Source organism: Chinchilla lanigera, unplaced genomic scaffold, assembly GCF_000276665.1.
Source record: "Chinchilla lanigera isolate Chin_1 unplaced genomic scaffold, ChiLan1.0 scaffold00006, whole genome shotgun sequence".
Taxonomy (NCBI): Eukaryota; Metazoa; Chordata; class Mammalia; order Rodentia; family Chinchillidae; genus Chinchilla; species Chinchilla lanigera.
The window spans coordinates 35628131-35771241 of NW_004955407.1; the positions used below are offsets into that span (position 1 = coordinate 35628131).

General features: G+C 50.0%; 1 protein-coding gene across 2 annotated transcripts; it reads right to left on the reverse strand.

The window, feature by feature from the left end:
- Positions 1-13429: 13429 nt before the first annotated feature.
- On the reverse strand, positions 13430-99975 carry Cldn14 (claudin 14). Of its 2 annotated transcripts, XM_005375735.1 has the most exons (4): positions 99658-99975; positions 63942-64052; positions 50418-50555; positions 13430-14606 (listed from the first exon to the last, which is right to left on the reverse strand). In XM_005375735.1, the coding sequence occupies exon 4, from the start codon at positions 14516-14518 to the stop codon at positions 13805-13807; it is 714 nt and encodes a 237-aa protein (XP_005375792.1). In that variant the 5' UTR covers positions 14519-14606; positions 50418-50555; positions 63942-64052; positions 99658-99975; the 3' UTR covers positions 13430-13804. The 2 variants fall into 2 exon arrangements, with proteins under 2 accessions (XP_005375792.1, XP_005375793.1); XM_005375736.1 differs by lacking the exon at positions 63942-64052.
- Between the last annotated feature and the right edge of the window lie 43136 nt (positions 99976-143111).

The window sequence follows — 143111 nt, forward strand, 5'->3', positions numbered from 1 at the left end:
TCAGGTTGGCCTTGAGCTCACTTTGTAGCCCAGGCTGGTCTCGAACTCGCAACGATCCTCCTGCCTCAGCCTCCCGAGTGCTGGGATTACAGGCATGCGCCACCACGCCTGGCTCTCTAATACATTTTTAGAATCTGAACGCGCACCGTATTTTTGGGTCACACCTTTGGTTGAAGCCATGGGACGATGCTGGCCCCAGTGAGCGAGCAGATGGAGCGGGACCTGGTGGGGGGTGGCACTGGGGTCCCTGAGCCTCTGTGTTTCTGACTTCTGCTGTGCTCTCCTCCTCCTAGGCTGAGCTGGCCAGGCTGTGTGTCCAGGCTCAGGCCTCGCTGCCCCTCTGGCTGCCACCCGAGCCCCACCGTCTGGCTCCTGCACAGAGCAGGGGCACAGGGAGGGTGAGGGGCTGCTGGCGGCAGGCGCAGGAGCTGCTGTGTCCCATGCAGTCACGCCAAGTGTGGCAGAAACTAGCAAACCGGGTGGAAAACGCTTTGCACCAGGGAGTTGGGAGGAACTTTTATTTATGCCAGTGGGCTGATGGAGGATTGCTCCCCAAAAACGTCAGCACTGACTTAAAACAGCAACTTATACACATTCTGTAAGCAGGAAGTGTAGTTGATAAAGGGTTAGTCCATCATTGGTTTTATATATATATATATATATATTTTTTTTTTTTTTTTTATTTATTTTTTTGAGACAGGGTCTTGCTATGCAGTTCAGGGTGGTCTTGAGCTCACTTTGTAGCCTAGGCTGATCTCAAACTCAAAACAATCCTCCTGCCTCAGCCTCCTGAGTGCTGGGATTACAGGTGTGTGCCACCACGCCTGGCTTCTTATAACTGGTTATATATATTAAGTCATATATTGTCAGGCAGATGTGTCCGGGGCCGGTTTTGTTGGAGGGGGGTCACTTATCATGAGGCAGGTCGGGATCCCAGGCAAGCAAGCGAGATTTAATGTCACCTTGACAGAGCTAGTCTGCCCCGGGTGGACATCCCTTGCAGTAAGCCGGCAAGACAGGATATTGGCACAGGCAGTTGGTCAGGTAGGACTAAGTCGGTTTATCTCTGAGCTGCAGCAGTGCAGTCAGGCCGGGTGAGTCTGACGGCGCGTTATGGAGCCATAGTGTTAAAACTTCCACCACACAGCACCGGCACGCCCCGGGTCCCGTTTCTCTCCGTTTCCTCCCACGCCCTGGCTGTTCTCACGTGCGAGTTCTGATGGTTGGATTTCTAATTAACTTTTTTTTCAATTTCAAAAAAGGAAAAAAAGGGGGCTGGGGATTTAGCTCAGTGGCACAGCACCTGCCTGGCAAGCGCGAGGTCGTGAGTTCGATTCCCGGTACCGGAAAAAAACCAAAACAAAACAAAAAACAAAAAAGGAAAAAAAGGAAAGAGAAGTTAGCGCTCTTATTGGACTGCACTGGACTTACAGGCTGACAGCGGGGAAGAGAGCGGCCGCACTGGGTCGGGTCTCCTGGGACAGCTCTGGGGAATCCCTGCTTCCTCAGTCTGCTCTCTCAGCAGAGCTCCAAGCCTTTGCAGGGGTCCTGCCCACTTCTGCAGCTTATTCCTGGGGCTTTTTAAACAAAGAGAGAAGGCTTCATTCACAGAAAAGTGAGCAGGGACTGCAGCGTTCCCACACAGCCCGCGCTGCGCTCCTGCCTGCCTCAGTTTCCCCCCGACCCTTTCCACGCCTTACAGTGGGTGAGCCCGCACCGCTGGGTTATTGTCGGTTAAAGCCTGCCGTTTGCATCAGGCTGCACCCCTTGTGCCGTGCGCTGGGTGGGCTCTGACGTGTGTGACGACCCGTGTCCCCATTCCAGGGCCGTACTTCATCCCCCCTCCCCTTTTCCTCCAGAGCCCGGCAGCCACTGACCCTTTCCCTGTCTCCTTGGCTTCACTGTTTCCAGGATGGTACATAGTTGGTAGCAGATAACATGTAGCCTTTTCAGACTGGCTAATTTTAATTTAGCAACATGTGTTTAAAGTGTGTTTCTGCCTTTTGTGGCTGGGTAGCTCACTGCCTTCTTTTGTCTTTTGAGACAAGGTCTTGCTATGTACTATATTCTCCACTGGGCTCAAACTCACTATGTAGCCCATGTTGGCCTCAAACTCACAGAGACCTTCCTGCCTCAGCCTCCTGAGTGCTTGGATTATAGGAGTGCCACCATGCCTGGCTCAGCTCCTAGCTTTTTAATCACTGATTAATATTCCTTTGTATGGATGTACCATTTCTTCATATATATACTCATATATATATTGCTGTTGTTTGAGATAGGGTCTCACTTTGTAGTTCAGGCTGACCCTGAACACTCTATATAGTTCTAGCTGGCCTTGAACTCTCAGAGATCCTCTTGCCTCAGCCTGCTGAGTGCTGGGATCACAGGTGTCACGTTAAATGGTACTAGGGATTGAATCTCGGGTCTTTGTACTAAGATTCATTCCTGAGTCCCATCTACCACCCTTTTTAAAATTTTAAAACAGGGTCCTACTAAACTGCTAAATTTTCCTGGCTAGGTTCAAGTTTGCCATCCTCCTGTCTCAGCCTCTCAGAGTTCTGGGGTTACAGGCATCCGCTACCGTGCCCCCAATGCTTTTCTTTTTGTTCATGCTTCTGGGGCTGGAACCCAGGATCTTATACACGCTAGGCAAGTGCTGTACTGCTGAGCTGCCTCCAGCCCGGAGCGTGCATGTGTGCGTGCGTCTCTTTCCCTTCTTCTCTCCTTCCCTCCTTCCTCCCTCCCCCTCCTCCCTTTGGCTTTTCCGGACGCCTGGCCTGAACACACCTTTCCACAGTGATTTCCAGTCCTGAGCCCTGTCGCCAGCGTCTCTCAGCTCCTCCGTCCTCCCGCAGCCTGGCAGTGCCGAGGCGGGCAGCTGGGGGTGTTGGTCCCCCCGCACAGCACAGCTATGGGAACTGAGGCCGGGAGGGGCCGCCCTCTGCTCCCTGAACCTCCCCCTGCCCGGTCTGCAGAGTCTCCGACCTCCTGGCCTCTTCCTTCCCCCACTTCAGGTGACAGCGCCTCTGCACGGCTGCCTCCGTGTCGCCGCGGTGTCCCTGCTTCCGTCTCCCGTACTGCCTGTCCCTCGGGCGGCTCTGGGGAGAGCGGCTTCCCGTGTGGCCAGCAGCGCGGCCGCGCCCTGCTCCTGTCAGTGGGGACCCTGATGTCTCCCCGGGTCACCGCTCTGCCTCTTGTCCCGCAGGGACCCTCACGTTGGCCCTGGGTCTACCTGGACCATCCAGGAATAACTGTGCTGTGAGGCTGCTAGAACCGGGCGTGGCGGCGCGGGCCTGTCGTCCCAGCACTGGGGAGGCTGAGGCAGGAGGACCGCTGTAAATTTGAGGCCAGCGTGGGCTACAGAGTGAGTTCAAGGCCAGCCTGAACAACACAGCAAGACTTTGTCTCAAAAAGCCAAAAACAAAGCCAACTGACTAGAGCCTGAGAACCATGTGTAGCCTCAATGCCGCAGCCACGGACCCTCGGGTTAGGGGCCGGCACCACCCCACGGGCAGGGTGGGTCTTTCTTTTGCCCTCCACAGTCCCCCTTTGCCTTCTCCGAGGCCTGTGCCCCAGCGCCCGCCAGCGGCGCGTCCCTCACGCGGAACCGGTGCGGTTTCTGCCTGCCTGCCTGCCTGCACCCTGCGCGGTGTCGCTCCTTTGGGCGTTGCTTCTGACAAGAAAACTGCTCATCCTCGGTGCGCGCACAGGGCGCGGTGACCACACGCCCCGCGGGAGTCGGCGCTGGGCGGGAACTCGCCTGCCTTCCTCCTGCGTCTCATCCCGTCCCTGCCTCCGCCCTCCCCCCATCTCTTGGCCCACTTTCCCAAACAGCTCCCTCCTTTTTCTTAGTGTCTCTTACTTTGCTCTTTAATTTGTTTGTACTGTGGGTTCCCCCTATAAGGAAAACCGCGCGATGTTTAAACTTGCGTCCGATTTATTCCACTTAACACTGTGGTCTCAGGGCGCATGCGTTTTCCTACACGTGACTCAGATGTTTCCGTCTTTGTAGCAGGACAGCACTCCCCTGTGTGTAAATACCACATTTTCTTTGTCCGTTTACCAGCATCTAAATACTCAAACAGAAGCAGGTGACCTGCTGCAAGAGTACGTAAAACTCTTGAAATCATGGGTATGGGCAAGGACTTTATGACTAGAACTGCAGTGGCATAAAAAATAACATCAATAGCCAACAAATGGGATTATATCAAAATTAAAAAGCTTATGCACAGTAAAGAAAGCTTTATAACCACCTATCTACTCTCTCTCTGTCTCTCTGTCTCTCTGTCTCTGCCTCTGTCTCTCTCTTTCTCTGTCTCTCTCTATCTATCTATCTGGACTTTAACCAGTCATCATTTTAAAAAAAATTTTCAGACAGGGTCTCACTATGTTGTTCAGGCTGTCCCTGAACTAACTATGTAGCCCAGGTTGGCTTTGATAGCGAGGCACTCCTCCTGCCTCAGCCTCCCCGGTGCTGGGATTACAGGCATGCGCCACATCTCCTGGCAACCGGTGTCTTACTGAACTTTCCCCAGAAAGAATCTCATCAGGAAAAAAATAAGATTTTTAGCTACTTAGTTCCCTTCCTGACCTCTTGTTCATCCCGCAGCCCACCCTGCCAGGATGGTGTTCCATAGCAGATGAGGTGGGTGCGTTGTTTTAGTCCCAAAGAGTGTGTTCATGCCCACACGTGTATATGGAGTATGTATTCATTTTAAAGAAATTGGAACTGAATTGTATTTTACTAAAAAGCATCTTTCCAGGTTTTAAGACATTTTCATTTTAGCCAGGCATGGTGGTGCACACCTGTAATCCCAGCACATGGGAGGCTGAGACAGGAGGATCATTGTGAGCTCCAGACCAGCCTGGGCTACAAAGTGAGCTCAAGCCCAGCCTGAACTTCATAGCAAGACCCTGTCTCAAAAAAAAAAACAAAAAACAAAACAAAAAAAAACCTCAATTTTATTTATTATTTTGAATACTTAACACATTCCTGGGGTTCAGAATCCAAAAGGTTCACAAGGTACAGTAAGGAGAGGCAGTCAGAAATCTTCCCACCCTGCCATTCCTCCACTGTCCCCAGAGGTCTCGCAGGCTGCCATCTTGTGCATCTTTCCAGAGATGTTTTATGCAAATTCAAGAAAGGACTTTTTACTGGGCATGGTGGCACACACCTGTAATCCCAGCCCTCAGTAGGCTGAGGCAGGAGGATCACTGTGTGTTTGAGGCCAGCTTGAGCTGCAGAGCAAGACCCTGTTTAAAATAAAAAAAGAGGAGGGACTTTTTCTGCTTTGTTGTCTTCTTCCAGTTAGAACAGGGAGTGCAAGTTTATCAGACATCTTAAGACTCTTGTGAAGGTTATATTTTTTTGGAACTGTTAAAAGTTCTGTGATGCATTTTTTTTTCTTTTTTCTTTCTGAGAAAGGATCTCACTATGCAGCTCACGCTATACTTGAGCTCACTTTGTAGCCCAGGCTGGCCTTGGACTCAATGATCCTCCCGCCTCAGCCTCCTGAGTGCTGGGATTACAGGGATGTGTGCACCTCACCTGGCCCCTGTGATGCATTTTGAATGAACTCATCTTAGGTATGGGGCATATTTACCTGTATGACATGATCTAACTTTTTATTAAGCACTGTGTCAGCTGACTGCGGCTGGTCCCAAAACTGAGACTGCTCCCATGCGCAGTCCTGTTCCGGTATTGGTCCGTGGCCCGGGGTTGGCGACCCCTGAATATAAGGTGTGACAAGCACAAGGGAGTTAATACGCAGCGTTAAGACAGGTGTGGACGAGTTCCAACAACAGAGGGGACGTCGAAGCGAACCAGAGTAGGGGCTGGGGCGATAGCTCCGCGGCACAGAGCCTGCCTGGCAAGTGTGAGGTTGTGCGTTTCAGTCCCGAAGAAAACCAAACAAACAAGCAAAGTGGACCGGAGTTAATGATCTCAGGAAGCAGCTTCCCCACTAGGGCTGAAGAAATAAAAGGAAATGAAAGGGGAGCCAGGGGACCCCAGGCGGTTGGCTGGAGGCTGCTGCTGGGCCTGGGTGGTGACATCAGCGCAGACAGCCGCGACGCTTATCTCCCGCTAGCGCCCCCTACTGGATCAGGGGCCGCGGGGCCCGGTCTCACAACCAGGCGCGCTAGGAAGGCAAATTCTGGTAACAGCAGCCTAGGTAAACACCTGGAAGAGACAGAAGCTTCCCTGCCTGCCCGATGCCCGGGGTCGTTTAAACAGCTGGAGTTTCCTAAGTAGACGTGACTAGTTCCCTTTCTTCATCCTAACTGTACGTATTAGTGTTCCCCCATTCCTGCTTTACAATTTTTAAAGAGTTTTTAAAAATCGGTCCTTGTGGCAGGAGTAATTATTACCTTCCCAATGGGGCGCTGGTCCATGCGCAGAACACACCTCAGTTCTCTCTGCACACTCCTCCCCGCCTTCTCTCCCTCGCTCCCTCCATCTCTTGATCCCCTCCCTTTTACAAAAAAGATCTAACTCCCTGTTTCTGATGATCTGCCTTTTATTTTGCTCTTTTTTTTTTTTTTTCAGTACCGGGAATCGAACTCAGGACCTTGCACTCTCGCCAGGCAGCCGCTGTGCCGCTGAGCTACATCTCCAGCTCTTAGTTTGCTCTTGAATTTATTTAGATTTTCTGTTTGTCATTTTAAAAAACAATAAAGCTAGTTTGTGGTTTTTATTCTTTGCTATTGAAAAAGAAATAAATCTTGAATTTATTATCAATTTTTCCAGCTTTCCTCCTCTTTTCTTTCAGTTTTGTATTAATTTTTCTAAGTTTTTCCCCCGGAGGGCTTGATTAGTTTTTGCATTCCATACAGCGCTTAAGGATATGATTATTACTTTGCCCTCCCCTGTGGGATTTTGATATATAATATCCTCATTATTGTAATTTCCGAGATTGGCTGCAGTTATAGTTTGATTTCCTCTTTTAAACAAGGAAAAATAAGTTTTTTTTTTACATTTCCGATTGGTTGAATATTAATTTTTTGCTTCAACTTTATTAATTTTAGTTTTATTGCCGGTTGAGAATGTGGTTTATATTTCTTAGAATTTATTGATGTTTCCCTTGTGATCTAATGTAGCGTACAGTTGTGCAAGTTTTCCATTTCTTTTAAAAAGACAGTGCACTCTATTTTTCCCCTTCAGAATGCAGTTACATGTAAATATACATGCATAAGGTCAGTCTTGTTCATCCTGTTACTCAGACCATCTATGTCTGTTTATTTTCTTACTTGATGATAAAGATTGAAAGACTCAAGTTAAAACATCTGCTAGTGTATTTCTGTCATTTTTCTTAGTTTCTGAGAAATACTGTTTCATTGTAATCATAAAGATTATTGTGATAAATGACCCTTTTGTATAACTTTGTGAGTTTTCCTTGAATTCTGCTTTCTCTGATAGGAATATTATATGCTTCTACATTTAAAAATGTAGGTATTAGCTGGGCATGGCGGTGCATGCCTGTAATCTCAGCACTTGGGAGGCTGAGGCAGGAGGATCGCTGTGAGTTCGAGGTCAGCCTGGGCTACAAAGTGAGCTCAAGGCCAGCTGGAACTGCATAGCAAGACCTCGTCTCAAAAAAAAAAAAAAAAAATTAGGTATCATCATTTTACCTATAATTTTGATTATAACTTGACCTTCAGGTTTTCTGAGTCATATTTGTTTACCATATAAGCATACACTTAAAGTTTGTTTTTGCAGTCCTGTCTGGGAATTTTTACTTTTTATTAATTTTATGATTGTGTTGTGATTATCTGGAGAGGAAGGGGTGTGTGTGTGTGTGTGTGTGTGTGTGTACCTATTTCTGTTGTTTTGAGACAGGGTCTCCTATGTAGTTCCGGCTGGCCTTGAACTCACTGTGTAATCTAGGCTGGCCTTGAACTTGTGGCAATCCTCCTGCCTCAGCCTCCTGAGCACTGGAATTATAGGTGTGTGCCACCACACCTGATGATTTCTTTTCTTCTTCTCCTTGTTCTTCTCCTTCTTCTCTTCCTCTTCTTCTTCCTCCTCCTCCTCCTCCTTCTCTTCCTCCTTCCTCTTTTTCTGCATTTTTGGGTTTTGAGACAGGGTCTCACTATGTAATTCAGGCTGCCCTTGAACTCACCCTCAAAAATTGGCAAGGATGATGGGATAAGTGTGCTCAAAGTGAGAGGGAGGACCTTGACGATGCTTAAAGGCAAAGTGTCTTTTATTGTAATAAATTTTCCAAATGTAATCATTCACTGTAGTTTTTTGTTGTTGTTGTTTTTTCTTCCAGTACCAGGAATCGAACTCACGACCTTGCGCTTGCCAGGCAGGCGCTGTGCTGCTGAGCTAAATCCCCAGCCCCCCCTGTAGTTTTTGACTGCTGTGCTGATCTGCGCTGTGTATTAGAGGAGTCATATATCTAAGGGGATTGAACGGCAGCTTTCTTTAAAGCACAAAGGCGTGCATTCAGTCACAGATTATTTGTTGAGCGACTAGGATGTACAAAGCCCCAGGAATGGAAAAGGGACCAGGAGAGCAAAGTTCACAAGGGGCGGGTAGAAAAATACAAGCATGGACCGAATTGTGAAACAAATAATCAACTATGTCCTAATGATTAGTGTCCACCTCAATAAATGGCCACGGGATGAGCACCCTGTCGGGTACTTTCCGGGTGAGAAGGAAGATCTCAGCACTGGAAGCCCCGCCTCATGCTCCCTCCCATGACCACAGCAATTGTACCAGTTTTCACCCCTTGTGTAGGTTCTAGCGGTTTCATCTCTTTGCCCACAACAATACCTCATCCTGGTTTACTGTGTTTTTGGTTTTGTTTTGTTTTGTTTTGTTTTTTGAGACAGGGTCTCACTATGTAGCCCAGGCTGGCCTCAAACTCATGGGGATCCTCCTGCCTCAGCCTCCCAAGTGCTGGGATTACGGACATGTGCCACCGTGCTCAGCTTCATCCCGGTTTGATTTTTTTTTTTTTTGTCTTTTTGAGACAGGGTCTTACTATGAAGTTCAGGCTGGCCATAAGCTTACTTTGTAGCCCAGTCTGGTCTTGAACTGTGCAACGATCCTCCTGCCTCAGCCTCCCGAGTGCTGGGATTACAGGTGTGTGCCACCACACCCAGATGATCCTGGTTTGAATCAGAACCAGGTTTGATTTTTGGCAAAATAAAAGTGTGTGATGTCCTTAAGCCTGGGTTTTACGGAGTAGTTCATCATCCTTACAAAGGTGGTGCTGAACTTCGTAGCGGAAGTACCTGTGGGGTTCAGGTGGGAGAGGGCTTGAGGAGGCTGCTCGGAGGGAGCCCGGGTGCTAGCGCTGCGTGGTGCATGGCAGGAGGGGCCTGGGCATGGGTCTGGGTGAGGGTCAAGAGCTCCGAGTGTAAAACTGGGTCTCCCCACTCTCACTCGCTCTTCAGCCTCCTGGCCCCCAGCAGCCTCCAACTCACGTTTAGCAAGGTGCGAAGAGACATCTGCCTCCAAAGCCACCTGCTGAGGCCACCAGCCCAACACGCCTGTGTTTTATCCTGGCCGCTGAATCCTCCCCTCTTGCTTCTGGCGGTGGTGGATGGGAAGACCATGCAAATGTTTTATTTTGCTTGGGATGATTTAAAAAAAAAAATCCCAGACCTCCCTAGAGCGGAAGGCAGCTGATTCTCCGGCCAGGCACTGGCGGCTGCCCTGGCAGGAAGGGGAGCCCAGGCTGGTCAATCATTACCAGCGGGATGGAGAAGGGCGTGAGCTTCTACACAGAGAGCCCGAAAGGAGAAAGGAATTAACCAGTGCGTGCTGAGCTTGCCTGGGGTGAAGAGGAAGAGGCAGGTGACCAGCCTCGCAGGGGCCGGGCCCTCCCTGATTTATGGGGTGACCTCTACAGGCCTCTCCCAGGCTGGAAATGGGCTGTTCACAATGCCTCCCCCCACCACACACCTGCAAGGTAGGTAGGATTTTAAGGTGCATTCCTTTGAACGAAGTTTCTATGTTTTCCTTTGGATAGTTGCCTAGTAATTGGCTTTGTGCTTTTTGATTCAGACATGGTTTAAAATACCCAGGACCTCAGATTGCATTCTCTCGTTCTCTGTCTCTGTGTCTGTCTCTCGCATATGCACCTGTGTCTCTTCTTAGGCACGAGAGGGGTGAGAATGTTATAGGAGGTGGGCAGCTTTAAAAAATCCTCGAGCTGGCCTTGGTGGTTGATGCCTGTAATTGCAGCACTTGGAAGGCTGAAGCAGGAGGATCACTGAGAGTTTGAGGCCAGCCTGGGTTCCATAGGGCATTCAGGGCCAGCCCAAACTGTAAAGTGGGATCCTGTCTCAAAAAAAGTCCTCAAGGTCTTAGTTAAATCTATCGAGCTCACTTGTCGCCTCCCCTCACCCCTGGCATCTCTGCTTTCTCTTTTCCTCTCCCCGCAGTGACCCCACAGAGCACCGCCAGCTCAGAGTTCCTTTATCTCAGGTCAGCGCTTCCTGCAGAAGGCGCATGCACCTGACTTGCTTTGGCCCTGGCCTGATTCGTCCCTGGGCTGGTCCCAGGGACTCTGCCTGCTTCTTCCAGTTTGTGGGACATGCTGGTGACAGACAGCAGCGGCAGGGCCACAGTGGCTGGCATGCAAGTAGGCTCCTCTGGAGGATTTCAGAGTTCTTTGATACCAAAAAGCCAAACTCAGGCAAGCCATTCCCATAGGCAGCAGCTGCTGTGAGTACAGGGAGTGGCTTCCCAGAGACGCCTGAGAAAAGGTTATTTTTTTCCTGCAAGGTTCCACAAAGTGAACGAGTCCAGTGCCTGTCCACAGGGGTCCATGGAGGGTTTTTTTGGGAGCTCCTGGACAGTGAAGACTTCAGGGCCCGGTGGTCAGTGGTAACCAAGGCGACCCTAAGGACTGAAGGCTGGTATCCTACCCTTTCTAAGTCGAGGGTCTCCATAAGTGCTGGGGCCCAAACACTCCTGAAACAGGAAGAGGGAACCAAATCACAGCTGACTTGAGACCTGTCTGGACCACAGCCAAATTTGACTTGATTTAGAGAAACAAAGAAACATCATTTCTTAATCCCGCAAGGGGCAGACTGTAATGTACACCTCTTGTGGCGGCTTCCTGGAAAACATCTGAGCCTGACTGATGCTTCCTCTTCCATTCTGAAATTTGGGGTCATGCCTCCAAAAGGAGACCTTACTGTTGTCCAAACAACCGTGGTCAAGACCTCCCAGTGAAGAACTAGGCAGAAGCAGACATTTACTTGATGGCTAAGGGGTGCTCAGGGGACCCAAGGGACTTGTCTTGGGAGTGAATGAGAGCAAGGAAGCAGGAGGAAAACCGGGAACTGCAGCCTTGTGTGCTGCTGCTTGAGAGAGGCCATTAATCCTCTGTTTGGACCAACTTCCTGTTTAGCTGGCCTCCTATAAAACAGAACCATGATGTCACTTCCTGTGCAGCACTTCCTGTTTCCCAGGGGGATTTCAACTGAGACCACTAGGTCTGACATCATTCACCCAGGCCAGAGCAAGTGCTGCATAGAGCGATGGTTCAGAAAGAGCCATGAGGCATGAGACAGTCCACTTCGTCATCTGGATTCAATCTGGACATAAAGATGATTAGACTATTGGTCATCTCCTTGTTGCAGTTAATGTATGTGTCCTCTGATGACCGGTCTGGCTTCAAATCCTGGGTCTTCTACTCGACTGCTCTGTGATTCCGGGTAACTCAATTTAATCTCTGTGCTTGCTGGCATGCATGAGTTCCTGGGTTCAGTCCCCAGTACTGAAAAAAAAAAGCTATTTTTTCATCAAATTCTCATTTATCTAAGTGATCAAGCCAGTAAATGAAAAGTATTTCTGGCACATAGTAAATGCTCAATAAATTGTGATCGTTATTGTGAGTCTTCCTCCTGAGCAGAAGACATAGACGTATTTTATTTTTACTATAGAAAGAGTTCAAGGAAAGTTATTTTCCTTTTCTATTCTATTAATTAGAATCTCTTCACTAAACACATCCTGGATCATGACTGTCAGGTAAGGATTGACAGAAGGTCACTCTGTAGAAGATTTTCTCTTTTATTGATCCAGATTTATTCATTTTTAAAATAATGAATGAGCACAAGTAGATTAAAATGGCTGGTTTCATCAAAAGCAAATGATGACTTTTCTGACTGCAGGGCCAGCCTCAGTGGGGTAGAAGGGCCAGGGATATAGTTCAGTGGCACAAGTACCTGCCTGGCAAGTGCAGGGTCCTGAGTTTGACTTCTAGTACCAAAAAAAAAAAAAAAAAATCAATGGGATGGCAGACCCCAGGCTTCTTGGCTTCTGTGTGATCAGATTAAGACCACAGTGTGTGTCACCTGCTCTTTTGACAGGTGCTGCCTGCCACCTGGGGCCTAGAAGTCACACAACATGGATGCCTGTGCCTTCAGCTTCTGCCTCTCTGTGTTGCTAGAGATCCCTGAGAGATTTCCGGGACAGTGCAGTGTATTTGGCGTGAACGTCGAGGCCTGCAGGAACCGGAAGTGGGAGGCTCAGCCTGCACACACTCCTGGTTTTTTATCCCCCATGAAGGACTGATGGTCTGGGGGGCCCCCAGCCCCGAGTCAGGGAAGCCTCAGGCCTTGCCACTTCTAGGCTCCGGCTGCAGCGTGCTGGCCTTTCCTTCCGTTCTGAGGCCTCTGGGGCCTTCTTTGGGACCTCCCTGTGCTGGTGCCTGGCCGTCCTTCTGCACACAGCCGTGGCCACACTGAGGCTCAGGGCTTCTGGCGTGGGGCACTCCACTGCACATGCAGAGGCCGAGCAGGCTGCCGTGCGAGATGCCCCAGGAGCAGGTCCAACCCCCGGGGCTGTGTGCTGTGACCATTTACAGTGTTCCGCCACGTGAGTGACATCACAGCCGGAAGGGACACTGGCGACCTCAAAGCTGTCTGACCCTCCCGGGCCTCCCAGCAGTTGCTCCCAGCAACAAGAGAACAGTCTCGCTGCTCTCACGACACCAGGAACTGGCCACCCTGGGAAGGAAGCCCCTGAAGTTCCCCCAGGGCCTTGGGGACGAGCAGGACTCTTGACTGGGCTTCTTGCCAAACGTCTAGCAAGCCGAGCCAGCAGGTGAGCGGTGCTTGGCTTTTCCTTCTTGCTTTTGCTTTCTTAACAGTGGGGACTCTCTCATAGTAGAAGACAGCAGTGTCCTTATTTTGTGATTTATGTTCCCTGTCTTTTTTACCATGGAAAGCCCTTGCCTTCTGCCCTGCCTCTGAGTTAAAGCAGGGGTACAGTGACCGTCTGTGGGGATAGCTCAAGCATCTGTGGGATGAGTATTAGCCGGGCTGGTTTTCCCATCATGCACCAGGGTGGCCACTGCCCAGCTGTGGCTCAGCAGCCCTTTCCTTAGGCTGAAACCCCCCGCCCTCCAGGCTGGGACTGTGGTTCTCAGCACAGAACAGTCTGGAAATAGAAACTACTGCTGTCTTTTGCATAAACAACCACATCCAAAGTGTTTATTCCTGGGTCACAAACAAACCCCACTGACCAACACGCCCAGTCTCACCTTTTATGACATTCTTATTGAATCACCCACATAAATACATATAATAAATACAAAAACAGCGAAGATTTTTTAAAAAGTCTTTGGTATACAGAGGTTCAACGTCTTCCTAACTCCCCATCCTTCCCTATGTTGGAAGCGTGTGTGTGTGTGTCCTGTCCGGTGTATGTTCACGTTATTTCCTTGGGTACAAAAACAACCCAGAATTAAACTTGATGCTGGAACTCCTGGCAGTCAGCAGTCACTCAGGGGACCCAGCGGGCCCGACAGCTGCCCTGGGGAGGGACAGAGGGGAGGACTCACACGTAATCGTTCAGCCTGTACCCACTGTGGGAAGCCGAGGTCACCGAGGGGGCCCGGTTGTCCTTGTAGGCGTTGGGCGGCTGGTAAGCGGGCACAGTGCTGGTGGCGGCTGCCCTGGCCTGGGCCTGGTAGGGTCTGTAGGGGGCTTCGTCCTGGCAGGACAGGCACAGGAGCGTGCCCCCAATGAGCGACAGGGACGAGGAGATGAAGCCGAGGTACAGGGCCTGGCCGATCTCGAACTTCATGCCGCTGGGCAGCAGGGGGTTGTAGAAGTTCTGCACCACGTCGTTGGTGACCCAGGAGACGGCCACCATGCAGAGGAGCCCAGCCAGCAGGAAGAGCACGCCCCCGAGCACGGCGAAGGTGGCCTTGGCCGGCGAGCCCTTGACGCAGCGGGTACACTTCATGCCCACGACGGCAGAGGCGCAGGCCAGGCCGGACAGCAGGCAGGAGATGACCATGAGCGCGCGGGCTGCCTGCAGGTCACGGGGCAGCGCCAGCAGCGAGCGGTAGATCTGGCACTGGTAGATGCCCGTGCTGTGCCACACGCATTCCATCCAGAGGCCCTTCAGGTAAGACACGGCCGTGAGGATGTTGGTGCCCACGTGTGCCGTCCTACGCCAATGTGGCAGCAGCGTCGTGATCAGGGTGCCCACCATGCCCAGGAAGCTGAGCAGGAAGCCCAGGAGCTGGACGGCGGTGCTGGCCATGGCCTCCGGCACCTGCCTAGCCCAGCCACTGCTGGGCAGCGCCCCGCTCCCTTGGGATCACACCGCTCCTTGGGCACCAGCAGGAGTCCTAATAAAGCCGAGGGAGGTGCGGGGGAGGGAGAGAAGGGGAGACAGGTTAAATATTATCTCAGTGCTTTTATTTCAGTCTCCGAAACTGAAGTTTCCGTAGGCAGTTGGTAGAAGTGTTAACATATTCTGCAAAATTGTTTCTGAGAGTTCACTGGGGAGAGGAATAAACTGCTTTCACTGGGTGGGGGGAACCAGGTCAGGGGCCCCTGTTTCTGCTTCCATAGGCCTACATTCGGGAGGTTCCACCTTAGCTCTACCCTCAAGCATTTCTGCTGCGTCCCCATTTGGTCAGTAACTGCGGTTAAATCCACAGGTGTTACTTATCCTGACGGATTGACGAGTGTGGCGGGTAGGCTGGCGATGACTTAGAAGATGGCCTTGGGCTGCCTGTCGGATGAAGGAGGTGAGAAGCGTTTTACAGAGTAGGTTCCTTTCCCGTGTGGAGAGTGGGCAGAGGTTTAGCCCCTTGCCCAGGTCAGACACTGCCTGCAGAACTCTGGATGGATGTGACATGGAGCTTGTTGACCAGAGTGCCGAAGGCCAAGGTGATCAAGGTCACCAGCTCCTTGGCTGCAGCCCGCACCTGTCCCTGTCGCTTGGTTGGGGTTGAACTTGCAACGCTCCTGCCTCAGCCTCTCAGAGTGCTTGGATTATGGCGTGCACCACCAAGCTCAGCTCAGAAGTTTTGGAAAAGAAATCGTAAGCCGAGCAGAATCTAGTCCATGGGAACAAGGATCTAACCCCTGCTGTGTAGAGCCTGGCGTGTCCCGGATGTTCAGGAAATATTAGAAGGAGGAAAGGGTAGAAGGAAGGGAAGGAGAGGGGTGGAGGTAAGGTTTTCTGTTGTCATCTCAGGTGATGATTGTTCCAGGCTCCAGGTTCTTTTTACACACGTGACACGCTGGATTTGCCTGTGTGCTTTGTTGTGACGTTGGCTTTTTTTAGGCCCTGCGTGATGTTTTTCTTCCCTTAACTTAGCAAGTACCCACTCTGCCCAGGGCCCAGGGCGCAGGGCCAGCCATCCTGTGGTCACTGTCACGGTGGAGGAGTGGCCCACTGAGGCCAGCGTGGCTGGGTGGGTCTGTGCAGTCAGACTGCTCTGGGTGGGTCCACCCTGTACCCCGAGTGCAGTGAGAGCACTGACTACATCACCTACTTATTCTGGACTACCTGAGGCTGCAGGGACTGTCACCACCCCGCTTTGCACCAAGGAAGCTGGGGGTGTGCAGGGGCCGATCGTTTTATACCTGACCTGGCTAGGGCAGTCCTTGGCTTGCTTCCTCCTTTCAACACCACCTTCCCCAATTAAACAAGCCCACAGTTAGCACAGGGTTACTGTGGTTCACGTGTGGACTTCCTGCAAGCCTCAGGCACTCACAGGTGGGGCTTTTGGCCGGTGATTGGATGATGGGGATCAGAGCTGACTTGCTGTGAGGAGGTGGGGCCTGGTTGAAAGAGGGGGTCACTGGAGATGTGGCCTCAAAGGGTTCATCTCCCTCCCTGCTGTCTGTGCTTCCCAGACGCCATGAGGTGAGCAGCTCAGGCCTTTCTACGACCCTGTCCTGCTTTGGAGCCAGAGACCATGAACTGAACCTCCACAAACTGTGAGCCAAAGTAAATCTCCCCTCCTTTAAATTGTGTCATGTATTGTGTCAGTGACGAGAAAGCAACAAAGACATGAGGAAACCCAGGGATGGAGTCCGGTGTGTTGAGTCATCTCTCCAAATGTCCCAGAAGAGTGGCCTTGCTGCTCTGGCAGGGTGAACACCTAGGCTGCTTTGCCAGGGACTGCCGGGTCATGCGGGACGGGACCCTCCCCGGGACACTGAGGCCATCCTACTGTCCCAGGGGCTGCAGGCTTCTGCAGAAGACCCCTGAGATGCCTCCCTGAGATACCCAGAAGCTGCCTGCAGACTGGTGGTCTTCTGGGGCATTGAAGGTTATCATTAAGGGCCCCAAATGCTAAAGAACACGGCAGAAAGGCAAAGCGTGCTCGAGCCTGTTAGGGTAGGCGAGCGGATGGCGCTCACTAGAAATCGCAGTATTTATGGGAAGCAATGAAGGTCAGTTTTAGAAACCATTAGGGTGCTATTTTTAGACTTGCATCCTAAGGGTTTTCTAATTTAAGCAGTGTTAATGAGCCCCTACCTGCACAGCTCTGCTCCCTGCCCCTCCTGTGAGCAGCAGCGGCTACCAGCGTCAGGTAATAACAGCCTCCCATTGCTTGGGGCTACTCCATAGAAAGTGACTCCTGGATGAGCCCGGCCTCCCAGGAGCACGGGCGGGCTGAGCTGGCCTGTCCAGGCTGCCTGTGGTTTCTCCTGCGGGCCACCCTCTTGTGCATGTGGAAACTTTTGCTAGAGGGGTACGGGCCCAAAACGAGCAGGGTTCCAAGCACAGGATGAGCTGGCAGAAGTGGCAGCTGAGCCGCACAAGGTGATGAGTTCCAGGAAGGACTGAGTGCCGGGGCCCGCGTTTGGATTAACAGTGCTTCCGAAGCGCACTCCTGGGTGGGCGGTGGCGGCTTCAGGGCTGGTGCAAGCTTTCTTGGCACAGCAAGTGCTTTGCAGGCTGGGTGGTGTGGAGGACAGAAGCCTTGAGGATGTTGGAGGGAAGCTGAGTGACTAAGATTTCTCCTGGCTGGTAACATGCAAACGTGCTCTGTGATTTTCCCAGGAAAAGTGTCCTGTGAGGCATTTTCTGTACTCATCTGACTTGAGCCAGGTGTGGTGGTGCACACCTGTAATGCCAACAGTCAGAAGGCTGAGGCAGGGGGATTGCTGTGAGTTCAAGGCCAGCTTGGGCTACAGAGTGAGTTCAAGGCCTGCCTGAATTACGCAGCAAGACCTTGTCTCAACAAAACCAAGACAACTTTATCTGACTAGGATACCTCACACCCCCTTTTCCAAAGAACAACTTCAAGTGAAATCAGTCTGGCGAAGTCATTTGGACTTTAGTTCCTTAAAAATGTCCTGGTGGCAATGGCGGGAAAGGATTGATTTTGCAAAAGATAATGTGATTTTTGAGAGGGTAAATGAACACAGGGGGGCTCTGCCCTAAAACCCTGGGCTGGGAAGAACTGTGAAAACCTGTGCCGGGCAGCTGAGAAAAGCCCCCCATCCACATCTCCCTCACACTGGGTCTGGTTTTACGAGCGCTGGCTCTGAAGGGTGAGGGTTTTTTTTTCCATATAGACTTTTATGCTGTCTCCTTCCTCTGTAGTCTGGGAGCTACATTTTCTTTGAAAGGCAGGCATTGGGGAAATGTAGGAGCCCTCAGCAGGCAGGCTCTGTTCTCATTTTGCTCGGGGGCCAGGCTGCCTGGGGCCTGGCTGTGTGGACTGCACAGTTCTGTCTCCGTATTAAGCATCATTTCTACAGGAGTGGCCATCGGAGACGGTGGGCCAGGACATGGGACAGAGAGGCTGCGTGCCAGTCCCTGTCCCCACTTTCTGATCACCCAGTGTCCCAGTTCCTACGACCCATGGCTCCCTGGTCCTCTCCCACCTGCGCCAGTGAAGACGTGCCAGCCCCCACCGGGAGCAGCGCAGGTCGCATGCAGGGCGGTGGGACAGGAAGCAGGCCTGTGAGAAGCGCCTCTCCCTGGCCCCAGCGGGCACTGCTGTCTGGGTGAAGAGCTGGGTGATTTGGGCAATGGCTCCTCTTCACTCTGAGCTGCCCCGTGGCTGAGGTGCCCTCAGAAAGGACTGGGAGGAAGCCGGCTTGTCTGCCTACATCTGACCCCCAAATGCTACTGACGTGGTGGCGGGTCCGTGGGTGGTGATGACTTTAAACTAGATTTGCTTCTTGTAACTTTGCTAGAGGAAAGGGAAGAGCTGCATAGAAACAACTGCTGTTCACCCTTGCAAAAGGCAGAGTTGCCTGACTTTGACATTCAGCAATTTAGGAAAATGGTTCAGACAGCCATAGCCCCCCACCCTTGCTGCCTCTTTGTTAGTGGTTAGATATTTCACAGAGGCTTCATAAACTGGAGCAGGATCTCAACTTACCTCCAGGAGATAAATTAGCAAAACTACCCCACATACAAAATAAAGTATCTTTAATGCTGTGTCAGATGTAAACAACTTTGCGTAGCGTTTCCTAAGGACACGCTGAGCACTGGATTTCCTAATAATATACAAAGCAGATGGACCTTTCCTAGCAGATTACGTGTACTTTGAAGATTCTCTTTCAGCATATCTTCTTACACAAATATAGGTGAATAAGGAGAAAGTGGTCAAGTCATACATCCGAAAAACCATTTCGTGTTCGCTTAAGATGGACTGTTATGTGGGTTTTTTGGCTCTAAAAATGAAGTTTCCTTCATTACTATTCCAAACTTTTGGTAATTTTCCTTGGGTTCCTTTTCAGACTGGCAGGCATCTGTATTTTAAATTTATGAGTCCTTTCTATGCCATCCACAGTGTTTTTCACGCCGCTTTTCCATGAGAGGCAGAGTCAGGATAATTACACAACTAGAACTTACTAGATCACGATAGTTAATGCGGATATTGTTTTTCAGGAAAACCACCATGAAATATCTTCCCTGAAATGCTAGAGAAATGACAAGTTATAGATTGATTCCACCCTCCCCTTCTTTGAGATGAATAAAGAAAGGTCTAGTTTTCATAGCATGGGTTGGTTTTGGGAAAGGGGTGTGTTAACACAAGTGAAAACTCTACGTAGTTAAAGACCTGTAAAGGGCCGTTCTCAACCCAGTGATAGGGAAGAGTCTTGATTTACTGAAAACTACAAATTTAAGTCACTGTTACCACAAAAATTCTAAACTCTTTCCTTGGAGGCATTATCTCTGATTTCAAGTCACCAAATTTTCATTAGATTTCTTTAAAAATGCAAGAGATCAACATTTTAAAGTGAAATGATTGAATTGCATTTACTAAAGCACATCAGGGCACTTTCATAGCTGTTTCCTCTGAAAGACAGTCATGTAGATTTGCTCTGCTGTTTTTCAGTTTTTGGCATTCAGGTGACTTAAAACCCACTGTGCAAGCACGAAAAGCTAGAGATTTGGGGAAAAAAAGCCAGGTAGACAGAAGGCTATGTTCTAAAAGTCCTGCATAATTCATAGAGGACTGACTGTTAAGGTGTTCTGCAGGAAAGTTCTATGTAAAGGATGCTACGGGTGGCATGTGTCCCTGCTAAAGAGAAATCCCAACCCCCACCACCTCAGGATGCAACTTGTTTTGGAAATGCAGTCATTGCTGATACGGTTAGTTATGATAAGGTCATGCTGGAGTAGGTTGGACCCCAAAACCAATAAAACAAATGTGTTTATAAGAAGATGGTGCGTGAAGTCAGAGAAATAGAGAGAACGCCAGGTGGCGACAGAGGCAGAGATCAGAGGGACGCATCCATAAGCCAAGGAATGCTAAAGATGCCAGCAACTGTCAGGAGCTTGGGAGAGTCCTGGAACAGATTCTCTTTCACAGCCCTCAGGAGCTGAACCAGCTGACACCTTGATTTTAGATTTCTGGTTACCAGAGTCATAAGAGAATACATCTGCATTGTTAAGCCAGGTTGTGGTCCTTTGTTAAGGTGGCCTTAACAAATTCCTGCTGGAGGCTACCTGCAAAGCATCATGGGAAGGTGTAGAAAAGCCACTCAAGTCTGAATATAGCAAGTCAGTCGCCTTCCAGAACAGGCATAGAGCATGATCTGGCAGCTTCACATTTGTCATTGAAAAAAGCTAAACAAAACAAAACAAAACAAAGCAGTGATTATCAGGTTCCAAAGCGTGGGGGATAAAACCAAGGAGAAGAATCTGGAAAACCTCTGCTGATGTGAAGTTCAAGAGTAAGCATCACTTACATCAAGTAGCCCACACAGTGATCAAATGACTCGGCTTCTCCAATTACGGTGGAAGGTGTCTGAATTCATTTAACCTACAAAGAGTTTGGGGGGCTTAGTTGTCCAGTTTGTGTGCAGTTGGCTGGGCTTTGCTTCAATCGGTGGCTGACCTTCTCAGCTAGATGTCTGGTTTTCTTAAATCAGCATGTGTTGGTTTCATAGACTATAAAAACCCAAACTTGGGATGCAGGCCAGGTTTGGATAAGGTGACTCAGAAATCTGCCCAAACTTTACTTTGGAAATCCAGCAGAACTCAGCAGGGCCTCCCTTTGGTTAGGACTGACATCAAAATAGAAAAAAAAAATAGCAATAGGACATTGTCACAGCTGGGCTGGAATCCTCCATGAATAAGACAGTCATTCGGTGAAATTTGTAAGCTTCTGAAAACTATTTATTTGAGCACTGAACTGGAATATATTGCCGTGGTTTAAATGTTGCGTCAAATGAAAACATAAGGCTAAGGTTTACTAACGCTAAATAAAATATTATTTAAAATGATGGTTGCAGCTCATTCTCTGTAAGCTCCTTCTGAGCCCAGGTGGCTCAAGCTCTATTAGTTATTAATGATAAAAGTAAAAGAAATCTTAGCTAAATTTACAGAGTGCTTATCATATGTCAAACAAGTGTTAAGTGCCTCTGTTGGCATTTATTTCATCCTTAAATCTACAATAAGCATATTGTCCTGATTTAAGATAGAAAAATTGAGACTCAGAGAGGTTAAGTAATTGCCCAAGGTCACACCTGATTGACTGAGGGACCAGACAGGAGGCTGCTGTGACCATCCAGGTACAAGGCTCTGGAAGACTGGGCCAGGGTCGCAGGAACAAAGTTGGATGCTGAGAAAAGTCTGGTCCCCAGATACATTGGGAAGAGTTAGCTGTGGGTGAGGGACAGGTGGCCATATTTATTGTCACAGGCCGCTGGAAGAATGGAATTGCCATTTCCTGAGAGGGTGAGTAGAGTGGGAGATAGAAAGCCAGACATAGGTTTGAGGCTGTGATGTTCAATTTTATGTATGAGTTTACCTGGGCTATGAGGTGCCCAGATATTTGATCAAACATTGTTCTTTGTGTCTTTGTGTTGGCGGTTGAAATAAAGTTAACATTTCAGTCAGCAGACTTGGAACGAAGCAGATTGCCCTCAGTGACGTGGCGCTCAGCCAGTGAGTTGAAGGCCTGCATGGAACAAAAAGATGGGTACCTTAACGTGGGTAGCCATAACAAAGTACCCCGGATGTGGTGGCTTAAGTGACCTAAATTCATTTTCTCACAGTTCTGGAGTCTGGAAAGTCCAAGGTAAAGGCCCCTGGTGAGGGCTGTCACTGTGTGCTCAGTGACCTCTTCTTTGGAGGGAGGGAGACAGAGAGAGAGAGGAAAGAGAGAGTGTCTTTCTTCTTATAAGGCCGCTAATCGCATCACGGGGACCTTCCTCAGGACCTAGTCCAACCCTCTCAAAGGTCCGTCTCCAAACACTATTGTGGTGGGGGACGGAGAGGGCTTTAATATACGCATTTTGAGGGGTGACATAAAAGATTTCTTGCATGTTGCCAGCACACGAGCTTCTCCAACAGCCCGTCTTCAGGCCTTCCCTGCAGCCTCGGCTATTTCTGGCTGTACAGCAGCCTGGAGCTGCAGGATGCTGTCCTAGGTCTCCAGGCTGTGGTTCCACCCTGAAGAATCTGTACTTGCCTGCCTGCATAATTGCGTGATACAATGCCTTAAGATAAGACTCTTCCGGTCTCTACCTACACATCATATTGATTCTGGAAAGCCCTGAGTAACAGGGGAAAAGGGCAGAAAAGAGGCATCTTGCTTTTATTGGGTTGAGTTTGATTATCTTTTCTTTTGGTACTGGGAATCGAACTCAGGACCTTGCGCTTGCCAGGCAGGTGCTTGAGCCGCTGAACTACATCCCTGGCCCTTTGTGTTGAGTTTCAGATGCCTGTGTCCGCGGAGGTGGGGGAAACCATGCTTGGATACTGATGTTTGGATTTCGGGGAGAGGACTGACCTGGAGCAGTCCAGCTGGGACTCATTGGCGAGGGGCGGGGGATCGAAGGCTGTGAGACGGGGTGAAGCCACAAGGGGGCGAGTGGAGCCTGGAAGGAGCAGGGGCCTGAGCCCCCAGGTCGGTGAGGAGGACGGCTGAGATGGAGGAGTTGCCCCAAGGCAGATCGGGGACTGAGGACGGAGCTCCATGTTGGAGACAGTGATCCACCGTGTCAAGCCAGGTAATCAGATCGAACAAGTAATCTGAGTGCTGAGGGGTGCCCAAGGGATTCAGCCGCTTGGAAATTGGAGATCGCGATAAGTACAGTTTCGGCAGAGGGGCAGGAGAGAATAAGCCCCGAGAAGTCCCTCAGAGACTTGGGCCAAGGAATGGGGCGGCCCATTGGAGTCCAGGGCCCACTGGGTTCCAGGTATCTGTCAACTTGGGTAGGAAAAAAGGGGGCATCTTTTATTTCCTCAGCCTCTCACTGACAAATAGCATTTCCTCCTATCTTGGATGGAGGCAGCCAGTGGCGAGACTTTACCGATAGAAATCGTCCACATCCTGCATCGCCTCACAGGTGTTGCCGGGACGTGGAACGGTCATTTACCGTTGTCCCCGTTTCCAGGTTACGATGCCTAGGAAAGGGCAGCCCAGTCACAGGCTACGGGGCCTTCACAGAGCGGCACAAACGTTACTGTGGGCAAAATTGCCTGGCGATGTTTGACAAGTGCATTTCACTATCACTGGCTTCCTTTAGCAGCCTGTGCATTATTGTGTTTAACATTTAAAAGCCCTGTGCTGAGAAAAGATACAGCAGCCTCCCCGGATGGCCAAAGAGGTCCAAGCAAGGCCATCAGCAATCCCCAAACCTCGACAACAGCAGAGCAAGACAGTCAGGAGCTTCGGTCCGGGGTGTGTGACCGGGACAGGAGCTGTGTTTTGTTGTTATCTCGGAGGTGACAGAAATCAGAGTGTATCTGTGACTTTGGAAACGGTCCAGGGAGGGGGCAGCCCGGAGGCTGCCATTCTAGGCGCGTCCAGGGGGCAGGGAGAAGTGGCCATGGGCACCGCGGGTGTCCTTGGATGGCTCTGGTTGTGTCAGGGACATAGGGAGTGAGGGGATGTCTTGGGAAGGAGGCTGGTGCTGGGGTCTGCGTGGGAAGTGAGGGTGTCAGGGCACCCAGGGGACCTGGCAGTGAGGGATGAGGTAAGCGGGCAGATGCTGGTTACTCCCACAGGGCCTGTGTGAGGCGGGTGGCCATCAGGGGGCCCCTGGGCCATCAGCCACCAGACAGCAGACAGCCTCACTGTGTCCCTGAGCGGGCAGACGGTCAGATGGTGGCACCTCACTTGGCAGGGACTCTTCGAGGGGAAATGACAAAGGCCAAGGGGACAAAGGGAGCCGCGTGTACACTCAGAAGAGCAAGGGTGACGAGGGCCGTGGGGGTGGGGCTGGGAAGAGGGGCTCGAGGCTGGGCAGGGCCGGGAACAGTGAGCAGGACGGAAGGTCGGGGTACTTGGTACTCGGTGGATTCCGGAAGGAGTGGCTGGAAGACAGGACCAGTTCTTCTTAGAGCCACGAGGGGAGGGCAGCGGGCACTGCAAGGGTAGGGTGTTGGGGAGGGAGGGGTGAGGAGACGGCAGTGGAGAGGAGGTGGGGACCCCCATGAACTGCTCAGGTACTCTGCCACCCCACTGTTGGACCCCTGTGCCAGGGAAGAGAAACGGCTTGAAAGAAGGACAGTCTAGCAGTGGGCATGCGGGTCTGTTAGAGAAAATACTGACAGTAACGTGGCGCAAGCCTTTGCCTGGCCCCATAGGTCTCTGATTTGCAGAACCGCTATGTGAAAAACGTGTTGCCATAGCAGGGTATAGTGGCGCACACCCGCAATTTCAGCACTCTGGGAGGCTGAGGCAGAAAGATTGCAAGTTTGGGCCCAGCCTGAGCAACGCAATGACTTAGCAGGACCTTATCTCAAAACAGAAACAGGCTGGGGATGTAGCACCGAGTGAAGGCCCTAGGTTCAACCCCAAGCACTGCAAAACAAAATGAAACAAAACCCAAAGCACACTGTTGCCAGAATTTAGCTTTCAGTGTCTTTTTTCATGAAATATGTTGAGGGGTGTCCACTCAGAGGGTGGGAGCTGACACCCTGGAGTGGGGGCTGACAGAGGGCCTGGGTCACACACAGTGGGGAACGTGTGTGACCCCAGAACACTAGACGGGCCTGAGGGGTGGGGGCTGTGCTCCTTCGCTCTCCGTGCTCTTTGCTCCTTCGCCTTTGCAGAGCAGGGCTCACGTGGGAAGGGGGTCTCCCTGTGCCTGGCACCTACAGACAGTGGGGGTCCCCATCTGTCACTGGGCTCCTGCCTGCTGAGCACCCCAGACTCCTGTTCACCCCACCCCTCCTCTTCCTGCGCCCAACCCCCCCCTTTGTTCATCTTGGCCAAAAAGTCATCCCAAGGGCATCTGTATTTCTGTGGATGACCCTAAAAACCTCTTCCTGGCTCTGGCCCCCCAAGATGACATTCAGGTGGGTAAGAATGGGACTGCTCGCCCTGAAGGATAGAATTTGAGTCCTTTGTAGGGAAATAGATGCACCTTGAAGCCGTGATGCAGAGTGAGATAAATCAGACGTAGCAGCTTAAATACTGCGTGTTTCTCTTATATGAGAAACTAAAAGTATAGATAACATAAAGAGCGAAATAAAAGACGATGACAGGAGGCTGGCGGGAGACTGCGGGGATAGAAGGGATCCGAGGGTAGGCGGTATGGGAGGGAGGGGAAGGAAGTAGAAAGGACACACCGATTCCCTAAGGTGAATGTAATTACTGTGTATCCCAAGGATCCACTAAGGAAAACGGTGTGAGGAGCTCCCTCCCGGGGAGCCGGCGGCGCTCCGGCACCAGTGCAGATGCTCCCGAAGGTCAGAGCCCCTGGCTCAGGCGTGAGCCTGCAGACAGCGAGGGCCCGGCCGGTCAGGCGGCTCCTGGGGTTTCTAGCTCCGGCCTCAGCCGCACCCGTGCGCAGGCTGTCTGTCGTCTTCGGCTACCGGGCGCCCTGGGTCCCCTCTCTGCGCTGCCTCGGGAATGAGCACACGATGCAAACGGAAGCGCGGGGCCGCGCTCGGGATTATGAACTTTAGGCGCAGGCCTCGGCCCCGCAGCTGGGCGCAGAGCGCAGAGCGTCGCAGCGCGGGCTCCCGGGGACCGAGGGGACGCGCCCTGGAGCCGGCCTGCTCGTGGCGGCCACCCTCGGGGACCGGACCCTGGGGTTTTCCTCTCTTAGTGCATCGGCTGTGGAGTCAGGGTGTTGGCAGGGGCAGGGGGCGCTCCGGCCGTGTTCCGGGGAGTAGAAAACGCGGTTTCGCGAGTGTGTTTTTGCTTCCTTTAGCGCGGCCCAGAGGCCTCTATGAAGAGCCCCCGAGAACAAAGCGCTTGCTGCGCGCTGGTGCCCAGGAGTGGCCGCCAGTGGAAAGAGCTGGGCCTCCCAGTCGCGGCTTTTGTTTCTCCTTGCGGACGGGAGCTTCGGGGTGCAAGAGAGAGGGGCTGCCTCTGCACCCCAAAGGGTGCTCCCTGCAAGCCGCCACCCTGCAGGGGCCCCAGCCTTGGGCAGCGAGGTGGAGGAAGTAGGGGGTCCCGTCTTCTCCCTTCCTTTTACGGAGGCATCCGACAGGGGGAGACGGAGGAGGCCTGCCCGGCTCCCGCGAGAATGAGTGGTCCGCAGTGGAAAGTTCCCGGTGCGGTGTTGCCGTTGGCTGCCCAGGAGGAGCCGGGGACCTGGTAGCGGCCCATCCTGCACACTCGATGCAGACTTGAGGCCGGCCGGCCGGGCACGCAGATCGGCAGGAAGAGGAAAGTCTGAGTTGAAGAGCGCCAAGAATCCACCCTGGGCTGGCCGGGCTGACGGCTGCATCTTCAGAAGCCATCGGTACAAGTTGGGAAGACTTGGTACATCGGTACAAGTTGGGACAGACTTCTTTTTTTGAGACAAAGTCTCGCTGTGTAGCTCAGGCTGGCCTTGAATTCATAGCTAAAACAGGTTGGCCTCAAACTCATAGCCATCCTCCTGCCTCAGCCTCCTGAGTACACCAAACCCAGCTAAGATCTTTATTTGATGGAAGCCAGAAAATGTTTTTGTTTCTTGTTGTGGAACAGGAGATTGCACCAAAGTGCTAAACCTTTAAGCTATACCCACAGCTCTAAGAAGATGGCTTTTTAAAAAAAGTGGGCATATTCAATTTTATGGATGTTTATATTAGAAAAAAAAATGAATAGGGAAAACAGAGGAAATATTTATCAGTAACATCAGCAAACAAAGAATCTGTGTTTCTTCCTTTGAGTAGATTTCTCCATGGGTGCCCTAAGAAACAACCATCCTGCTAGACATAGTGGTGGGTGCCTATGATCCCAACACTCTGGGAGGCTGAGGCAGGAGAATCATAAATGTGAGCCCAGCCTGGGCAACTGTAACTGTTGATTGATTGTGTCAATTTGAGAAGTTTAGTTAAAAGAAGTTTAACTAAATTGGCTTAGGAATTCTGCACCTTGGGGTGCAGAAGACCCACCCTAAGGGAGCTCATCACTCAGATGGTATAAACGGGAAATGAGGAAGGACAGACCCGCTTCTGCTCTTCGGAGGAGCTCCAGTCCTTTCCTTCAGCGTGGATGTCGTCTTGGCTTCCAGGGCAGACTCTTCTGCTTCGGGTGCAGATCCTCCAGCCCTGCAGTGTACACTTCAGCATTCCGGCACAGACCCCTCGGCCTCCTGATACGGACTTGCAAGGACACTGCAGTGAGCTCCAGGCCTGGGGCTGGGCTCTTCCATCTCCAGCATGCAGATATCCTCTGAGCACTTCCTCATCCAACTCTGTGGCTGACCTTCATAAGCCCATTTTGCAATTTCCTATGCATTTGTGTATCTTGTATGACACCTGTTTCTCTAGTATACCGTGACCGCTGTCTCAAAATTTAAAAAAAAAATAGAAAGAAAAGAGAAGGGCTGGGAATGCACTTGAGTGTAAAGGCCCTCTGTGTGTGTGTGTGTGTGTGTGATCCATTTAAGAGATGGGTGGATCAGAACAGGATGGAGGCTGGCTCTGAGCCCAGCCTGCAGCCCTGCCCGTGTGACTCACAGAATGTGGTGCGGTACCTCAGAACAGCAGCTCCCTAGAGCAGCAGAGAAGATGCTAAGATAAGGTTTGCGCAGACCTGAAAGAGACACCAGCACCCGCAGGGTTATCGTCCTTACAGATGAATCAGGGCTCTGGAGCAGGGACGGACACCATCAGGGGCAGAATGTAGGGGGGCCGTGGTGCTGTGACTGCAAGGCTGGGCCAGCCCTCTGGTTTCCGGACTTCAGAACTAAACCCAGTGATTAAGAGGATTTTGGCCTCGAAAAATGTGGCAATCGAATCCGTGTTATTGGAATGCGCAGCCCAGAGTCAGTGTCCCGTGTGGCTCCAGTGTTTGGGGACCCTCTGAGGGCCTAATCCTGCTCCCTTTCTACTCCACCCTCTCGCAGGGACTGGCAGCCACCTGGGCTGTGGCTTCGGCTGAGGCAGCTGGAGGGTTAACCTGCATATCAGATTGCATGCAATTTCCCCTCTTCGGCACCACTTTTCACCCTCAGTAAGAGAGATCTGCAAGCTTCCTGCCCTCCCCTTGCCAATGTGTGTGGGGGTCGGGCAGAGAACAGGAGGGAGGAGGATGAGGGTCCCAAGTCTGGAAACTCTGAACACTGCCTGGCCTTGGGCAGGAAGGAAGAAGGAGTCAGAACAGACAAGGGTGGGCAGGAGCCATGAGCTCCCCACTCAGACACGGGGCCACCTGACACTCACAGACAGGGGCCCAACCTGAGGCCCAGCAAGCAACAAAAGAGCTCTGGCCACACACTCAGGAACCAGATTCTTGACCTTCCTGGCTCTTGGGGAGCTGGCACCCTCACTGCCAGGGCAAGGGGTCCCTGGGGCCCAGCTGCACACTGCCTGCCTGCAAGGGCCCTAGTGAGCGCTTCCTCCAAGAAGCCTTGCTCCTACCCCCAGCTGCTGGCCTAGCTTCCAGCTTCACCCACTCACACCCCTAACCGGCAGGGCCTCTTGGCTGCACCCTTAGCCACCCCCATCCACAACTTCATCCCAGACTCACACACAAGTCACCTGGAGCTGCATCTGCCTTGTTGCTCCAGAACCTGAGTGGCAACCCACTCAGGGACAACGCTGTCACAGCAGGGATGCTGCGGCCCAGCCCTCCAGTGCCTGGCAGCTTCCAGGCCAGGTTAATGAAGAGAAGGCTGTCTAGACAGCCTGGAGCATGACTTGTGTGGGCAGATGTGCCCTTTGGTTAGAAGACTGACTACCCCTACAGCCAGGCCAGACATTCCAGACCAACCAGAAGGGTCCTCGCTGCATTTTGGAATGACAATGCTTGAGACACCTGCACCTAGCCACCTCTCTGTACCTCTTGTGGCTGGCAGGGAAAGTTTTCTAGCCCCAGCTGGGCCTTGAGAGCCACCCACAGTCCAGTTCAGCCCCTGCCTGAGCTCCTGGCTCTGGGAACATGTGCTCACCTGCACCTTTGCTGATGGTTTCCCTGAGAGCTACCTATAACTGTCTCCGACTAACACTCTTTGGTGGATCCCCTCCTGAGCTCCACCACCTGGCTTCAGGGATGGTGCTCTCTCCAAGCTGATTGCCTGGCAGTTGTACCCATGTTGCTTTGGATTTTTCCATAGTGGGCAACTTGGTGTCACCCTGCTGTGGGCCCTGGGTATGAGCAGGTAAACTCTGATCAAAGGGCAACTTGGTCTAAAAAAAAAAAAAATTTTTTTTTTTTTTTTTTTTTGGCTACAACTGTGATAGTGTGGTGGGTGGAAGCTGGTGCTGTGGGCGGTAGGGCTGAGGAACACAGTGTGGGGAGATGGACAACCTGCCACAAGTGACGAGAGAGACCTGCTCAAACCCACAGGGGAGAAGGTGACTTTTTCGGGAGATCTTGCCCTTGAGCCAAGAACCAGGGGAGGGAGGGAGTTGGGCTGGATGTTAGGTGTGGAGCAGAGCATTGTACCTTTCTTTATTTTTCTTTAGTTGTTTTGAGACAGGGTCTCACTATGTAGCCCAAGCTGGCCTCAAGCTCACAGTGATCCTCCTGCATCAGCCTCCTGCATGCTGGAATTATAGGGAAGCACCACCACGCCCAGTTGGGGCAGGGGTTCTTGATGGAGCATTGATCCATGACCCAATCTGCATAGCTATTTTTTTTGTGGGGGGGTCTTATCCGGCAGTCATAGATGAAAACATCAATAGTTTAAGGTCATTCTTGGCCACAGATCCTCTCCTAGAGTTTTCCCACCATATATATATATATATTTTTTTTTGTCCATGCCAGGACACCTATCATAAAACCTGTACCTGCTAATATCCTCCACCACCTCTAGAGAACTTACTCGATTGAGGTGCAATTGTTGAAGGAGTGAACTGACTTGGAGGTAGGAGGCTTGCTTTGGCTAAACAATGTCTTAGGAATAACTGGCATATGCTAAAGGCACTAGCATATGTAGTAAGAGGCAACCACATTATCTACAGTTTTACACTGGATGTTTTTGGAGATTTTTAAAAAATAAGTTTGCCTTCGGAATGATTTGACCACAGGTGATTCATTTATTTTACAATTGATTTCTTCGCACTCCTTGTGTGTTCTTGGTAAATCCTGCAGAGAGAAAATAGCAACTCCAAACTGTTTAAAAATATTATGACGGTTCCGTGGAGTGTCCCGGGGCACAGTGAGTGACACCGGCATAGTGTTGTGTTTTGTAGACGTGCCACGGAACCTTCCTTAGTTGTGATTCTCTTTGGAGCATTCGTTACCAGTCTGGGCTGAAGTAGGAAAGGTCCTGAGGCTGGTGGTGGACCAGACAGCCCTTCCTGGGTTCCAAGGCAAAGTCACAGGGACACTGTATGACTCGGTCTAATTAAAAAGTGTCGGTCTGTTTCTTGTTTCTCCAATAGTTATTGAACGGCAGCCCCTCTAAAGGCCAGACTTTGAAGATCGTGAGTCACAGGCACACACAGGGCCCGCCTGTGCCAGGGAGCGTGAGGGGGCAGGGAGTTCCTCTTGGGGTGTCCAGCCCTTCTTCCTCAGGACCCCTGTCCCCGCTTGGCTCACCTGCCCCCAAAGCCTGCTCTCTCGTCTTTCCTTAAGCTCTGAGGTGTCAGTGATCCATAATGGTGCCACGCTTTATACCTCCAAGGAAGTATTTTTAAATCTAAATGATAAGTAATCGGTAGTGAAATTTTAAGCACTTTTAAGCACAGAGGGTAAAGTAGGATTTAGGGGAAGAGGCTCTTGAGCATTTTCCTAACACTCCTAAAATCATTCCACTGAGTTCGGGCAACATCTGCCTTCTAAGATGCAAGATAGTAGGTACCTCAGATTAGACTGGGTGGATGGTTGGGTGGGTGATAGGTAATGAATGGGTGGGTGGATAGATGACCTTTATTCTAATCTCAACTGGTCTTCAAGGTCTGGATTTTTAAATTTATTTATATATGTATTTATTTTTGGTGGTATTGACTTCCGACCCTCTGATTCTCTGTCCCTCCCTCCCCATCTCTCTTTCTCTCTCTTTCTAGTTCCGCAGTGCTGGAGGCCAAACCCAGGGTCTTGTGCATGTTAGCCAAGTGCTGTACCTCTGAGCTGCAACCCCTGATTCATTTTTTGGTTCCTCGTAGGGCCAGGCTGGGTCTGCTACACATTAGGGAGTTGGTTGAAGTTCGTTGTATGAATAAACTAACGAGAGGATGGTGACATATTCGGAGAGACCTGTAGCTTGGGGTTGCTGTCCTGAGTTCCCTTCGATGTGGGCAACACACACACACACACACACACACACACGGGCAACCTCTGCCTGCTGTTAGCAGGCTTTTAGCTAACTTGCTGGCGCGAAGGTCAGGGTAACATTGGCTTTTGGGGGCTGGGGACGTAGCTCAGTGGTAGAGTGATCGTCCAGCATGTGCGAAGCCCTGACTTTGTTCAATTCAACAGCAGCACATCCTGTGTGAGTCGGAAGACTTCCATGGGAAACTTTGCTTGAAGTTTCCCGCTACCTAGCAGCGGGCTGACTCGAGTGGATCCCTTGTGTTAGGAGCAATGGTACTGAACGCTCACACAGCACCCACTGTGTGCTGGCCACTGACGTCAGTGTATCACACTGTGTAAGCCTAAGGACAACCTCTGCTTGGGTGCTACGAGCGCAGTTTGATGGAAGGGGAAGCAGAGGCTATGAGAAGCTGAACAGCAGGAAGGGCCAGAGGCGAGGTTTGCTCCCGGGCACAGCGGCTACCATCTTGCCGCTATCCCAGCTCTGAAGACTGTGAGTTCTCCCCAGGTCCTTGCTCCGCCCTCCAGCAGTGTCAGCCGCCTGCCTTGGCTGTGCTCCACCAGGGGCTGCTGTCTCTGCCTCAGGCCTGCACCTGTCCCACTGGTGACGCTGGAGCCACAGGGCTTCCTGACCCACCCGAGTGGAGGAGAGCGGGGCGTCTAGACCCTCCCTGCTCAGACACAGACTTAGAGTTGTCTCAGAGGAAAGAGATTTTCATTAGGAAACTCCCAAGGCGCCATCCCAAGGACAAGTGAGGGAGGAAGAAGGTGGGATTGGATTCTGTTTATGTAAAAACATCCCCGAGATTCTGGACTTGAAAGTCCCGTATTTTGGGGTTCTTTATATTTTGGCATTCTGATATAAAATATGAGCTGAGAATTCAGAGATGAAGTAAATAGCCCAGGAACTTGGCCAGTGAGTTTGCTTCCCAGGGCTGAAGACACCAGAAGCACATTTTCTCACAGTTCGGGAGGCTGGAAGTCCACACCGAGGTGTCAGCAGGGCCACGCTTCCTCTGAGACTCTGGGCAAAGTCCTTCGTCCCCTCTTCCAGCCTCGGGGGGTGGCTGTGAGTCCTGGGCCTTTTTGGCTGCGGCTCCATTGCTGCCGTCTCTGCCTCTGTGGTTGTATGATGTTCCCTCCATGTCTCTCTCTTCATGTGACTTTGTCTTCTTCGAAGAACACCAGTCATATTGGCCCACCCCGACGGCCTCCTTGTAACCTGATTGCATTGGGAAAGGTCTTATTTCCAAGTAAGGCCCCATTCACAGGTCGCAGGGATCAGGGCGATGCCGTTATTTTGGGGGGAACAGAGCTCCACTCACAGCAGCTGGCCAGTCACATCTGTGTCTCAGCAGGTACATAAGACATGGAGTGAGACTGTAGTTTCATTAGCAACAGAAAGCTCCCATCTATTTACCAGCGGCCCCCAAATTCCGGTTAACCAATAGAGTGAAAAGTGCTGCACCCACAACTGCAGGAGTCAGGTTCATTGCCAAATACAAGGTAAAGGCAAGGTGCCCTCCCAGGCCTGTGCTTTGTGCTCATCTCACAGCTCTGAGGTTGGTTTTAGAAGCTGCCCCTTGGATTGGCTCCTAGCACCCTGTCATCCTGAGAAGGGACAGTAAAGGTAAACCAAGCCGCTGTCCCGAAACTACACAGTTCACTGTGGAGAGCCCTCATTTCCCATCCTGGATGAAGTAGGATATCTTCCCATTTCTTAAAATCATCATTCATAAATAATAGGCTTCATAGTCTATGTAGAGTTAGATAGAATTCTGCTTAGGAAGGAGGTTTCAGATGGAGACTAGTTAATTACTGGCAAAAGTGTTAAGTAGGGAAGGTGCGGGGGATAAATACGTTCTTGTTTATGCTTTGTCCTCAAAGGCAGGGCGCATCTTAATTCAGGCTGAGCCTTCTTTGGCTCTGTTGAGGTAAAAGCTGGCCAGCTGCAGGAAAGGGGACATTTCTGAAATGTAATGTCATTTTCATCTCCCTGGTGCTCAGGGTTTAGCTGACAATGAGTGGCATGGTCCTGTGTTTGCTAATTGCCCTTTTATACTCCAGACCCTGGAAGACTGAAACTTCTGGAGGAGGTACAGTAGCTTCCCAGCCAGGGATCCCCTGATGAAAAGCAATTTACACCAGACATGGAGGTGCATGCCTGTAATCCCAGCACTCGGGAGGCTGAGGCAGGAGGATCGTTGCGTGTTTGAGACCAACCTGAGCTACAAGTGAGCTCAAGGCCAGCCTGAACTGCATAGAGAGACCCTGTCCCAAAAAGACCAAAAAAAAAAAAAAAAGAAAAGAAAGAAAGATAAGGAAAGCAACTTATGTCTTAAAATATCAAGTGGAAACTTACAGAGTTTGCACTTATTTTCCTAACAGCATTATTCACAATCATGAAATAATTCACCATAATGATTTATAGTAATAAAAAGTGGAAACGAGCCAAGTGTCCACGGATGGATGAATGGATCAATGATGGTATTCATCATTGGTATACACATGCCATGGAATATTATTCAGTCTTAAAGAGGAAGGGAATTCTGACACATGCCACAAATGGATGAAATCTGAGGACACTGTGGTAAGTGAAATAAGCCAGTAAATAAGAGAGATACTTTATGATTCCACTTATATGAAATATTTAGAGTAAATCCATCAGGATAGGATGTGGAGCGGTGGGTTACCAGGGGCAGGAGGGATGGTTTGGGAAGTTATTATTTAGTGGTATTATTGCTTAGTGGGGTAGAGTTTTAGTTTGGGAGATAAAAAAGTTCTGCAGATGAATAGTAGTGATGGTTGTGCCACAATGTGAGTTACTCGGCGCATGGAATTGCCCACTTGAAGTGCTAAATGTTATGTTGTGTGTATTTGTGATGGCCAGCTTTCTATTACTGTAACAAAATACCTGAGATAATCAACTTACAAAGAGGAAAGGTTTAAACTGCTCACAATTTTAGAGGTTTCCATCACAGTCACTTGGCCTGGTTGCTTTGCGCCTATGGTGAGGCAGGGCTTGGTGGTGGGCAGCATGTGGGGAGCAAAACTGTTCACCTTGCAGTGGGGACAGGAAAGGAAGAGGCGAGAAGAGACCAGAGCCCCACAGTCCCCTCCCTAGGGCCTCAAGCCTCCCCTGAATGCCCGCTTCCTAAACTCTACACGGCCACCCAGCAGTGCCACCCTAGGACCAAGACCTCAACACATGGGCCTTTGAGGGGCCGGGGGACACTGCAGAGCCAAGTGATAGCAGCATATCCCGACGCTGTACGGAAGGAGCATGCTGGGTTGGCATCAGCCACTCTGAGTTGGACCACCCCAGCCGATGTGGTCCTCTGGCTGCTCAGTATTTATAAACAAGCAGTTTTATTGGAATAAATGCTTTCAGATCTTAACTGGACAGCACGCTCCTCCTACCTCTAATTTACCTCGCGCTGAGGACCAAACGGCAAATCCGGAGCCTGGCCCCTCTGCGGGGATGGGTGACCACTGGGACTGAAGATTATGAAGCGTGGAACTTTGGCCACGAAACCCCCTCTTCCCAGGGACTCTGGAGCTGGGGGATGGTGCCCTAGGCCTGTGGGGCTCTCCCAGACCAGGTGGGCGGGGAAGGCCGTGTCGAGTCATTCTCCTGCCACTCTGGACAGACAGCAAGCCGGGCCTGGACACCACCTGATTGCTACCTTCACTGGCACAGCTCTGCCGGCACCAGTGTCGAACCTCAACACCCCAGACCTTGTAATTTCCTCATCTCGCTCACACAGATAGTTGTCTGAAGATGCCACTAGCTCTGTGTAGGGGAAAGGAAGCTGCTGTCACCACTGGGCATCTCCTCTGGCTCTCACAGCTGGTCATCGGGGTCTGGGCCTACAGCCACAGGCTCTAGGTGCAGCTCTGCATCCGGGCACCGAGCACTGGATCAGGAGTCATTGTAGGAGCAAGTGTGGGTCTCAAGCATGGTTTTCTGAAAGGTCTTGTGCTCCACACTCGGCTCCAACTCGTTCCCATTACAGCTGAGGGCACTGGATGACTTCAGAGGCCTGGCTCGAAACACCTTCAACGTATCTCGGTGGGTACAGACCAGACGGTGTCGGGACAGGAATACTGGAGACACAGATGTGCTCAGATGCCGCCCAAAGCCCATGCAAAGGGAGAGGAACACTTCGAATACTCCATTTAACATGCATGGAACCCGGTTTGCTCTGCCTTCCCTCCTTCCCATCTCTGCCCACATGAACACACGTGTGCACACACATGTGCCTGACCATGAATGCATGGGGGCACACACATGCATGGGTGAGTAGGCACACGTACACCACACACCTGGATGCGCACATGCATGTTTTCTTGCAGTGACTTGTGTCAGCAGCGAAGCCGGATCTTTCTAAATCCCCAGTAAATGAGACGAAATGAGAATAGGGTCAGGCCAGGGAAGGGTCTTCCCAGGCATCACGTTCAGTCGGAAGGCTGCATGTCCTTCGCCCTCTTCCACACAAAACACCAGCCAGTGGCTTCCCACTCGTCCTTACCCAGCAACTAAGCGGGGCCCCGTCACTGCAGGGGACAGCTCTGGCCCCTGAACGAAGGCCCCGGACACCCCGATGAAGTTCCCTCCCAAAGCTCCTTGCTGAGATTCATGTCCTGGACCAGGCACCCATCCTGCCTTCAGCTCCCGCGTGCTAATGGGGACCCCTTCCCGGCGGGTGGCCCCAGAACCCAGGACGCAGCGCACTAAGCTCTGAGGCAGCCGGGCGAGGAGGCCAGGGCTGTGCGTGAGTCAAGGACAGCAGGGCGGGGAGCGCAGTGCCGAGTTCGGCGCAGTCACTGCAATTGCCAAGCGCTCTGGGGCCTTTCACGCTGGCCTCACGGAAATTTATGTTTGCTGAGAAGACTGTACTGCAACTGGATCGCGCTGTGTTCACGAAGCCCGGTAATAAAAACCATCTGCCTGAAACCCTTTCTGGAACCGAAGGGGGATAGCCAAATAAGCAAATGGCCGTAAAAGATCAGGAGAAGGAGAAGGGCTGTTTCAGCGAGGGGGCGGCGTGGGAGGCCTGGCTGAAGGTCGGGCACACGGCGGATGCAAAAACACTGCGGCTTTGAGACGCGGTCCATTTGGGGAAGCGAGGCGGGGACGGACAGCGCCGCCTCTTCCCTGGCGTCCACACTGGGCTTGGGGACGCACGGCCTCCTGGAGCCTTACTGAGGAATGACTATGAGAGGAGCGTGCTGAAGCGTGTCCCCCAAAACTCACGTCCACCCAGAACTTGGAAAGCTGATCGCGTTTGGCAGCGGGGTTTTGTGGGTGTGACCGGGGTATGATGAGCTCCTCCTGGATTAGGATGGGCCCAACCCCAGGGCCCGGTGTCCTTGTAAGAAGAGGACAGGACGTGCCTGGAGGCCAGTCCTGTAAGATGGTGACAGAGTGGGGTGACACAGCTAGAAGCCAGAAGGTGCCAAGGAGTGCTGAAGCCACCAGAGGCAGGAAGAGGCAGGGAGGAGCTGACCGTAGCCCCTCAGAGGGAGCTCAGCAGGTGGACGCCTGGACTGGGGACTTCTGGTCTCCAGGACAGCAGGAGATTGAAGTTCCTGGGTGAGGAAGCCCACAGGGTCCTCACTTCTGGCTGGGAACTCAGAGAGCCAAGATCTCTGGCTGATCCTTGGCCTTCAGTTCAGGAGCTGAGTCCCAGGCACAAGACAGAATCAATCTCGATAAACACCACGGAGCCCAGTCTGTATCTGCTGGCTTGTTCTCCAAAGGGGAGACTGAGACCCCGCAGTGAGGCAGGCAGGGGGCCCTGTCTGGGCCGAGGGTCTCAGGGTGTTTCTGGCTGCCCGGGGAAGAGGAATGGCAAGAAGGCCTCTGTTTCCAGTTTCTGATCTCCAGTGTAGCTTTTTCTGTTCTCAGGAAGACAGTGTTCCTGTAAGCCAGGCATGGGCAAGAGACAATTTTCAAAATTCCTGTAGCTCCTTTTACCGTATAAAAGATCCAGACCTGGGGATTTGACCTGTGAAGTCCTTATAATCCAGAAAATTCAGGACATAGTATTCAGGTCTCTGCCCCAAGAAACAGGGGCGCTCACAATCTCCATCCCAGCATGAGAAGGGGGCTGGGGAAGGGGAGCCCCGTGGCCATGCACGCCGGCCCACGTCTCCCCTAAATCTCCACTGGAGGGAGAGCTTTTCTTCTGCCCCTGTCTGGAACACTTGGGGGAGATGGCTCCAAGTGCGGGTGCAGGGGAGCGTTCTGTGAGCGCGCCATGGTTGACGGATGAGCGTAAGTTAGGGCCCCTGGGACAGCCTGCATCCCCAACGTGGCACAGTGAGGCCCAAGGGCTCCACGGTGTCCCCAGAGTGGGTACAGCATGCAGCCAAGAGCCTGGCGGGAAGGCAGTGGCTGCAAGGGCCCCACCCTGACCAGGGATGGAGTGGGGATCCCAGCAGACACTGCAGGGTCACACATGTGACAGCCCCACCTCAGTCCCTGGTCTTCAGCAAAGACGCCAGCTGGATGCCCAAAGGGCAGACCCAACCCACGGCACCTGGGGGGACACTTGCCTGCTCACCCACGGGTGGTCTGTGCACCTGCCGCCATCTTGGTTATGGTGGTGAGCAGGAGGAAGCGACAGGATGAGGGTTGACGCGGGACAAGTATTTACCCAGTGGGGCCAGTTTCAATGGAGGGAGGCTCATTCAACCAGAGGAGCTGAAAGAATATTAATGACAAATTAAAGTCCCCGCTGCTGCCTGTGGGAGTCTCATGAGAAGAGGAACAGACCCAGCAAGCTGGAACAGAGTGGGTGAATCTGAACTCTTTTCACCTTGGCAGGGAAGGGTGATTGTTATGAGCAGAGTCAAGCTGCACCAAGTTCTTATGTTGAAGTCCTAACCCCCAGCCCCTCAGAATGTGGCTGTCTTTGGAGACAAAGACCTCTAAGGAGGTGACTAAGGTGACGTGGGGCCAGGTGGGTAGGTCCTAATCCAGTCTGCTGGTGTCTATAAGAAGGAGTGATCAGAGGCTGGTGTGGTGGTGCAGGTCTATAATCCCAGTACCCTGGGAGGCTGAGGCAGGAGGACTGCAAGTTCGAGTGCAGTCTGGGTAACTTAGCAACTTGGCCAGACCCTGTCTCAAAGAAAACTAGAAAGGGCTGGGGTCGGGGCTGGGGATTTAGCTCAGGGGCTGGGGATTTAGCTCAGCGGCAGAGTGCCTGCCTGGCAAGCGCAAGGTCGTGAGTTCGGTTCCTGGTACCAGAGAAAAACCAAAAACCAAAAAAAAAAAAAAAAAAAAAAAAGAAAGGGCTGGGGTCATAGCTTGGGACAAAGGCTCTGGGTTCAATCCCTAGTACAAAAACCGAACCAAAGTGAACTACCCAGAGGGATGGCCGAGTGAGGGCACAGGGGGTGGGGGGAACCCGTCTTGCAGACCTGGGGGAGCGGCTCGGGGGCCCCGCAGCTGTCACCTCCACCTTGCACTCGCTTCCCGTCCCCAGAACCCTGGGAGCTGCCCCTCCTTTGTGGAAGCCGAGCAGCGTGTGGAACTCAGCTCCTGCAGCCTCGACAGATAACAGGGTGACTCCGTCACCGCCCGCAGGACACAGCACCTTGGAAGGGAAAGCAGACGCAGAGCTGAGTGATGAAGGAGAGAGGGGTGGCAGCGAGTGGGGGGACACCGAGGAGTGCTGGCCATCGCTGGGCGCTCGGTGGTGAGGACGTACCCTCTCCCACAGCCCTCAGAGACGGCACGGCCCACGGACACCTTGCTCTGGGACTTCCGGCCCCTCAGACTTCAAGAGCGTAAACTTCGGTTTCCTGAAGTCTGATTTGGGCCCTTGGTTCTGGCAGCTCTGGAAGCGGGCAGATTGATCGTGTAAACTCGGCGCAGCTGCGAATGTGCTCGGAGGAGGCTCAGCAGCCTTCCCCAGGGCAGAGGCTGCCAGAGGGGGCCGGAGGGGTGCAGAGGTGCGGGGCTCTCACGGCTTTTCCGTGGGGCACTGCTGCTCCCCATTCCCAGCCTAAAGCTGCTCACTTGGATCCTCAGATGAGGCAGGACACCCTCCAGCCAAGCCCGAGAAGGCCCAGGAGGGAGGCGGAGGAGAATCAGCAGCAGTGAACCCTCACACTCTTAGCTTTCCAACAGGAAGCAGCCTGCCGTCTGTTTTGCTTTCCTTCCCTTTCTTTCCAGGGGAACTTCCTATCTCCAGTAACCATCTTCCAGCAAACACGAGCGCCCTGCACCGCCGGGAAGACACCGAGCTTCAGTGCGTTTGCACAAGTTGTATCAAAGCCTGCCCCGAGCCCAGGGAGCCAGAACGAAGCCGAGAAACCACCCCAGTGTCATTGCTGCTTAACCGGGACACTGTCCCTGTCCAGGTCACGTCCGTCACCCTGTCTGCCCTTCCTGGCTCTCCACAGCCTTGAGACACGTGCACGATGTCCTGGGATGTCCTGGGCCAGGTGGATGTGTCCTTTCTCTGCAGTGGACAGGTGTCAGTGAGAGGGTGCAGGCTGGGGCAGGGTGCTGCACTCAAACACAGACCCTCTGTGACCCTGTGCTTCGAGGCCGAGGTGACGAGCCTGGAAAAGGCCTCGTTCATCCCGTCAGGAGAGCGCCGCGCAGGAAGTGGCCGCAGCCCCATGCGGCCTGAAGGAGCTCACCGCGGGGCCTTCAGCCCCGTAAAGAGCAGCACATGGCCTGGTCCTGGTGGACGCAGCTTGCCTGGGCTGCGTACAGGGGCAGCCAGTCAGGGAGCTCAGGGCCTGCAGGGCTCTGCTGCCTGAGCCGAGCTGTGTTGCTGCTGGGGCAGCTCTGCTGGGACACAGGACGGCCTCACGTTTCACCAAGACGGCCGCCCAGAGACCGCCGCCCTCGGGAGAGGACAGCGCAGCGCACACGGGTCTGCCATCCGGTGAACCCCGAGACTCGTGGGCCTTGGCGTTCTCCCCTGAATGGAGCCTTTCTGCCTGCAGCCTGATCCAATTTAGAGTTTATAGGGGAAGCCCAGGGCAGGAATCTAGCGGGGAAAATGGGGCCATTGTATTTTCCCCTCCAAACAACCCATGCCAGAGTAGAAAAACAAGGCCCACGCTTAACAATCGCTCGGTACACACTTCATCGCCAGCAAAGCCCCTTCATTTCCGGAGGGGGCGCAGAGACCTTTCCTGCCACGCGGCTCCTGCTGGGAAGTTTGCAGAAGAGGAGCACAGGGCGGGGGCGAGGGCGGCTGGTCTGCCAGCCTCCGCCTCTGAGGAGGTGGCCTCTGCCACCTGCTGGGCCATGTGCAGGCAGAGACGGCAGCTGCCCAGCTCCTGGGTGCCCACCATCCCTGGGGACTCCTCCCCCTCTGCAGGCCCGGCCTCCACTTCTCCCCCATCAACGCCCCGTGTTAGCTGCTTGTGGCTGGGGAACAATCACCCACTGTATAGGATTAGGATCCCCTACTTCAGAATGACCTTTTTTGGTGATGGTACTGTGGATTGAACCCAGGGCCTTTGTACTGAGCCTTCAGTTTTTTTTTTTTTTTTTGTTTTGTTTTTTTTTAAGTTTTATGGCAGGATCTCACTAAGTCTCTAAGTTGTCCAGGCTAGACTTGAACTTGGGATCCTCCTGCCTCAGCCTTCCAGAGTGCTGGGTTATAGGAGGGATGAATTCATCTCAGTTGTACTAATTGCATCTGGAATGATCCTATTTTCAAAGTTACACCCTGAGGTTCTGGAAAGGACAAGAGTTGAGGGGGGCACTACTCTACCCAGTAATCACCCCCAGGCCCCATGAACACCAAAATCACCCCTGGAGTGACAATCTTGCAGCCCAAACACTGGGGCAATGCCTGGCCTGTAAGCTCTCCCCTCTGTTCCAGGAGAAGCTGCTCTCTCGCTATCTTGTGCCTGCTGCGAGGCCCATGGGCTGGCTTCCTGCTTTGTTTGGGCTTTTTGGTTTTTGAGACAACATCTCACTAGGGAGCCCAGGCTGACCTTGAACTTGCAGTGATCCTCTTGCCTCAGCCTCCTGGATGCCAGGATAACAGGTGTGTGCCACCATGCCTGGCTTTGGCTGTTTTCAATCTGAACTACTGTACCTGACTTCAGCGCTTCCTGACTCCCACATGTACCATCCTGCTAGCCTGAGTGGGTCCACCTGCTAGTCCCCAGCCTCTGCCTTCTTCACCCCTCCAGTTGCCTGGTCCTGGCGATCTCTGCTTCTCCTCTCTTCACAGGGCTCCCGATTTCCAGCCTGTTCCGTGGAACGGATTCCCTGAGGTCCTTCCCAAGCCCTCCAGGGGCTCCATCATCTTTGTGAGCAGAGCCTGAGATTGGTGACATTGGGGTGGGGTCCCCCGAATGACCCACTGCCTCTCGGGCTTTCCTGGGTCCCACCAACAAGCTCCCGGGTCAGTCTCTAGCCTTTTTGGAGCCCAAGACCCTGACAGCCCTGATCCAGGAGCTGCGAACAGTCGGTAGGTTTTACTTAACGTCTGCACAAATGCAGCCTTTTTGCTTTCTGGGCTGGATTCCTGCAGAGAATTACTCAGGAGCCAGTGACTCAGTTTGGGATTAATAAAAAAACAAGGAGGATCCGGGCAGAGGCATTTAGCTGCGCTCAGGGTGGAAAGAGCGCCGAGGAGACCTGCCTGCCTCTGCAGGGATGCTCCTCCAAATGCGCTAGGAGCCCCAGCCCCACCCACCGACCTCAGCAGTCTGAATTCCGGAGGGCGGAGCTGGAAATCTGCAGCCACGCGCGATTCTCTCGCACGCATGCGCGGTAAAGGTGAGAACCACCGCTCAGGCCGTGTAGATGGTAAATGCTCATCCCACATGGCTACCGGAACGGAAGACAAAACCCGAGACTGTACAGCTCGCAGAGCGAGGGCAAAGCCAGCTCAGACATAGTGACGGCTTGCTGGGGTCCCCGTCTTCCGCTGTGGGGGGACCTTCTCACAGCACCAGGCTGGCGGGAGCCCCGAGGGCACACGCAGAGCCGACCTGACTTCCCATTCTGTCCCCCGGGGTGGGGAATTAGAGCATGCTGTTCATTTATAATGTTTGCTTTGCTTTGGGAAACACCTCGGGGCGCCTCAGGCTGGCTTTCACAGCGGTGTTTGCCTTGGCCGAGCTGCGGAGTTCCTCCTTTCTAGTCTGTTTATTGCAAGTTAGCACACGACCCCGGGTCCAGGAGCCACACGGCAGAACGAGGGGCTGCGCCCGCGGAACGGGACACGCGGAGGCCGAGGCAGGCTTCCCGTCCGTGCCCGGCCTGGGCCTGGAGCTGCCCCGAGGTCAAGCCTGGCTCCCGGCTGCCTCGAAGATGCCGGGCCTGTGACACGTGTCCAACAGGAAAGGACAGACATTCTGTTCCCTTCGCTCCTGCTTTGCACCCATATTTTCTTTTATTTTTGAAGAGCCAGCTGACTTCCCACTGCAACTGCTGAGCCTGCTTGAGGGCCACGCCCAAGTTTCAGATGGCGGCCGCTGATAACGGCCATCCCGCTGCCAGCCGCTCCATTTACATCGTTTCATTTAATCCACCCGGGACGCCGCGAGGCGGTATTATTAGATCCCATTTAGCGATGAGAAGACGAACTCAGGAGCTGGTGTGGCCCGGCATGACCTCGCTCTTAAGTAGAGGGGGCAGGGACTGTAGCTCTGCGACTCCTCCTGGTGCTGTGGTCCCTCTCTGCGTGGCTGGTGACCTGCCACCGTCTCAGCCGTGCTGTCACCCCCGGCTTCTTCCTTTGCCTTGAAGGATGGCGTCTCAGCGGCCCGAGTGAGATGTGGTCAAAGTTTAGGCCCAGTGTACACTAGCGATCTCTTCCCAGAATGACACGCGGCCGGAGTCGCCTGTCTGTAGCACCAAGGGACCGTGCTACTCATGGGAGTTTCTGGGTTCTTTCGTAACAAAACTGAAAGCGTGGTGGGGAGAGGCCCGTGTGGCTGGTAGAACCGGGCTAGAAATCCGAGCAAGGCCCGTGGGGTAGGGGCCCTGTCACCCGACCCAGGGAGGGTCTCGCTCAGAGGGTGTGGGTGTTTGTGGACTCTGACAGTGTCGAGGTACCCTGAGACCAGGGGGACCCTTGGGCTTGAGACTATAAAACCTAACTGGGAAGAGTGAGTGCTAGGGAGTGGTCCTGGGGCTCCCCCAGTTCTCCCTGCAGGTCCCCTCCCCTTTTCTCTCCATAGCTTCTGCTGTGTTGACCCGGATGCAGCGCTCCTGCCCACCCCAGGGAGCCCCTCTGAGGTTGGTGGTGACTGCAGAGGTTTTGGCCGGTAGCCTGGGGCTACACTAAGGGACCCCTCGTTCTATCTGAAGGGACACTCCTGGCCCTTAACAAGGGGTGTTTTTGATGGACAGATGAAATGGAAGTGAATCTGCATCAGAATCTGTTACTCAGCCCTGAGAGAACATCGTATCACAACAAAGTCTATCAATGTAAGAAGCTCATTTATTGATCTAACCCGAGGAACCCAAAGCAGGCTTGGTGAGACTTTTGTTTAAACTCGGACCCCAGGCCCAGATGAGACAGGCTGGGAAGGGTTAATGGTGCTTTCCTGCCTTAAGTATGCTGGAAAGCAGCGCAGAGCCAAAGGCACTCAGAAGAAATCACCCATTACTAGTAGCAACAATTACTCTCCCATTGGTCCCCCGTTAAGTGTTACTTATTTACATTTGTTAACTCCAACATCCGGGACTTTCACTTTATTATCTCAGTTCTGCATACTGGGGAATAACAGATTTGATGAGTCCAGGAACTTGTCCACGATTATGAAGTTAGCTAGACACAGGGCTCAGAAACAAACGAGGCTCTTTCCCTCCAAGTCAGGTCTTGGCTCCCCTGAAATACTATTCTTAGCCTCGTGGTGGTCTCATGTGGTATCAGTTATACTACGGCACTGGCCAAAGGTCAGGAACAATTAGCCATCCCTGTAGTCTGCGTAGGAGTCAGTCCTGGAATTAGCAAGTTCACTCTCGGCCAAGAACAGAGTATTCCAAGGAAATGATACCTTAGACTTCCCCGGCCCCTGCAGTGCACGAACATTACTTGAGAGGGCTATGGTACGTTAAAGATATATTAGTGTGACATCTTGTAAATGTTAGAGCTACCGTCTTACGCTTCGTCAGCATTCCTGATCTTATTGTGGTGTTCACTTCCAATAACAGTATGCTAGTGAGTGTGTAAAGGGCAAACACAAGCTGGTCATCATGTGACAGCAATGTGCCTAAGCGCTAATTTTTCCTGGCATGTCATGGTTTCAGGCTAGTACAATAATGCATCAAACATTTAATAGAAACATTTAGGATTTCTATTAAAACATTTATATAATCTTGAAAACATCTCATCTACATGAAGGAAAGTGTTCTCAACCCAGGCTCAGATTAGATTACTTGAGACACTTTTAACAATTCTTAATGCATGGACCGAACAGTTCAGGTCTCTGAGAAGTGTGTCCTGGGAAGGGATAGTTCAGAAAATTCTACAGCTTCTCCTATTGCTTGTTTTTATTATGTTTTTGTGGTGCTGGGGATCTAGCCCAGGTCTCAGGCATGCTAGGCAAGCGCTGTACACTGGGCCACATCTCCAGGCCTAAAGGCAATTCTAACATGTGCTAATAACTGGTGGGTGGTTGAGGTAACAGGGGGCTTTTCAATTCAGAGTTAGGTTTTATTAATAGCAATGCATTAATCTGCCAAGAGAAGAAGATCTACACTATGAATTAAAATCAAGAGTTTTAGATACAGTGCAGCCAAAACATAGGCAATCAACACAATACATGCAATAAGCAAGTTCCAGGTAGAAAATGGATGTAAATAAATATTACTGAAAGAATGAATGAGTGACATCCTCCGAAGTATCCAAAGGAAAGTTACACCTTGATGAAACTAAGATGTCAGCAGTTATTAGGTGAAAGATCACTGGTAAAGATTTTAATTAAACTGCGACATGACATCTATCATGAGACATATCAGTTCAAAACACGTTAAAAACAGGAAAAATAAGAACGTTGTAATAAATGGAATACAATATTTTTAAACTACTGAGTTTTCTCTATTCCGCTCCAACTGTTATACCACCAATGTCCACTAGATGCCGCTGCAACCTGCTACTTCAGGCTCTGGAAAGAAAACTTTTCCCAAAATATGTAAAATTAAAAGAGTCTGCCCCTTTTAAGGGCAGCAGACTTCACAATCTCCTACTTGCAGGCGCTTTGGCTCATTATTTTTCTGTGTGAACACGCATTGGATGTATCTCACAAGGGATAATAAAGTTATCTAAAAAGTGAACAGAAAGTTGCGAGAGCTCTATAGAAAACGCTTGCTTGCCTTTCATCGGCACCCTCAGAAGTCGCATTTGCCTTGCGTCTCACAGCCACCGCAGCGGGCTGTAGAGAAGAGAGGCGAAAGTTTGACTTAAGTGAAATAAAAAGTAATACTGGAAAGGAGGACTCCGATGCTTTCTTATGTGGAGATGGCAGATCGCGAGGCCTGCTTTGAGCAGGAGGAGCCGGAGGAAGAGGAAGCCAGACTAAGGGGACGGGGTCTGTGATCACCCCAGCCCAGACCCTGGGCACGGGTTCAGGGCCTCCATGCTGCAAGCCCAGATTTTCCCTGCTGGGTGAGAATCACTGTCCCGGGAAAATGATCCAGACTTCACAGCTAAGTGGAAGCCCAGGAAACTTCTAGAGATGTGTGCAGAGAGGGCTCAGCTCGGGGCTCTGTCCTGAGGTGTGGACAGACACTGAGAGTTCGCGTTCAGAACGCGCCCAGCACACCAGTGTCTGCTGTGTTGGTTACACGTCATGGGAAGACGTGGGCGGGGCGGGATGTGTTCAGCGGAGAGCCCGAGGAGGAAGAGGCGAGGAGAGGAGGAGAAGGGGAAGGAGGAGGGGAAGGAGGAGGGGAGGAGGGCAGGGAGGAGGAGGAAGAGGACGAAAAAGAGGAGGAGGAATGGAAGAGGAGGAGGAGGAGAAATAAGTCCAGCCTATATTTTCATGCACTTCTAGTTCATTCTTCTAGTCATTCAAATTTTCTAGTACTTTGCAGAAGCTATGGACCCATAACAGATTAGAATTTTTAGAGAAGTGATCCTCCGTCTCAGAGAACTTGCAAAGCCCCGCTAGGAGCCCGCCTGAGTGGTCAGAGGAGGGGGCCCCAGCACGCTGAGCCCTGTGCACGGGCTGATTAACTTTCTAGAAGTCACTCTAGGTAGGAAAGGGCCAAAGGAAGAAGGACTGAGGAGGAGGAAGGAAACCCCAAGAGCTGCCGGCTTCCGGAGCCCCAGCCTCAGGCTTTCAGGGATCTTGGGCATCGGGGACCCTGAGCCAGGCCCCGCCCAGTGCCCAGTGCGCCTGCGCAGCGTTGGGCCGCGTAGCTCCTGTTAAGAGGTGCTCCAGGATCAGAGCGAAATAAAACGCAAAACCACTCAGAATCGCCATGTGTGCCATGCGTAGCTTCAGAGGGGAGGCAGGCAGTAGCTCCATAGCAGCCCTTCCTGGCTTGAGTGAGCAGCTCAGCCAGCTTTGATGGAAAGAAGGCTGGGTTTCTACTCATGGGTGTCCATAAGCTGGGTATTTACTTAGCTTTTCTGAATAATGGCCACTGTGGTACTACTATCCTGTCAGTGTTTTTTTGGAAAGCAATCAGGTGATAGCTATCCAAACGTAAGCTGTGACAACCCACCCCCCACCCCAACAAAAAAAGCCGGGCATGGTAGCACATGCTTGTAATCCCAGTACTTGGCAGGCTGAGGCAGGAGAATTTCTGTGAGTTCAAGGCCAGCCTGGGCTACCTAATCAAGTTCAAGGCCAGCCTGCGCTACGCAGTGAGACCCTGTCTCAAAAAAAAAAAAGTGTAAGCCGTGAATACACCCGTTCTCAGCAAAATGCCTCCTGTAGTTCTACCCGAGAGGTAAGCAGAAGCACACACGACACAAGGTCCAACAGGCACCAACTTTTTGTAAGGGGAAAAAATCCAGAGAAAACCTAAAAGTTGTTCAATAAGAGCTTTTTGAAATAACTTATGATATACCGTGCAACAAAGCAGAATACCCCATTAAGAGAGAAGATGTAGCTGGGGTCTGTGGTGTGCAAGCTTGAACCCTAGGTACTTAGAAGGTGTACAGTGGAGGAAATTAAGTTCAAAGCAAGCCTGAGCAGTTTAGCTAGATGTAGTCACAAACAAACAAACAAACCCCTTCAAACTAGATGCTTCCTTAGGAAGTAATAGGAGAATGGCCCCAAGACATCTGTGAAGGCAAAACAAGCAAGTTGGAGTAGGGTATGGCACAGTCCTATTTGTATTAAAGAAAAAAAAGGAACATAAGGATTTTGATGGAACAGAGAATCCTTCTCAGCTGTTCAGAGTGTTTAGCCGGGGGAGTGGGGCTCAGGATCCAAGCTGGAGAGCGGTTTGTTTGTATCATCGCACCCTTCTATGTGATTTGGCTTTTTAAAAATAAACTATGCATTAGTCTCATGTGGCACAGCCTGCCTCTTGCACAGCTGCCAGAGCTGCAAGACATGGCATCGCCTTGCAGGTAGACATAGCCCGAGATGAGGAGCTTCACACAACCCTAGAGCTTCACACGCAAGTGATGAAACACAACTTCCAGTTTGCTTTCACTTCTAGATGGTGAATATTTATAGTGGCAAACAATAGCAGCCTCAGGCACCCCGTGGGACCCAGTGCAATGTGTGTAGGGGCTCAAGGCCTCAGGGGATCCTGGACATACAGAGGGAACCGAAAAAGCCTCGAGACAAAGGCTCATGTGTTCAATTACTATGTGGGAATGGAGCAGGAGGAAAGATGTTTCCTGTTTAAATCCACCCTGCCCAGTGTGATTCAGTGTAATACCACTGGTGTCAGAAATATTTTTCTTAAAAGTTGCATATATCCAGGCATTGTGGCACATGCCTGTAATCTCAGCATTCAGGAGGCTGAGGCAGGAAGGTCAATGCAATTTCGGGGCCAGCCTGAGCTACATAGTGAGTTCAAGGCCAGCATGGACTACATAGTGAGACCCTGTGTCAAAAACAAAACAAAACAACCAAAACAAAATAACAAAAGTTGTATATAATTACTGTAAAATACACAACTTTTCCTCTTTTAAGTTGTTTAGTCTCAGGGATTTGGCCATAGCAACGGAAAGCCAACTAACACAGAACCTCCAGCACGGTGTGCTGTGGTGCTCTCCACCGATGGCTGTTTTCAGAGCTGTTCTGAGCATGGAAAACATATCGTTTACTCCACCTTGGTCTTCCTTTCTGTCACCTAGTCAGTGGTCTTGGGAACAGTTCTGATAGACAGCTGTGGCTCAAAGCTGTTTGAATGATACTTTTGAGCTTCCCCTAAAGAGACACAGGGAGAAAATCATGCTGCCTGCCAGAAAGCCCGTTTCTGTGCAGCTCAAGTTGCCTTCATGGAAACGGTGGTTGGAAGCAGAAGGTGAAGTTCAGCAAGCCATGGGGACAGGGGGATGCCTTTTGCATTCACATTTCTTTTTTGTACCAGGAATCAAACTCAGGACCTCACACTTGCAAGGCAGGGGCTGCGCCACTGAGCTATATCCCTGGCCCCATCCTTTGCATTCATAAGTAGCTTCACGATCAGCATTGTGAGGCTGGGAGAGATGACCAAGGGGACTTGAAGGGGGTATCAAGGTAGGAAGCCAGGATTAGCTTTAAGATACCCACAGAGCAACCAGCCCTTCCTAACCTTCTGTTACGTCTCGTGTGACAGATACGCTGGGGAGTCTTCAGGGAGCTAGGGATGGCGGGCAGGGAGCATGCAGGCAGAGCCACCCCTGCTGGGGCACCAGAGGCCTCCCAAGGCTCTGGGAAGAAGCAACATCTTTCAGCCAGCTGAGCGGCGGCAACATCATTGAACTCAGCAGCAAGAGGAAGAGATAGCAGTATTCTCCATAATTCCTTCTAGGGGAGGTAGCTATGGGAGATGAAAGGGGCCCATAGAGAAGGGTGAGACCCTTGTGGACCCTGTCTTGTGGGAAAGGTGGGTGCTACTAACTGTGGAACTTTTATTTTGCTGCGGGGGCTGCAAATGCAGGGTCCTAAATGAGTTCTCTGGGTGTAAGATTAAGGCTGAAGCTGCCTTCTCTGGGCTCTTGCCTTCGCTGGGTCATTATTCATTTAAGGGTACTGGGCCTTTTCTGTGAGTCAATAGCCAACAGCTAGTTTAAACCCACCCATTTAAATAGTGTCAAATGATTGCCCTGCCTCTACCTGCATTTAGGCATGGCTTTTGGGCCTGTGGTGCTATGTTCAGGCTTTTCACGGCTGAACAGCGGAAGACCCTAACGCCACAGGTAGAGACCGAGGTGCACACCGGTGTCAGCCATCTTGGGAGGAGCTCAGACAGGAAGTCACAGGCAGGCACAATGCGCCCCCAGCTTGGAAAGTGAGTGAGGTCCTTTGTCTTCTGCCGAATTAAGAGGATAGGTGTTTGAATGTGGTGCTGGCCACGGTGAAGCCGGAATGGGGATGGGGTGGAATTTTTAGTGCCAAAGAACCGGAGCTATAGTTCAGCATTTACTGAGGGACTCCTTCAAAAAAGATAAATACGATGGAGAGGCACTGTTGAGGAATACTGCACTTAACACACAGAATCGTTTTTAGACTGAAACCTTAGAAGCCTAAACTGTCCTTATTGACCACAACCTGTCAATCTGTAAAGAATCTGAAGGTTTGGGGCCCTACTGTGCGTAGGCCTTACCACCTCGCATCTCTTGGGAGCTGCCCGAGCTTTGGTAAAGAAATAGTGTAAGCACCTAGATTCCACCTACATCTGGGACTTAGCTGCGTTCTTGGTCTCCTCACCCTCCAGTGTGGCAGGCACAGCTCGGGGCCAAGCAAGCACCGAGTTTCCTGGGATGCTCTCCCACAGCAAACTGGAAAAACCGGCAAAGCAGACGCTTCTGCCCTCAGAGGCCGTGTCAATTCTTTCCCACTTTCAGTCTGTACAGTTTTGAATCGAAACTGGAATAATAATTACAAGGATACATGCTTACAGATTTTAACTAATTAATCCCTTGGAGTCCTCTTATGGGGGAAAAGCGTTCTACCCACCTCATACATCAGGAAAACAAGAGGCCATCTGGTTCGGCTGGGCTGGGTGGTCGCTGGTGTCAGCAGAAGAGTGGAGACTACAGCTTCAACAGTCCTTGATTTCTTGGCCTGTGTCCAGATCGCCGGGCCTTGTAGCCCCTGGAAAGGTGACATGTGAGAAAATGAAGGGACCCAGACCATAAACCACTAGGAGCAGTTGCCTCCAGTTAGGAGGGCAGACCCTGTGGCCCTGCCTGGGCCTCTGTCTCTTTGAGGGGCAGGCTCGGAGGGGAGGAAACGCATTATACCAGGAGGGTTTTGTTCACTTTTCATTGCCAGTTAAAAGAAAACATGCTGTAGAGAAAATTCCCGTGGACAGAAAACTCCAAGTTGCTGTGAAAGTTTCTTCTTTTTCTCCTTTGAATCCCAAGGACTGCAGACATATAATTCAACATTGGAAAATACTGTATCTGTCTGTGACACCCACCCCATACGGCTGCTGGGGACTCCAGTTACAGGTCGGAGAGTAACTGAACCAAATCCTTCCAGTTGGGCCGGCCCTGACCTGCTTAAGAACTTTCTTAGCCCTTTTTAATAAGAGGTAACTAGGTTTTCTCCTGGTTCTGTCTTCTCCATTGCCAGCAGGATTTTCTCCAACAAATTAGGAGGAGGAGTGGGGTGGGAGAGAGAAGGGAAATCAGGTTCTTCAGTAATCACAGCTGGGGCTGGGGATATAGCTCAGCGGCACAGCGCCTGCCTGGCAAGCACAAGGTCATGAGTTTGATTCCTGGTACCAAAAAAAAAAAAAAAAAAAAAAAAAGAAGTCACAGCTGTTTCATGGTTAGGCAAAGGGTAAGGACACAGAAGGAGGCAGTGCAGGGGGCCCTCAACTCCAATAGACGAACGCACAACTAAAGCCACTCAAGTCAGCACAGACTCCAACCTGGGCTGCCGGGGGGAGTTGCTTGTGTTTTTGTAGGTGAGCAGACACGGTCTAGCACTCTCTGTCCGGGGTGTGTCAAGGCTGATCTCCAGCCCTGTTGGGGAATGGCGCTGTCCTCTTATTGAGTTCTCCTGGGCCGGTAAAGGGCATTTCATTTCTCCCGGCCCCAGATCGCGTCGTGTCATCATCCAACTCTTTCACTGTGGACTTTCTGGTTCTCTCATTCAGCTATAGAATTGCTAGTAGTAGGGACCAGAGTTTTCATTAGTGAAACTAATCAAAACAATTGATCACAAATCTTCCCCTTGTGTGTTATCGGCTGAGAGACACAAGCTCGTTTCAACCTCATCCCTATTGCTCGATTTCCTCACAGGATTCCATGTTTCCTCCTCCAGGTTCTGAGAGTCCTCCCTGATGCTGGGAGCACATCTGGGAGCCATGTGTGTCTTTCCTTTGCTCCTGCACAATGGTAATTTTTTTTTTCTGGCAGCGGGGACTACAGGAAGCTCAGCAGATTGAGAAGTACAAGGAGCCGCCCCAAGACCCGAGATGAAGGACACTTTCGTTATCAGCAGATGGGAACGCCAGCACCTACTTTAGACAGTGGTTGTCCTGAGAAGCTCATCCTAATCCTGACTTTGGTGAATCTGTCTTGAGATAACAACCTCATGTTGAAGTCATTTCTCCCCACCAGAAGGTCTAGAATAGGTTCAGTTGTCATCTATTTTATGTAATTCTGACTGCTTCGAGAAGCCTGGAGGGGTTATTGAGAGAGTGTGTCTAGGCATAGGGATGAGTGCTCCAGCTCGACAGTCTGCAACACCATTGGTAGCCCTTGAAAGGTTCTCCAGGAAGTGTTGGCTGTTAATGCCCGGCTCCGATGCTCCTGTGTGAGCCGAATGGAGATCATGCGCAACTTCGCAGGTAGCCAAGTGCCCTTAGCTGATGCCTTGCTCAGGGAGACGCAAACGTGGCCCATTCTGAGCCCAGAAAACATTTCCAAAGAAACAGTGGAAACTGACCACTTTCCTGTGCCAGTAGATTGCTTGTCTCTCCTTTAACGAACAGAAGAGTGACAAGCTGATAGCCTGTGATGTTGTGTCCTTCTACAGGCTGAGAGGGCTGCACCAAGACGGTCAGAAATCCCCTGCCACACAAGAGTTGTTTTAGGATTTCTGACTCTCCGGGTGGTTGGGAGGAGAGAGGGATCCCTGCGGAGGCTGAGACGTCCTTCTGAGATAGGGGTGGCAAGAAGCAGCATACAGGAGACCCCTGGCCCGGCTTGTGGGGTATTTGACACAAGTTCTTAGAGACAGGAGCTGCCCCCGGGGAGGCCAAAGGAGCCCTCACAGCTTAGAGACAAGCAAGCTACTGGCAGAAAGCACCAGGGGGCTCATGGGAAGTGTGTGTGTGTCTGTGTGTCTATGTGTGAGACACCAGGAAAGGAGAGGGGGAGAAGGAGAAGGGGAGGCGGGAGGACTCCTCCTTTGGCTTGGTCCTCTGGAGGGGGCAGCTGGTTTACACCAGGACCTGAGCTCCAGCCCTTGTGCTGAGGTATCTGCTTCCTTCACTGGACTTGCCTCTAGCTTGAAACCAATCACCTTGCTTGCTTCTTGGAATGAAGTCAAAGAAGGCTTGATCCTACAACGAAAACCATGAGAGAGGGTCCACCTCCAGCTCGGGCTTTGAGACTATGATCTGCAGAACTCTGAAGTGATCTAGAGCGATGTGTAAATGCTGCAGGGACTGCAAATGCTCAACTCTGATCTCATAAAAAAATTTCCACTTCATGCCCTTTCAAACAGCTGTTATAAAAAAACTAAATCCAAACACCCCCCCAGAAAACAGTGTTATTGGTGAGGGTGTGGGGAAACTGGAGCCCTTTGTTACTGTTGGTTAGAGGTAAAATGGTGGCAGCACTATGGAAAACAGGATGGAGATTTCTCAGAAAATACTCACAGAATGACTATGTGATCGAACAGTTCTGTGCAAAGCAAAAACTCAGACACATTTGCACACCAGTGCTCATAGCAGCCCTAGTCATAATCCCCGGAAGCTAGGAACGACCCAGGTGTCCCTTGTTGGGTAAATGGATAAATACGGTGTGGTGGACCCATCCACCCTTTGAACATTGTGAAGTTCTGCTGCACAGTACTGTGTAGGGAAACCGTGACATTATTATATATATAATTATATAATATATATTAATATATTATTATATAAGTATATATTGTATAATATAAATAATATAATATATATTTATATATAAATATATAAATAATGTAATATATAAATTTTCCATAACTTCAAAACCTAATTTTTTCTATTAAAAATTTAATTAAGAAAGCACAAATACTGAAATACTAAAAAATGCACACACTAATTGCTACTATGTCAGAGGAACTGTTAAACAAGACTTCTGTTTTACTTCTTATTTGTATCCCCCAGGACTCCAGTGGTGTTTCTTGTCTGACTTTTATGAGTAAGAACATAAACTATGGTTAGATTTGATAACATTTCTGCTTAAGAACAGAAACTGCCTTCTCTTTCCTTTTTTTTTTTCCAGTACTGGAAATCAAACTCATGACCTCACACTTGCCAGGCAGGCGCTTTGCTGCTGAGCTAAATCCCCAGTCCCTCTTTCCTTTTTTAAGCATCTGAACCAGCTGCATCAGTGGTCACCTTGATCCTGTCATCTGGAACTTCTCCTTCATTTTATTTTTTTACTTTTAGACATGGTCTCACTAAATTGCTAAATCACCCGGGCTGGATTTAAACTTGTGATCCTCCTGCCTCAGCTTCCCAGAGTCCTGGGATTACAGGCATGCTCTTTGATTTTCATATTTATCAAAATGGAACTATCACAAATTTGAACTTACAAAAATTTGCCAATAAAACACTACATTTGTTTCAAAAGCATTGGAGTTCCTGCCAGATTTAAATTCCAAAAGGTTTCTGCTGATAAAAAAGTTTGAAAACCACTATATTTGTTCAATTCCCTTTGGTTCCATTCAGTGAACACTTATTGAAACATATATTCAATTCTTAATTGGATACACAGTGAGTTCGTGAGGGATAAGGCATTGGAGAGCTCAGTTCTGATCACTCATGACCCGAGAATGGTTTTCTGTTTTAAATTGTAAGAAAAGAGGCCTATTTCCTAACATAAAAATTATATTGAATTCAAGTGTTAGTGTCTGTCAATAAAGTTTTATTGAAACACAGCCACATTCATTCAGGCACTGTCTGGCGGTTTTTGCGGTACCTGTGTAGAGCTGAGTGGTTCTGACAGGGACTGGACAGTCTCAAAGCTTGAAGCATTTACCCCTTGGCCCTTTACCCACAAAGCTCTCCAACCCTTGCATTAGGCGATGGCCACACCCATGCGATGTCTGAGCACCAAGGTCCCAAAGCCCGCCATTCACCTCAGTGTTGCCAGGCGCAGCACCTGGTCTCACCGCAGAGGCAGACAGCCCAGACCCAGGGCTTTGAGGCCGGGAGAACTCACCCGCAAGGTGGGGTGGGGTAAAGGATGTCTGAGAGCAGTTTCTGTCGTCACAGTGACAAGGACCGCAGCAGGTGTTCAGCATTCTGGATGTTTCTGTGGGCATAGTGGGCAGGGACTGAGGTCACCATGAGTTACTGGACGGTGCTGAGGACAGCCTTTCCCAGGGAAGGACCGTTCTGTCCCTAAGGGAATCGGTGCCCCCACTGGGAACCAGCAATGGGGAGAATTACTATGGTTCACCTTGGGTGCTGACTTGGTTGGGCCATTGATGTGGTGGAAGGTGCCCCCTCCAGACTCCCGTGTGGGGAACTTAACCCCCAAATTCACCGTGTTTGGAGGGGGCCCTTTGGGAGGAAATGAGGATTAAATGAAGCAGTGAGGGTTGGGGCCCTGTGATGGTATTAGTGCCTTTTACTAGGAAGATGGGGCCAAGATTGCTCTGGTCATGCCCCACCCCGCCCCGCCCTGCCCCGTGGTGCCCTCTGCCACATTACCATGCAGCAGAAGGTGCTTGCTGCGTGCCAGGCAGATGTTGGCAATGCGCTCTTGGGCTTGCCAGCTGTAGAACCACGAAAAGTACATTTATTTTCTTTATAGATTATTTACCCAATCTCTGTGTTCTGTTAGCAACATAAACAGACCAAGAGAACCGCGGCGCCCAGATATTTAGTCCAGCAGCATTTGGGATGTTTCCGTGAGAACAGTTTTCCAATGGGACCAACACTGAAGTCTGGACCTCGAGGAGATCACCTGCCCCATCAGCTGAAGGCACGAATGGAGCAGAGCCCGACCTCCCTGCACAAGGAGGGGCGCGTAAGCAGGCTGCCTGCGACCACATCGCCTTCTCCCCAAGTTCCCAGCCTGCTGCCCGCCGAAGCCCAGTGTGGCCCTCCTAAGCCCTGACAGTCGCACAAGCCACACTCTTAAACTTTTCTCAACCTCCTGTTGGTTCTGTAACTCTGAAGGAATTAAGATGTCATCTCATGTGATGATTACAAAACCCTTCACTGTCCTGCACTTAGGCTTTCTCTCTCCCTCCCTCCCTCCCTTCCTTCCCTCCTTCCTTCCCTCCCTCCCTCCCTTCCCTCCCTCCTTTCTTTCTTTCTTTCTTTCTTTCTTTCTTTCTTTCTTTCTTTCTTTCTTTCTTTCTTTCTTTCTTGGTTTTTTCAAGATAGAGTTTCACTATGTGCTTGTATTTTTTTTTCTTCCAGTATCAGGAATCAAACTCAAGACCTTGAGCTTGCCAGGCAGGCACTGTGCTGCTGAGCTAAATCCCCAGCCCCTAGAGTCTCACTGTGTAGCCCAGGTTGGCCTCAAACTCATAGTAATCCTCCTGCCTCAGCCTCCAGAGTGTTAGGATTACAGGCATGTGCCACCATGTCTGGCAGCTTTTAGGGCTTCCATTCAACAAATGCAGAGTCGCACTGAGCTCCAGTGACCTATGTGGCAGATGCAGAAGTGCTGCAAAGAGAAGATAAGTCTTTGTCCCAATTTATCCAAAACTTAGATGAGGAAACCATCAAGTACATAAGTAATGTGACAACCTGGCCACTTCTGAGCACCCTTTGCCCACACAACATTTGCACTGGCAAAACCTTACTTTCCTTTCCTTTCTTCTTCTGAATGATTTGCTCCCTCAGTCAGTAACAGCCATCACGTCGCTGGATTCCCACCTAAACCCGGGAGGAGGGGAGTCCGGGTCCATCTGATCGTGCCGGGTCACCACCTACGTACCACAAGGACCTCACTCATGTTAGCTGCTGAACAGGAAAATGCCATGTTGGCTACACACCCCATTGTCAGCTAATTTTTAAGACCTTTTTTTGTTTTACTATCTATTTACATATTTGGTTTTTGAGACACGATCTGGCCTTGAACTCCTGGCTATCCTCCTGCCTCAGCTTTCTGAGTGCTAGGGTCATAGGTGTGCACCACCACACCTGGCTTGTGTTACTTTTTTTTTTTTTTTTGGTTTTTCTCTGGTACCGGGAACTGAACTCACGACCTTGCACTTGCCAGGTAGGCGCTTTTGCCGCTGAGCTAAATCCCCAGCCCCTTGTGTTACTTTTTAATCACATTAGGTGACTGTATTATTATAGCTTCATTGTAAAGCTGTAAACTATATAATAGTATGAGTAGTAAAATGTGGAAATCTCCAGTTATATCTGTCTCATTTCTTTTTTAAAATTTTCTTTCTTTCTTTCTTTGTCTCTTTCTTTCTTTCTTTCTTTCTTTCTTTCTGTTTACTGGTACGTTTTAGGTATACATAATGATCACATTCATATACAGCGTCTCATTTCTTTATCCCAGTCTTTTTTTTAAATTAAGACAAGAATATCCTGTTCTTTTGCTGTTGTTGTTGTTGTTTGTTTGTTTTTTCTGGTACCGGGAATTGAACTCATGACCTTGTGCTTGCCAGGCAGGTGCTGTGCCGCTGAGCTAAATCCCCAGCCCCTAGAATATCTTGTTCATTCAAGTATTCTTTTTGTTCTCAGGGAAAGAAACTTGACATTAGTTGGGATAGCTTCTCTATTACTGCCAGCTGCTTATTTAGTACCTATCTGAATTCACCATGTGATAGCCCAACACAATAGCTACGGATGCTAAAGATGTGAACTGGCATGGTGGCACATGCCTGAGATTCCAGCACTCTGGGAGGCTGAGGCAGGAAGATGGCAAATTTGAGCGCAGCCTGGGCAACGTAGCATGCTCATGAGACCCTGTCTCAAAAATAAAAACTAAAAACAGGTGGGGATATAATTCAGAGCAAAGGCTCTAGATTCAACTCCCAGTGCCGGTGGGATCGGCAGGAGGTTAGGGTAGGGAGATGGTGTTTTGGTTTTCTAGGGCCACTGGAACAAATTATCACAAACTGGGGGGTTAAGAATACCAGAAACTTATTTTCTCACAGTTCTGGAGGCTGAAAGTCCAAAATCAAGATGTTGGCCGGCAGGGCTGCGTCCCCTGAGGGGGTTACGCTTTCTCCTTGGGAGGAGCTACATAGTCAGGCCTTCCTCCCCAGACCTCTGCCTCCTTCTGGCTCCCAGCCATCCTTGGCATCCTTCCGCCGCCTGCTGCTTGGTTCTAGTCTCTGGCCGGTCAGTGGATCAGGGCCCGCCACCCTCCAGCTCGATCTCATCTTAGCTTGATAAATGCAGAATGTCTTTCCAAGTTGAGGTCACATTCGCTCCCATAGGAGCAAAGGCTTAGATGTACCTCTGCAGACACAAAATTCAACCCACAGCAGAAGCTGTGATGCTCCAATAACAGGTGGGCTTTTCCAGAGGTCAGTCCAGCATCCCCCTGCATCAGTTCACCCCACACAGACCCCACAGAGTCGCTTCTCTGAGGGACCCAGGCTGGGACAGGAAAGAAGGTGGCCACTTCCGCCACCCCCGAGGTTTGGCCGGGCAGGCAAGGGTGCTCTGGAAACCCTGCTCTTCCTCCAGTGCCCTCAAAGAGCAGGTGTCTCGCTTTTCAAAAGCACCGCTCCAGATCTCCCGCGAGGTTGGAAACGAGTGCCAGAGCAGCTGCCTGCTTCAGTTTGTGAGCTGTGTGGAGCTGGCGGTGGAGATGGTAGCGGCTTGGGTGAAAACCTGTCATTTCACGAAGGAAGACAAAAATCCACCGTGCTTTTGATAAGTATGGAGGGTTGAAGATTTAAAAACTTGGCCGTGAGCAAAAAATACCTGTTTTGAAAAGATCGATCTCTTACACTGCCAGATTGTCCAGAGGGCTCCTGGCAGTGTCCAGGGACGGTGACAAAGTGGTCTGATGGTCACTCCAGCAGAAGCAGGGGTATCCCATGGCTGCTGCTGCATTTGCAGCAGCGTCGGAGGAGGGGATGAAGTAGGGAGTGAGTGGGAGGTTTGTGAAGGTGGTCTCTCGCTTTCCCTGGCCTCGCTGATCCCGGGAGGGAGGGTTAGGTGACCTGCTGAAGGTCCACTGAGCTCAGAAATAGTTCCAGACATACCAGCTTGTAACTGGAGCCACACGGACGTCTACTTCCGAATGTTCCCATGTCAGAAACACCGATTCTCACCACATTCCAAGAAATTCCTGCCATTGAGTCCTGCAGACAGCTTGGAGTTTTTTGGCTACGGAAATCCTATTCCACGCGTCAGAGGTACATCTGTGTGAGCAGAGGAGGGAGGCCCAGGGTTGGTGGTCACTGCGGGGGATGGGGCCGGGGCCAGTCACATGAGGACTGAGGTGCCCGTGTCCTTCCAGCGTCTGCCCCTTCCTTCCCCAGGAAAACGCAGCCTTGCTGGGACTTCCCAGCTGAAAATGTCGGGAAGAAGAGTTCTATACAGAAGGCTGAGGCTCAGACGATGCCCTTGGGCTGTGAGTGACAGCATATCGGCTAAAACTCCCTATCAAGGACGATTAATGCCTTGACCTTAAACATAAAAGCCTCTCTAACTTATTTTTACTTTGCGTTTCTCACATGAGAGAGACCAGGCGATATTTAAGCTCGTGTGTCTGATTTACTTCACGTTATGGTGTCAACACACACCCATTTTCCCACCGCTGACTCCAGTGGGTCCTTTTTACGGCTGAGTAGTACTCCACTGTGTGTAAATACCACATGCCTGCATCTCCAAGCCAAAGCATCTTTAGATTCCTTTGTGGGGATTAAACTAGCTCTGGGGCTGAGACAATGGCGACACCCTGCACCTCTGTTACTATCATGTCCATCTTCTCTTTGTACCCAGTACCACCAAGGCAGCCGCACTCATGTGCAGCCAGTCTGGCCTTTCTTCCCCCAAACGCAGACCCCACTTTATGTAAAAATGCATTAGTGCCCCTGGGAGGTGCAAAGCTTGTCCTGAAATGAAACTACCACAAGTGACAGGGCAGCAGCTCCAGCCGGGGGCAGCCGCTCTTCCGGTGCTCATCTAGTAACTCTGGGAGACAGAGCTCCCCAGCGAGGCTGGCGGGGTGCAAACGTTCCTGCCCCAAACACGGCACAGGCCGGCAGAGCAGAGCGGCCTCGACTCCCTGTCCCTCAGCCTCCCGTCCGTCTGCCTGTGTTGTCTGCGTTCGGAGGGCCCTGTGATGTACGGGCGCCTTCTGCACAGCAGGATGCAGATGTGCGGGGGAGGGTAACCTGAGACCAGCGGAGAAGACACAGCCACTCCTCCCGGGGTGCGGCGCATAAATTCAGAGCCACAGCTTCAGCTCTGAAGGAAACACTGACATTCCTCTTTTTCCCGGTCTTTGGCCTTCTGGGCTCAAGGCAAGCTTGAGAGGAGCGCAGGTTTTACCCCAAGATGACGTCCTCCTGTTCCATGTTTCTCACGGCAGGGCAGTCAGTTTGTCTGTCCTGGAGATGAGGTCCCCAGGGCCCTGGTGTCATCCAGCCAAGAGCCACGAGGGCACTATGGCCGTGGTCTTTCCTGCAGGCAGAGGAATGTGTCGAGGAGAAGGGAGAGACAGAGGCACAGGCAGAAGCAGGTAGATTTCACGTCACTGCCGAGGCCCTCAGCGTGGATCATCCCTGCCCTGTCCAGCCTCGTGCTGTCCAGCATCACACAATGTCCTTGATGTTACCCCTCCCGGCCCTCCCAGCTTCAGGGAGCAAGCAGGGGAGCCTGGGTGCCCACAGAAACCCCACAGGCTCAAAAACTACGGTCCCACCCGCTGAGGTATATTTTTTTCAGGTGGCCTTTGGACACGGTGAGGAGATGGCGTCTCATAATGTGTAATGCACTGGTTTTCGCGTCTGCTCCGGTCATATCAGGTTTTAGAAAGCAGCAATCCATCTCTTCCTGAAACTACAATCCGAGCACAAAGTGTGTGTGTGTGTGTGTGTGTGTGTGAGAGAGAGAGAGAGAGAGAGAGAGAGAGAGAGAGGGCATTCTTAAGATAAACTGTTAAGGCAATCTGCATTCACCCAAACTTTTGCAAACAAAAGACTGCGCTCCAGACTTGATTATTAAAACGATCTAGGACGTTAACTCGTTCAGGCAGAAGTGGACTAGGCTCCCACCCCAGTGACACTTGGCGAGGGCTGCCCCCTCCCATGACCGCCTGTCCCAGCCTGCTGGTCCCTGGAGTGTGACCTCCAGGACCCTGAGGCTTCATCACCCGCCTCCTCCTGCAGCCGAGCGCCAGGTCCACACAGAATGGGGACACAGGCGGCCTCAGCGCTGGGCCCTGACTTCTCTAAGCACAGGGACTCTTTTAGGCCCAGCCTCCTGGCAGTACAGGCTGCAGGCCACGTCCGTCTGCTTCAAATGTGAACCTGCATTAGGGAAACGGGGAGTCAGCGAAGGTGGAAATGAGGCCCCACTTTTCAAGCAAGGCAGACACGGAGCTCCACCCCGCAGGACCCCGCTGCGAGCCCAGAAGTTAGGGGGATGGGCAGTGTGTCGGCCGCATAATCCACAGGCTCCTATGTCGGGGACCCGTGGGACCTGGGCCCACTAGGGCAAACGCTGCCATCTGGTATTCAAAGGTGACACCCAGAGACAGCCACTGGTCACCTTCCAGCAGGGCTGGCGGGCAGGCGCTTGAGGAGACAGGAAACAGGAATGGTGTGGCGAGGTCCTTCCCAACACCCTCCACGCCAGGGCATGACACGCGGAGGGGCGGGGTTGGGGAGGGAGGAGACGTGGCGGTCCCGCAGCACTCCTTTCGCAGGTCACTCTGGCTGTGTGCTACGGACTCAGCGCCCCCGTGACAAGGCGCGTGCTTGCCCTGGACCTGCCCTTGGAGTTCGGAGCCCTTCGAGAGTCTTCTCCATCACCTGCTGCCCCTGGAGGCCGCTCTGTGGCCCTGTGGACAGCTACACGCAGGTGCTCTCTGAAATGCGCCATCCAGGGGTCTCTCACGGAGAATAAACACGGAGGCCTATCTGAGCAGACTTGGCCAGACCGCTCAACCTCCAGTCAACAACTCCCCACCCAGGGCTCAGTCACGTGGCCTCCAGGAAGTGGAAGGCGCAGGGACGGGTGCTAAGGCTGTGGGGTCCAGGCAGCTGAAACAAAGTACACAGAAATGGGGGCTCCAGCAGCTGGCTTGTGCTGGAGGACTCTGGGGCAGGAGAGGCAGCAGACTCTGTGGAAGGAGTGAGCGCCAGCCATGTGGAGTGTCTGAGAGAGAAGGTTCTGGAGTTAGGAAGGGGAAGGCTGTGGGTCAGAGGATGGCGCGGAGCTCCCAGCTAAAGCAGGGGACGCCGGTGGTGACCAAGGAGCCAGGTGTAAGCCTGGAGATAAGGGTGCCACACGGGGAGACTTTCGGAAACTTGGCTGAGGCTTTGGTGACTTCCGGAGCTGGCAAACAGCACTCTGGGGCGGGTGGGGTGGGTCTGGCAGGCACATGTGGGGCACACATGTGGGTGCCAGGAGCGGATGCCCTGTGCGCGTGGGGGGCTGTGCCGGAGGGAACAGCTCCCGCGTGGTCTGACGCGGCCAGCCGCCCAGCATCCTCCAGTGGAAGGTGGTTCTGGGAATGTACCGAGCCCCAGGGTCACGTCCCCTACGGGGAACTCTTGCTGCTGCTGGACTGTGGTGTCTTTATCCATAGCTGGGGCTGCTTTCCTGCCTACCACATTTTCCATAGGGGTCCCCTAATCCTGGCTCCGGGGCCTCAGGGAAGTGACACCATGGGAAAAAAGCATATGGCTATGTGAGCCCATCCCTCTTCTCCTTTCTGGCCTTTTCTCATCTTGGTTCTGTCCCTTCTCTCAGGTACCTGAAGTCTCGCATTCTTTCATCCTTCCCAGAACTCCAGATGGCAAAGTCAGGATCCCGGATGAGGGCCATTTTGCCTACCGATGGTCAGACAGTAACTGTTTTCAGCTGTGCTGGCCCTGAGATCTCTGTTGCAAGCTGCTCGACTCTTCTGCCATAGCCGGAAAACAGCCACGGACAACACCCGAGTGAAGGGGAACAACTGCGTTCTAATAAAACTTCACAAAGCAAGTCGTGGGCCAGGTTTAGCCTTTGACAAAGGCAGCTGGGACCCCAAAAGGCAGAACCACTGGATCAGCACTACACCGCTACCAGAACCGGACCAGGACTCGGGGGCCAACTTCTCACTCGTGAATTCTCTTCTTACAGCTCCCATAGCTCCGTGCTCCAGGCAAAGCTGTTCCCGGCACAGACTGTGAAACTTATTGACTCCAAAGATCTGCAAGTCCAGTAGGACCGCCGGGATGTTTGTGTTTTCACTGAGGTAGAGAAAATTAAAAACGGATAAAGGGCCTCACTGCTATTATTTTAAAAGGTGTGTTCATTTAAATAAACTTTAAATCCAGCCAGGCAACTAACCAGTACTTCGCACTGGTGTGGCTGGCCTGGGCAGTAACACCTGAAGCAAATTCTTCTCCTGTTTCGTCCTAATTAAGCTTTCCTCTGGGCCTTCCCTTCATCTGCTACCGATGTCCACATCTCATTTGCACGGGTCTGCTTCTCTGTATGGCGGGTCCAGGACGCTGACCTCCCAAAGCTGGGAAAAGGATATGCAAGACCTCAAAAGCACTGGGGTTGCCAAAGTTTTGATCATGCTCAGTCTCCAAAGCCTCTTACAGTGTCACTTTCAACTACAGGTACCATAGCCCCCTGACGTAAGCACAAGAAATGCATTAAAAGAAAAAATGTGGGATCCCTGATACGGCGGCAACACACCTGTTCCAACACTAGGAAGCCTGTCTGTCCGTGGACGTGATAATTTCATGTATTCCGACCACCCTGTCAGCATGTCAGATTTAAAATATTACACATGGAGTAATGAAAAATTGCTAACATCTCACCACCACCTTTTGATTAATGGGTGGCTCCTCAGAGATGGATTGGTTTGTTTGATTTTCTTACTGGGAGTGACGGATGGCTATTTTAAAAAATACTTAGCTATAGAGTTGCTCTCCGTGAGATAATTTTCATATGCCTTGTGTAGCCGCGTCCAGAATAATTGGACTTTATTGCCTTCCTCCCATGCATGAACTGAAGTTCCCTGGAGAAGCACAGCGGCTTCAGACATTGTTGCTTTAGTACTTCTGCGCACATCAGCTGCCGAATTCACAGACAGCCTCCGACCAGATGGCCAGCCTGCCACGCGGTGACATTTCCACTTCCCGTCGATTACTCACCGATGGAAAATGATGTGACGTGAATTTCCCATTCCAAGTAATATGTGGCTCTATCCTTGTGATATCTGCGCTGAAGATAAATGACTCATCGTGCAATGATTTCTTCACTGTCTAGGGGGAAAACAGGAGAACCAGCAGGTCACCAGTGTCCAGAAGGAAAGGGGGAGCGTTGCTGGTAAGGCATTTGCTAGGACATTTACATTTAATTTCCTAATTTGTTTTTATTTTTTCCTTAGTGCTTACTCTTCTGTTGCTCAGAAACAAACGCAAAAAGGAAGACTGATTCTGGCTGCTGAAAGCCTATAAGCTCTGGTTTTAGGAAGAGCCTTAAGGTTCTGGGCATGGCTTTCTCCTTCCTCCTCTCTACCACAGGCAGTCTGCCTCAGAGTGAGCTGCCCTCTTGCTTGGCCCTCCATCCACCAAGCCAAGGGGAACAGAACGCAAGCCAGGCTGCGGCTGACAGCACACAGCAATGAAACTCAACTGAAGGTCACCGGCCCATGGGTTTACCCATGAGTAGCTCAAGCCTCTTACGAACTCATTTGTATTCAGCCAGATGGCTGTTTAGGTTATAAAGAAACTCTTCCTCCATACCTGAATTAAAAATAATTTGAGCAGAAAGTAGAAAGCAAGGACATAAATCATGTTTCAGAGAATGTATCTTTTTACACAAAGGGATTTCTTAAGTCTAAAACCCCTTTCTCCAACTCTGCTTCTATCTGATGATGATTTCCAGCTCACAGCGAGTACTTGGCTGGCTTGCTTGCTTTCCCCTGCAAGTGAAAAAGCCAAATCCTTATCCTATAAATGAGTCCTCTAGTCACTATCTTTCTCAGTACCTCAGGACAGGTTCAGAAAAGTGAACTCCTGTGGGACATTTTCTGTCATATTTTCCCTTAATCCTTTTTTGTTAGTTTTAAAAATTAGCATAGTTTGACACATAAAATTAGAGAGATGAACATTTTCTCATAATCTTCTTATTCCTTGTTTATATTTGTTAGCAATAAAATCACCATTGCCTGATACAGGAACTAAAAGAAAATATCTTAGGTAGGCACGGTGGTACACGTCTATTATCCTAGTACTCTGGAAGGCTGAGGCAGGAGGATTGAAAGTTTGAATCTTGTCTGGGCAATTTAGTAATATTCTGTCTCAAAATAAAAAATGAACTAAAAAAAAAAAAGGCTAGGAGGCCCCTCAGTGTGAAGCCCCTGGATTTTATCACAAATACTGAAAAGAAAGAAAAAGAAAGAGAAAAAGGAAGAAAGAACAAAAAAGAAATAAAAAGAAACCCTCTTATGCAGACCAGTACACTACTGTGAAGTTTTCCGGTTATGTTAGTGTCAGAGTGAGAATTCTGGCTTACAATAGCTGTTCCCTTCTCATGGACCCAGATACCAGAGCAGGCCACTTTGTGGGGGGCTAAGGGGGCGATTAAGAAGGCCAGCATTTCCACGATTCATTTATGCTTCACCTCGTGTTTCAGTTAAAGATTAAGTCTTCGCATCAGGTTTTTAGCTGAAAAGCAGGTTTGGGAGGGATGTGAAATATTTTCTTTATATTTTGAAACACAAGCCCTGGTAGATAGAGTTTGGTTTATTTTTAACAGGGGCAGGAGGACTGTGGGAAACCAGTCTCCTGATCGCTTCCCTTTCAGGCACACACTGCACTCCCTGAGGAAGGGGCGGGAGGTTCTGGGGGCAATCGTGGCCCATTCAGACGGTGCGGGCTCCGGGAGTGAACTGGTAGAAAGGGCACGACTTTCCAAGCGGTAGAGGGGAAGGAGACGGGAGACCCAGAGCGATCTTCAACCCCCTCAGGTATAAAGAAAGAAATAAAAAATTTATCTCATCCACCAGCACAGAAAGATCCCAGAGACAAACTGTTGAGGGAAAGACTAGATGCATTAAAAAAGCAAGTTTATGAAACCAACTGTTCCATAAACAACACCAGGAAGAAATCTACATATGGTAGGCAGCCGCCCTACTACCGAGCTATATATCCTCCACCCTGTAAAGGGAGTTTTACAAGAACTTTATGCCCAAAGTAATAATTGCCTCTAGGGTTAGACAGGAGAGAATTAGAATTGGGTGACAAAACAAACATTCTTTTGGTAATGTTTACTTTTTTGGTTTTATTTATTTATTTAATAAACATTTCTTATTCCTAGGGCTGGGAGTTGAATCCGGGAACTCTCGCATGTAAAGCACGTGTTCTACCACGGAGCTCCACTCGCAGACTCGGCAATGTCTATTTTCTTAAATTAAGGACCATATATTTTATATTACCTATATGATTAAAATATACATTCAAAAATATAATTTACTTTTCATTATAGTGCATGACGCTGAAGGATATTATGTTATGTCTGTGTATGTCTAGCTTTGGTATTTCAAAGGCAAATGAATTCTGGAGAAACGGAATTACTGATCCATAAAACTAGGGCTCATCCAGTCACAGACCCACATTTTCCAAATGAGAGAATGGGGGTTTCTCATGTTCTGTTTGTTGATGGACCCAGGAAGAAATACAGGACGTAATTTATGGAAAAGTCATTGTGGACCTTCGATTTTCCAGACAACTACGAAAAATTATGTTAAAATATTCCCCTTACCCACATGCAGCCAGGCATGAAGATACACATCTGTTATGCTCAGCTACTTGGGAGGCTGAGGCGGGAATATCACCTGCCTGGGACCCTGCCTCAAAAACCGAAAGCAAACAAACAAAATCCAAACAATCAACCGCAAAGGAGATTTCCTCCGAAGAGGGTCTGCTCTATTCTAAATGATTTTGGAGCGTGACAAACTTGAAAGGGGACTGGGTTGGGAGTCAGATTTACACTCCTCCCAGAAGCCACCGTGTGACCTTGGAGTGAGTTAGTCTGCAGGCTCCAGAGGTTTCTCAAGCCCTCAGGAAATACTGTGACCGATTACAACGCGGGGAGCTTCATCGTCGAAGACCCAGTGCTAGCCTCACCAGACACATGTCTGCCTTTTCCAAGAGCGAAGTTCTCACTTCAACCTTTCAGGGTTGCTAGTAAGAAACCTAGTTTTGTGGGTTGGACAACAAAAGGAATAGAAGGCTTTTTTGGAGACTATAACTAGAAAGGAAAATCAGTGTTTTGGCTAAAGAAAATACTAAGCTATGAAATATATTTGTCTAGAGATAAAAATCTTTCCCACTTTAAATATTCACAGCTGGCGGTGCGGTTACTATGCTGCCCGTGAGTCACCTGCAACATCTGTATTGGCAGGTGGCATGCCGTAGCGAGGGCTAGCTCCCTCTTGGAACCCTGACAGCCCTGCTCGATCAAGGGTTATTTTGCTCCCACTCAGAGACTCACACGTTTAACATCTGCAGAGCTGCTTCTGAGACACCCAGCCATACACAAGGAAATTCAGCGTGGTCTGCAATTTCCGAGAGGAGCAAACAGCTCTGCAGAAAACACCTTCAGAAGCTCAGCTCAGGCGGGAAGCCCGTCTGCCGGCACTGTCCCTGGGTGGTGTGGGACAAGGACTGGGGGCTTCGGCACGGGCGGAGGGCTCCGTGGCAATCAAGACCACACCATCCCTGAGGCCCGCTGTGGCTGAATTCTCCACATGCCTGGAGATGCTGGCACTCACAGCTGTGGGCTCAGCTTCTGCATCCCAAGCAAGAGCTACAGTAAGGATGGGGACTGAGCCATTAACGTTGTGGCTGCCCACCTGACCCCAGAGAGAATGACCATCATCTAGAAATGCTGGCAGCCCTGTGGGGGAAAGAGAGCCCTTTTACACTGTTGGTGGGGGTGTAAACTGGTGCAAACACTGTGGAAATCAGTATGGAGATTCCTCAAAAGACTAAAACTAGACATTTTCATTCTACCTGGCTATTCCCCTCCTAGGTGTCTTCCCAAAAGAGTTAGAGACATCATATTACAGTGGTGTATGCACGCCCATGTTTACAGCAGCACAACTCATAATAGCTAAATCTTGGCAGCAGCCTATGTCCATCAACAGGTGAATGGACAAAATGTGGTATTTATACACCATGGAGCATTACTCTGTCATGAAGAAGGATAAACTTGAGTCATTTATAGGAAAATGGATGTACCTTGAGACTGTAGTGTTAAGTGAAATAAATCAGACACACAAGCTTAAATATCACATGGTTTCTTTTATATAAGAAACCCACAGTATAAATAAAGAGCCAAATCAAAGATAGATAATGGAAGTAGGGAGATAAATCTTTCTCAAAGGGATCAAAAGATGGAAAGAGGGAGGAACAGGATAGGGGGTGAAAAAAGGAATTGAGGTGTGCTGTGTACATGCACCAACTGCCCCCAAGAGATATAAATATACGTTCTGCCAACATGGACTAATAAGGAAATAAAATAGAACAGGATGGCTGCCTGGGTGTGTAGCTCAGCAGTAGGGTGCCTGCCTAGCATGTGGGAGGCCCTGGGTTCGAGCCCCAGCATTGCCAAAAGAAGAAAAGTGACGCGGATGTTATGTGGCGCTGTGTGCCCTGGTGTGGGCGCGTGCTGAGGAAACCAGGCTGGAGAAGGTGAGCGAATGGAAGTGATACCGCAGTAACAAATCAGAAGGACAAAGGGCAGGAAGTGAGCACAGAAAAACAGCAAGATTAGTTTTCTAGAGTGAGGTGTTCGCTTTTTAAAAAAATTACACTTGATTAATTGGGATTAATAATTGTAAAGTTTTTTAAAGAGACCTGGGGTCACATCCGGGTAAACACATGCTGCCTGGCGATATCGAGCTCGCAGATATCACCAGAAAGAAGGGAGCAAGATTATGACCTTCAGGCCCTGGTAGGGTTAGGGTGACAGAGACACCTGGCTCAGGACCCTGCAGAGCACCACATCCCCAGGGCGGTTGGGACCCAGAGAGCCTTCTGGAGGCTCTGCCACTTTGTACAGATTGTGCCGGCTGAGACGCCCCAGAGAGAGGCTGGGGTGGCCGGATCCCACCACGGCCCACTGCATCACACACCGTCCCCCACCATGACATTGCCCGGACTCCTCAACGCAGCACAGCCCGCCCGATCCCTCCACATCCTGCCCTGGCAAGCGCGCCTAAGTCACCCGCCATCGCCAGCCTCAGCGTCTCCTTGGCCGCCCGCCACCCGCCTGGGTTCGTTCCTGTCCCAGGCTGGGCAAAGGGGCGGCGTGCCAGGCTCCGTGGCCCCGTACGCTGACACGACTCTCAGACTCCCTGGCTTCCTGCAGCTCCTCAGTCAGCAGTGGAGGAAAGGCAGCCGCCGTCCTCCCTCTCTGAGGCAGCAGAATCGAATCGTCCCTAGCTCGGGGCAGCCGCAAGCCTAACGACACTGTGCAGTAGTCACAGAAGGGCGGCTTCCGCGGGCGAAAGGACCGACGGGAGGGGACAACAGACTGTGAGGGAGACAGCGGCTAATTACGTAGCAGTGCATGACTCACTGGCAAAATCACCTCTCTGTTCAAAAAACGACTGTGAGGACCACATGGTACTGGAGAAGAGTATATGATACGAAATTAAGAGGAAAACATCACCCACCATGTATGTGAATCATACATAGATATACAGTATATCTGAAGATGGATGTATACGTTCATGTATGCAATACAAGCAACTGTAAGTGCATTGGTATAATCACAAGCTTTCTTCTAGAAAACAAATCTGTACACCAAGAGAATAAGGGAGTTTACAGACTGACTCTTAGCAGGTGACTCAGTGATTTTCAGACGATGGGATCATGAGGATTTGTTGTTTCTATTGCCAGCAGTTTCTACAAGCACCAAACGTAATCTGTCACTGAAAACTTATCTTGGAAGGACCTGAGTGCCGTCCTTCTGGCAGGTGCACTCTACGGACTCGAAACTCCGCAGGCTTTGGCAATGGCATCCGGCCACTAGCCGCCCCAGTGCTGGAAGGAGCAAGACCAATGTTAAAGGTCTCCCATTCGGTGTGACGGGGATTGTGGATGTACAGGAGAATGTCCCTGGGACACACCGAACGAAACATTTATTGTGAAGGTGCATGATGGTTTACAGCTTACTTTCAAGTGGTTAAGAAAACACAAAGCCAAAACTGATATGTGTATGTTCAAATTCATAAAGAGAGAGAGAGAGGGAGGGAGAGAGAGAGAGAGAGAGAGAGAGAGAGAGAAGGAGAGAGAAGAGGAGAGAGAGGGGGAAGGGGAGAGAGAGAGAGGGAGAGAGGGAGAACAAACAAACATGGCGAATTTGCATACTCGTTAGGTTCAGGTAGACCTAACATGATTATACATATTCATAATTATTCATGGTTCTATTCTTTGATCTGTGCTCTTTGACTGAAAATTGTCCTTGTAGCTTGGGTGAAAGTATGTGAAACTCTAACACTTCCAGATCAGCCAGAGCTACATTAAATGATTTTTCAGAAACCCAGGTGTACCCCAAATGAAATGTAAATGGTTGGGGTTAGTGTTAATAGGTTTCAAGGAGTAATCATAACACTTAGTAAGAAAAAGAGAAATCCCCCTCCAGCCCCATCAGCAATATCCCCACTGTCACACCCTGTGGGACGGCAGGAGGGAAGGGCTTCTGAGGGTGACACTGCCCAGGGCCACCATGAGTGGGTCAGAGAAGCCAGCCTGCTAGGATGAGGGTGCCGTGGCCCACACTGGGGAATCCTTTAAGACCTGCTTATGCCCGCGGCTGGAGGAGCTGGGTGCCAGGTCAACCTAGCCAGGGCCAAGACGTTACAGAGCACTTCTGTCGCTGTGAGGCTGCCCACATGGGGAGGGGCGGGGATAAGGCCACAGGAAGGCACTGATCCCAGGCACCCGACCACTGGCACAATTTCAAAGGCTGAAAACTTCCCAATTCTGTTCCTCCCTGTGGCCCTCACCACACAGTCCTGTGTAGCCAGGGCAGCTGTCTCTCAGACCTGCTTGGGGATAGGAATCCAGAGGTGGCCATGCTAGGCTGACCCTATTCCTAAATGTTGACTGGAGGCCCTGTTGCTACCCATGTTGAGGTAAAGGATGTGAAGAATGTGCTGTGAATTACTTAGTGACTTATTTAACATCTGTTCAGCACTGTGATAGTCAGCTTCCCATTGCTGTGACGAAATACCTGAGAAAAATCAGTGTAAAGGAGGAAAGGTTTATTTTGGCCCCGTTTCAGAGGCTTCAGGCCATGTCACTCTGAGCCTGTGGCAGCATGGGACATCATGGCCGAACTGTGGCTGAGAAGTCTGCTGAGCTCATGGTGGCCAGGAAGCAGCGAGAAGGAAGGAAGAGAGCTGGATCCCAGCATCCCCTTTGAGGCCACGCCCCCACTGATCTCACTTCCTCCCTTGAGGCCCCGCCTACCAAAGGTTCCACCACTTTCTGGTGGTGCCACAGGTCGGGGACCACACCTTCAACACACGGGCTTTGGGGGACATTCATGATCCAAAGTGTGATAAACAGCTACTGTGTGCCAGGCACTGGGACAGACACAAAGATACATTCATGAATAAATTAGGCAAGATTCTTGCTCTTGTGGTGTCCAAGGTCTACTGAGAGACACAGGCAATGAAGCGAGGAGACAAATGAATATGTGAGTACGTGTGGTGTGCGTGTAGTGTGTGTGCCACGTGTGTGCAGTGTGTTGTGGTATGCGTGTGTGATTGTGTGGTATGTCTTTGTGGCATGTGGATGTGGTACATTTGGTAGCTTTGTGTGATTGTGTAGTGTGTCTGTGTGGTACCCGTGTGGTGTGTGTGGTATGTGTGTGGTGTGTGGCACTGGTGTGTGTGCTCACACACACATGCACATAGATCTAGTTACACGTCGGTTTGTTCAAGGCCTTCCTAGACCTTTAACCAACCTCGCAGCCCTGCTGGAGCTTGGAAACCTCTTCCGAGCAGGTCTGGGTTAAAGGACAGCTTGGAAATCCCTCCTCCTGTCTCCTGACCGCTCCCCAGGCCCTCAGTCACCGTCGCCTCTCACACCACTGCGTCCTGAGGCCACCCTGAGCCGGGTTCCCCTCTCGGTGTCCCCTCGGGGGATCACAGCAGTCCACATGCGCGCGGGTGAGAACTCACCGCTCCCGGGCAGCTTCCTTCCGGCTCATGGCTCGATGGCTCGCTCAGGGCTGTGGCTGGGACAGCGGCGCCTTCCGTCCTTGGAGCCGCGCAGTTCCCTCGACTGCCTGATTGCTGGGGACAGACCCAGCGCGGGCCAGCAGGAGGCCGTGCAGAGTGAATAATGCATGTGCGGAGTGGAATTACTAGCCGGCTCCGTCCCTGCCTGCAGCCGCCCTGCCCCGGCCTGGGGAGTGCTGTTCTGTCCAGAGACCACCCCAGCCAGCGTCCTGTCCCGGGAAGGTGCTGCCCGCGCCAGGTACACACCTGCACGCTGATTTCAAGTTCAAATGCGTGCACAGAAACCAGGGCAGGGGCGCCCCCCTCCAGGCTGGCCTGGCCGCCGCGGCCCCCCTCCCTCCCCAGCAAAAGGGAGGGCAGGGACTGTGGGGGAGGGGCGCTTCCCAGGCGGTCCGGGAGGGCTGGGGGAGGAAGGGTGGCCCCTGCCCTGTTTGCACACTGAAGCACCCCCAGATCGACAGGCTGTCCTCTGCTCTCTGCTTTTTTGTTAGATATTTACTGAGCACGCGCTATGCGTGAGCACCCTGTGAAAGGGCTGGTGCCGATACATCCATGCACAGAAAAGTCCTTCCTTTCCTGGAGCCCCACCCGGTTAGAATAGAGTAGTGTGCGTGGTGATAGGAGGAGGGACCGGGGAAGGGCGAAGTTGGGGTAACTGAGTCACCCAAGGGCACCTGTGTCCCCTGCTCTGGCGGGGGTGCCAGCGGCTGGGTTTTAATGTAGGAACCGTGTAGGGGATGCCTGAGAACCCAGAAGTCACACAACTGCTGGCTCCCTCCAACCCAGGTTTCCACGGCCAGGGCACTGCCCACCAGCTGGTGCCCGCCAGGAACCAGGGGACCCTGTAGAGCCACAGTGCATCCGGGTCAGCTTCTCGCCCACTGTCACCCACTCCTTTTCACAGCGTGGCATCTTGCAGAACAGTGGCCTTGCCCTGGCTGAAGGGTGCCAGGGACCTGAGCCCCTGAGATCTCAATGGTGGTGGAAGTTGGGTGTGGCCAAGGTTATCGGGGACCCTGCGTCCATCCACAGCATGGCCGAATCGCCTGGATCCTGGGTGCCCTAGAAGGCTTTTTTTGAGACAGGACTTCACTCTGAAGCTCAGGCTGGTTTTGAATTTGCTCTGTAGCCCGGACCGGCCTCATATTCCCAGCGGCCCTCCCGCCTCGGCCCCTGGAGTGCTGGGATTGCAGGTGTGCCCTCGCCCCGCTTGCCCTGGAAACCTCGCTCACATCCCGCTCTCAGCCCGGCCCCACCACCTCACTGCGGTCTCCGGAAGGAATTCCCCTCCTCCTTCCTGCCGACCGGACTGCAAATCAGCCTCTGTCCAGATCGGACAGACTGGAGAGGTGGGCGGGGACCACGCTGAAATACGATGACAAGAGCCAGACTGTGAGGAGGCAGCGAAGGAAGACGTCTCCCAGAGCAGCCATGCGAAAACAATTAGGACAATAAATTTACTAATTACGGGGAGCAACTTAATAACAAAACCACAGTGCTCTCTGCTATTAATCCTGCTGCGACTGCTTGCTAGGGGGATTGTAAACATCAGGCCTGGGCTGCAGTGTTTGTGGAAACGAAGCAAAAAAGCTTGCATCGCTCTGGGTAATTGAAACGTAAATGGCTCTGCAGCCTCGTCCAAGACGGGCCCTGGGGACGTGGGGCTTTTCTGAAGCCTGCGCAGGGAGGGGAAGCAGGGGCGCAGGGTGCCTTGGCTTTCTGGGACGCTGCCCTTTGCACTGGTTCTCCTTACACTGGTTCTCCTCGGGTTCTGGGGGCCTGCAAGTTGATTTCTAACAGATAGAGATCTGAACGCAGCATTTTAAGGGCGCCTTGGATTTCAAGGTCGGCTGGGTGGAAAGAAGCAGGGTTGTGGGTGATGCTTGGTTTGGGCCAGGAGTGTCCGGGCTGTGGTCACTCAGTCTTTCTGGAGCTGCTAGTTCCAGGTCTTCGCAGAGATTAGGGACCCTGCCCAGGCGGCAGGCATCCAGGCAACACTGCCGGAGCCAAGGGGGCCCCTTATTCTCCCTGCAGAAGATAAAAGACTGCTCTGGAATGGGCTTCTTCAATAACTCGTGGTAGGGGAAGGACCTCACTTCACCTAACTAGAAAGGCTCTCTGAGCCCATGCCTGTGAAGATTTGGGCCATTTGGACCCCTTACTTCCTCATGGAACTCTTCAGGAAAAAATTAAGTCAAATTTTAAGACAGGGTCTCACTATGCAGTTCAGTTCTGGCTGGAACTCATGATGATCCTCCTGCCTCAGCCTCCCATGTACTGAGATTACAGGCGTGCGCCCCACAGCTGGCTCTATTTCTTTTGAAATATGTTTCGACCTGCTTCTACTCTGCATTTGACTGTTTATATCTCAATGGAAAGTTGCATTGATTAGTTAGTGGCTCGGTATTTTATTGTGATTTTTAAAAATTGCAGTAAGCAGGTTTTTTTTTTTCCAAGTTACAGTGATGGTGGCCTGCAATTTGAGTCTTAAAGGCCAAGTTTGCTTCTGCTGGATCATCGCTAGGAGCCCTGCGGAGAGGCTGGGTCGGGGAGGCATAGGGCAGCACCTTGGGTTCCAGCACCCCCTGGACCCTGGATCTCACTGACACCCTCAGGGTCTTTCTCCAAGAGATCTCCGCTGTCTCTCCAGCTGCCAGCAGGGCTGGGTCTACACAGCCCCCTGAACAGCTGCTTCAAGAAACAGAGGCTGTAACCTGGGACTTGTTTTTTTTTTGGTTTTCTTCCTGTACCAGGAATCAAACTCACAACCTTGCGCTTGCCAGGCAGGCGCTGTGCCACTGAGCTAAATCCCCAGCCCCTGGGACTTGTTAAAGTTTGGAGAGAAATAATACTTCTGAGGTCGTCCACCTCTAGCTGTTCTGATGTTTATTCTCAGATTAAATCAGATCTTTAGAGACCTGCATGGGTGGGGGCGTGGGTTTTACTTCTGGCAGAGTTACTTTTCCTAAATTAGTCTTATCCACTAATTCACTTCCAAAGAATACCAGTGCTCTGCCAGGTCCACCCCGGAGTCAGGTTCTGCATTTCCAGAAACGCGCTAGGAAGCCACGTGCACCAAAACATCTCTGCAGATTCTGCGATTGAGGGTGGTTGCCCTGAAACTTTTATTTCAGGGACTATGGCCAGGAGTAGCTGGGCTTCTTCTGAGCAATTGGATCATTATTATTCCTTATTCATTATTAATTATATTATTATTAATAAGTATTAATTAATTATTAATTATTATATTCTAAGACACTGTGATGTTTTTGACTGATCACATTTGATTGGAGGAAGCTCAGATTCAAATTCACCCTGAGCACAAATGTGCACAGTTTTAGCATAAATCCGTCCCTCCTCCCACCTTTCTTTCCCTCCTTCCTCCCTCCCTCCCTTCCACTCTTCCTTCCTGCCTCCCTCCCTCCCACAGTGCCGGGCCTGGAACCCAGGGCCTCACTCGGCCACACCTCCAGCCCTGGACAGAGCCTCTGTGTCCACCTCCTGGCCGCTGCCTTTACTTTTCCCGCCCTTCAGCTTCCACCATCCGAAGTTCCTCAACAGAAACATTCCCCTTTCTCATCATGAAACATTTTGAAGTCCACAAAAACATCTTTTTGCCTTAAAAAAATTTCAAGCATACCCAAGAGCAGCAAACGTCGTATAATGAACCCCTACCTCCAAGCTTCAGGGATTTTCAACTTTCAGCCAAACATCGATTTGAAATCTTACAGAGTTTGGAATCTGTAAATCCCCTGAATCCTTTCCTGATGGGGAGGAAAGGGCATTATAAACCCCACACGTCAGTGCTTCTCCCTGGAGTCCATTTTGCTTCTCCATCCTCTCCCTTGCTCACCCCAGGACATTTGCATTACTTGGGGACTTCTTTGGTCGTCAGCCCTGAGTGCTGCCAGTAGCATCTTGTGGGTAGAGCTAGGGGTGCCGTTCACCACCCTGAAACACGCAGCAAAAACATCTGGCCCCAAATGGCAACGGTGCTGAAGTTGTGCCCTAAATACGAAAACGAGTTGTTCTGAGGTTAAAATATTCCTAGGAAAGTAACATTAAGAAAAATCTGTTTGCATGTTGAGAAATGCTCTAAGCATGGGCGGGTAACGATGCACCCGGGTGCTGTGCTGGGCTGGCAATGAGGGACGGGTAAATGGGGGTGGTCCCGGGGCAGGGAGCCTTCTGCCTCTGAGTCTAGTCAAGATCGGACCTACTCGAAGGTGATTTGAATAACATGGAGTACCTGACTGCTGTCAAAGGATTGGAAAATCAAATTCTTTTTAAAAAGCCGTTGTGTCCGGAGGCCAAGGGAGCCCCCGGAAAGGGCTTTCTGATTGGCCCGAGCCTGTGCGTGGCGGCGCAGCCCAGGCTGTTCCGGGAATCAGAAACACGTGGGGGGCAGTGGGTCTGCGGTGATGGATGTGTTGCGGGAGAGCAGGGTGAGGTGAGATGGCCCCCATGCCAAGCCCTCTACACTAATGAGCCGGTGCTTCGGGGAGCGGGGCTTGGAGGCCGGCTGTGATGGGGTTAGCCCAGCGGGCCGTGCAGGAGGAGACGTGCCAAGCAGCCACGCAGGGGTGGGGGAGGGGGCACAAGAGCCCAGGTGGGGTCCTGTCTCTGCCCGCCGGTGGCCTTGTACTTCCAGAAGGGACACCACTTTGGTGAGTGGTAGATGGGGACGCCAGTGAGGACAGCTCCTTGCTTGTTTCAAAAAGAGCAGTTCCCAGCAGAAGTGCCACCCCGTCTGTCACCTCTGCCAAAGCCCGGTGACTCCCCAGGCCCTTGGGAGGAGTGGAGGCACAGCTGTCAGTGAGCTCGTAGGCCCTGCGGATGGACAGAGCTCTGCGTCTCTGTGCTTCTCTTTCCGTTTCCTTTATTTTTTTGAGACAGGGTCTCACTGGCCTTGAGCTCACTTTGAAGCTCAGGCTGATCTTGAACTCACAGCGATCCTCCTGCCTCAGCCTCCCAAGTGCTGGGATTACAGGCGTGTGCCACCACACCTGGCTCTTCCCGTTTCCTGACTCTGCTCACTCAACTCCACGCCCTGGGCTGCATCCAGCCTATCTCATGGCTGCCATCCCCTTTGCTGGTGCGCTCCACCCTCCTTGTCCACCTGGCTGGTGTCCCTTCTGCCTGCCTCTCCAGGAAGCAACCTGCATGCCCTCACAGGTGGGATGCCCTGGCTGCAGGCTGTCCATGTCTTGGGTGGGACCTATCCCTCCTCCCCCTGGGACGGCACAGTGCCCCCCTCCATACCACCACGGTCCCCTGGGCCACTCCCACTGCTAAAGGACCAGACCTGGTGGCTTTGCTAAGTGGCTGGCACCTGGAAGCGCTCGCAGGGACCCGAGTGTGGAGACTGTGGTTCTTTCCCCTCCTTTGATCCCCAGACCAGGCCCAAAGCCGCAGGAACCAAGGCGCTAAGGAAACACGCAGAGCAGACACCAACTTTGTCCTCATCATGCTGCCCTGAGGCCTCGTTTCTGGTTTTTTGGGTCCTGTTGCCATAGTTTTGTTTTGTTTCTTTTGAGACAGGGTCTCACTATGTAGTCCAGGCTGGCTGTGAACAAACTGTGTAGCTCAGCTCGGCCTCAAACTCGCAGTGATCCTCCTGTGTCAGCCTCCCGCGTGCTGGGATGACAGGTGTGCACTACCACAGGTGGCTATTTCTGGTTTTGTTTTTCACCTTCTCTGTCTTGCCCTGACTTCTGTGAGCATGAACAAGCAGGAAAAAAGACTGAAAGGGCAATCTGCCTCAAGCAGAAATTTATATTCCTTTTGGTGTTACACACACACACACACACACACACACACACACACACACACACACCCTCAGCTACCACAAATCCCTGCTGAAGCCTGAAGTGGTAGACATGCACGCAAACGCTGTAAGATGAGAAAGATGCATTTGGTGTTGAAAAGTGGATGGATGAGGAGGAGGAGGAGGAGGAGCTGCGGCCGCCAGGAGAGGCCAGCGAGCCCCCGATGCAGAGGGCCGAGTGGCCGCCTCAGGACCCTGCAGAGCCCCGAGGACACTTCTCCTCTGCTTTCTCCAGACGCCAGAGCCCCTCTTCAAAGTTTCCCAGAGGAAGGGCAGGCAGGGCTGGACTCGCTCCTGGGGGTCGGGCCAGCCCCAAGCTGAGCAGCCGAGGAAGAGCCTTGGTCAGAGAGCCACTGTCCACCAGCACGGCTGTGAGGCAGTCGCTCCCGTACGCACAGACCCCGAGCCGGGATGACGCGGACAGGAGGCCGTCCTCATTCCTGGCAGGCCGGCTCTCACGTGTGCCCTGCGGGAGGGCCTCCTCTGGTCACCTGCTTCCCTGCAACCAACCCTGGCCTCCTGGCACTCACGTCCTGCCCCCAGCCCTGAGGACACATGCCCCTGTGCTGCTTACCGCCTGGTCCCCAGTGTACCCCACACTGCCCCGCACTGAGGAGAATGAAATGCATGGGGTGATTGAACTACACAGTAAATTTTACATTTACAAAAAGCATATTTTTACAATAAAAGACACCCTGCCATGAATCCCCTCAAACCCTCCCGAGCTTCAAACACACTCCTCCCGTGGTTCTGGCCTCTTTCTGCAGCAGCTCTGGAGTCCTCTTTCCTGAGTGTTTTTATGGGGTGTGATAAAAAATGTGGTGAATGTGTTTGCCAACTGCTACCCAGTGGAAAAGCAGGCCCGTACAAACGTGACGCTGTGTCCTCATCTCCCTGTGCACCGGATCTGGCCCTTTGTGTCTTCCAGCTCTTCCCCAAAGTCAAAATAACCACAAGGATAATTTGGAATCGAAGTAGGACACCAAGCTAGCCACAGTAGTACAATACTAAAGACACTCACAAAAGAGGACTCCAGAACTGCTTCAGAAAGCGGCAAGAATGATGAGATGAGTGTGTTCAGAGCAAAGGGGGAGAGCTGGTATTTCAAAGGGAATGAAAGGCAATGTGTCTTTACTGTAATCATTTTTTTAAAAAAAATTAAGCTCTGAGTGTATTTTTCAACCACATCTTGTGGGCATTTGCTGAATAGCCGAAGGAGTGAAGGAAGTAAAATCCTTCAAAGGTTGCCTTTTGGAGCAGTGACCACCTTGTATTCTGATCTGTTTGAAGATTCCTTTAAATGCCCCAAAGCACAAGGCAACCCCAGCCTAAATTTAATTTTCAGTGAACTAAAGTGATTTTCTTTTGGACATATGTTGGGTGTTTCCCAAGCGACCCTGAGATGGCCGGAATGTGCCGAAGCTGGGTTGGGAGGGTGGCCAGGATCACCACGGTCCCAAAAGGTTACATAAGCTCTTTATCATCACTGATGTGGAAGTAGACAGAAAGCTCTACAGACACTGTATTCTTTCTATTCTACATCCAAGCACCCAAGCACAGAGTTTTCACAGGTAAATGTTTGTTGACTGAGAAACAGGGGCTAGGCTGGTTTGCTGTGTGTTGTCCTCCTGGGAGCGTCGAGGGGGCCGCCTCATCCAGCTATCACCACGGCTTTTCAGGTGGCATCTGGCTGTCCAGGGTGGACCTTGCTTCCCAGTGGACACAGCTTGCCCACTTCCTGCCTGGTCCAACATGGAGTGTCGGGCGCCTGCTCCCACTTGCTTTCTGCTCTGTTCAGCGGGTCTTGGTCTCTCCCCTGCCTTCTCCAGCTCCTGATCTAGCTCTACTCCACCCAGCCAGCATCTCCATACCCTGTCTGTTCACTTCCTCTTACCAGCAGCACTCACCGTGCTAAGTAGAGAGGTACTTGTACCCTCAGCCTTGTCCCTGCAGAGCCCAGCGGGTTGACTAATGTCTCTGCGCATTCGTGCCCACCCAGAGCCTCCAAGTGGGACCTTACTTGGACATAGGGTCTCTGTGGATGGACTTGGGTAAGATGAGACTACACTGGAGTAGGGTGGTCCCGCCCAGCACAGCTGGGGTCCCGGAAGGAGGCTCTGGAGAGACACAGGAAGAAGGAGTGCTATGTGAGACCAGCATGATGTGGCCACAAGCCAAAGCCAAGAGTGCAAGGACTGCCAGTGGCCACCGGAAGTTAAAGCCAGACATGGACTGGACCCGCCAGACTCTCCAAAAGGAACCAACCTTCAGACACCAGGATTCTGACTCCTAGCCTCCAGACCTAGGGGGCAGTGCTGTCTGTTGCTTCAGCCGCCCGAGCTGTGGAACTTTGTTAGACAGCCCTGAGAATGCAAAGCCAAGACCACAATGGCCGACTGTGCCCAGGCCCTTGCTGGGCAGAAGGAGGAGCCCCGTGAGAGGCCCAGGCCACCTCACTGATCTCCTCCGCCAGCATCACCAAGCATCACCTGCCCCAGCATCACCTGTCCCCAAGCATCACCTGCCCCAGCCGGCCACACACCTGAGCCTGCCACCTGTGTCTTCCATGCTATTTTCCACCTGCCATTTTGCTTGTCTGTGTTTCCTCTTCACCCACAGACTCCTTCCACTAGAGCACCATTTATTCCTGGCTTTGGTTTTCTGAGCTGGTCCTGAGACACAACCTTGGAGGACCAATTGTCACATGAAAAATACGTCCCACACTCTGGGAGGCTGAAGCAGGAGGAGCTAAGCCTGGGTCCCTTTGCTACTTAGCAAGGCCCTATCTCAAAATAAAAAAATTAAAAAGAGGGCTGGGGATGTAGCTCAGTGGGAAAAAAATAAGGTTCAATCCCCAGTACTGGAATCAAAAACAAAGACAAGATGCAGACAAAGTATTCACAGGCCATCAGAAATCCGTGAAACAGACAGGACCCCAATTCCAGCTGTCCTGCCGGCTGAGAGGAGGGTCAGCCCGCTGCCGCCACCTGAGCCTGTTGTGGCTGCAGACAAGCCATCCCTCTGAGCTCTGCTTTAATCATTTTCTTCAAGGGCTGTTGAGGGCAGGAGGAAGAAGGGAAGGAGGTTGTCTCCTGTGAGATGTCAACAGCTTTTCAACAGTAAAAAACGGGAGATGTGATAAAGTTCCCTTCCATCAGTCACCCACCCCAAAACCTTTGCAACTGATTATGACCCCTGGGCTGGCATGAGTCTGGGGTGTTCACTAAGTTGTCCAGGCTGGGCACAAACTTGAGATCCTCCTGCCTCGGCCTCCCAAAGTGCTGGGATTAAAAGCATGTGCCACCACCCAGTTAGGACGCAGTGTCTTAAGAGGGTCCTGATGATGTTTCCTCAACATTCTGTCCTGAGCTTTCTCGCTTTGACTTCTAGAGATGGCCATGGTGGGCTTGGATTGAGACACTAAAACCTGAGCCCCAAGATGAATCTTACTTTTGGCCAAAGTAATTTCTTACTAATCTAAGAAGTAAACTAAATTAGGATCCTTATCACAAAACAAGACAGAAGCAAAATAAAAAGTCCTTCTAGAGCTGGGAAGAACCTCTGTTTCCCCCAGTGAATGAACGGGAATTACAGGCTGTTCTTGGAGCGGCGGGGACTCCGCTTGGAGGCCTCCAGCTCTCGTAGGAGGAAGCCTGGCCCATGTCCCCTTCCTGCCCCACTTGAATGCCACTTGCTTTGGGATTTCTGTTTCGGGCACTTTGTCTTACCTACCCAAGACCCCTCCCTGTCCTCAGGTCTAAGGGGGCGGCTCAGCTGTCCCATGGCCTAGGGGGCTGGTGGTGGGACACCCAGACTTTTCCTTCCCCACTTCTGTTCCTTCCCCCAAGTGCCTGCTCTTGGGCACCTCAGTGACTCCTGAGGAAGGGCAGGACCCTGAGTGTCACCTGCTACAGGCCTGGTCCCTGAACCTGGCAACACTGACCCTGCCTCTAAAGAACGACTTGTCCATGCAGATCCATAAGGTAGCGCCAGGGCAGGGGCTTCGATAGCAACTGAGGTCATCATATAGAATTATTTTTTTGTCTTTTTGAGACAGGGTCTCTCTATGCAGTTCAGACTGGCCTTGAGCTCACTTTGTAGCCCAGGCTTGTCTTGAACTCAAAACGATCCTCCTACCTCAGCCTCCCGAGTGCTGGGATTACAGGCGTGCGCAACCACACCTGGCTGAGGTCATCATATAAACAGGCACACACGGCAAGGGCCTGCCTGGTTCTGAGGCTCTCACTATATTTTCCAGGCTGGTCATGAACTTGCAGTGATCCTTCTGCCTCAGCCTCCTGAGCACTGAGATTATAGGCATGCACCACCACGTCCAGCTGGCATTCCGGTTTTTGAGCAGTGACCTTCCAGTGTCACCAGCAGTACTGGCCTCCCTGTCTTCTGTCCCCAACTAAAATGTCATTTCAGGAGGCAGAGGAGTCACCTACCTCCCCCCAGTGTACTATCATCAAGGAGTCACTTTGTGAACACTGAGTCTTTCTGCTCTTACCTCCGTACATAAGAGGGAGCCCCCAGATCTAATCCCTTTCCCCATAACGCCCTCCAAGGCCAACGTCTCCCCCAACCCCAGCCGCCAGTGCCATCCTCCAAACTCTGACGTCTATGGAATTATTCTCCCGGCCCCTGGACACTCCCACACGACAGGCCCCATGAATAAAAGGCAGCTTCCTTGATGTCCCAGAGTCCCTGGCCAGCCCAAGACCTGGCACGGGGAGCCTGCCGTGGTGCTCACCAGAGGGACCCATAGACGAAGGCTTCATTAACACCCTGTCCAACTCAGAGCCGTCGGGCTCACACCCTGAAGCACGTTCCCCTGCCTGTCTCGAAGCGGGCTGCCTTCCTGGTCTTTGGGATGGATTAGGAGGGATTTGGGAAGAACTGCCAAGATCCAACAGGCTGAAACCGCTTTGGCTTTGCCAGAAATCGCTGGAAAACACGGGCCACAGAGGAGGCAGTGGGCTGTGGGACCCCCAGGGATGGGCCGTGTGGGGAACACGGTGGGGCTCCCCATGTCCCAGGCGGGGTGTGCGGTTACACATCAAAACCGAGCTTATCAGTGATTTGGTCTCATTAAGTTGTAAGAAAACAGGCCGCGTGTTCCAAAGTCGTAAGTTTTCTCAGCGATCGTTCGTTGCCAATGTTTTGGAAAACCAAAGCGCGCAGGAGCCCGCTGGGGCCGGCTGGGCCGGAGGATGGATGTGGGTTTGCGGGAGCTTTTCCAGGCCTGTCTGGAAGGCGGCGGGTGGCTCTTTCCTGAGGGAAGCCTGGCGGGGGGCGTGTGGACCGCTCTCCAAGATGCCTAGGTCCCACCTACCATTTTTACCTTCCCAGGGAGCTTCTGGGACCGCGTGTGTGGACACACACAGCCGGCGGTTCCCTGACTTTCTTTTCTTAAAAGTTATCTTCACTGGTACCGAAGTGCAGCCCGTAAAGGTCGCATTCCCCCGGGGAGCTGCTGCACGTACAGAAAACATCTCCACCCTTCTCACCTCCTCCTCCCCTCTCTCCCTCCCCTTTCCCTCCATCTTCTGCTTCCTTTCCGCTTTGCACAAAATCTGTCTCCTCTTTCTGCTCCGTCTTTTCTTTTGCTCTTTATTTATACTTTGGGTTTCTCATATAAGGGAAGCCACGTGACCTTTAAGCTTGTGTGTCTGATTTATTTCACTTTACATCGTGGTCTCAAGGTACATCCGTTTTCCTACAGACAACTCTCATTTACTGGTGAGTGTGAGTGTGAGTGTGAGTGTGAGTGTGTGTGTGTGTGTGTGTGTGTGTGTGTGTGTGTGCGCGCGCGCACAGGCCTGTGTGTGTCCCTTCCACAGTGTGTCCCATACTGTTCGCACAGGGAACCTGAGTTGGGCTGCACTTCTGAAGGCTGAAGAGTTTCAGAAAGTTTCCTTCTGGTCTTTTCTCATTGGCATCTCCAGTTTTGTCCCCAAAGCAGTCACCCTGCGACCACCAGCCCCAAGGCCCTTCTTAGAAGCCGGGCTGGTTGCTGGTGACCAATTTGCTGAGGCCCAAGGGAAGGCTAAGCAGCACAGTGGGGATAAAGACATGAAAATATTAATTTTCACTGAGATGGGCGAGGACACCTTCACTCTTTCCAAACTGACCTGGCCTCCCTTTCTAAGTTCCCCTCCACCGGCAGAACGGAGTGGACTACGTCCAGGCTGTCTAAAGGTCATTACCCATGAGTCTCCAGCCATCTGTGCTGAGGGAACTTCTTATTTTCATCTGCTTTTTAATTGCTAACTAGTTGCAGAGACTTTTATAAAAGTCTCTAGAAATGAATTCTTATAACATAAAATTTAAAAGATATACAAAATCTAAGCTTTTCTTTTTATGATCAGCTCCAATAAGCATGACATTTATTCTAGAAGTTTCTCCACGTGTATCCTCAATCTTTTGTCTTTCTGGGGTGACAAAGAGGTGAGGATTTGCTTGGTCCTCGGAGTGGCTGTGACGGCGCTGGTTTCAATTCTCCATTCTACGTCTGCCCCAGTGCCCCCTCCAAGGTGGGGTCTGGGACCTCAGCAGAGACAACCTGGGGCTAACACAGCCCTTGCACGGGGCTGGCTGTTCCCTGCTGGGTAGACCTGGCCAGCAGATGCCCATGGCTGGTGAACCCAAGGGCTCTGCCTTCTTGACCAGTTAAGAACTGGTGGCCGTGTCCCACGGTGCCTGGGACAGAGAACCCTTAGGGATTCTGCGATGGCCTCTGTCGGCCTCAGGGCACCATCTCATGCAGGTCACTTGGCTCCCACCACAGTGGGTCACCTGGGGACCCCTCAGCTTAGCTATCTGGGGACCTTGGCCTGGAGCCGCTGGACCTCTCTGCTACATGTTACCCTTCCACCCTCTCAGTTTTCGGGGGCCCCCATGTTGATAAGAAGCCCCCAGCAGAATGACGTTGCCCTAACCAAGAGCATGCCATGAAGCCCTCTGCCTTGCTTGTTCCTCTCCACTGAGCGCCTACTCTTCCCTCTCTCTACTCTCAGGCAGGAGAGGAATGTGGAGACCCACACTTCTCGAGATGAAGTCCTCCTCCCATCTACTACCTTTGCTGCACAATCCTCCAGGGCTGGAAGGAGCGGGTGCCACTCTGTGCTCCCTGCTGAACATGAACTCTATGGTTTAGTTCTCCCTGCCTGGCTCTTGGAATGTCAGTGAGGAACTGAGGACATCCTTCCTGTTGTCAGAAAAGAGCGGAGGATATCCCTCCTCTTGAAAAGGCCTGACTTTCCAGTTTATTGATTTGCAGCTGCAAGGCCCTATTTTGCATGTCAGAAACTGAATATTATTTTTTTAATGTTCTTTGCCTTCTATCCACAGTCAGCCCTTCATACTCACAGATTCTGTAGCCACAGATTCAACCAGCCACAGATTGCAAATATTAAACAAAATACTGTGCTGGACATTTCCTAAGCAACGTGGTCCAACAGCTATTTACATAACATTTATACTGGCCTAGGTATTCTGAGTAATCTAGAGAAGAGTTAAAGTCCACAGGAGGATGCTCACAGGTTGTATGCAAAGGCTATACCATTTTACTCAAGTCTATGGTGTTCTGCATCTCAGGGAACCCTGAAAGAGATCTGTGGACACCAGGAGAGGGATATACTTTCTTTCTTTAAGTAAGAGAAGAAGAGTAGTTAATACACTGCAAATCATCTTCAAAGTAGTTACTCAGAGTATAAGACGTAGACATGAAAGATTCATGAAAAAAGAAACATAATGTAGTGCAAAACTTCCTTTTCAATGAACTAAGAGAAATGAGTAGTATAAATGAAATGAATTAGCATATATATTAAAATACTCTTGAGACTGCGGCGTAGGTGATTTAGGGAATTATTCCAACCTCTCCCTACTTCCCATTTGTCTGTCTTCTATTTTGCTCTGTATTTGAGGAATGTACTTTCAAGGCCCTTGGTGCAGGAAAATGCAGCAAAGGATGCTGTTATTTTTATTTTCCTCTGAAGGCAGACGTACCATCTAAAGCTAATGTATTCATAAGGGTTATTTCTCTGGTACGCTATCCATGTCCATTTTCCTCTAGGGGAACCCCAAGCTACTAAGACTGAGACTGGGAATGCTGGAAAATAGCAGAACATTGGGGAAATGGGGCTTCAAAGGGAGTCAGTGGGATTGTTCCCCGGGTCCTCTTTAGCCACCTGAGTCAGCAGGAGGCACCCACAGGCTGGAAGTTGCCCGCAGCAAAGAGCAGCCCCTGCAGAAAAAGAAGAGGACAAACCACACACTTCATATTTTTGCTTCCACTGCATCCTTCAGTTAAATTCTTAGTCCTGCTTCCTGGCTCTAACCCGTAACAGGGTCTCTTCTGGAGCATTCCTGAGGGAAAGGATCCATCTCCCACCAGGACAACGTTCTTCCAGTCTCCAGGGGGCCTAGTTCCCAACCCATGTGTCACCTTGGATTTATGATTTCCTCATCAGATTTTGCTTTAAAAACAATGTTCAATAACCTCTAAAGGAATGCTTTCTCCATGATCTCTAAAATAGCCCAATCACCCCCTCCCGTTCTGCACTCTTTAGCATGAACAAATTACATCTGGCCTCGATCCACCTGGGGGTGACTGCTAGCGGCTCGGACAGGGTGGAGGTGGGGTCCGTCTTTGGCACAGTCTCTGTCTGTCGAGCCGCGCAGTTTTGTGGTGAGCCCCCGGCCTGGGGATTCCAACAACCCTGGCTTCATGGGTAATTCGGGGTGAGTTACTCATGCTGTTCTTCATTTAGCTCCTCTGCAAAACGGGGCAAATAAAATACACAGCCTGATTTTGAAGCCATAACAAAGACGATGGAAAGGCAGGTGGCCACCTCCTGCTAACCATGAGCTTGGGTGCCACAACTGATGCAGAATGAGATATTATCATCCCTCAGGGGAGTCACATTTCATGAAGAGCCCTGGGTTTGAGTCACTATTTTTTTTTTTAAATAAAAAATGAGAAGAAAAGAATAAACTGTAACAGCCCTGGGTACGTGGGTTGCATTCTCTGTGGCTTGTAGGATGAGGAAAGCGTCCCACTGTTTTGAAAAGATAATCACAGAGGACTTTGAAGGGTTTCATGCATGCCCAGTTACAGGTACTATAGGGAAAATATTTTATCTCCACGTATTATTGGAGTTTTAAACCCTAAATCACTACATAAAATGTACGGTCCGGTTTAGGCTTCCCGCACTAGACATGTTGGCTGGTTTCCTTGCTCTAGAGCTGTCTCCTTCTAACCAAATATAAAGAGCGGGGCTTTTTTTTTCAAGGCTGTAAGTCACTGTGCTGTAAACATGGATCTGAGGTTAGAATATTGAATTCCACGAATATCAACAATCTGTCTTACCCCATTAATCAGCGGTTTACAACCTCTGCCGTCTTAGGAGCCACGGGGCCGTCACTGATAATTCTCCGTCCGGGAGAAATGTAATCATCTAGACATGTGCTTAAAGAGGAATTTTCCCCCTTGTTGATTTTCTGTAGGAAACGGCTATTAGGAAGCTTTGGCTTGCCTGGAGGTTCTGAGGCTTGCGGAGGAGGCTTTACAGTGCGGCCTCGGAGAGGCAGTGAGGTGCGCAGCCCCTTGACAGACAGGGCTCTGCAGAGAGACGGTGGACAATTTGTTGCGCTGCACCTCCACGCGGCCTCCTCCGGGACTCGTTCCAGAGAGCAGAGAAACTAATAATCCTCAGGCTCCCTCGACTCCTCTGACATCGTTACGCCATGTTTGAATGACGTTATCGAGAAACGACGTTGATTCCGCGCTCCTCCCTCGAACTCCTTCGGAAATGAGCTTCCTCCCTGATAAGAAAGCCCCTCGGTGACCTAAAAAGCCTGGTTCCTTGACCTCAGACGGCTCCACCCCAGTTCTGTGGAGTTCTTGGAAATGCCTGAGATGAGGCAGATCGGGCCTGGGCCTTTGTGACAAGTATGTCTGACATCCCCGGGGGAGGTGATCAAGTTCCCCAGCACCAAAAAAATTAACTACTTTTCTTTGAGATTGTCTCACTATAATCCAGGGTAGCCTTGAACTTTGGATCGTCCTGTCTCAGCCTCCCAAGTGCTGGGATGACAGGCATGCACCACCACGCCATGAAAAATTAACCTCTTTTACAGTCATATAATCATGTCCTTCATTATGGGGTCATTGGTTCCAGGAGTCCCCAGAGAGACCAAAATTCTCAAGTTCCTTATGCTGTATAAAATGATGACATTTGCCTGTTTCCTCTGTATATCTTCCCTACTTCATATCTTTGCTAGGTTACTTATAACACCTAATGCAATATAAGTGCTACGTGAAGAGTTGTAATGTATCATCTAGGGAACAGTGACAAGGAAGAAGTCTGCATATGTCCCGTGCAGATGCAATTATCTCTTGAGGAGCTTTCATCCGAGGTTGGTTGAATCCATGGGTATGGAAAGCTGACTGGATTAATTTTCCATTACAGAAATCTGGTGTGTGTCCAGGACGCGTGTCAAGCAGGCTGCCTGTGTTCTTTCTCTGGATCCATGTGATTTCCGTGTGCTGTGTGTGAGGCCGTGTGCAGGGAACAGGCGCCCGGGAGGCTCCAGCTATACTCATGCCCTCAGAAAGAAAAAGCCCTCAGAGAAGCGCATACATCCGGGAGCTGGATGGAGCCGCCCTTTGGAGACGAACAGCAACCGGCACCTCCGATCTGGGTCCTCAGGACGACAGGCACAGGGACACCATTTTTAGTATTAGAGCAGAAGCAGTTTCAGCCTTTGGATAACAGCTGTGGTGGACTCCTAGCAGAGGCAGGGGGAGAGTCACTTCCAGGGTGTCCTGACGTGACATGTGTCGATGTCGTAGGCAAAATAACTCCCCACTAAAGATGCCCATGGAATTAAGGGTGCCAACCACTGACTTTACAACCAGCAGGCCATACGGGTGGCCCAAGGAGTTACTAGGCTCGTTACAGCTCAGGAGAGAGCAGCGTGGAGGCAGGACGCAAGGGACCCAGAGTGAGAAGGATGTGACCGACCACTGGCTTTGAAGGGCCACAGGCCAAGGACGCTGGAGACCTCTAGAAGCTAAAAAAGCCCAGCAAATACATGGGCCCCTAGCGGCTCCAGAAAGGTGCACAGCCCTGGCAGTGCCTGGACTTTACCCAGTGAGAGCTGTTTCCGACCTCCACGGCTACACAATGGTTCATTTGCAGTTTTAAGCCACTCAGCTTATCCTGGTTTGCTACTGCAGCGATACAGTTGTCGCAATATTTTCCTCCCACTGACACAAATTACAGAAGAATGAGGGCCTTGTCCGGGTCCCGTTGCTATCACTGAACGGCACCGACTCGGTCGTTATAAAGAACAGCGGTTCAAGGGGCCGAGGCTGGCGCTCTGGAGGAGCTTGTGCAGAGGCCTGGCTTTAAGACCCAGCACCACTAAAAATAAGAAGGTTTTTAGGTCTTTTTGACTCGTGCTTCTGGAGGCCGAGAAGTCCAAGGGCACAGTGCTGCCACTGCCCGGTACCTAGGGGACCTGCGAGCCGTGTCATGACTTGGTGGAGGGCACCCCAGGGTGACAGAGAACGAATGCCCCAGCTCCAGCTCCCTTCCTCCCCGTGTGAAGCCTGCATCCCGTGCTGAGGAGCTCCTGCTCCAAACACCCTTAACATGAGTTTGGGGGTGAAGTTTCCAAAGCGTGAACTTGGAGAAGGGTTGGGGGGTCACACTTAAGCCACAACTACGAGCTCTGCTCTCTCCCCAGAATCTCTCACCCACAGCAGATCTTGTTTGGGATGGGGGGGACTGTCCCCAGCCTGTGCTAAAGGAGACACGGGGTGGATTTGAGGTGCGACAGGAAAGCAGCTACCTGTCTCTTCCTGCTGCTGGGAGAATAGGCCCGAGGTTGTCACCAGACAGGGCCTCAGCCTCCCGAGTTCAGGGGTCACCGGCGTGCACCACCACACCTGGCAGCCCCGCAGTCTTGCAGAAGGCCACGATCTCCACTTTTCTCAACTGTCTCTTTTGTTCTTTGTTTAATAGGTGCTCCTGCCTTGCAGGAAAGATCTCTGAGGCTTAAGACTTCCCTTCCCAGTGCACATAAGGGTGAGCTGGTGGTGGCAGCGTAGCCCTACTCCAAGGTACTCGCCAGCATCCATGAAGACCCACCAGGAACAACGGCATCTACCAGCTTAGCATCACTGAAGGCAGACTTAGAACGAGATGATCATCATGAGAATAAAAAAAAAACAAAAAAACCACGCTGGGTGTGGTGGCGCACGCCTGTAATCTTAGCACTCTGGGAGGCTGAGGCAGAAGGATCACTGTGAGTTCCAGGCCAGCCTGGGCTACAGAGTGAGTTCAAGGCCAGCCTGAACTGCATAGTGAACCTTTGTCCCAAAAAGACAAAAAAAAAAAAGAGAGAGAGAGAGAGAGAGAGAGAGAATCAAGCAGGCGCAGGCACCAGCCCATGCTGAAGACTGTCCGCACCCTCAGGCCGCACGGCCCCTTGGTACATGGCGCTGGGCTCTGCCCCACAGCCGGCCCCGTGACTAGATTTCCTCTCCACACAGGCCCAGCTGCTCACGGTGAACAGAAATCAGGAGCCAAGGGGGCAGCGCAGCACGTGGTCAGGACTTGATTAAAGACGTCGGTCACCAGGGGTCAAGGCCAGCTTGGACTGTACTGTCTGTAATTCTCTCTTCTTTTCCACAGTTGTTTTTCAGTCCGGTTTGATTCCTTAAGGTTATTTGAAAACCACTGAAACCTGAAGCCACTACTCTTATGGAAATTATTAAGAGGGTTTTATCATGTTAGCATGTCGCATTTTGTGTCTATCATCCCGAAGGGAATTAGTAAATCTTGCTTCAGTCACTGATGGGACTGGGACCTAGAGTGAGATGCTTAAACCAGTTTGTCAGGGGAATCTTAACACAGGAATGGGGAAAATGATGTATCCTTAACGATATAACCAATGATTTCCCATCAGATATATAAAAGAGAGACCGGTGGGAGCCGCATTATAGGATTGTTAGAAAATAAAGTGAGTTAATATTTGTAAGGCACTTAGGCACAAGAGTTGATAAAACAGATGTAAACAAAGCAATACATCTTTAGAAAAATGGAGAACTTTGATTGGGTGTGTTGGTGCGTGCCTGTAATTACAGCAGTCAGGAGGCTGAGGCAGGAAGATCATGGTGAGTTTGAAGCCAGGCTGAGCTACACAGTGATTTAAAGGCCAGCCTGACCTATATAGCAAGACCCTGTCTCAAAAAACCAAAACTAACCAACCAATCAAACAAACAAAAAACACTAAGTGAAAAATAAAATTGAGAACATCAGTCTTTGATTTGTAAGACTGGGTCAAAAATCAACCAATTCTACAAACAAATCACAGCAGCACCAAATCATGTCCTTCTGGTTTCTACAGAAATTTTAGTAACTTTTTGGTGAAAGTGGACCCTGGCAGTGACTCCGCAGGTCACAGCAGCCTCCCCACACAAGCTGCTGCTTCTCTGATTTATGAGATGCCCCATGGGCCAGGGCCCCGAATGACTCAGGCAGTCAGGTGGCCCGTGCTCTCCAGGCCCACTTTCCCTCCAGATTAACCTGGCATTGGCGGGCCCGGGTGGTTGGGCCCAGGAGCATGAATTAGGAAGGGCCTCAGGGTGACGGGTGAGCAGACCGGAAGACATCGCCTGCCGTTGGGTCGGAGGAGGCGCTTGCAGCCACGAGGCTGATTACAAACTCCAAGCTCCCAGGAGCGTGAAGGTTGCGATAAAAGCAAAGCTGAACATGAAAGGTGCCAGAGGCCGTCTCTTTGCCATTGTGAATCAATCTTCAGCCATGGTCTCATCAGCTACATAGACCTCAGAGTCTGGAGGAAGGAAGCCAGCATCCAGGACCCACCAACAAGTACAGGCCTGGCGGGAGCAGCTTGTCCCGCCTGGAGCTTGGGAAAGGTCAAGGCACGTGCGTCCCCACGGACAGGCTGTGGAGAATGGACTCTGATTCCCTTCTGCCGTGTTTGTTTGCCGTCCACCCTCGGAAGGGAAAGTGGATGTCAGAAAGCAGTCATTCTCCAAGGCAAGCCGCTTCAATTAGAGACAGCGCAATCCAGAGAGTCCCCCGGACTTGAGAGGAGCCAACCGCAGATTAATGGGTGCTGTGGAATGCTGCCGTCCGAACTGGGAACCGCTGATTTATGTCCAGGCACACATCCCGGAGCACTCGACTCCTGGGCACGCCCTCACCGAAGCACGATTCCACGGCCGCTTTCACTTGGGGAGGAGGTGAAAGGGTCTGTGTATTGGGTGGAGCTTTACTAGTTCAGCTTTTACCGCAGTGCTCTTGGTCCTGCAAATGTCCTCCCTGGCTAGGCTTCATCTACAGAGAGTTTTCTTCCTTTAAGTCTGGAACTGTCCAGGCTCCACTCACCCCAAGTCCCAGGCGGGTCTCAGTCAGGGTGATTTGAGCAAAATCAGCTCAGCCTATAGTGGCCAGAAAGGGGAAGGAAGGAAATCAGCATGTTCCTGAGGATAAGGCAGAGACACTCGTTGTTATTTTCATGTCTCCCACCCAGAAGACATTTCCTTAGTACCCGCCCGGCATCAGGCAAGAGCGATCTGGAACGAGCATTCCTGCTTCTCCTGGGCGCTCACCATGAGGCAGAGGCAGACAAGAAAATCTGCGCTGCTGGTAGAGAGAGGCCAAGAGGAAGGCGGCGGGAGAGACCCAGGAAGCGCCCAGCTCCAAGGACCCAGGAGCGGAAGAGTAACGGAAAGCGGGAGCCGCTGGGTGGATAAGGCGAGCAGCTTGATGGGGAGGGAGCTGCAGTAAGCAGGGCCCAAGGGGCTTGGGCGGTGGAGCAGGGCTGGGGAGGAAGACAAGGTCCCCCGCAGCGTGGGGCTGCATGGATGCCAGCTCGGACACCCACCCACTTCAGGGTGCCCGCCAGTGGTGGAGCAAGAAGGGGAAACGAGCCTCAGCCACTGGGACCTGGTGTGGGACCTCTTCCATGGTCGGACCTTGCTCTGGGGCTCCCTTTGGGCTTCCTGGGGCCCCTAGCATGGGGATGGGGGCCAGGAGGGCTGGGAGTGGTCCCTTGGGTGTTTTTGGTGACGACACCGTAGAAGATTAAAATCCAAGTGTAAGACAGAACCAGAGAAAGTTACTGATCTACGCTCCTTCCTCTTCTTTTGAACACACCTACCTCAAAGTCCTTCAAAAATTCAGGCCATGGGCTACAAAGTGAGCTCAGGGCCAGCCTGAGCTGCATAGTGAGACCCTGTCTCAACAAGACAAAAAAAGAAACAAGAAAATTCAGGCCAGGGCTAGGGAAAAATGATGCTGCTGGACAGGCCCTTGTTACGGCCCTGACTGTCACTGGAATCCACTGACCACTAAATCCACAGCTCAGACTTTCCCTTTCCTACGGCCGAATGGAGCAGTTCTGCAGAACTTTCTGCGCTCGGGTCTGACGCTTTACAGACCCGAAGTTATAGCTTCCGTGCAGCGCCTTCCTGTCTCCTTCCCCTGCTCTCACAAATGTCTCCTTGGCTATTCTTTTTGTTTTGTTTCTGCGTTTGAGACGGGGTCTTGCTACCTAGTTCAGACTGGACTTGAACTCATTTTGTAGCCCAGGCTCGCCTCCAGCTCACAGCAATCCTCCTGCCTCAGCCTCCAGAGTGCTGGGATGACAGGAAAGAATATGAAGAGCCCAGCATCAGCAATGAGAGTTTCCTGGAAAAAAAGTTTAACCTGAATTTAATCAGTTCTCGAGATCTAACGCCTAGTGAGCCGCAGGCGATGGTAAAGACCGAAGACGCGGTGTGTGGCTACGGAGTGGATATATTTTCGTTTCTAGCAATGCATCCTAGTGTCTCCTGTCACAGAGAGTGGTTACTACACAGCTGCACCTATGTCTGTAGTTGTTTGTTTTTTTTGTTCTTACTTGGTGCTGGGAATCAAACTCGGGACCTCACGCTTGCCAGGCAGGCACTTGTGCTGCTGAGCTACATCCTTTGTCTAGAATTATGTCTATAATTTACCTTGAATTGCAACAAGAACAGATTGGTGCAAATGCAGCCAAATAGTAATAATTGTTAAATCTGGATAGCGTGTGCACAGATGTTACCACACTACATTCTTTTCTGTGTTTAATTTTTTACAATATAGAGCCAAAAGAAGAGGGTGCTGGGAAACAAATATTTTTAAAATGAAAACCTCAGGGAATACATTTTTATTTTTTATTTTTTATTTTTTTATTTTTTTGGTTTTTCTCCGGTACCGGGAACCGAACTCACGACCTTGCGCTTGCCAGGCAGGCGCTTTTGCCGCTGAGCTAAATCCCCAGCCCCAGGGAATACATTTTTAAACCAAATAATCCAATCGCTCTGTCCAGAAAATCACATATTCTTGAGGGTTTTGTGAAAATAGCGATATTACTGGTGCAGTTTAGAAATAATTTAAGTTGGAAAAAAAGCCCTGCAGAGAATAGGACACACCCTTACTGCTGTTGTTACGTCATGTGTGGCTGAAATTATATAAGGAACCACAATAAAAGTAGCTTTGTTTTCATTTTGTTTTGAGAAAGGGGTCTCACTGTGTGGCTGAGGCTGACTTTAAAATCTTGGATTCCAGTGATCCTCCTGCCTCAGCCTCCATATTAGCTGAGACAACAGGTCTGCACCACCATGCTTGGCTTAAGATGTTTTTAATATTCCCCTTATGTGTTTTGTAATGGAGAGCTTCTACTATGTGAAGCAAAGATTTGATTAAAAAATGTTTTGCTATTGCTTTCTTTGCCCACGACATGGCCGATGTGTTCAGGCTGACTTTAAAAAAAAACCTCAAAACATGAACTTCAAAGTTTAGCACAATCTTATTCCTTCTCGCCCTCGAATCCTAGTTCATGGAGCCCAGGATCTGGAGCGTGTCTTAGAGTTGGAAGGTTTCCAGCAGGCTGAGGGGGAGTGAGCTTCAAACTCACCCACAAATGGAGAAGATGGGATTGTCGGGGGCCAAGCCCTTTGGAGCTGAAGTACATACCATTCCCTGCGGGCCCTGATTGATGGAGACAGAGCCTGCCAGACTCGGTCCCCCACACCGGAGATTCCAGGAGAGTGCTGGTACCGGTGAGTGACATTTTCTTGGAATGTCATCAGAGATCATAAAAAACCCCTGCTCCCCTTTGCATTTCTAATATATGAAGGGTAAATGTCAACATATAGAAAAATTTAAATTATTTTTTTAAAAACCCCATGGCCATGCAGTTAACTGGGAAGGATCAGCAAAGGATGGATTCTAGCAGAATCATTGCAAGCCCGTTCCTCCTCCTAGCATGAAATAAGATCTGGCAGTGGCATTGCCAACTCCAGCCTGCCGGGAACGCACCAGGTTTCTTTTTACGAGGGTGCTGTTTATGACTCCGTAATCTGTCGTGGACGGGGGAACTGTTTGCAATCCTGAAGCCGGGGCGCTCCGGGCTTGTTACCCCAGGCTTTTACTGCCTGTGCGTGGGTTTGTTTGCTTTGGTTTGGGGGTCACTGTGTAACCCCAGCCCGGGGTAACCTGAATCTGTGCAGGGGTCCTGTGTGGGTTCCAGGTGTGAGAGTCTGCATGTGTGCCCCAGCCAGCGGGGAGCAGCCACAAGCTAACGCGGCCCCTTAGGACTTGGGGTAACGTGGCCCGTGGCCCGTGGCCCATGGCACCGCGGGTGACCCGATGTTCACAGAGTCTGGGGTGGCGCTGTTTCTCCGGCCATGGAGCTCCACGCCCCTCACAGGTCTCCACGTGACCAAAGAGTAAAGAGTAGAACTTGATCCTCTTGGTACCTACTATACTTTGTCACCTGAACCAGGAGGTTTATCAGCAACCCACGACCTATCACGTGGTAAGAAATGAAAGTTGGCATCATTTCTTATCAGCCTAAGGGTTCTCAAAGCTGGCTAGGTTCCTTTTCTATGTACACAGCATGGAGGAAATTATGTTCATTTTTAAACCAGTGCATTAAAACACACTGGTCAGGCTGTGCTGCAGAGTTCTGGAACTTTTATTCAAATCTAGTCTCTGCTACTTGTGAAGCTGGTGAGGTGGTGAACGACTTACTAAGCCTCAGTTTCCTCAGCTGTGAAATGGGTCTGAGGATGATCCTAACTTCATTCCTTTGAGTGGAATGAATGAGGCGATGTGTGTAGATTGCTAAGCTCAGCTGCGGGTGTATAGCAGATGTTCCTAAACGATACCTTTCATTATTTCCAATATTGCTCCTTCCTGCTCCACAGGAAAACTGAGGATGCCATTTACCAAATGACAACTAGTAGGTATTTATTATTTCTCAGAGGGTATTTTAAGATAGTGTCTACTCTGTCCCTATGTACAGAAACACACTGTAAGAACTGGAGAAAACATACAGTACTGGGTATGGAGGCTGGAGCTCCTGTAATTGAAAAGTATGCAGACAAGGCTGTGGGCATGAAAAGTTACCAAGCCTTAGGAACCTTTCAAGTCTGAGTGTGGATGGAGAAGGTTAACCACATGGCTTTGAGATTCTGCAACTGACATGAAAGATTTGTTTTATGATCTCTTTCCTCTCTATAAATCATCCCCATCAAAACTATCATCACCACAGCCACCAGCAATAAAACCTTTGGAGGCAAGTGTATTAATACATGGTAAAAACGAGGACATTTAGGTTCTTAATTTATTTACTATGTAATCAGTCTTAAATTATATGTTTTGTGTTAAGAAAATTCTACAAAAATATCGGTAGAATTACATGATTTTTACCAGGGTCATAAATGCAAAGTCAAAATATAAGAATCAGTTGTATTTTTATATGCCCATGACAAACACTTGAACATGAAAGTTTAAAAAAAAAATCATTTACGGTGGCACCACAAACTTCAAATAAATGCCCTCGGAATAAAGTTAATGGAAGATATATAAGATCTGTGCACAGAAACTACATAGCATTTCTGAGAAAAATGAAAGAGGCGGAATATACCATGTTCATGAGTTGGAAATCTCCATATTATAAAGATCTCTATTTTCCTTAAATGTATGCATTGGCTCTGCACAACTGTATCCAACATTTCAGCAGATGAATTTTGAAGAAATAAATGATCTGATCCTAAAATTTATATGGAAATATATGGGATATTAGATATTTAGATATTTTAATATCTGAAGTGATTTTGAAAATGAAAGAAATTCAGAGGACTTACACTATATGATCTCTAGAAATATCATAATGCTACAGAAGTTGAGATGGGAAGGTATTAGCATAAAGATCAAAATATAAATCAATTGGGTAAAACAGTTGCAGAATAGGCAATATATAGAGAGCCAACTGATTTTTCACAAAAATGACGAAGTAACTCCGTGGAAATGAAACCCTATGTAATAGTATTTCAAAACTGGATATATCGTGTTTACACAACAGAATACCATTCTGCAATGGAAAAGAAAGGCCCACCGAAACACCCTGTGGCAGATAAATCTCAAGGACAACATGCTAAGCTGAAGCAATTAAGCACAAAGGGATGTACACGATCTCATTCTGTTCAGAGAAAATCCAGATAAAAACAAAAGCAATTTAGATACGGAAATCAGAACATGATGAGAGAGGACTGACCACCGGGGACCGGAGGGAAGTTTCTGGCCTAATGAGAAATGTTCTATATCTTAGGATAGACAATGTAGAACATTCTCAAACACCTTGAACTGCATGTCTGCTTGCTGTGCGCGTCATGTATGATAACCATACCTAAATAAACATTTTTAACATAAAGGAGGAAAGTATTAAGGGGGGAAGTGTTAAATGCGTAAACTTGTTTTCACTTTCTCTACAATGTTCCTTGTGAAGTACACGCCTCTTACGGTGGTGAGGGTCATACAGCCTTATTTGAAATTCTTGGAATTCTATTCCTCTGAAATTGCTCTGACTGAAAGAACAACAGAATATCCTGTCTATGGCGCGCACTTCCCTAACACAAAGAACCGTCTTTTCTCCTTTGCCAAAGGACAAGTGAGGTGATTACAGTTGATTAAATGCTTTCACATTCCAGGTAAGTTTCCGAGGACACAGGCAAGGAAGGCTGTGAAGCCGCTGACCCAGTTTCCATGCCTCCTTCCCTTCCTTTGTTGCTCCCTTCCTTCCCCGTATCCTGCACCACCCCCCATGACTGTTACTTACTGGTGGAGGCAGTTTTCTTTTCTTTTTTTTTTTTTTGGTACCTGGAATCGAACTCAGGACCTTACACTTGCCAGGCAGGGGAGGCAGTTTTAAGAAATAAAACCACTTTTATAAAAAGATCAGCCAGGTGTGGTGGCACAGGCCTGTAATCTCCACATTCAGGAGGCTGAGGCAGGAAGATTGTTGCAAGTTCGAGAAAAGCCTGGGCTGCACAGTAAGCTCAAGGGCAGCCTGAACTGCATAGTGAGACCCTGTCTCAAAAAAAAAAAAAAAAAAAAAATCAAACTGAAAAAAGGATGTGCTCATCTCTCCCTAAGAACAGAAAATGGGTGGAACCGTGTCACTGTCATCTTCCTATAGAATTCTGCTCACCATGTGTTATTTTTATTGAATTTAGGTTTCTACTTTTACACTGACGCTGGGTTATTGATGCTTGCTATGCTGTCATTGTCTCATCTGCCATTCTGTGGTGTCCAGGGTCCTCGGAGCCCCGGGCTTCTCCCTGGGCTCTCCACCTCACCCTGTGCTGAGCAATGCCATGGTATTAGCCAGTAGTAAGACAACACGGGTTGAGCCTTTACTATGTGCCAGGTACTAGTTCATGCAATTTATTTATATTAACCAATTTTTACCTCTCTGTTTCCTAGGAGGTCATGACAATCGCTCACCCCATTTTTCAAAAAACAATGGTGGCAAAGGGAGATCAAGTGATTTAGATGTAGCCAGCTGCGCAGCTGGGGTTTGAATCTGGATGCTTTGTCCCCAAGATCCAAGCTCCGGTGGCACCTCACTTCACGTTAGCAAAAGGGAACAGATGGGACCGTAAGCAGGTGAGCCGTCGAGTGTGGTGCTGACAGTGGGGACAGCCCTTGTCACTGAAAACACAAGCCTTGTTTATCAGCTGATTCTCGCGTATGATTCTTGGCGCTCAGTGGCTTTTTAAGGAGTTGAGGTCTAACACTGCCATTGTTGGTGATATTCTGGATTCCTACCTGGTTTCACAGCGAGGGGGCAGCCCCCTTGCTTGGGGAGCATAAATAAGAATATCACCTATCTTTCTGGCAAGATGAGCTCAGAGATAGACCTGGGGAGCCTGGCTTTCTGGAACCCTTAATGGAGGACACAGAGATATTTCCACAAGGACCCCTGAGTCCCTCGCACGGTCCAGAAGCCCATTGGAGTTTTTCATTCCTTTTGAATCCAACCTTCCCATTAGTCTATAGGAAAGCAACGTCTGTATAACCCAAAATGAGGATTCCATTTCCCTGTACGCAATGATTGGAACACGAACCGACCCTTCCTTGTCAGCAGAGCGCAGTAAGAGAGTAGGTAGGCTTTGCAGACACCACCTCGAGTCCAGGTACATACACCTCTCCAGAGCTGGGCAAAACAAACTGGAGAGCGAGTTGTTGACCCGATCTACTTGCTAAGACACACGGAATTTCTCTGCCCTTCCTGCCTTCCATCTTTCCCTTCTTTACCGCTTTGCCTACCCCACTTCCAGTTCATCTGCTCGCTGTAATTATTTTGACCTTCTGCAGTTGACAAAACTCAAAACTCAGAATGAAACCAAACAGATGCCACTCACCGTGTGGATGTGCCCCCAGTCAAGTCTGGTACTACGTCCGAGTACCCGCGGGGGCCTCCTCCCGGACATCGTACTCGACCTCTGGCACAGGTGTCCTCTGCTCTTGACACTGCCTGGCGGGGTTGCATGTGCTCTGGGTCGCTCTCAGCACCAATGAGCTCCACCTGGCTTCCAGCCGGGCCTCCGTGGCTCGTCCTTCCTGGGGCTGCTGGGCTCCTGGCTGCTGGCCAGTGTGCCCCCGCACGGCCCCGACCCTGCGCTGTGGCACACCTAGTTTCAGCTATCAACGCTGCCCTTTCAGTGCATGCCATCCCAGCTCTGTCCACTCTGAAAAGGGGCCAGTGTCTCTCGGGCCCAGCGCACAGAGTCACCATTCTCTTAACAAAAGGCCAATCAAATGTTAAGAGGCTTTCGCTGACGTCTCCCCAGCTCAAGTGACCTGTTCTCTGAGGCCTCATTGTTGTCAGTCACCACGAGTGCCTCTGGGTGTTCAAAGTCAGACGAAAGCCCTGGCTGAGACTGGCGCTGGGGATCAGGAGGAAATCCAAAGGAGAAGCAAGGGTGTGAAGGGCCAGGGGAAAAATGCATATGGCGGAAGGACCAGCACCGCGGGTCACATGGGAGAGGAGAGAAAGAGGGGGGCGATGCGTGGGATCCGCCTGGGAGGTGAGGAGAAGCACACACAGGAAGCGACTCCTTAGGCACCGGAAAGGCCTGTGAGGCTCTAAAGAGAGAAAGAGTGTGGGGGATGTAAAGATCACTGCCGAAGCTGTTATCTGGGAAAGGTGAGGGGTCAAGAAACTTCTTTCTCTGTGCCTTTTCTGCCCAGTCACTTTCCAAAGCTTGTCCTCCATTTTCCCATATTGACTTTAGCCTAATGAACCAAACCAGGTGGCCGTTATGGTCTCCATTGCTCGGCCGAAGCTCGGGTGTCTAGAGAGTGTAGCTGTCCTGCCCATTGGTCAGCCCACTGGGCCACCTAGTGGGCCCCAGTTTACTCTAGAGCTTGGCTTTAGGCTTGGCGTGCCCATCTGTGTTCACTGCTGACTTCCCTTGTTCATTCTTCTTTCTTCCCTTGGTCATTGTCCTTTTTCTCTTGTTCCAGTTTTGTTTTTGTTGGTTCGTTTGTTTTTCTTCCGGTACCAGGAATCGAACTCACGACCTTGCCCTTGCCAGGCAGGCGCTTTGCTGCTGAGCTAAATCCCCAGCCCTCCTTTGTCCTCTTGTTCATTGTTCTTTTCTGTTCACCATTCCAGTTGAACCCACAGTGTAATGTACACTAGCAGTTTGGCCTGTGAGACTCTGTCCTGGTGCCGGGTCAATTCAGCACGTGGGCTCCAGAGCAAACCAATCTTGGAGCCAGGTAAGCTCAGGTTGGATCCCAGCTCTGCTGCTCACTGCCTGCACAGCCTTGGATGAGTATATTGATTCTCTCAGCTTCTGATTTGATCTTGCAAGAATTAAGAAGAGAATAGCTACAAAGTGCCTAGAAGGACGCCTTGCCAGTCATGATTATAAATGGTTCCCCATTCTCCCCTCCTTCTATCCATGCCCTTGCAATGTGACATCACAGATACTCCCCTCAGAAAGTGGAGTTTATTTCTCCATTTTTTGATTTGAGCTTGGCTGTGTGACTTGGTTTGGCCAATGGGAGGTTAGAAAATATGACACCAGCAGAGATCTGAAGGGTGTGGGTGCTGGGCTTGCCTTCTGTTCCTGGGAATCCTTTAGCTAGCCTGGAACAAGTGTTAGCTGGCTTCCTGGGAGATGAGAGAGTATGTGGAGAGGGAGGCTCCAACCATCCTAGCCTTCCACCTGCGGTCCCAGACATGGAGAGAGGGCATCCTCGACCACCAGCCCCAGCTGAGCTGGCTTACACTGGAATTGGTCACTCAGCCCACAGAACTATGAGATATAATCAATGCCCTGGTATTTTGAGCCATTAATTTTGGGATCATTTGGTATGTACAGCAAAAGCTAACTGGTACAAGAATTACTAGCCAATAAGGTATGATGACATCTTGAGACCCAAGGCCTGGGTCTCCTGCCCTGTACCTCCACGGTTCTAGTGGTTGCAAAGGGCAGAATAGGAGCACAAGCCAATTCTCACAAACCCTCAGTGACCCATAGTCCTGCTGCCTATAGCAGTGCTTGAACTAAGTCTTGCATTTCTCCTTCTTCCACAGGCCAGGCCTGGTAAGACAGCAGGGCAGGCAGGGCTGGGGGAAGGGTGGAAGCCAACCCCAGATGCAGAGGGCACCACCAGAAGGGCCTGAGGAGCCACTGGGGGCCTCCTTGTCGCTCTGCACTGCAGCCTGGGTGCCATGACCCATGGCTCTGGTAGGGATGGAGTGGGCAGACCAGGGAGGGCCGCAAGCATCCGGAGATGCAGGCATCTGTGTGGAGGTCAAACACAGGACACCCACCCCTGCCACTGTTTGCACAGGTCTAGTGACAGCCTGGTACCTGGTTTTGCCATTCCTGCACTGCCTCTCCACGGCGCCCACATGGGTAGCTGCCTGCTGGGCTGAACTGAAGGCTCCAGGGAACACCCTTCCTGCTCCAGATGTTTGCTGGCCACTCTTGGTGTCCCCTGGCCCACAGCAGGTGACTGCAGCCCTCCCTGGGTCTGCATGAGGGAGTTCATTTGTTCATGAATACAAGCCACATCCCCCAACCTAGACTCTGTGGGCTGTGGAGGTGCTCTGTGGGGCTCTGTTGGCTGTCTTCCTTTATTTCATGTCCCGTGTAGGTCAGGACTCATGCAGGGGAAAGTGTGCTATTTATTAGATGCCCCGAAGACCTCAGCAAGATGCAGGGCTGACTTTTAGCGCCAGTGAATGTCTCAACACTTCCGTTTATGTGAGAGTCCTTTCCTTAACATGCCCAGATCTATACCTGAAGCTGAAAAGGAGCTCGCCCGACCCATGGCAAGCTTGAACTTCCTATAAAAGGCCAAGGAGGGAATTGCTTTCGCCTCTGGGACGTTACCCCATGATAGTGGCATGCATTCCTAATAAGGAACAAAAGCAAGTTGCGGAAAGGTGTTGTGGCGAAAATCTTCTATACACTGAGATCTCAAAGGAGAGGAAGTAGCTGGCCACCCCCCAGGTTACGGTTCATTCATTGCAGTGGAGCCCGTTTCCGTACAATAGGTTTCCATGATCATCTATTTGCAGAAATGTACAAACAGAGCGAGCATACTCTGTGCCTGTGGAAAGACCCAGATCAATACGAGTAACAGGAGAATGAAGAGGAGAGAAAAGAAAAGATTTTATCAAGCCTGTTTGCTTTAAAGATACCTTCAAGACCTGCACAAACACACCTGCTTCTTTGGTGCTGGGGGAGAGCAGAGCAAACACTCTCTCCTTTGAAGGAAATGTGTGGAGAGGGATCTCCGGCCACGGAGCCGGTTCCCCCCAGGAGGCGCTAGCATCTCGGTTCAAAACCACAGAAGCCGGAACTCCAGATCAAACATTTAAAGACCGAGCCCATGCGTCTCCTCCACAATCAGGAATGAGACAGAGTCTCAGCTCTCACCACGCTTACTCAGTAGACTGCGGGAAAATTGAGCCAGAGCAATTAAGCAAGAGAAAGAAAAAAAGGGGGATCCAGACATGAAAGGAGGAAGTCAAGATGTTCCACTTTGCAGGTGGTATGATTTGATACCTAGAAAACCCTAAAGAACCTGCTAAAAGCCTCTTAGAACTGAAAAACAAATTTTAGAAAGTCACAGCATACAAAATCAACATATAAAATGGATAGCTTTCCTATGTACCAAGAATGACCTTGATGAGAAGGAAATCAGGCAAACAATCCCGTTTATAAAAGCTTTAAAGAAACAAACATAACCAAGGAGGTGAGAGACCTCTACAGTGAAAATTATGCAACACAGAAGAAGACACTAGAAAGATGGAAAGACCTCCCATGATCATGGGTTGGGAGAATTAAAAGAGACATCTACTAAAAGCCACCTACAGCTTCAACACAATCCCCAGCAAAATGTTAATGAGCTTCTTCACAGAACTAGAGGAAACAATCCTAACATTCGCATGCAAGCACAAAGGGCCCACCATAGCTAAAGCCATCCTGAGCAAAAAGAACCAGGTGGGGGTCATCACAATACCTGATTTCAAAACATACTACAAAGCCACTATAACAAAAACAACATGGTGTTGGCATAAAAATAGACATGTAGACCAGAGGAACAGAATAGAGAACACAGAAATAAACCCCCACACGGCTACCAAAATGATCTTGCCATCTGATTCTTGACCCAGGAGTCAAAAACATTTTGGAGAAAAGACAGCCTATTTAACAAATGAAGCTGGGGAGACTGCTTACCTACCTGTAGAAGATTGAAACTAGATCCCTATCTCTTACACCTTACAAAAAAAAAACAACTAAAAGGGACCAAAGACCTGAATGTTTAAAAGCTGAAAATCTGAAACTACTAGAGGAAATTATAGGAGAAACACTTCAAGGTATAGATATAGGCAATGACTTCCTAAATGGAAATTCCAATAGCTCAGAAAATAATAGCAAAAACTGCCAGATGGAATTGCATTAAATGAAAGGGCTTTTGCACAAAGAAACAAAGAGTGAAGACGGGGCCTGCATATTAGGAGGAATCTTTGCCAGCTATTCTTCTGACAGAGGATTAATATCTACAATACATAAAGAACACAGCAATTTAACACCAAGAGAACAAGTAATCCAGTTGATAAGTGGGCACAGGAAATGAATAGACATTTCTCAAAAGAAGTACAAATGGCCAATAATTACAGGAAAAAATGTTCACCATCTTTAGCCACCAGGGAAATGCAAATCAAAACCGCACTGAGATCTCACCTCACTCTAATCAACATGGCCATTATCAAGAATAATGCTGAGACAGGAGGATCACCATGAGCTTAAGGCCAGCCTGCAATACCTACTGAGACCCTGTCTCAAGAATCCCCCCTCTAAAAAGATACAAAAAATAGTAAATGCTGGTGAGAGTGCAAGGGAAAAAGAACATTTATTTATATGCAGCTGGTGAGAATATAAATTAGTATAGCTACTAGGAAATCAGTAGGAAGGTTCCTCAAAAAACTAAAAATAGAACTACCACATCACCCAGCTGTATGACTCCTGTGTGTAGACCTCAAAGAATCAGTCAGTATACAATAGAGATACCCATGTTTACTGTGGCACAACTCGTGATAATCGAATTACAGAATCAGCCTAGGTGCCCATGAGCAGATGAATACAGAAAATATGGTATATATCACAGTATATATATACTGTGCATCCATAAAGAAGAATAAAGTCAAGTCATTTGCGGGAAAATGGGTAGATCTGGAGAGCATCATGTTAGTGAAATGAGCCAGACCCAGAAACCGAGTGTTTCAGGTATTTCAAGTGTTTCATGGTTTCTCTCCTACGTGTAATCTAGGGTGGGGGAGGCAACACCAGAGAAGAAAGGAGACAGAAAGCAGGAATGGGTGGGGTGGGGGAGGGGAACTTGAGGGAGGGTACTGGGGGGAAGGATATCAAAGGGTGTTATACGCATGTGTGAAAATGTCACAATGACCCACTGTTCTGTACAATTAATGTGTTCTGATAAAAAAGTGAGCCTGTGATCTGTCTTCTGAATTCATCCCGTATCACACGTGGGGGAAGTGGGGTGCTGGGACTCTTCCTGTGAGAAGCCACACGGGGGGGGGGGCAGATTTTCTCTTGGCTGCTGTCCCATGCCTGCTCTCCCGACGGCCTCAGGGATCACACCCCTGCCCTGCCCCCCTTAGACTCAGTTCAAGGCTGATGCGGGTCCCATAAGCCCCTGGCACCTCAGCCACCTCTGACAGGGTCATAGTGTCACCTCACACATTAGAGGGGCTGTTCGAGGACCTTGTGCCTAAGTGAAGCTCTGTGAATAGCAGCGGCCACTCCAGTGCCAGGAAGGGCCACCACGTCTCCTTCCCTGCTGCTATGGCTGCAATACGGATAATGTCCCCCAAAGATTGGGTCCCCAAAATGGTCCTTCTGTGGACCTGTAAGGGGTGGGCCCAGATGGGGACATCCTTAGTCAGTAGGTGCAACTCTGAAGGCGTCCATGGGACACTGACCCGTCCTGCCTCTTTCTGCTTCCTGGCCCATGACTGGGGTGGTTTTCTCCTCCACATACTCGCACCACTGCCATCTGCCACCCACACTGGGGGCCCGAAGCAATGCAGCCACCCAGTCTTAGACTGGATCCTCAGAACTGAGACCTAAAGGAAACCTCTCTCTTGATAAGTTAATTGCCTCGGGGACTTTGTGGTAGCAACAGAAAGCCCACTAACACACTCGCAGAAGGATTTTCAGCCTCATGCCCAGAGTCCCCTTGGTCCCCGCGTTGGCGTGGGAGTCATCTGTGTCTCTCCATGGTCTCTCGTGTTATCCTCCCTTTGGCAGATAAAATACAGGACCCTCAGTTCAATCAGAATTTCAGATAAATGCCAAGTACTAACTACCAGGAGCAAGTCTCAGGCAGTATTTTTATTCGCTATATCTGGTGATGAGAATTTAATGAGAGGGCCTGACTGGTGGGGTTGAACATCAGGTGTGATTGATTTGTGCTTTCTCCTCCCCTCTGGCCTCCTTGCTTCCCCCTCCTGGAGGTAGACCCCAGGGCCTTTGGGGGTCGGTGGTTCCCCATAAGGATGCTACTGCCCCCTAGGGGCTGTCATGGAAATCAAACAAGACAGCCTGGATTGGCAGCATGGCTTCCTGTACCCCAGGGGACGGGAGCTGGGAAGTTCCATATCCCAGAACCGATCTGTCAGCAGAGAATTCCCCTTAGCGCGCACAATCCACAGAGATGGAGAGCATGCTTATGAGCACCTGAGCCTGGAAACAAACTCCATGTGAACACAAAGTGAATTCTGTGCTATGCTTCCCAGGAATACGACTGTCATGAAAATTAATGGAGCAGTGCATTGGAGAATACCAGTAATTCCAGAAGCTGGGCTGAGGCAGGAGGATTGCAAGTTCAAGGCCAGCCTGGGCAATAGAGTGAGCCCCTGTTTCTTAATAAAAAATAGTCCCCTTCCAAGCCACGCCCCCAGCCACCACCTCCAACCAGGCCCCACCTCCCACAAGGCCCCACCTCCCAACAGCACATTCCACCATGAACTCCTGAATGAATGAGTCCACTGGTGAGTACAGCCCCCACGGTCCAGTCACCTCCCACGCTCGAGGCCTTTTGGGGGCACTTGAGATCTAAACCGTAAGAGACACAGCATGTAACATGAAGCTCTGCTACTATCCACGATTTTTGCTTCAAGGTAGCAGAAAGGCAAGAAGGATTCGTTATAAACGGGTCACCCACGGGGTAGGTCTGTGTCCTGCTGCAGGAGGTGTTTGCACCAGTGTTTATTTTCTGGAGATGCGGTTACAAGCGATGTATCCATGGGGAAGCCGAGGCAAAATGGCCAGGAGGTGTCTGGTCATCTTCGGTATTTCTTGTGTACCTGCAATTATTCAAACATTTAGAACAAAACTGAAAGGAGGGGGAGCTGTTGAATCTGCTTTTGGGGCAGAGGGGAGGAAGGGAGGGATCTCTCCTCAGGCCCGATGCCTGGTCCTGGCCCTGATGTTTGTCCTATGGCTCAGCTGGATGCAGGTTCCAAGGCTTGGGTCCCCTGATGGACAGCCTGGCCTTAGGAGGGCTAAGTGACGACTCCAGCAGCCACCAACTCTGCAGACAGAATGTCCTGGCAGGTCACCCCCTCTGCACTGGCTGTGGTCCTGTCACTGACCCTGGGGACTGGCACCCCACACCCTTCCTCAGCTCCAGCCCAGCTGGTCGGAGCATCCTTGTGTCTCTTCTTCCGAAAAGGCAGCGTCCTTGGTGGGAGCTGATTTTATCCAGAAAGAGGGAGTTGGGAAGAACGCACCGGCACGCTCGGGAATCCGTGAAGCACCTCCAGGCCCCGCTCTGTGTCAGGGCCAAACAGACAAAGGATGGTAACTAATCCCCGCGCCTGTCCACAAGGACTGCCAATCAGACAGAGCCACAGCCGGCCACGCCCTCCCGGTCTCTCGGGAAATTAGAGCGGGAGTAAACTCGTTCCAGCTTCCGTGAGCTGCGGGCACAGCTTATCCCTGGGAAAGAGTGAAGGAGCAGACAGGAGAGGTGCAAAAAGCTAGTGACTTCAGCCTGGCACGGTGGTATTCGTCTGTGGTCCTAGCGCTTTGGAGGCTGAAGCAGGAGGATCACCTGTGCTACCTAGTGAGTTCAAGGCCAGCCTGGAATTCAGAGTGAGAGACTCTGTATCAACAAAACAAAACAAAACGCTGATGATTTTGTCTGAGACAATATTTGAACATGAAATAATAGTCTCTGTGGACCTTTTAATTTGGCATCAATGCTTAGAAAAGAAGAAAACACAGACTATACTAAACCAATTTTCAAAGAATTCATTTGCATTCTAGGAGCAGAGCCCCCACCGCATTTACCACTTGCAGCTGCCTGGCAGTTTTCAAATTGCCATCTCATTTTATTTATTCCCTTTCTTACAAACGTAATTGGATTTTTACAGGGTAGCAATGAGCTCAGACTAAAAGACCCCATTTATCTCCCTTACACTTTAAGGAGACCAATAATATATAAGTAGAGTGTCTTAAATAAGAAAAGAATACTCCTTTTGCCCTTCCCCACATTCTTATATGGAATGTGGATGTGACAGCTGGAACTCCAGCAATCACTTTTGGGAAAGTGGGCCCACCTTGAGAACGGATGCTAAGGCTGGTTGAGCAGAAGAATTCAGAAGACCCTGGATCCTAGGTGGAACTCCTGTACAACTCCTCTGGCTACCTCCAGACCTCCTTCTTATGAACAAACAAACAATCAATTTAAGCTATTAGTAATAGCTGAACTGCTATTACTAGTGTTCAAACACAATTTGCTAACTGATTTAGATGGGAAAACCCATTTTCTGAAATGTCTCATAGCTCAAAAATTATAACCATCATGACTGGAAAGAATATCAACATTCTGATGCTGAGTATGATGGTGCACACTCAGCACTCGGAAGGCTGAGGCAGGAGGATTGCTGTGAGTTCAAGACCAGCCTGGGCTACATAGTCAGTTCAAAACCAGCCTGAACTGCAGAGTGAGACCCCGTCTCAAAAAAAAATCTGTAACCTGGGCCTGTGATTCATTTTCTATTGTCAAAGCCACCACTACCAACCACAGCATTCCAGAGGTCACAGGAGGGAAAGCAGTCAGCTTCCTCCAGGGATTGGAATTCTTATATCTCCTGAAGACAGAAAGGTAGAGGTTAGACTGGAACTCTGGGCCTCTCTCCCTTGTCCCCGCAGGCTAGTGCTGCCTCAGCCTGGCTCTGTGGGCTTCATTCTGCCGCTTGGGTGGCAGCATGGTGTCACTGCACACCCGGGCACTGCTGCCTGCCTGGCCCGCCCGAGCTTCTGGCAGTCACTGAGCTTTTGTCCTCACGAGACCATGCTGGTGCCTGGTGTGCTCGAGTGTCAGAATGACATTTCCACTCTACCTGGGGTCGCCTGAGATTCTTTATCCATTATAAAGGCTGAAGTCCTTTTGTATGGCTCATTTGCGGTTGAAAATGACCGAAAGGAAGAGCAGGGTGGGGGAGGGCAGGAGTTTTCAGATTGACGCGGCTCCCTAGCAGCAGAAGGAATAAAACACACGCTTCTTGAGAATTCTCATGAAATCTCAGAACACTAACGCTAACAGGAAGGCTCTAACATGTCCAGGAAGAGACCAAGGGCCTCCTACAAAAGAAAAAGAGACACACCAGCATTGGCCGTCGTGGCTGCTAAACAACACCGAAACACCTTCTGAGTTTTGAGAAAAAAACACTCTCTGATGTCGAAGTCAATAGTCGGCAAACCTCCATATCAAATCTGAGCATAAGACACAGTTGATTTTTGTTATCCATTTGTTATGGTTGATACATTGTCAACTTGAGCCGTTTAGCCACTTAACTAAGTAACTCAGCAGGTCTACATCCTGGGGTGAAAAGTCATGCCCTTCCTGCCTTGGGATGTTGTTCATTGTGTCCATGTGAAAAGTTTAGAAGGTTAAATGAGTCACTGAGCAGGAGGCCAGGGTGCTTACTTTGTATTCATCCTGAGCCTGTGCAAGAGCAGGGCATGGAGACTCTGTGAGTGCTACACGTCCCCTGGGTGAGGGTACACTGCTTACAGTATAAGGGAGGGAGAGAGGCTTGCTCTTCTCTGCCATGCCCCTCTTTGCTCTTGTTGCTTTGCTGTCTTCCGCTGCCATGAACGTATGAACGTTTGCCCTCTGCCATGTGCCACCCTGACTTGGAGCCAGCCAAGTATGGACTGAAACCTCTACAAACTGTAAACTAAATAAACCTTTCCTTCCTTAATTTTGGACGTTGGGTATTTTGTCTCAGTAAGGAGAGAAAAGTAACCAAGTCACCACTGTAATGAGGTTCTATAAAGTTGCCACAAACACTGAATTAGTGAGTACTGAGCCGTTGTTCTCAGGGGAAATACAAGATTATTCCTTGGAGCATCTTGTCACAATGTTTGAGTCAAGCCAACCAAGGATGTTTTACTTGTATTTCTGTCTGAAGATGCCCTATTTAATAGATATTATTGCCTTATTAACATTGAACTCGCTACCAACAGCACTAATAAAGCTTTCCTAGCTCTCTTCTCTCCGTAAGACACACAGCTACCCTTTGATTAACACTGCTACACACTGCAACACTATATTTGGAGACCATATTAAACAGCAAAATCAATAAGAACACAAGAAATGTAAACATATGGCACCAGGCAGGTCACAAAGAAGGACATCATGTTTATGAGCTGCTGCAAGAAGGCAAAGATACATCTTGTTCAACATAGCTTCTCAACTTCTCCCTGGGCCAGTCACATTTTGCAATGCTCTGTGCATGTCCTTTCAAGAATGACCTTGAAAGTGTATAAACAATGATTTTTTTTGGGGGGGTCACAAATAAATTTTAGTAAGTAGGAGAATTTTCAAAGATGAAATCCACCAGGGAGGAGCAAGTATAAACATATCTCCAGGCATTTCCCTGACATAGACTATTTCAGAGAAAATTACTTGAGGATACTCTTTGGCCAAATGAAGTGAAAATCAAAGAGGGGATAGGACATAGAATTCTGGGAATTATGGGACGAACTCATGAGCCTAATCAAAGAAAATCCCATGGAAACGCTTGTGAAATTATATTTTCACCACAAGTACACATTATTTTCATTTTCAAAAAGCAAGCATTGTATCATAGGCAGCACCATAGCATAGATTCTGCAGCCAGAATGCCTGGGTAGGCATCTCAGCTGTGATTACTGATTAGCTCCATGTTCTTGGGCAAGTTTCTCTACCTCTCTATGCTTCCATTTCCTCTACAGAGTAGCGATAATAACAGTTCCTAGGGATAATAATAGTTCCTAGTCACCGGATTTGTGTTAGTCAGCTTTCTGTGGCTGTGACAATAAAGCAGCAACTTAAAAGGAGAAAAGATGTATGTTATTTTGAAGTGAAAGATGTATTCACATTTTCAGAAGTTTTGGTTCACAGGTCAGTTGGCTCCATCACTTTGGGCTTGTAGTAGGGGAAAAATCATGGCTAGAGCACATGATGGTGCAAGGCTACTGTCTCACGGTGTCCAGAAAGCAAAGAGAGAGAGAGAGAGAGAGAAGAGGGCCAGGCCCCAATGACCTAACTTCCTCCCATGAGGCCCCGCCTCCCAATCGTCATACTGCCTCCCAGTAGTGCCATAGGCCAGGGGCCAAGTCTTTCGCACATGGGCCATTAGGGGATATTTGAGATCCAAGCCATAATGAGTTTGTTAGAACCAAAAGAATGTTTTTTCTTGTAATATTTAGAACAGCATACTGCACCACAATTATATTTAAGGGTTAATTAAATGAATAAATAGGTAATCTTTTTAGAAGAAAAAGAATGTGGGTCTGTAGCTACGATAGGGAGATAACACGAGACTGGAGTGTGAGCCCAGGTGAAGATGCTCCTCATGGGTGAGGGACTCAGACCCGGAAGACTCAGGGATGAGGCTCCCCCCACTGAGGATGGTGGGGACCCCCTGCTGTGCCGAAGGGGTGACTCCTCTTACCCAGATTGAGGTGAAGACCACAGAGACCCCCAGGAAGCTGTGGGCTGTCAGCCTGCAGAGGACAAGGAGGAATCTAAAAGCACAGATGCATTACGGTCAGAGTCCTTATATAGCAACATAGCTCCCTGTCCTCATTCCCGGTTGAGCCTCTTGTGCATTTCCCAAACTGTGCACCATCTGGGCGGCCTCTGGTGCTTGGACCGCTGTCCTGGTCATCAAGGCCTCCAAGCCTCCCAAGCTGGAAAGACTACCTGGCCCTCATCCTCCCAGCTCCTTAGGGCTTATTAAACTTCCAGAGTCACCAGAGAGACTGTGCCTCGCCTGCATGGGTCCTGGGTTCAATCCCCACAACAACGACAATGCATTATACTGTTTATTGCATTTCTTACAACTGGCAGTTTCCATCTGGGCTACCTGCCCGTGCACTTGACTTTCCTCGTCTTTCTTGGAGCAGGGAGACTCCAGTCCTGACCTCACCCACAGCCCCGGAGGGAGTCACGGGGGAAAGCAGAGCTCCCCAGGAGATGGGGTGGGTCCTCGTGCTGGCACTGAGATGCTGCCTGGCCCACAGATATCTTGAGGGGCTTCACGGAATTTGTAGAAATATCTATGTTTACTGATTGATTTTCAAAGACAAAAACAGCACAGCTAGAGGTGAGGAGAGGGTGGGAGCAACCCAAGGTGTCAGCAGTGAGATACAAGAGTGACCAGGGGACCTCCGAGCAGGCCGCATCCCCGGCTCTCGCACATCCTGGTGCTGCGGACTAAGGGAGTCTCCAAGCCTTGGTTTGCTCCTCTGTAAAGATGGAAAGATCCCCTGTGTCACGGAGGTATAAGGGTTCAAGAGCTAATGTAGTAGAGCCTCCAAGACCATCAGCAATAGCAGCGGCAGTGCCCCAGGGTGGACAGTGACTCTGTAAGGAAGAGGCAGGCATCGCGACCCCCGGCGACATCTCCCACCTCCCACACTCTTCCTGCTCTCCCGTCGGGGTGGCCAATGGCTGACCTGCTCACGCTTCACCTCCCCTCGCTCCCGCCATCCCAGCAGAGGGGGACAAACCCAGGTACCCAATGACCAGCACTCTGTCACTTTCTTTTGCCAGTGCTACCTGGACCATCTCTCCTGGGCAGCCAACACTCACCGTGTGTGCCCTCCCTGGGCCCTGAGCTACGATGGCCCCAAGCTGGTTCATCAGCGTCTCCTGGAAACTTGAATTTTGAGTGGTGAGACTTGAAGATGACCCTGTATCCCCATCTCTGCCCACCCACCTCCCCTACACAGTCCAAGCTCTTTCCCTCCTACGAGCAAGTCTAGACACTTCCTGTTCTGAGCGTCTTCTCCCTTTCGGTGAGGCAGTCTCCGCCCCCTCTATCTTGAGGCAGTGTGAGTTGTGCTCTTGGGGTGCTGGCTCTGAGTCCCCAGGCACGCCAGTGGCCATGGCCCTGTGAAGCCCTCACCGACTTGCGTTGTTTCTCGCAAATCTGTGCATCTGTCTCCTATTACGGTCCCTGCTCTGGGAGGACTGGGGCTGGCCTTCAGCTGTCTTCAATTGTGCCCGAGCCTGCAAGACATCATCCGGGCACAGCGTGGGTTAATGCAGGGGCCCATCACCCTGGGATGACATTACCGGGAATACCACCAAGACGCCCCAGCCTTGGGAAGGGCTACTTCTGTCCCCGCTTGGGACATCCCCCTGCATGTCTGGGAAGGAGCAGCCGGCCCCTGAGGATGAGATTGAGCTGGTGTCAGCCCAGAGAGCAGATGGCTCGAACCTCAGAACACAGCTCCAGAGCAAAGAGAAATGAGCACCGGGGCCCCAGAGCCCTGCTCGAAGAAGCAGCTCCTCGTGGGGATCCAGGTACCAGCATCGCTGGAGTGGGAGGAAGCAGGACCCTGGGGACAGCCCATTGCTTTGCGTCCTGTGGTCTCCTGTGCTGAGCCAAGGGGAGGGGCTGTGAGAAAACCTGAAAAGCTGTGCCCCAGGGCCCCAGGAAAACAGGCAACAGGCCAAGGCCAGTGGCAGCCCCACGGACCTTGAGGTTATGCCAGGGGTCAGAGAACGGACCCCCACCCCGGCTCCCGCTACCCTAGCACATGAGGGTCTCAGGGAAACACAAGAGGCACCTTCGAATGTATCCCCAGGACAGCACCTGGACGAGGGCTTGCCTTCAGGGTGTCTCCCCTCCCTCCACCTGCAGGACACCCTGGGAGGCCCCACCTTGGTGTCCCCAGAGCCACTCCAGCACATCCACACCTCCATGCCAAGGGGCCCGCAGAACGCCAGACGATTCCGGCAGAAACCGAGCCCAAGCCGTGTGGTGCTGCAGGGAACAGAGGGGCTTTTGGCCTAATTACACCAGTGCTTGTCTCCATCGATCACACTTTCTGGGTAATTACTGGGTTCCCCACTTCTGGGCAGCGGGTGGTTCTCAAGTGGCCGCTGTCCGGGTGGATAAATGGGGTGCGACGCTGAGAAACACACAGACCTCGCTTTCGCACACTGCAGCCTTTGTGGCGGGTGTTTTGTTTACTGCCACTAAAAGGCAGGGGAAGCGAGGGGAGCAGGCGGTCAGGGCCTGGGCAGGTGGCCGCCCGCTGGGGCGGAGCAGGCCGGCTGGTGTACGAGGAGTGGGCCTGGCCCGTGGGACTCTCGCTCACTTTGTCACCCGCGTTTGCAAACCCTTGATCCTGCGCCGGAACAGAAATGCATGCCGGTTCCCGCCTGGACCTCCGTGTCTGCCCCCACCTCGGGGACCTGGCCTTCAGGGCTCCTCCTCTGTGCCTGTGTCTTCTCCCACCCTTTCCCTGCGTGGACACCCCGTTTTTCCCAGCTGCTGTCGCTGTCAGAGAAGGCCCGTGTCGGCCACCTGGCCGGTCTTCTGCCCACAGGTGCCCTCCCGCCTCCAGGGCTCTGCTCACCTCCCCAGTGGCCCTCACTGCCCTTCCTCCAAACCCCTCTGTGCCCCTGCCTGTCTGCAGCTCTGCACCCTGGCTCCCTGGCCCGTGTACCCCTGGGTGGGGACTTCCTGTCCTGGTGCAGCTTCCAGCACCCAAAGTCACCCCATGCACACGCAGCCCACAGACACCTGCTGCTCCAGCAGCTGCATTCCCTCGGAGTCTGCGAACACTTTTAACGGCACGACATGGGGTGCAGTAAGCGCTCCCGACTTTTAGGGGTAGACGCCAGAGATGGCAATAAATATCCTCCACGCACAGGACAGCTTCCCCACCAAAAAAACAGATCCTGCTCCAAAAAGTCAACAGCGTCTGAGGACCCCACCCTAGAGAGGCGCCTAGCAAACTACATATTCCAGACAAAGGCTCTGTTTGGTTTGCATTGTGACCCGACGTCTTCCGAGGTCCTTCCTCTCCTGGAGTGGCTGCCAACACCACCCAGGGGAACGAAGAACTGAAAATGCCCCAGTTGGCCAGGAGCCGCAAACCTGTCACCCCCGGTGAAGGGAAGGAAGGGACGCCAGGAGGTCTGAAGCGAGGCCGCCCTTTGCGCACAGGAAGGCTCCGGATGACAGGCGGGTGAGGGCCATGTAAAGACGGCCCCTTTGTCTCCAAGCTTACAGGGCAGGGCGGGGACTTTCTCAGCGCAGCCAAACCACACACATCTCGACTGGGCATGAAAAATGCGCACATCCACAAGACAAAAATCACGCACGTGACATCGCCTCCTGGGCGCCCCGCACACACAGCCCAAGAGTGAGAGGGGAAGGCTTATTTGTTTAGTGGAAATGTCCAAATAGGGGCTCTGCCTGTTGCAGCAGGTAAAACTCGCAGCTTAATTGTCTTGATCTTTTTCAACACAGGATTTCTCTGTCTGATGTTTGAACAGATGGTGTATCGGGCAGCACCTAAGACAGCAAGATGCTCACGGGGTCGCAGCTGGAGCCCCAGGTTCCAGAGTCCCTGCCGCTGGCGGAGGTGTAGCTTCTGCAGTATTTATTCTCCACTGGTCTTCTACCATTTTTTCCCTGGCCATTTATTGGTAAATCAATTAGGGTTGCTTTCAGCTGCAAGGAATTTCAAACCCAATCAAGAGTGGTAGAAGCAATAAAGACCACGCATTCACTCTGTCACGCACACAAAGCCACTTAGGAGAGAATTCTAGGCTTGCTGCTGTGTGGCTCATTGATGTCTTTGAGGGCTCTCTTTCTGCCTAGGTATTCTTCACAGGTGAGGTCTTCCTCCTGAAACTGATGAGGACCGGAAAGAGGATGGAAGATTTGGGTGGCCAGCCAGCCCCCTTTGTCCCAAAGTAAGAAGGGTTCCCAGGCAAACTGGGACAAGTTGGTCACCTATGGCCACCTTTTGTTGGGAAAGAGCTCCTCCCCAGAGGTACCAGCACATCCCCTTATGTCTTTTGGAGCCAAGCTAGGTCACGTCCTCACCACTAGATTAATGGCTCTCAAAGAGGCCAGAGATTCCCTACTAGGATCTATCTCCTGGACAGAGTCAGAGTTCTCCTATACAAGAAGGAAGCAGGGTGCAAAAACATCTGCCAGGGTGCTCATGAAGTAAGTTAAATTTCCAGTTAGTCCATTTTTACCAACCGCCAGGCGTGGTGGCACACACCTGTAATCCCAGCACTTGGGAGGCTGAGGCAGAAGGATCGTTGTGAGTTCGAGACCAGCCTGGGCTACAAAGTGAGCTCAAGGCCAGCTTGAACTGCATAGTGAGACACTGTCTCAAAAAGACAAAAAAACCCAAAACCCACAACAAAAACCATTCTTATTAACCAAGCCAGGTCTTCTGGATTATGAGCTGGATACATTACTCCTTCTTTTGTTTTATTGAAGAAATACATGTACAAATTCCAGCCTGGGTGCTGGGAATACAGTTTTTGCTGTCTTGGATGGTCCAACCAGTGAAGAAGTAATGATACCAAACACATAGTTTCCGGTGTGACCAGCAGTTCTGAGAAGCCAGATTTCTAGGGCCTATGTCATGGGAGCGATCTGTCAGGGGCATCCGGATGTCTTCCTGGAGAAAGTGTCCATGGAGTAGAGACCTCGAGCATGGGGGTACTGGCAGGAGACGGGGGTGGTACCAAGGCGAGAGGGGCACCCACTGCAGTGGGAGGGGCTCAAGGGCTGGTCTACGCTGGCCTGGAAGTGAGTTCCACCCAGTTCCCCTGTGTTTTGCTGCACGGGATCATGGCTTCATTCTCAGTGTCCTGGGACTGTTCAGGGAAGCAGAGAAGTGAGGGAATGAGATGTGTGTGTTTAGATCATTCTGGCCTCCGTGAGGACACAAAAATACTTGCCATCATTTGCGCTCTTTAAAAAGTCTACCTTGTAAGGGACTAAGGCAGCTCCGCTGGGGCTGTTGGTTCTTGTGAGATGGCTATTCTCACAGAGCAACATGGGCTCCTGCCCCACCTGTCTGGTTTCCTGTCACACTATGTGATAGCTCCCTGTCACATACGCTCTTACCATGGGAGCCAAGGGGCTCTCCCCAGAGGCCCGACAGATGGGGTCCCCCAGTCTTGGACCTTCTGTCTCTAAAGCTGACAGCTATATACATCCTTTTAAAAGTCATCATATGGCAACATAAAACAGTCTCATACACAAGCCCTGTCTGAGTTCACGGCCCTCAAAATGACGCCTGTGAGGAAATGATGATTATTTTAAGCTAAGAAGTGCTGGGACAGTTTGAACCTAGCAATAGACGTCCAGACACTGCCACTGCAATTACTTGTCGTTACTATTACTATTCCTAACCTCCCAGTCATCACTCTTCAAAGACCTCCCCACCCAAGTCTCACATTCACCATTTGTGAGCAGCAATCCTTTAGGAAGCGGCAGAAAGATTCCTGTGCACCGCTTCCCCAAAACTCCTCTTCCAGGAAAACTGCTCACCTGGGGAGACCCGGCCCCAAACCGCCCAGCCAGTGTTCAGCTTTAAAAACTGCAAAAATTCAAAGCTAAGCCAATGCTAAACTAACACGCTCGGCCTCCTTTTAGAATAAAATTAACGTAACATCTAAACTCCCAGGGCTGAGGATGTAGCTCAGTGGTAGAATGCTTGCTTAGCATGCATGAGGTCATAGGTTGGACCCTTAGCACTGAAAAAATAATTAATTAAAGTCTGATTTCCAACTTTTCGCTGTTTATAGTGGAGGTACCCAGAGCACCGGATCTCTACAATATGCCGGAGGAAAGATGCTGTGGCCTTCTATTCTTTCTACCTGTCAAAGTGAAGGGAAACCACACAATGCCTCTAGTCAATATTTAGGTAACACAACCCAAAAGGTGTAACTTGATGAAATGTAACTTTTCTCTGTGTAAAACACCTTTCACTTGCTATTCAAATAGGAAGTTGTGCTTTCAGAATTCCCTGCCTCTGTCAACCTCGCATTCTTGACTGCCATGTGGAAAGTTCTCACTGTATTCCACCCTCTCAATAACTCTCTTGAGCTGCGTTTCCCCCCAGATTTTTATTTATTTTTGACAGCTCCCTGGGTTTCCTGACAGGCACCTTTAGAACCGGGGTCACATGGTTGATACATTCAGGCTGTGTTATTTTTCTTTATTTGTATTTTCAGAAGAAGACAATGGAGCAGTCCACACCCGAGGCAACCAGTTTTTCATTAACACTTCCCAGGACGCAGCATTTCTCACAGGCCTCAGGGTACCAACTTTCTGGCTTTCTTCATCTTTGTAAAACAAGCTTGGTGTGCTCGCAAACGCCTTGCTGTTGGATTGGTGTAGGTTGTAGCTCTTGGGCAGGAAAACATGAGTTAAATCGATGAAAACTCACTGCATTTTATCTGTGCAAAACCCCACTCCGCTCACTTCAGTTGTTTCCTTCTTGTAAATGTCGCTCATTGATGATGACAAACCTGTCCCCTTTCTACGTTGATCAGCCTTACAATCCCTTATCAATGGGTGCTTTTCCAGCTTTAGGCTCTGGCTGGAAAACACTTGGTTTACTTCCCTCTTCATTCTGTCTTGTGATTAAGTCAGTTCCTGCTCCTCTCCCATTTACCCGATTCTCGGCCCTGTCATACTGCAATGCTAGCATCAGAGTGGTACAAAGTTAGGTTGGTCTTGATGACTTTCCAACAGAGTTCCACCCATAAGACCATGGCAACAAAGACTTGTCCTTGTTCCACAGGGAGAAGGTCACACAGTGGGGCTCTGATGGGCCAAGGCAGAGAAGGGCTTCACTGGAAGACAATGGATTTGGCCAGCTTGGCCATGGACTCCCACATGGCTGGGTCTGTAGATCATTCTTGACCACACACTTTGAGTTTGGGCTTTTCTAGCGGCCAGCTGAGCCAAACGGAACCAGAGAGCTACAGCCAGCACCCCCAAAGACTGGCGCAAGGGTGGCTTGATTGTGTGCATCTCAACTCTTTAAAAGCTCTGCATGCCGCTCTTTGAATGCGTGAGAGATGCAGCATTGCTAGGTTCTCTGGTGGTCTCCATGGCAGCCCGCATCCTACCTGGCTGGCTTCCCATGGTAGTTTCCAGATTGAACTTTAAAATATATATTATTTATTATACTCTTCCTTGTTCCAAAAGGGTCAGTGGCAGCTAATGTAAATACACACTCATGAAAAGCTGATTCCACTTTTTACTTGCTTAAAGATGGTCTGCTATATATGGAGGGAAAATGGAAATCCTTATTATAAAGTGACTTCTGAGGGGCTGGGGATTTAGCTCAGCGGCAAAAGCACCTGCTTGGCAAGCGCAAGGTCATGAGTTCAGTTCCCGGTACCGGAGAAAAACCAAAATAAATAAATAAATAAATAAAGTGACTTCTGCAAGATGATTACCTTATTTTACTAAAAACAGACATTTCTGGTAATTGAATACAGCTAAGTATCCACCCCAAAACATGAAATTATGGCTAATATGTACTGTTTTTGTCTCTTCCTAATACAAAGGAATTTAATGTCATCATGTAAAGTATACAGGAGGGATGTTTTGTATGGACAATGCTGAACAGCGATTTGGGTAAACTTTGACATCATCGTCTTTTTTTTTTTCTTAGACAGGGTCTCACTCTGTATTCCAAGCTGCCCTTGAATTCACCATGTAGACCAGGCTGGCCTTGAACTTGTGGCGACCCTCCTGCCTCAGCCTCCCGAGTGTTGGGATTACAGATATGCGCCAACACACCTGGCTCACCATTGTCCTATTTGGTGGCACAGAGGGTACTCTGCTTGCCTTTCTAGGTCACTCCCATCTCTTATTTTATTTTATTACCTGATTTCTTTCAATGTTGAGGCACACTGCTTTCCAAAGCTTTTCCTTCTCTAGGCCACCTGAACCTCTACATTCCCATGATTTATGAAGAGACTCCAATGTCACCCCTTTGTTTTGACTTTATAAATAAATGTTTGCTCTGTAGGACAGAGCTGAATGCATGACTCCCTGGCCAACTCAGGCTTTGGTGGGACTTCATGGCAGTTTGTAGCCCGGAGGTCACCACTGCTAGTCTTTCTAGGGGGCCAGGCACCCGCTTCCCAAACACGGCTCCTCAGAAAAGAGCCCTTCGCCAGGCCTCCCCAACCCTGGTGTCTTCAAATGTGGGACCTGGTGCAGTGTCCCCCAAGCACAAAGCTTTGCGGGCGGATCACATGGTCTGGACAGCGTGTCCCCATCTGCTGCAGGGTGTTTGACAGGACGTGCCAGGCTTCCTGTTGACTCAGCTCCTGCTCTGGCAAAGCCGAACAATCCGCATTTGAGGAAGAGAGTGACTCAGGGCAGAAAGGTGCTGTCCGCATGAGGCACCAGGGTCGTTAGGGCTGATGGGGGCTTGGAAATTGGTTTCCCTGTCCTCGAGGGGGCCTGAGACTGGGGCCACTTCTAGCCAGAGCCACACGTGGCCTGCACCAAGGGCCGCAGAGCTGGTCCTGGGGGGCCCCTCTCGCCTTGTTGAGGGGGACAGGTTGTATTTGTTATTGTTTCTGTTTAATAAAAACAAACGCGAGAGTGTCTTTTCCCCCCGAAATGGTGCTTCCTGTTCTGAGCTTGGTAGGTCAGGCCGCCGTGCTAAGCGACAGTGACACACAGGGTCTCCTTGTGGAGGGTTCCTAGTCCACTCCCGCAGCTGTAACAGAAGTCCCAAGGCTGGATAATTTAGGAACAGCCTTCATTTACTTCTCAGGGTTCTGCAGGCCAGGGAGCCCAAGGTCCAGGGGACAGCAGGTCTGGTGTCTGAGGAAGGCGTGACCGCTGTAGGTGGCATCTCTGCCTTCACACAGTGGAAAAGGGGGACTCGCCGTGCCCCATGTAGAAGGGCACCCTTCCCGTCCACGGCCTCACCACCTCTCAGGACGATCACAGTAGGATTAGGTCTCAACCTAGGAATCTGGGGGCATACGGACATTCATTCAGTGCATTTGGTCCCCAAAATACTTACCTTCCGCACGAGCAAAACACACTGGTTTCATCGCAGTAGCCCTGCCTTTGTAACTCATTTCGACACTGACCCTGAAGTTTGAAATCCGGGGTCTCACCTAGCGTTCCCTCAGATGTGGGTGAGACTTGTCTTAACCTTTTTCCTGCTGCTATAACAGAATAACAGGAACTGGGAAGTTTATGAAGAAAATAAGTTTATTTCTGACAGGTCTGAAGGCTGGGAGGTCCCACCCCCAGGAGGTGAGGGCCTTCTGGCTGCATACTAGCACAGCAGAGGGCATCGTGAGGCCATGCTGTGTTTGAGATAGACAGGAGAGAGCTGATGGGGTGAACTCAGTCTTGTCAGGAGCCCACCCCTGTGAAAACAAATTGACTCCGACGATAACCGCATCAGTCCATTCGTGAAAGTGGGTTTCTCGTGGCCTAAATACCTCATCACCTCTGAAAGTCTCACTTCTTTCTTTCTTTAAATTGCCCAGCCTGGGCTCAATCTTGCCATCCTCCTGCCTCAGCCTCCTGAGTAGGTGAAATTACAGGGCTCTTACAATCAACGGCTGTTAAATTCCAACACCAGTTTTTGAGGGGATATTAAAGTCAAGACAAAAACTCACGGTATGAATCAGGCCAACTCAAATGACTCTCCAACAGGGCTGACTGTGAGCAGGAGCATGAGGAGGAGGCAGAGGAGCAGAGTGGACTAAATGGGAGATGCAGGCAGAGGCAGTTCAGAGAAAGACCCGGAGCAATGCCTCTCTTGCGTGTGTCTCCTGTGAACACAGCACGAAGCTCTCACACATAGCACCCCATGAATTCTCACTCCCGTGGCCTGGAGGGTTCTGGGGTCCTATCCGTGTCATCTGAAGAAACTGGGGCCCACAGCACCTGTGCCATGCTCAGCTCAGAGGTGCTAAGTGTGGGATTTGCACTCTGTATTTATGGGACCGCAAAGCCAGCACTCAAAACACCCAGCTCTTTTGTCCTGAAGTTTCTGTGTCAGGCCGTGGGGATGAGTCCTGCACCAAGGTAGAAGGTTTCCGCTGGGAAGTTAGGAGTAGGGTGTCCCAGATCCCAAGGCACAGGCTCTGCATGGTTTTCACCCCAACTGCAACAGGAAAATTAAAGTAGATGAGCATGCTTGCTGGCCATGAGGTCAGAAAGCCACGGAGTCATTTGTTTTTTGGGGTTTTTTTTTTGGTACCGGAAATTGAACTCAGAACTTTGCACTTGCCAGGCAGGAGCTTGCGCCGCTGAGCTATATCCCTGGCCCAACCACAGAGTCATTTGTAAGCAATGAAAGCCTTTTCTTGGGCAAAAATGGACTTTTTTTTTATCTGAAATGGAAGTATCTTTTTATTTTTAGGAAAATACTTGTTCAGTGTTAAACGTCCAGAGCAGAAAGACAGAAAGACATAAAGAGAAGCCACTTCAGTTCCTCAGCCCACACTGCACGAATCAGTGCAGACAGCTCTGCAGCTTTAGGAAGAAGTGAACCGGTCCAACGGGCCCCACCGTGGAGCGCAGGTGTCTCTCCGAAAGCACCTTCCAAGCCTGCGCCATGCCCAGGCCCTGGGAGGTGCCCAGCCCTGAGCTCACAAGTCCCCTCCGATGGGCATAAGTGGTTTCCTAGGTCATAGAGTTACACGCAGCCCTGCAGGGAGTGTGGCCCAAATGCCCAGGCATCAGATCAGCCATGTCTATTAGGACAGATGAACAGGGCACATTCCACTCTCCCTCCCTTCCTTTCCCTTCCCTCTCTCCCTCCTCTTAAAAGATGGGGTTGAGGCTGGGGATGTGGCTCAGCAGTAGAGCTCTTGCCTTGCATGCAGAAGGCCCTGGATTTGATCCTCAGTACCACATACACAAAAAAAGATGGGGTCTCACTATGTTGCCCAGGCTGGTCTTGAGCTCGTGGATTCAGGTCCTCCTCCTGCCTCAGCCTCCCAAGTAGCTGCGACTATGGGCACCTATCACGGCATCTGCCTTATAAGGCAGCCTTTAATAGACCAGTGTCACCATCACCACACGTTTTCCAGGCCACTCCATATCAGTCATATCTTCAGTAGTGACCCTGCCTGTACCTGTCCTCATAAGATCCCTGGGGCCCTTGGAAGTATTTCCTCCCAGACAGTGGGCTCCAGCCCCTCGGGCTTCCTAAATGCCTGATCATCCATCAGGCTCCCAGGGTGAGCAGGTTCCACCACGTCCACACCACGGGCCGCTGGCTCTCGCTCTGCAGGGGGAGAGGGAGGCCATCCTCATGGCCAGGAGGCGGACAAGGGTGGAGAGACGGAAAGGGACAACTCGGGTGGGGTCAGAGGCCTTTTGGAACGTTGTCCTATCAGAACTGAAGGGCCTGTGACCCAGTGTGTCCGCCTCTTGCCTCATGGCTAAGCCCAGAGTCTCTGGGGCAGGGATATCCCACACTTTCACGGCTAACAGGAAACGGAGGTGGGAAGAAACAATCGTGACTATGGGTTCTCACTACGAAGGATGACGCATATCTGCCTCTGTGATACACAGGGAAACAGGTACACATCAGGGAGGAAGCTGCCCAAGAGCTGCAAACCAGCTAGCAGCAGAACCAGTACCAGCACCTAACTTCCCGGCCATTAACCTGGTTCTCAGTTTCCCAAGGTGTCCTCCAAGTGATGGTAGCCAATGGTGCATGGGGAGTCTTCATTAAAAGACATCTCAGTGCCGAGCATTTACTACGTCCCCAAAATGCAGGATTCCCCATGTCAGGAAAGTAGGCTCAGCTTTTTTCAAATATTTTGGACCATGAGTCCCATAGAGGCAGCTGGGCAGGGGCTGTGATGCCATCGGGAACACATGTGGGGAGACACAACTGCATCACGCCAGTATCCAAAGGATGCTAATTTACCCCTAGGAATGTGGGACTCAGTTTTATATTGTTATAGGGACTGTTTCAAAATAACATAATTTTCCTATAAATTCTTCATAGCTTAGAAATAGACAGAGCTTTCCCTTTTAGAAACTCCACATGACTGTGTAAGGCCATCATTAATTTTAATTATTTTTTCCACTTTCAAATCTTTTCAATTTTAGCCAGAAATGTAATAAATATCACAGAACAGATATTCATAAATTCAGCAGTGGATGAATCATGGGGTATCTGGAATACGTTTTTGCCTCTCTGATGCAAAGACTTTCCCCCCTTTAATAAAACAACATAGATTCCAGATCATTCTTCAATAATAAACATGCTGTAAGAAACTTGCATTTTGGTGAAATAATGGCCATGATCATGTCATTCTCAGCACATTTTGAAGAGGCCTAAGTGGCCTTTGGTTGAGACTATGGATCTATTCTGAAGAAAAGTTGCAAGAATTATATTATCTCAAATCATTGGGGCATTTTTTCCATGATGATTCTTTTGATCTGTCACACATGTGAAATTAAAATAAACTTTATACAGTCTTGAGTTTCCCTAAACCCTTCAAAGAGTAAAATTGTGTTTAACTGACTCAAAAATAAAACTGTGAAACATACTCCAGTCCCCCTTTACTAGAAGTTTCTATCACACCAGGAGAAACATAAAAACCAACTCCTTTGCCCATTTCACAGGCGAGCTGCTGGTCCCCTTCAATGGGAACTGTGTCACCCCCTCAGATCACTGTGCAGCCCAAGGCCAGACTCCATCCTGGGGACAGACGGGGTGGTACATATGGGTCTTCTGAGTGCGAGCATACTTCCAGGGGCAGGGGGGAAGCTCAGTGGTAGAGCACGTGCCTGGCATGAGTGAGGCCCTGGGTTCCATCCCCAGTGCCACAAAAGAAAAATAGAAACTTTCCTCCAGTTTCTATCTCTTGAGGAAGGAAAAAGTAAGTCTAATTTCCTTATCTCTTCAAATATTTCTGGGCCCTTGGCAGCAGGGGCAGACACTGACCTCAAGGGGCCCCCGAGTCCATGAGGCTAAGCCGGGACAGGAAAGTCCAACTTGCTTCTCCCCAGGAAGGAGGGATGAGTGGAGGACAGGTGGCTTTAGAGCCGAGTGGGGAAGGACTTCATCTTTTTCACTGCCCTGGACACAGGCCAAGGCACTGCCCCACCCTTGTGTCTGAACAAACTGATGTGTTTCAATATGCAGCGGTTAGCACCACTTGGACACTCCCTGAGTTGTGTATAACCATGTAACAATGAGAAAAATGGGTTCGTCCTTGTGACCCCTGAGAACGTGGGGCTGTTTATTTCTGTAGAAATGTGGACAAACACACCCACTATGATCTCTCCCAGAAGTATGTGTGTGGGCAATGTGTGCACATACACATGTACACACGACAGTTAGTCACATGCGTGGAATTTGCATACTGCTTGTACTATTATTCCAGAGTGAAGTTATTTGCCCCCTTTTTTTTAATCAGCAGCCTACACTGAATCCAAGATAAGTAGATTGAAATATATTTTAAAATGGGATCAATCTTTTAGACTCATCCAAAGAAAAGTCTCACCAAATTCTTATTTTATCAGATCACAAATGGCTTCCAATAATCCTGGGGCTTCTTCTCTGGGCCGGTGTACCCTTCCCCAGCCTGGCCTGCTTCTGTGGAGGGAAAGGACGGACGCAGGCTGGAGCACAGGTTTGCTGGGCCTTCTCCATCTCCCTCGGGGCCTGTTGGGCGCCCGGTGGGTTCTTCCATCCGGGGAACTGAGGCGTGGCTTCCCACACACCACACCTGGACACGCCGGGGCCTTCGCTCCTCCCGGTCCTCCAGCTTCCGCCCCCTCGGTGAGCAGTGCACCGTTGTGTCCTGAAGGAGAACGTCATATTTCAACAAGCCCGTGCTCACACCTCTCCCCTCCGGTGCCCAGAGCTTCCCTCTGGAGGACACACTGCAGGGACCAATGGGCAGCGGTGCCAGGGGCCCCCACGGAACCAGCGCACCCGAGGCCACTGCTGTCCTTTAGGCCACCAGCCCTGCAGGTGTCCTGACGCTGGGCTCCTGGGCTGCGCTTCGGGCTGCATCGAGAGCACCACACACAAACCACTGACCTTTTCTCTGCTCGAGGGGAGGCCAGCGGCAGAGCCAATGGGCCGCTTCACGACCAGATGTCACAACACGTGGAAGCAGGTTGTGCGATACTGTCAGTCACAGCATCTGCTTGTCGGGAAAACAGTGACCTGCCCAAAGTGATGCCCGGGGTGTCCTCTATACGCCCAAGTCTGCACTTCACCATGCTTTGGCGAAGGCAAGGGGCGCAACAGCAAACAGTGTGTGCTGGGCGCGTGTCTTCCCAACAGGGCAGCACTGGCCGTTTGGGATATTTCTGAGTCCCTGGAGCACGCAGTCCCACATGTGGGCCTCGTTATCCTCCAGTCGGGCCTGGCTTTGCAACGTGCATTAAACGGGCACCTGCAGGAGGGTGACTTTCATAAAATGCGGATGCTTGCTCCTTGGCGTACACAGGCAATAAAGGTGCAGGCAGCCGAGTGCAAACGGACAGGCTGCTTGCAGCGTCACTGGGTTGCTCCAAAAGATGGGAGAGAGTCACCTGCAAACACAGGCCTGGGCCAGCCTGTGAAGCACGCCCCCGCAGCACTGACGCACGTGCGCATGTGTGCGTGCGCATATGCGCATGCGTGTGTAGGTGCTGGAGACATGCGGCTGGTGAGGACGCACCGCTGTGTGCTAGCCCGTGTCCTGCGATGGGTTCTGGTCGCCAGTGGATTTATGCGCCACCTTCATAGTGCTCACTGGGGAGGAAAGTGCCAGCTGAACTGTCTTAGCGCGGGCACTGAAGAGTTGCTCCAATATGGTCCCGTTTATGCCTCTGCCTGCCGTTTCATGGAGGCTGTTACAAGAAGCGGCCACATGAAGATTATTAAGATTCTCTCTGCAGTGGGGCTGAAATCATTATCAAGGGCAGGCTCATTGTTTCCCTCCAAGAACCCATGGAAAGTCCAAAAAAAGATTTTTTATTCAGAACATATTTCCAGGGAGGAAAAAAATGCCTTTTAAGCAATTGCGTGGGCTCTCATCTTTCTCATAACGGACGTGGACTCCTCAGGGTCAAGTTCGCAACTAATCTCAGGAAAGACACGGGGCTCCGCATGCGGAGCGCGTCTGACCTCCTGTAAGCAGTCGAGATTTGTTGTCATCATTGCCCCAACTCTGTCGTACTTACTTGGTTTGTTGGTTTGTAGCAGCCTCCCTGTCTCCAGCTCCATAGAGAATTGGCCAGCATCACCAGTTCCCAGATGTCCCCAGGCACTACAGGTGGTCCCCATGAAAAATATAGTCTCTCAGACAGTTGCAAAGCCTCAGAATTCAGGGAGGAGGAATTCCAGTGAGCTTAAAAGTGCTGGAGCTCTTATTCAGTGATTGGCGGGCAAGCACCAACTAGCAGCCTTGATGCACAACTTTGCCCACACCAGCCCAGGAAAGGATGGCACGGATGATGCCATTTTCTGTAAGAAATATTTCCCACACCAGTGCACTCTCAATTCATCCTTTCCTGGAATACACATTTTAAAAAAATATGCCTAGTTAGAAACCTATGACAGGAGCTGGGGACGTAGCTCAGTGGTAGAGAGCCTGGTTAGCCCGAGCGAGGTCCTGGATTCCATCCCCAGGGTGTGTGTGTGTGTGTGTGTGTGTGTGTGTGTGTGTGTGTGTGAGGGGTGGGGGAGAAAAAGGGGGGAGGTGAAGGGAAGAAAAGAAGCCGAGTCAGACATGATGGAGCACACCTGCAGTCCCAGCACTCCAAGAGGATGAGGTAGAGGGATTGCAAGTTCAAGCCGGGTCTGACTTAGTGAGACTCTGTCTCAGAAAGAGAAGCACTGGCTGCGGATGTAACTCACTGCAGACTGGGGGTTAAATCTCTAGCCCCACAACAACAAGCAAGCAAACAAGAGAGAAACAGTTCTTGGTATGTAAAGAGCTCACTAAAACTGGACGTCCAATAGCTAATTAAATTAGTGGTGTGTTCCCTGGTGACTCCAGCTGAAAGCAGGAATCCTGGACGTGGTTGAAGTGGGGGAATTCCTTGACTCTTGTCCTCTGTCCCACGGCACCATCTAGCCTGTTGTCACCCACACACAGGGCCTGGAAAGAGGTTAAGGGGCTGGAGTGCAGCTCAGCGTTGAGCGCCAGCCTGCAGGAGGCTTTGGGTTCCACCCCCAGCACCACACACACACAAAATCCATCCCAGTCTATTAGAGATCTTTCCTGTTAAAGCCAGGAGGAGATGGGAGGGCCCAGGGCTCCATGCTGCTGTTACCCTTGGTGTACTGGGTGCGACTGGCCAGGGATCCTAATCACTGCTCCATCCTTGGTAGCTCTGTGACCGTGGGGACTGTGTCTCCTCTCGGCCTCCAATCCCTTATCTTTGTAATTGGAGCTGCATCATGGATGATCTTAACATTTCCTTTTTCTGAAGCCTTGTGGGATTAGCCCTTCCTGTGTTGCCTGCGTGGGCATTGCCCACGGGGCATGTCCAAAGGCATCCACCAGGGGGCGTGGGATTCACTTCCAAGGGCGTGCCAGGCCAGGCCAGGCCCTGGACAGGTGAGGGCACCCCAGTTTTCCTGCCCAGTCTTGGAAGTATCCCAGGTGTCTAAGGACGTGAGGCCTGCCCAGGCTGGCATCAAACCATCTCCTCTTCCGACCTGCGGTGCGATTTTACCCACACCTCTGAGCAGCTAGTCCGGACAGCCCTGTATTTCTGGCATGTGGCCATCTGGGGCAGCTGTCCCTGGGAAACACCTTTGTGGTGTGCTCACTGCTGACTCCAGCTGAAAGCAGGAATCCTGGATGTGGTTGAAGTGGGGGAAATTCCCTGACTCTTGTCCTCTGTCCCGGGCCACTGAGAACAAAAATTGTGAGCAGTGTGGCCACTGCTCCTGGGGGGCAGGAGGAGGTGGAGGCGGGTACCAGCGCTGTCCCTGGATGTTCTGATGCCAGCCCCACTTCAGCAACCATGGGTAAAACTGATGCTCTGGATGCTGCTGCCGCCACCCAAATCCCTTTGCACAACACGGGGACTCTGGTGTGACCATGCTTGGGGGACACCCTCCAACGCTGACTTGTGCTACAATTCCAATGAAGCCACGAGGGTTCTGGGACAGAGCCACGAGGGTTCTCTGGGGGCCCTGGCTGGTGCTGCCTGTCTCTCGTCACTCACTCTGTGCTGTGCCCCGCTTGAGTCATCTGGACACATCATTCTCACACACGCCTCGCATGGAGAATCCTCCAGGCCGCTGCTGACTCCAGATCAAAGTCTGGCTCTGCAGGGGGATGGGCACAGGCCTCCTTGGGAAACCACCCCCATGAGCCCCCACAAGGAGCCTGAGCTTCTGCTAAGGTGCACAGGCCCTCGCTAGTCCGTAAACAACACTGAGATTCCATCCTAGCTCCAGAAGAACAGCCAACATGAAGTTAAATAACAAGGGCCAGCAAGGCTGCAAGGAAAAGGAAGTCTTCTACACTCTTGGTGGGAATGTAAACTAGTACAGTCTCTGGAAATCGGTATGGGGAGTCCTCAAAGGCTAAAACTAGAAATTCCAGTTGACCCAGTTATTCTCCCTCTAGGAATCTTCCCTAAAGAGTTGAAGAGAACATGTTACAGGGATCCATGCACACCCATGTTTATAGCAGCACAACTCATAATAGCCAAATCTTGGAAGCAGCCTATATGCTCATCAACAGATGTATGGATGAAGAAAATGCATTCACACACCACGGAGTACTACTCTGCTATAAAGAAAGGTAAACTTGAGTCATTCATAGGAAAATGAAGGTACCTTGAGACCACAATGCTAAATGAAATAAAATCAGATGCACAAGTTTCAATATTGTATGGTGTCTCCCCGAAGTATAAATAAAGAGCCAAATAAAAGACAGATGATGGGAAACAGGGAGATCAGCCTTTCCTATGTGGGAAGAGATGAAGGAAGGATGTAGGTGCAGAGGGGCAGGATATGTAAAAAGAATTACGATGTGTTATGAACCTGTATCAAACCCCAGAATGAACACAATCATGATTTATCGCAAACATTAACTAATAAAAAAAAATTTAGAAGAATTTATCCAAAACAAATAAAATAAAAACCCACATCTGATCCCCACCTCTCAGGACCGTCATGTCCTCCCTTCCCAGACCCTCGCTTCCTTGTGCCAGCCCTTCCTCCTGGCCCAGCTTGGTCTCACTTTCACGGGGAGCGGCTCCTCTCCTTCCCTGGGATTTTTCAGGTGTGGATCAGGCCCCCGCCAGGGTCTATATGGCACCCACCTCTCGCCTCCCTCTTGAGGGAGCTGCTTGGTGTCACACTGACAGGGTGCCTACGTGGGACCTGTCTGCCCTCCCAGCCACACCCCAGGAATGGGCCTAGCAATGGCCTCCAGGGGGCCATTGCCACCAGACAGACAGATGGCAGCTCCTGGGGCTGATCTCAACCTCCTTTAGGTTCAACATGAGCCTCCCTAAGAAAGAGCTGGCAGAAGGTGAGAATCTCAGCCTGGTCAGGAGTGGGTGTCTCTGAAGCATCCTCTTCCTGTAACCTCTGCTGGCTTATGCAGGTCCTCATGACTCAAGGATCCTTGCATTCCCCTTTATGGGGTGACATGCATCTTCCCCTCCCAATTCATACACAGGACCTCAGGGTGGGACCTTGTTTGGAAGCAGGTTGCTCCCAATGTAATTAGTTAAATGAGGTCATCCTAAGACAGGAGATCCTCACTCAGAAGGCCCATGAACTGCTAACATCGGGGTTTGTGTTTGGGCCCTCCTTGCACATGTCCTATGTCACCTGAGGTACTAGAGCAGGCAGTCCATGAGCTGCTGGCACTGCAGTTCAGGTCTGGGCTTTACTTGGGCTCTGACCTCCTGGAGGTCAAAGACACAAGAGGTCTGTGATCACTGCCAGTGCAGCCTGTGGCTGGCTCCTATGCACACCCTGAACTGCCTGGAGACACAGAATCAGGCAGTCCACAAACTGTTGACCCTGCAGTTTGTGTCTGGGTTCTGCCTATACCCTGAACTGCCTGGGGACACAGGTCCACTGGTCTGTGATTGCACCACCAGTGCAACCCACTTCTGGGTGATACATGTGCCCTGAGCTGCAAGGGGACATTGGATCAGAATGTCTGACCTCACAGTTCACATCTGAGACCTGGGAGAACTAGGTACACTTCACCATTTGCCAGAAGAAATATATAAAAAAATAGATGAACATAGGCAATAGATGGAAACATTACATGAACAATATAGGAATGAACTAGAACACATCAAACAGAGTCAAACAGACATCCAGGAAATCAAAGCTTCCATTGAAAGCTGGCAAAACCACTTGAATGAAGCTGAAGACAGAATTTCAGATTTTGAAGACAGCATGGCAGCTAGCAATCATGAAAGAAAGGATTTCTTAAAATCCACAAGGAACCAGGAAAAATCAATTCAACAGCTGCAAGACAAGGCAAAGAGGAATAGTGTAAGACTAATAGGAGTCAATGAAACAGCAGGAGGCAACACAAACTACGTAAAAAGAATATTTGCAGAAATAATAGCAGAAAATTTCCCAAGCATAGAAACAGAATTTGATATACAGGTAAATGAGGCATATAGAACTCCAACTAGTCATAGCCAAAATAAAACTACACCCAGACATATAATAATCAAGATCCCAGATCTCCAGCAAAAGAACAGAATCTTAAAAGCTGCTAGAGAAAGAAACAGATCACCTATAAAGGAAAGCCCATCAGAATCACAGCAGGCTTCTAAACATAAAGCATCCAACTGAGAAGAGCTTGGAGCAAAGTATTATAAGTCCTGAGACAAAACAGCTTCCAACCAAGACTGACATATCCTACAAAACTATCCTTCAAATTCAATGGAGAAATAAAATATTTCCACAACAAAGAACAACTGAAGAACTTTATGAATGCCAAACCATCCTTACAAAGAGTACTAAAAGATTCTAGACAGAGAAAAAAATTACCACAATTTCAAGAACAACAATAGAAAGGAACCCTCAAGCAGAGCAAGTAATTAAGCAGGTAGAAAAAGTAGGAAACCAACAGCAAGTAATTAACATGACAATGATAAGTCAATACATATCAGTTAAACCATAAATGTAAATGGCCTCAATTCACCAGTCAAAAGAAACAAACTGGCAGAGTGGATTAAGAAACAAAATCCAATGATATGCTGTATACAGAAAACACATTTTACTCAAAAGGAAATGTATAGACTGATCTATGCAAAGTCAAAGGATGGAAAACAATTCTCCATGCAACAGGAACCCAGAAAAAAGCAGGTGTAGCTATTCTGTTTACAGACAATGTAAACTTCAAATCAAGAACAATCAAAAGAGACAAAGAAGGTCACTACATACTTGTTAGGGGAAAACTGCAAGAGGAAGAGATAACAATCATAAACATGTATGTACCAAATATCAGAACATCAAACTATACAAGACAAATCTTAGCAGACATGAAAACCCATACAGTTAATAACACTATTGTAATAGGGGACCTCAACACCCTTTTGACACAAAGAGATAGGTCAACTGGGCAAAAAATCAGCAAAGAAATAACATATCTGAACCAAATCTGTGAACAATTGGACTTAGTTGATGTATACAGAGTGTTCCACCCCACAACATCAGAATGCACATTTTTCTCAGCTGCACATGGGACTTTTTCTGAAATAGACCACATTCTAGTCCATAGAGCATATCTACCTAAATGCAAAAGAATTCAAATTATCCCATGCATATTATCTGACCATAGTGCAATGAAATTGGATATTAATGACAAAAGGAACTCCATAAACATTTGGAAATTAAACAACAACCTCCTGAACAACCAATGGGTCACAGAAGAAATTAAACAAGAAATTTTAAAAATCTACAAACAAATGAAAATGTGAATACAACTTACCAGAATCTGTGGAATGCAATGAAAGCAGTCCTCAGAGGGAAATTTATAGCAGTGAACTCACACATAAGGAAAACAGAAAGAGAACAAATAAATAAGCTAATGCTGCACCTGAAACTTTTAGAAAAAGAAGAACAAGTCAAACCCGAAGCCCAAAGAAGGGAGAAGATTATAAATATCAGGGCAGAAATTAATGCAACTGAGGCGAAGAAAACCCTACAAAAAATAAAAGAAGCAAAGAGTTGGTTCTTTAAAAGAATAAATAAAATTGATAAACCCCTAGTCAACCTTATCAAAAAAAAGAAAGGAAAGAACTCAAATTCATGCAATAAAGAATGAAAAGGATGAAATTAATACAGGTCTGACAGAAATCCAGATCATTAATACCTACTTTGAAAATCTTTACTCTCATAGGATAGAAAACTAAGAAGAAATGGACAGATTCCTAGATATGTACAAATTACCAAGGTTGAATCAAGAAGATATAAAACTGTTGAATAACCCAGTATCAATTCATGAGATTGAAAGTGTGATTAAAAACTTACTGACAAAGAAAAGTTCAGGCCCTGATTGATTCACAGCAGAATTTCACAAGAAATTCAGAGAAGACTTAATACCAACACTCCTCAAACTCTTCAGTGAAATTGAAAATGAAGCAATTCTCCCTAACTCATTTCTGGAGGCAAGTACTATATTGATACCAGAACCAGAAAAAGAGCCAACCAAGAAAGGGAACTACAGAGCAATCTCCTTAATGAATATAGATGCAAAGATACTCAATAAGATACTAGCAAATAGAATGCAGCAAATCATCAAGAAAATCGTACACCATGACCAAGTCCGATACATTCCAGGAATGCAGGGATGGTTCAATATTCACAAATCAATTAATGTTATACACCATATCAATAGAACAAAAGACAAAAACCACACGATCATCTCAATAGATGCAGAAAAAGCTTTCAACAAAGTCCAACATGCACTCATGATAAAAACTCTACAGAAAATAGGAATAAATGGTCTTTACCTCAATCTAATCAAAGCCATCTATGACATACCAACAGCCAACATCATACTAAATGGACAAAAACTGAAAGCTTTTACTTTAAAATCAGGAACAAGACAAGGATATCTGCTGTCACCACTCCTGTTCAACATAGTTCTGGAGGCATTAGTCAGAGCAATTAGACAAAAGAGAGAAATGAAAGGAATAAGGATAGGAAAGGAAGAAGTAAAAAAATTATGACTACTTGCAGATGACATGATACTTTACATGGAAGACCCCAAAAACTCCATAAGAAGACTCCTTGAATTAATCAACAAGTTCAGCAGTGTAGTTGGATACAAAGTCAACACCCAAAAATCAATAGTATTCCTATGTACAAACAACAAACAGACTGAGAGAGAAATTAAGGAAACCATACCTTTCACAATAGCATCCAAGAAATTGAAATATTTAGGAATCAATCTAATAAAAGAAGTAAAAGATCTATTCAATGAAAACTATAGTACTCTGAAAACAGAGATCCAAGAGGATTTCAATAAATGGAAAAATATTCCTTGCTCATGGATAGGAAGAACCAACATTGTGAAAATGGCCATACTACCAAAGCTGCTATACAGATTCAATGCAATTCCCATTAAACTACCTTTAGCATACCTCACAGATCTAGAGAAACATTCCTTAAATTCATCTGGAACCAGAAGAGACCCAGAATAGCAAAAGCAATCTTGGGCAATAAAGACAAGTCATGTGGAATCACAACCTCTGACCTGAAATTATACTACAAAGCTACTGTAATAAAATCAACATGGTTCTGGCTAAAAAACAGACCAGAAGAGCAATGGAACAGACTGGAGGACACAGACACAACCACAAACACACTCAGCCACCTCATCTTTGATAAAGGGGCCAAACAATCTCACTGGAAAAACAATAGCCTCTTTAATAAACGGTGCTGGAAAAATTGGCTTGCCACCTGCAAAAGACTGAAAATAGACCCAAGTCTATCACCATGTACCAAACTCAAATCAAAATGGATCACAGACCTCAATATTAAAATAGAAACACTAAATCTATTGGAAGAGAAAGTAAGTAAATATCTTGAAGACATAGGGGTAGGCAGAGATTTCATGAACGAAAACCAAACTGCACATGAAATACTTCAACTAATCAACAACTGGGATCTCATCCTACTGAAAAGTTTCTGCACATCTAAAGAAATCACCAGCAGAGTAAAAAGAAAACCCGTAAACTGGGAAAAAATTTTAGCTGACTGTCCCTCAGACAAAGGTCTTCTATCTAGAAAATATAAAGAATTTAAAAACATCAGTGCCCCCAAATTCAAAGACCCAGTCCAAAAATGGGCATCTGAGATGAATACACACTTCTCAGATAAAGAAATACAAATGGCAAATAAATACATGAGAAAATGTTCAACATCATTAGTCATTTGAGAAATGCAAATTAAAACATCATTGAGATTTCATCTCACCCCAGCAAGAATGGCTATCATTAAGAAATCAACCAATAACAAATGCAGGAAAGGCTGTGGAGAAATAGGAACTCTTCTCCACTGCTGGTGGGATTGCAGACTGGTGAAACCATTGTGGAAATCAGTATGGAGATTCCTCAGCAAACTAGGTCTAGAGGTCCCATTCAACCCAGCTATTTTCCTTCTGGGTATTTTCCTAGAAGATCTGAAAACATCATATCACAGCGATATATGTGCACTGATGTTCATAACCACACAATTTGTAATTGCTAAATTGTGGCAGCAACCCAAATGTCCATCCACTGAGGAATGGATAAAAAAATTGTGGTACTTTTATATAATGGAATATTACTCAGCTATAAAGAAAGATAAACTCGAGGCTTTTATAGGTAAATGGTCACAACTAGAGACCGTACTAATAAGTGAAATAAACCAGAACTCCATGTGTAAGCAATGTATTGTCTCACTAGTGTAAGAATCTGAAAGTGTGAATAAAAATTAGAAGGTATGATAGACATTGTGAAACAAAAGGAAAATGCTCAAAAGAAAAGAGCACCTGGGGTGAGGGAAAAGAGAAAAGAAAGAAGGGGAAATTATGTATGTATGTATGTATATACAGGATAGCTAACGTAGTTGTACTACTGACTTCTATCACTTTACTGGAAGGAATAGTTAATGTTTACTTATCTGATCAATCTTGCATGTCTCTATTTGTTTTTCTGAGAAACCACTTTGAAGATATCAATACGTAATACAACTATTGTTAATTTCCTACCACTTTGTCTGTAACTCTGTACTGTTTATATTGCTCTTATGCTATTTTGTAAATTGATGTCTGTTGGTTAATATGTTTCCATTCTTTCATTTTTAAAGTAAATTTAAAAAATAAATAAATGAGGTCATCCTGGAGTAGGGCGGCCCCCTAATCCAAAATGATGGAGTCCTTATAAAAGGGGTGTTTTGGACACAAATGGAGGTTTGACTGTGGAAGGACACAGCTAAAAAGTCACTGTCTGCCGGCCAAGTAGCAAGGTAACCACCCACCCTAACAGTCAGGAGCTCTGCTTCCCACCAGCGCTGGTCAGGGAGGTGGAGAAGGGGTTGGGGGAGGGGCCCAGCACAAGGTCGGGAGTGAGGAGGCCTCTGCTTGGGAAGAGTGAAGTATCCCTGAAATGGGGAGGGGATGGAGCTGAGAGGGACTTACGGAGGGACACTTACCAAGCACTCCAGGAAATTTCCAAATCCTTCACTCTGAGAGGCTAGATCTGCCCCCACCACCTTCACAACTGGCTCATGTGCTCCATCTTGACAAAAAAAAGGACAAAGGACACAGGACCGGTTCTGAGCCTCAGCACTCGTCCACCCGTCTGTGTGGTCTGAGCAGGAGCACGCTGGACCCCGGGGCTGGTCCCAGAGCAGCAGATGCTAAGAGAACAAGGAGCTTCTGGAGTCTGTGGTGTTCTACAAATGCACTGTTCTTCAAAGCGGGGGAAGAGCCCTGCTTCTGGAAACCATGGTCCCCACAGATATCAAAATGCCCCAGACACTGTCTCTATTAGTCTGATTTTGTTACTATTACAAAGAACCTGAGGCTGGATTTTTTTAAAGTGTATTTGACTCATAGTTTTGGAGATTGAAGTTCCAACACCAGGAGGCCCAGTTGATTTGGTCTCTGATGAGGGTCTCATGGCAGGTGGCATCTCAGTGGCAGGAGCAAGTGCAGAAGAGGTTGCAGGAGACGGAGAGGAACTCGGGCATCAGGCCTGCTAATGTGCAACAACTCACAGTCACGCTCACGGGAACTGACCGTGTCCCCTGAGAACTACATTCATCTCCTTCAAGGACAGTGCCCTCGATGACCTGACCATCTCCCTAGAGGTCCCTGCCTGGAACCGAACTTCTAAGACCTGCAAAGGGCAAACTACACACCCTCAGCACCACGTGGTGTACTGCCCTTTCCTCTTGGATCTGGAACAATATTTTGAAAGCCATGGGGCTTAGAAATACCTATGGGTCTCAGCTTGGAGAAGGGGTCTACGGTCAACACCAGCCCACACAGGGCTGGCCTAAAGGACAACAGACCAGAGTGGGAAGAAATCTAATTCGGTCTCCATCAGAGTTCACGGGAGACACAGAAAGGAGCAGGCGGCTGACAGCTGGCATCAAAGTGGACCTGTGCTGAGTGTTTCAGTTACAAAAAGCCAGTAACAAGAAGGCTGAGGTTCTGGCTTCCTGCGGCTTGGCTAAGCAGGGAGCTTAGGAGAGCTGCCCTTCATACCATTTCCTGACCTGGAAGAAATCACCTCTGTATCAAGTAGGGAAATTGGCGGGGTGCGGGGGTAGGGTTAGGCTTTGATGAGCTTGGTCAATCTACAGATAACCTGTCTCCCTTGGAAGGCTAAGAAAGCCCTGTCTCTGTCCCAAGGAAGAACACGTGGGTGTGCTGCCGGCTGCTCCAGCTGTGCAGCCTCGGGCTCGAGGCCCGGAAGTCTGAGCAGGCAGCACTAACAGCTGGGGAGAGCGGAGGCTGCTCCACAGCCTCTCACAAAACGGACAGCTCTGCTGCTTCCGGAACCCATGGTGCACAGCAGTTTTGAGGCCAACAGCACCTGGGTCACACCTGCCCGTGCACACGGGGGCCCTGAATGGGGACAGCCACCTGGAGAATGGGGACACCTCATGGCTGAGGCTCCTGTCCTCCGGTTGGTTGGATTCCCCCACAGAGCAGGCAAAATGCTGCACGCTGGGTGACCAGGGTGCAGCGGTGGGAACCGTGGGAATAATAACCCCAGGGCACTCACGTTGCTTGCAGTGTCTCTGCCTCCCCAGGAAGCATGGGGAGAAGACCCAGGGACCTCTGCAGATGGAATGTTCTGGAATAGCAGAAACTGCTTTCCTTGTACCCCGAGAAGGCTGTGTCTGCCACTGGCCCATTGCTTGCCTCCCCCTGGGCCCTCCAGCCCTGGTGGGTTCTGCCCACACTTCCCAGCCTGTCTCCAGTGAGCTCCCACCTGCGGCGGGCGCTGCAGGGCGTGAGGTATGCTGTCACTTCTCAGGTGACGGGGAAAGCTAGGACCTCCTGGGCCACTTCCTGACTGACGGACGGCGTGGGTGTTGAGTCCCTGTGGGAAATTCCGGGTGGGCTAGTGAGCGCTGCTGGGCATGAGATGTCACATGTAGGAGCCTGTGTGCCCAACAGCCAAGAGCGCTCCGTGACCTCGGCCGTGCGAGGAGGGTACCTGCTCCAACCAAACTGCAGGGAGCTGTGGGGAGGAGGAAAAGAGAAGCAAGTCCTTCTCAAAGGAGCATTGGTGCCCCTGGTCCCGGGAAGTACGGAGATGGCAGCCGCGCATATTCTGACATCCCAGGGCTTGGCCATGCATATCCATCAGGAGAATGTGGCCCCTGGCTCACCCACTGCCACCCCAGACACCCTCGGAACTGCCTGGGGGCAGCCTCACACCACACCCCACGCGCCACAGCCCGCCTCCCCTGCCTGGCCCAGGCTGGCCGGGGTGAGGGAGGAACACTTTCCCTGCGGCCAGTTCCTGGAAGTCACTCTCTCAGCTGTTCCCTCGCTTGCTGCACAATCACAAGGGACTTCACGGTCAATTTTGCTACTATGAGACTCAAAAGCGTGAAGTATGTGGAGGTTCTTCCTGGAGTTGGGGACTGATGGGCGGCTTCCCTTTTTAAGGTTGTGTTGCTGTTTAAAGCCGAGCCCTCCGGGCTCTAGCTGGCAGTGAGGAAGGAATCCGGAGCATCCTCTCTCAAACCAAAATGTGCTTCTAGGTGTTGCTTCTGAAACAGAGTCAGGCACCCCTGTTGGTGGATGAATGTTTAGGGCAGAGCGCAATGTTACTGTAAAAGCCCGTGTCCCATGGTGACGAAGAATGAAACTGGGTATAAGCAAATTTACTTAAAATATATAAAGGCAAGAAAGTAAAAGATGGGTGGGGGATACAGCTCAGCGGCACAAGCGCCTGCCTGGCAAGAACAAGGTCTTGAGTTTGATTCCAGGTACCAAAAAAAAAAAAAAAAAAAAAAAGGAAAAGATACAAAGTCAAGGAAGTAAAGCTCCTACCAGCTGAGAGGGAGTGGTGAGTAGAGTATTCATGAGGCTTCTGAGTAGCGCACCCTTGCAGGGCTTTTAAGGGGTTCAGCAGGAGTTTGGGCCATTGTGCTGGCAGGCATAGTGTTAGCATCTGATTTGTGTAGTATTCACGCAGCGTCCATGCAGAGCCGCATGCCCTTGAGCCAACGGCCTGCCTGACCATGCTCTGGGGAGATCACAACAGCCCAAGGACGCCCGGCAGATGTGTTTGTAAGACCCCTGGGGGGTCATGACTCAGCAGACTCTATTTTGGGCATCCCGACTCCATTTTGGGGCCTTACTGCCCACTAGAATCTCAGTTCCTGTCTAATTCCTGTTATAAGAACAAAGGCAACCAAAAAGGCAAGACTTTTTCATTTAAAAAACTGCATGAGAGTAAAAGACACGTGGTCCTTAATTACCTCCAACCCCCTGTCCACCTACACACACTGTGAACACACTCATCCCATCATTCTTGCCACTTTCCGAAGCAGTTCTGGAAGTCTTCTTTTGTGAGTGTCTTCAATTGCGCTGTCGTGGCTGCCTCAGTGTCCTAAATCAATTGAAAATGTTTGCCTTTCATGGTCATTTTGACTTTGGGGAAGTCACACAATGCCAGATGCAGTGACTCAGGTGGACAGGGACACACGGATTTTTTATTAGTACTTGTTTGCAATGCATAATGAATGCATTCATCTTGGGTAACTGGTACACAACCATATCACACCTTAATCCTCTTTGCTCCCTTTTCCTCCCCTCTTCCCATCTCCCCATCCCTAGGTCTCCTCGCCATCTCTCAAAGTCTACCTTTACAAGGCAAGATTTTAAGTATTTAATTCCAAACTCTTTCAAATGCTAAAGCTTGCCAGCCCAAGACCACCAAGAGAATACATAAGGAATGAGCATGGCTACAGGACAAGTCTTGGGAGGGCTGGTCCTCCTCGGACCTAGGAGAGCTGCCTGAACAGCATCTCACCTTCCAAACGTGTGAGCCTGTGCTTGCCAAGAACGTGTCTGTCTGAATAGGTGTTTCAGTCTGTTCAGGTTGCTATAACAATTTACCATGAACTGGGTGATTTATAAACAACAAATTCTCTCCCCAGAGGTCCCATCTCTTCTCACCAGCACTTCAATGGTGAGGATTTCAACATACGAATTTTAGACGGACACCAACTTTCACACTTGTGACAATGAGCTTATGTAATTAGTCTCACCTGGCATGGTCCACCAGGGTTTATTGTTGGGGAGTCACTACAGCTTTGCAAACTGTGGTTTCTGTGTCCGTTGTTTCCTCCTTCAGCCTATTTCCCTTTTTCTTTGTCACATATAACTTAAAAACATTTTCATTAGTAACGTTCACCATGCAGAATGAATACAGGCATCCTGTGGAGTTGTGCACGCAATGACACATCTTAATTCTTTTTTGTTGTTGCTGCTGTTGGTCTCCTTCCCCGCCTGCTCCCTGCTCCCTCCAACTCTTCTCATCCTTCCCATTTGCAAAAGCTACGTTTCCATTTTTTCTTTTTTTAAAAAAATTCCCTTTCCTTTCCTTCCCTTCCCCTGCCCTCCATCTCTTGTTCCCCCTTCCGTTTGAAAAAGATCTCCCTGCTTCCTATTATCCATCTTTTATTTCTCTTTACACTTTGAGTCTCGCATATAAAAGAAACCATGTGATATTTAAACTTGTATCACACACAGTTTTTAAAATATCGCCAAATTAAAATTATGTGTCTGTTCTTGATTCATCAACTGTATACCAAAATCTATTAAGGTAGAACACGAAAGATTTACTTCTCTGCTATACCTCTGAGCATGTCCAACTTCACCTAATGTCTGTTAATTTCATTTTATTTTTTGGTTCTTCTAATGATTACATTTGTAACTCTAAACCAGCGTTTCTCAGGCAGGGGCAATCTCTCTAAGTCTGCCTTGTGGCACTCATCCTGGAACATCTCTTCCATTTTTCTCTTCTGTTTGGGTCTCTTGTTCCTGAAGTCAGATTTCTTTTGTTGGATCATGCGGAGCTCCAAGAGGTCATAACTGTTGAGGGCTAAACTCCAGAGCCAGGAGCTTTTGTGTAACTCCCAGGGAAACTGCATAGTAGCTGTATGACTCTGGACAAGTCATGTAATATTTTTTTGCCTTTTATTTCTTTGTGTGCAAAAAGGGGATTATGATGATAAAAACAGTCGCCCAGCATATAGCGTAATAGTGAGGATAAAACTAGTCAAAACATATACAGTGAAGTGCTTAAATAGTGCCCTATTTTTTATTAAGCCATTATAAGTGCTAGTTACTATTGTCATTGTTTTGCTGGAGCATATCCTTATGCAATTTTTTCTGACAGAATATGAAGAAGCTAAAATTTTTCATGCCTGAAATGTCTTTATTTTGCTTTCTCGTTTGATTTGACAGGTTGGTGGATATAAAGTTGTATGTTTAAAATGTCCCTAAAGAGGGGCTGGGGATTTAGCTCAGCGGCAAAGTGCCTGTCTGGCAAGCGCAAGGTCATGAGTTCGGTTCCCGGTACCAGAGAAAAACCAAAAAAAAAAAAATAATAAATAAATAAAAAAAAATAAAATGTCCCTAAAGAATTTCAAAGGCATTACCTCACTGTACTCTAGCCTCCTGTGGCTGGCGAGAGATCCAATGCAAATCCAACTACTGTCCTTCTGTGGGAACCTGTTCTTCATATTTGTGAGATTTTAAGATCTTCTCTTTATGTCTGGTGTTTTAAAATGTTTCAAGGATGTGTCTGAATATGAAACTTAACCTCTCCTACTTGCCCATCCCAGCACAGGCCAAACACCACCTGGCTTCACTCTGGTAAAATTTTTAAACTCTGGTAATTCCATTTTCTCACTATTTCTTTCTGAGTATTATCTCCTTCCAAGTTCCTCTTTGGCATTTTTAGAACCACCATCTGATAAAATGCTGGACTTACAGAATTGACCCTCTATGCCATCTACAGAGCTTATCTTTATCTTCAGATCCTTTCAGTAAAAACTTTATTTTTAATTTTCAAGAACTCTTCCCCATTCTCCAAGTGCTCCTTTTTCAGAGCAACCATTCTCATTTCATGAATGCAATATCATCTAAACTTTTTCTAAGACACTTGTTAGAGAGTCGGATGGGAATTTTGTTTTATATTCTCTGTTTGAGGCTAGTTTTCCTTTTAACGTATGGTACCCCTTGGTTGCCATTCACATTTTCTAGGTGCCCAGTAAACACCTGTTGCCCATGCAAAGTGTGTGCCAGCATTTTGTGCAGAAGAGGTAAGCCCCTCCAGTGTAGCCCCAATCAGCCTGTACAGTTTGCTGATATCACATACATACATAATCTATTTGAATGGGCTACAAATTAACTGACTTGCTGAAGGCCTCCTTTCATACTGTGGGCCCCTTTGAACCACGTGACACTGTCAGATTGCCAGGAGGTCACTCACAAC

Excerpts from the sequence above, each read along its gene's own strand:
- Cldn14 (XM_005375736.1), bottom strand. The coding sequence starts at position 14,518 with ATGGCCAGCACCGCCGTCCAGCTCCTGGGCTTCCTGCTCAGCTTCCTG.